This window comes from Tachysurus vachellii, chromosome 14, assembly GCF_030014155.1.
Source record: "Tachysurus vachellii isolate PV-2020 chromosome 14, HZAU_Pvac_v1, whole genome shotgun sequence".
In the NCBI taxonomy this organism is placed as follows: domain Eukaryota; kingdom Metazoa; phylum Chordata; class Actinopteri; order Siluriformes; family Bagridae; genus Tachysurus; species Tachysurus vachellii.
The window spans coordinates 20,405,513-20,535,258 of NC_083473.1; the positions used below are offsets into that span (position 1 = coordinate 20,405,513).

General features: G+C 38.6%; 5 protein-coding genes and 2 long non-coding RNA genes across 12 annotated transcripts; 4 read left to right on the forward strand and 3 right to left on the reverse strand.

Annotated features, from left to right (window-relative positions):
* Nucleotides 1–11,010: 11,010 nt before the first annotated feature.
* On the reverse strand, nt 11,011–12,643 carry LOC132857101 (uncharacterized). The gene is made up of 3 exons (XR_009649481.1): nt 12,603–12,643; nt 11,454–11,552; nt 11,011–11,304 (listed from the first exon to the last, which is right to left on the reverse strand). It is a non-coding gene; the product is annotated as an uncharacterized LOC132857101 (long non-coding RNA).
* A 9,946-nt stretch (nt 12,644–22,589) lies between these two features.
* Nucleotides 22,590–23,190, reverse strand: LOC132857102 (uncharacterized). Its single transcript, XR_009649482.1, has 3 exons — nt 22,958–23,190; nt 22,794–22,862; nt 22,590–22,666 (listed from the first exon to the last, which is right to left on the reverse strand). It is a non-coding gene; the product is annotated as an uncharacterized LOC132857102 (long non-coding RNA).
* Nucleotides 23,191–23,369: 179 nt separating this feature from the next.
* On the forward strand, nt 23,370–30,617 carry pnpla2 (patatin-like phospholipase domain containing 2). Its single transcript, XM_060886992.1, has 9 exons — nt 23,370–23,790; nt 24,357–24,589; nt 25,243–25,308; nt 26,328–26,540; nt 26,658–26,718; nt 27,335–27,481; nt 27,574–27,709; nt 28,393–28,515; nt 29,172–30,617. The coding sequence occupies exons 1-9, from the start codon at nt 23,604–23,606 to the stop codon at nt 29,500–29,502; spliced, it is 1,497 nt and encodes a 498-aa protein (XP_060742975.1). The 5' UTR covers nt 23,370–23,603; the 3' UTR covers nt 29,503–30,617.
* A 1,246-nt stretch (nt 30,618–31,863) lies between these two features.
* zmp:0000001167 (protein phosphatase 1 regulatory subunit 12A) lies at nt 31,864–60,066 on the forward strand. Of its 4 annotated transcripts, none has more exons than XM_060886309.1 (25): nt 31,865–32,221; nt 45,215–45,345; nt 48,168–48,286; nt 49,956–50,112; nt 50,208–50,352; nt 50,434–50,508; nt 50,962–51,044; nt 51,573–51,766; nt 52,298–52,407; nt 52,872–53,075; nt 53,541–53,635; nt 53,715–53,804; nt 53,884–53,982; nt 55,193–55,282; nt 55,373–55,463; nt 55,618–55,737; nt 55,897–55,993; nt 56,646–56,731; nt 56,821–56,877; nt 56,981–57,003; nt 57,096–57,159; nt 57,255–57,359; nt 57,449–57,499; nt 58,629–58,679; nt 58,839–60,066. In XM_060886309.1, exons 1-25 carry the CDS (start codon nt 31,958–31,960, stop codon nt 58,923–58,925), a joined length of 2,688 nt encoding a protein of 895 aa, XP_060742292.1. In that variant the 5' UTR covers nt 31,865–31,957; the 3' UTR covers nt 58,926–60,066. The 4 variants fall into 4 exon arrangements, 3 of the variants coding, with proteins under 3 accessions (XP_060742292.1, XP_060742293.1, XP_060742294.1); XM_060886310.1 differs by having other exon boundaries at nt 52,298–52,398; XM_060886311.1 differs by having other exon boundaries at nt 51,597–51,766.
* Nucleotides 60,067–63,958: 3,892 nt separating this feature from the next.
* On the forward strand, nt 63,959–77,101 carry pgghg (protein-glucosylgalactosylhydroxylysine glucosidase). The gene is made up of 14 exons (XM_060887139.1): nt 63,959–64,139; nt 64,692–64,937; nt 65,045–65,255; nt 65,477–65,918; nt 66,677–66,796; nt 67,238–67,369; nt 67,707–67,818; nt 67,920–67,992; nt 68,095–68,231; nt 68,318–68,451; nt 68,591–68,686; nt 75,960–76,057; nt 76,213–76,436; nt 76,643–77,101. The coding sequence occupies exons 2-14, from the start codon at nt 64,694–64,696 to the stop codon at nt 76,717–76,719; spliced, it is 2,100 nt and encodes a 699-aa protein (XP_060743122.1). The 5' UTR covers nt 63,959–64,139; nt 64,692–64,693; the 3' UTR covers nt 76,720–77,101.
* Nucleotides 77,102–77,526: 425 nt separating this feature from the next.
* Nucleotides 77,527–95,255, forward strand: deaf1 (DEAF1 transcription factor). 2 transcript variants are annotated; one of them, XM_060886836.1, is made up of 13 exons: nt 77,527–78,019; nt 78,519–78,616; nt 79,476–79,605; nt 79,824–79,970; nt 81,364–81,503; nt 82,715–82,780; nt 83,668–83,706; nt 83,789–83,912; nt 84,224–84,352; nt 89,579–89,823; nt 90,989–91,054; nt 92,288–92,377; nt 92,659–95,255. In XM_060886836.1, exons 1-13 carry the CDS (start codon nt 77,782–77,784, stop codon nt 92,761–92,763), a joined length of 1,617 nt encoding a protein of 538 aa, XP_060742819.1. In that variant the 5' UTR covers nt 77,527–77,781; the 3' UTR covers nt 92,764–95,255. The 2 variants fall into 2 exon arrangements, with proteins under 2 accessions (XP_060742819.1, XP_060742820.1); XM_060886837.1 differs by lacking the exon at nt 90,989–91,054.
* Nucleotides 95,256–98,171: 2,916 nt separating this feature from the next.
* Nucleotides 98,172–104,535, reverse strand: drd4a (dopamine receptor D4a). 2 transcript variants are annotated; one of them, XM_060886883.1, is made up of 4 exons: nt 103,986–104,535; nt 102,396–102,508; nt 101,065–101,657; nt 98,172–99,318 (listed from the first exon to the last, which is right to left on the reverse strand). In XM_060886883.1, exons 1-4 carry the CDS (start codon nt 104,229–104,231, stop codon nt 99,116–99,118), a joined length of 1,155 nt encoding a protein of 384 aa, XP_060742866.1. In that variant the 5' UTR covers nt 104,232–104,535; the 3' UTR covers nt 98,172–99,115. The 2 variants fall into 2 exon arrangements, with proteins under 2 accessions (XP_060742866.1, XP_060742868.1); XM_060886885.1 differs by having other exon boundaries at nt 99,124–99,318; nt 101,069–101,657.
* Between the last annotated feature and the right edge of the window lie 25,211 nt (nt 104,536–129,746).

Genomic DNA, 129,746 nt, shown 5'->3' on the forward strand with positions numbered 1-129,746 from the left:
AAACACATGCTGATAGCTGAGATTGCATGAAAATGATCATACCACTCAGAAATCATCAGCTTTTCGAGTTTAAATCATATTTTTATCAACATATTGGCCTTAAATATCAACTATTATATTTTATATTACTCAGCATAAAATAGTGTAAAAAAGCTTTTTTTCCGAGATTTCTGACACAAAGACATTGTGTCCTATCATGTTTCAGCGAAACAGCCCTTTTCAAGCTTGTCAGATGTGTGCTTATATAAGGTTGCACGAAAAACCACTAAGGGAAGGCGCTAGAGCTCTGAGACTGCAGGAAATGCATTTTCAGCTCCTGAGAAGCACTTCTGTACATGCATGCAGGGATTCACTCAAAACACATGCTGATACCTAAGATTGCATGAAAATGATCATACCACTCAGAAATCATCGGATTCATCCATCCATCCATCCATCTTCTACCGCTTATCCGGGGCCGGGTCGCGGGGGCAGCAGTCTAAGCAAGGACACCCAGACTTCCCTCTCCCCAGACACTTCCTCCAGCTCCTCCGGGGTACACCCTACCGAGGCGTTCCCAGGCCAGCCGAGAGACATAGTTTCTCCAGCGTGTCCTAGGTCTTCCCCGGGGCCTCCTCCCGGTTGGACATGCCCGGAACACCTCCCCCGGGAGGCGTCCAGGAGGCATCCGGAACAGATGCCCGAGCCACCTCAGCTGACTCCTCTCGATGTGGAGGAGCAGCGGCTCTACTCTGAGCTCCTCCCGAGTGACCGAGCTCCTCACCCTATCTCTAAGGGAGCGCCCAGCCACCCTGCGGAGGAAACTCATTTCGGCCGCTTGTATCCGGGATCATGTCCTTTCGGTCATGACCCAAAGCTCATGACCATAGGTGAGGTTAGGAACGTAGATCGACTGGTAAATAGAGAGCTTCGCCTTGCGGCTCAGCTCTTTCTTCACCACAACAGACCGGTATATCGACCGCATCACTGCAGAAGATACACCGATCCGCCTGTCAATCTCCCGCTCCATCCTTCCCTCACTCGTGAACAAGACCCCAAGATACTTAAACTCATCCACTTGAGGCAGGAGCTTTCCACCAACCTGAAGGGGACAAGCCACCCTTTTCCGGCTGAGAACCATGGCCTCGGACTTGGAGGTGCTGATTCTCATCCCCGCCGCTTCACACTCGGCTGCAAACCGTCCCAGTGCACGCTGGAGGTCCTGATTTGAAGAAGCCAACAGGACAACATCATCTGCAAAAAGCAGAGATCCTCCGGCCCCCGACTGCGCCTAGAAATCCTGTCCATATAAATAATGAACAGGACCGGTGACAAAGAGCAGCCCTGCCGGAGTCCAACATGCACCGGGAACAAGTCTGACTTACTGCCGGCAATGCGAACCAAACTCCTGCTCCGGTCATATAGGGACCGGACAGCCCTTAGCAGAGGGCCCCGGACCCCATACTCCCAGAGCACCCCCCACAGATCACCACGAGGGACACAGTCGAATGCCTTCTCCAGATCCACAAAGCACATGTGGACTGGTTGGGCAAACTCCCATGAACCCTCCAGCAACCTGGTGAGGGTGTAGAGATGGTCCAGTGTTCCACGACCGGGACGAAACCCGCATTGTTCCTCCTGAATCCGAGGTTCAACTATCGGCCGAATTATCCTCTCCAGTACCCTGGCATAGACTTTTCCGGGGAGGCTGAGGAGTGTGATCCCCCTGTAGTTGGAACACACCCTCCGGTCCCCCTTCTTAAACAGAGGGACCACCACCCCAGTCTGCCAGTCCAGAGGCACTGTCCCCAGCCGCCACGCGATGCTGCAGAGGCGTGTCAACCAAGACAGCCCCACAACATCCAGAGACTTGAGGTACTCAGGGCGGATCTCATCCACCCCCGGTGCCTTGCCACTGAGGAGCTTCTCAACCACCTCAGTGACCTCAGCTTGGGGGATCGATGAGTCCTCAACTGAGCCCTCTGCCTCTGCTTCCTCAGTGGAAGACATGTCGGTGGGATTGAGGAGATCCTCGAAGTACTCCTTCCACCGTCCGAGAATGTCCCCAGTAGAAGTCAGCAGATTCCCACTCCCACTGTAAACAGTGTGAGCAGGGCACTGCTTCCCCCTCCTGAGGCGCCGGACGGTTTGCCAGAATTTCTTCGAGGCCAACCGATAGTCCTTCTCCATGGCCTCACCGAACTCCTCCCAGACCCGAGTTTTTGCCTCTGCAACCACCCGGGCTGAAGCTCGCTTGGCCCTCCGGTACCTATCAGCTGCCTCCGGAGTCCCCCGAGCCAACCAGGCTCGATAGGACTCCTTCTTCAGCTTGACGGAATCCCTTACTTCCGGTGTCCACCACCGGGTTCGGGGATTGCCGCCACAACAGGCACCGGAGACCTTACAGCCACAGCTCCGCACGGCCGTGTTGACAATGGAGGTGGAGAACATGGTCCACTCAGACTCAATGTCTCCAACCTCCCTCGGGATCTGGTTGAAGCTCTGCCGGAGGTGGGAGTTGAAGATCTCTCTGACCGGAGACTCTGCCAAACGTTCCCAGCGGACCCTCACAGTACGTTTGGGTCTGCCAAGTCTGTCTAACTTCCTCCCCGGCCATCGGATCCAACTCACCACCAGGTGGTGATCAGTTGACAGCTCCGCCCCTCTCTTTACCCGAGTGTCCAAGACATACGGCCGGAGGTCAGATGAAACAACCACAAAGTCGATCATTGACCTCCGACCTAGGGTGTCCTGATGCCATGTGTACTGATGGACACCATTATGCTTGAACATGGTGTTTGTTATGGACAAACTGTGACTAGCACAGAAGTCCAATAACAGAACACCACTCGGGTTCAGGTTGGGGGGGCCGTTCCTCCCAATCACGCCCCTCCAGGTGTCACTGTCGCTGCCCACGTGAGCGTTGAAGTCCCCAGTAGAACGACGGAGTCCCCGGTCGGAGCACTTTCCAGAACCCCTCCCAGAGACGCCAAGAAGGTCGGGTACTCTACACTGCCATTTGGCCCGTAAGCACCGCGGGCAACTCCAGAGTAGTAGAGAGCCCAGCCTTTCTTGAGGAGTTGGGTTCCAGAGGCCAAGCCGTGCGTGGAGGCGAGCCCAACTATATCTAGTCGGTATCTCTCAACCTCCCGCACCAGCTCAGGCTCCTTCCCCCCCAGCGAGGTGACATTCCATGTCCCTAGAGCCAGATTCCGTGTCCGGGGATTGGGTCGCCGAGGCTCCCGCCTTCGACTGCCACCCAATCCACATTGCACCAGCCCCTTACGGTTTCTCCTGCAGGTGGTGGGCCCACAGGAGATCGGCCCCACGTCGCTCCTTCGGGCTGAGCCCGGCCGGGCCCCATGGGGTAAGGCCCGGCCACCAGGCGCTCGCATGCGAGCCCCAACCCTGGGCCTGGCTCCAGGGTGGGGCCCCGCTTGCGCCATACAGGGCGACGTCACGGACCTTGCTATATTTCTCTTCATAAAGGGGTTTTGAACCGCTCTTTGTCTGGCCCGTCACCCAGGACCTGTTTGCCTTGGGAGACCCTACCAGGGGCAAAAAGCCCCAGACAACATAGCTCCTAGGATCATTCAGGCACGCAAACCCCTCCACCACAATAAAGTGGCGGTTCAAGGAGGGGAAATCATCGGATTTTCGAGTTTAAATCATATTTTTATCAACATATTGGCCTTTAATATCAACTATTATATTTTATATTATTCAGCATAAAATAGTGTAAAAAAGCTTTTTTTTCCGAGATTTCTGACATAAACACACTGTCCTATCATGTTTCACTCAAAACTCATGCTGATACCTGAGATTGCATGAAAATGATCATACCACTCACAAATCATCAGATTTTCGAGTTTAAATCATATTTTTATCAACATATTGGCCTTAAATATCAACTATTAGATTTTATATTATTTAGCATAAAATAATGTAAAAAAGCTTTTTTCTGAGATTTCTGACATAAACACAATGTGTCCTATCATGTTTCATCGAAACAAGGTGAAATAGGGCTTTTCAAGCTTGTCAGATGTGTGCTTATATAAGGTTGCACGAAAAACCACTAAGGGAAGGCGCTAGAGCTCTGAGACTGCGGGAAACGCGTTTTCAGCTCCTGAGAAGCACTTTTGTACATGCATGCAGGGATTCACTCAAAACACATTCTGATACCTAAGATTGCATGAAAATGATCATACCACACAGAAATCATCAGATCTTTGAGTTTAAATCATATTTTTATCAACATATTGGCCTTTAATATCAACTATTATATTTTATATTATTTAGCATAAAATAATGTAAAAAAGCTTTTTTTCTGAGATTTCTGACACAAAGACATTGTGTCCTATCATGTTTCAGCGAAACAGCCCTTTTCAAGCTTGTCAGATGTGTGCTTATATAAGGTTGCACGAAACACCACTAAAGGAAGGCACTAGAGCTCTGAGACTGCGGGAAAAGCGATTTCAGCTACTGAGAAGCACTTTTGTACATGCATGCAGGGATTCACTCAAAACACATTCTGATACCTAGGATTGCATGAAAATGATCATACCACACAGAAATCATCAGATCTTTGAGTTTAAATCATATTTTTATCAACATATTGGCCTTTAATATCAACTATTATATTTTATATTATTTAGCATAAAATAATGTAAAAAAGCTTTTTTTCCGAGATTTCTGACACAAAGACATTGTGTCCTATCATGTTTCAGCGAAACAGCCCTTTTCAAGCTTGTCAGATGTGTGCTTATATAAGGTTGCACGAAACACCACTAAAGGAAGGCGCTAGAGCTCTGAGACTGCGGGAAAAGCGATTTCAGCTACTGAGAAGCACTTTTGTACATGCATGCAGGGATTCACTCAAAACACATGCTGATACCTAGGATTGCATGAAAATGATAATACCACACAGAAATCATCAGATCTTTGAGTTTAAATCATATTTTTATCAACATATTGGCCTTTAATATCAACTATTATATTATATATTATTTAGCATAAAATAATGTAAAAAAGCTTTTTTTTCCGAGATTTCTGACATAAAGACACCGTGTCCTATCATGTTTCATCAAAACAAGGTGAAACAGCCCTTTTCAAGCTTGTCAGATGTGTGCTTATATAAGGTTGCACGAAAAACCACTAAGGGAAGGCGCTAGAGCGCTGAGACTGCGGGAAACGCATTTTCAGCTCCTGAGAAGCACTTTTGTACATGCATGCAGTGATTCACTCAAAACACATGCTGATACCTGAGATTGCATGAAAATGATCATACCACTCCCAACCATCAGATTTTCGAGTTTAAATCATATTTTTATCAACATATTGGCCTTAAATATCAACTATTATATTTTATATTATTTACCATAAAATAATGTAAAAAAGCTTTTTTCTGAGATTTCTGACATAAACACACTGTGTCCTATCATGTTTCATCGAAACAGGTGAAACAGCCCTTTTCAAGCTTGTCAGATGTGTGCTTATATAAGGTTGCACGAAAAACCACTTTAGGAAGGCGCTAGAGCTCTGAGACTGCGGGAAACGCGTTTTCAGCTCCTGAGAAGCACTTTTGTACATGCATGCAGGGATTCACTCAAAACACATGCTGATACCTAAGATTTCATGAATATGAACTCATAACTGTCCCCTTAAAATAACTCAACACACAGCCATTAATGTCTAAACTGCTGGCCACAAAAGTGAGTACACCCCTAAGTGAAAATGTCCATTCATTCATTCATCTTCTACCGCTTATCCGAACTACCTCGGGTCACGGGGAGCCTGTGCCTATCTCAGGCGTCATCGGGCATCAAGGCAGGATACACCTTGGACGGAGTGCCAACCCATCGCAGGGCACACACACACTCATTCACTCACGCACTAGGGACAATTTTCCAGAGATGCCAATCAAACTACCATGCATGTCTTTGGACCGGGGGAGGAAACTGGAGTACCCGGAGGAAACCCCCGAGGCACGGGGAGAACATGCAAACTCCACACACACAAGGTGGAGGCGGGAATCAAACCCCGACCCTGGAGGTGTGAGGCGAACGTGCTAACCACTAAGCCACCGTGCCCCCCTGAAAATGTCCAAATTTGGGCCAATTAGCCATTTTCTCTCCCTGGTGTCATGTGACATTAGTGTTACAAGGTCTCAGGTGTAAATGGGGAGCAGGTGTGTTAAATTTGGTATTTTGGTTAAAAAAATGTTGATCTACATAACGATGGTGTAGGCAATAAGAAGATTGCCAAGATTATGAAACTAAGCTACAGCATGATGGCCAATACCATTCAGCGTTTTAACAGGACAGCTTCCACTCAGAAAAGGCCTCGCCATGGTCGACCAAAGAAGTTGTGTGCACATGGTCTGTGTCATATTCAGAGGTTGTGTTGGGGTAGAGGTTGAAGGGTTAGGGGGTCAGCCAGTGCTCAGACCATATGCCACACCGAATCAAATTGGTCTGCATCGCTGTTGCCCCAGAAGGAAACCTCTTCTAAAGATGATGCAAAAAAGCCAGCAAACAGTTTGCTGAAGACAAGCAGACATTGATTACTGGAACCATGTCCTGTGGTTTGATGAGACCAAGATATACCTATTTGGCTCAGATGGTGTCAAGCTTGTGTGGCGGCAACCAGTTGAGGAGTACAAAGACAAGTGTGTCTTGCCTACAGTCAAGCATTGTGGTGGGAGTGCATAAATCATAAAAAAAAAGGCATAAATCATTATGTACTAGATGAGAAAATCCTCCTCCACAGAAATATCTATCAAAAAGTGAGAATACAAAAACACTTACTATGCTGGACTTTTACAGTAAAACCTTTACATCAAATTATAGTCTTATTCCTTGTCATACTATTAATTGTCAAGTCTCATTTTGTAAATCTTTATATGGATTGTTTTGTTCATTTTAATAGAGCCAATTTTAATCATCTTGTTCTAGGAAATGCAGAGGACTACTGTGTTCCATGTTGGAAGTCAATGCTGAAAACAGCATGATTGAAATGGTAAGGAATCATATTCATCCCACACATTCAGTTCATATCTATATTTTTAAAGTACTTAAAGAAACATGTAAAAATTAAAGTCTGGCTTGAACATTAATGTCTTCAAATGTATATTTGGGCTTTGAAATTAAAATATTGTAGTTCAGAAAATGGTCAACTGCACAAGTAGGAAACTGCACTTTATTATAGCAAAATATTTTTCTGTCAGTGTTCCCTTTCTAAAAAGATTTATTGTTTTAATTTATTGGTGTATTACTTTTCCTGTGCTTCAGTTGCAGTGTGACCTCTGAAAGGTGGGCACATTTTGAATGTGCCAAAAACAAAAAATGCCTGCCAAATTATGTGTGTGGAAAATGTGTGTAAAAATAAACTTTGTTACATTTTTATGTAAAGACATTTGTGTGTGGAAAAAGTGCATTAAAAAATATGTTAATACATTTGTCTTTTTTGTGTATTAAATTTCTAGATTAAACAGTTAAGTCAATTTTGTCTCTGGATTTACTGTTGTGCTTAAAATCAATTTTCTTTAATAATGACTTAAGTGATTATGACAGTGATTATGCTAAAAAAGACCATTTACATATAATGTTCAGTAGCATGTTTAAATGTTAAGACAGAGAGTCACATTGAAAGGTTGATCTAAAATCACAAGGTATCATAAAAACAGCTTAAAAACACACAGTCAGCAGCATAAAAAATACAAATTTCTCTCTTAATCCTTATTTCCTCCATTATTTAAATGAGAAGGGTTCTAAAAAAGTTTAGCCTTTATATTGTGTGATTCGTTTTGTTATTTATTAATTGTATACAATCTTTTTGTAGTTCTTTTGCTGTGGTGAAGGAGCTTGTGTACGCTCGGGTTCCTCTTCCAGTGCTTTTCCCATTAATTTATCTAAAAGCCAAGCTCCTAAATATGAGTGTGTCTAGTTTAATCATGCTTTCAGAAAGCTCTGCTGGCTTAACTGCAGTTAGTCTTCTGCTGTCTCTTTTAAAACCTCCAGATTTTTTCGACACAAACTGCATAAATTTGACATATTTTAATCCACAGTAAGGACAATACATTTTTATACATTCATAAACACACGAGTCAACTTTATACTGCCGCAGCCTGCTGTACTTACTGAATATCTTGAGTGAAAGATGTATCATCCATTCAGCAGTAAGACATTAGGTTTGTCTGAAATGTCGTTGTGTTTTCTGAATTGTGTTGTTTATTTTGTTTTGTTATTTGTGATTTTGTTTTTGTATTTGGTATTTTGTTTTCTGAATCGTTATTTTGTTTTGCACTTCTCACACACCGTACTTTTTTATGACATCATATGAAGAAAGTGATATTCCTGATATTTGATTAGATATTACTTAAAGGCTAATAAAATGGAATGATGGAATCCCACTTCTTCACAGAACTGTTTTTATACAGTCAAACAGTGACTAATGATGACTAGGTCTATAAGTGTATAAAACGAAAAATCTAGTTGAGTCCACCCTCATCATGATATCTTTTATAGCTAATGGTAAGAAGCACTTCATTATGATATCATTGTATAAATAAAGCATATTGTATTCCTGATTTGTAACAGTAGATAATTTATGCTAATTAGAAAGCTATAAGCAGGTTTCATTTTTTAGCAGCAGATATGTTGAGCACAGTAAATAATAAAAGCAAAATAACATCACAAACACCAAAATAATGGTCATAGCTAGAAGAATGATGGAATCTTGAGTCTTTTTAGACTTAAGCCACACCCCTCAATCTGATATCTTTTATATCTACTGGAGAAGAAAATAGCAAAGTACTGTTCTGTGCTCTGCTTATTGAAAAAAAAACAGGGGGTATAATGTTCTAACACAAACAATAACTCATATATAATCTTAAGCAGATCTTCAATTTAAATAAACACTAAAACTAGTCAAAACCTACATAATAGCTGGCCAAGAGAAATACAGTAAGAGGCACTTTGTTATGACATAATCAAGTGGAGAAAGAACAATGTATTCCTGATTTGTAGGAGTGGATATTCACTTAATGTGAATCAGAATGCAATAACTGTGTTTTTTAAGACTTTTAAGGCTACAGACATTCTGAGCACAGGACACAATAGGAGAAGCAGAACAACATCACAAGCACCAGAATGAAGGGTGAGGCTAATAAAATTGAATGATGGAATCCCATGTCATCACAGAACTCTTTTTATACAGCCAAACAGTGAATGGAAACTGAAATCTAACTGAAGGTAAGTTGACTCAAACCACACCCTTCATCCTGGAAGCTTTTATTGCTACTAGTAAAGAAAATAGCAAATAAATAAATAAATAAATAAATAAAGGCTTAAAACCTTGGTGGCTCAAGCGGCTACTATTGACCTGCTTCTGATGGCCCCTTGAACAAAGCCTTGGCCCATGGCTGAGCTTTTGCTCTAACCATAATTTCACTATGCTGTAATGTATGGCAGTTTTAAAGGTTTCATCAAAACTGGCATCTAACTTAACATTTGAACTAGTCAGCACCTGAACTACATAATATCTGACCAAATGAAAGAGAATAAGTAGCACTTCCAATTGACATCATCATATATACAGTATAAAGTATAATGTATTCCTGATAATGTATTCCTGAGTAAATATCGGCTTAATGCTAGTCACAAAGCTAGAACTAGTTTTCTTTTTACATCTGCAAAAATGCTAAGCATTTAATACTAATGCAATTAATGCTAAGCACAATACATATACAATAAATATATAATAAATGATACCACAAGCACCAGAATGATAGAACCCCAACAATTTTTTAGACAACAAAATAATGAATGATGGCTAGGCCTATAAGTGAGGAACTGAAAATCTAGCTGAAGGTAAGGTGACTTGAGCCACACCCCTCAACGGTGAACAAAAACAAAACAAAATATATCAGTGAATAAAATCTAGGAAACATTAATAGGCAAAATAAAACATTAAATTGTGCACTAAACCTACATGAAGACTGGACAGTTTAATGATCACTAAAATAATTTCTTTATGACATCAATCTAGGAAGAACTCATTTGTATTCCAAATTTACTGTATGAGCAGCTAGTAGAGTTAATTCTCTGGAAAAAACATATCTTGATTTATATTTACAGTAGCATCATCATTAAGAGTTACTGTACATTTTGGACATTCAAACAGCAAATAGTATTGGCTAAGACTGAAATTCACCCAAAATCAATGAAAGAGTAAATGGAACTTAAATTTATATAAGTTATGTTAAAGATTAAATTTGGATGCTATGAGTAAAAATAGAGGGTGTAAAACTAGAGGGCATACCAGCTTTTACCACGAACAAATTAAATCCCTGTCTAATATTAAATATAATATTAACCAAAACTGATATCTAACTAAACAGTATAAATAATGAGCTAAACCTAAATAATTGATGGCCATTTGAAGAATTATTCAGATGATATTATAGAAAGAACTATTATGTACTAAAAATGTAATATCAGCTACAGCTAACAGTTGTTTCTAAGCAGAAACTTATAATTATCTTTCTATTTGGCGTAAAATTGGTATTAGTGATAGCATGTAGACTTTTTTTTTTGACATTTAAAAAGTAGTAATGGACATTCTTTACAAATGGCCCCAAATCACTGAAAGACTAAATTAGACAGATGGAGATTTTAAATATGAGTGCTGTGATTTGTTTAACACTAGTAGGCATAAAAGATTTTAACACATTCAATAACCCCTATCCAATAATAATCAAAACCCATCTTTAATTTATTTATTTATTTATTTAAATATGAGTGCTGTGATTTGTTTAACACTAGTAGGCATAAAAGATTTTAACACATTCAATAACCCCTATCCAATAATAATCAAAACCCATCTTTAATTTATTTTAAAATTAAATAATTTTAAATAATCCAATAAACCATCATTGATTATGATTATGATTATGATTATGTTTTGTATGGATTTCAGAGAAGCATGGTATTTAATCACTCTAAAACATGTTTAGAAGAAGTACAGTGTAGACAAATGGTTGAAGTCAGAAACCTATTGGGGGGGCACGGTCGACTCACACCTCCAGGGTTGGTGGTTGGTGGCTCCGCCTTGTGTGTGGAGTTTGCATGTTCTCCCCGTGCCTCGGGGGTTTCCTCCGGGTACTCCGGTTTCCTCCCCCGGTCCAAAGACATGCATGGTAGGTTGATTGGCATCTCTGGAAAATTGTCCGTAGTGTGTGATTGTGTGAGTGAATGAGAGTGTGTGTGCCCTGCGATGGGTTGGCACTCCGTCCAGGGTGTTTCCTGCCTTGATGCCCGATGACACCTGAGGTAGTTCGGATAAGCGGTAGAAGATGAGTGAGAGAGTGAGTGAGAAACCTATGGTTGTAATAGGTTGTAAAGACAGAACTGGTCTTTCAAAAGTTTTGTCATTTTTTATATAGAACACTGGTCAAGAACTGAACACGAACCCACCACATGCTTGTTGTCTTGTTGTCTTCTTTTTAAAAATTGAGTTAGGGTGCAACACATACAATGTTACAGGATGGATCAAAGGCCTCTTGTTCTTTCTCCCTAGTCTGACACACAGATATTACTGTAATAGCACATACTTATATAATAACAACATAATATAAAACATAACAATTATATAAAAACACTCATGATATTTAAAATTTCCACTACATTTTTTTGCTTTTTGTCCTTTAGGATAAACTATATAAACAAAATTTTAACATAATCATTACTTAAGGCATTCAAAAGACATTTTTAGGCGGAACATCAGACCTCACCTTATCCCTTGGGCTTTTCAATGACATCATTAACTAAAACTTAGTCATTGGATATACTGCTTTTTTTCTTTGAGGGATAGTTCCCTCTGGTTTGAGCACAGGAAAGGATAGGAAGAGAAAAATCTCCAATTAGTAACAAAATGTTGCTATTTTTGTGAGGGAAAGACCTCAGTCGATGGCATGCAAGAAAATAAATGTAAGCAAAGCTAATATATCCATCTACATTTGTCAATGCCAGATCGTAGTCAGTTTGTGTTGGATCAGGCGTCGAAATTGTTCTCTCCCCTCATCAAATTTGCCTTTTGTTTTCTCTCCAGCAGAGTTGTGCTCTCATCAAATTTCAACTCTCTGTGTCTTAATAACAGGATATTTAGGATGTCTCTCGGGTGATTCATGTGGACATCACACATGAAAGTTTAAGTGAATCTTCACTCTTCTTGATGTATGTTAGTGCTCAGAGTGCAGTTATTGCCCTTTCGCACTCATCCCACCTGATGGGGGCTTGGGAACACTACCAGTCTAGGCTCATGAGTGAGGGCGGGTCATACAGATGTATTCTCAACTCAGGTTTCTCTTCATGATATTAAAAATCTCTCCATTAAGTTCTTTTGGAATGGTAAAGTAGGTGTTGACAAGGTTTCTTCTTGTACATGCAGAAACGAACAGCTCCATCATTCAGAGACTGTGATAGCTGGACTCAGATTCTTATTCGTAGGGGCTTAGTTTCACCCAGGTGGAAAGAGTGAACCTATCCAACTGATTCTGCACTCAGTGTCAATTATATCTGTGATGTCAGTGTGATGAGTGTGAATTCAGTAATTATTTTTCTAACCCCTCTCAACTTTGACTGGTCTGTTGGTTATCACAGAGAGTTCAGCAACTATCATGTATTTCTGATTCAGCTTGAAGTCTTTCACCACGATCCACTCGCCAGGCTTTTGGTCATGCACTGCATCTTGGGAAGGGCGTCCTTCACCTGTCTGGGAATATCAGATAACATTCATTCATTCATCTTCTACCGCTTATCCGAACTACCTCGGGTCACGGGGAGCCTGTGCCTATCTCAGGCGTCATTGGGCAACAAGGCAGGATACACCCTGGACGGAGTGCCAACCCATCGCAGGGCACACACACACACTCTCATTCACTCACGCAATCACACACTAGGGACAATTTTCCAGAGATGCCAATCAACCTACCATGCATGTCTTTGGACCGGGGGAGGAAACCGGAATACCCGGAGGAAACCCCCGAGGCACGGGGAGAACATGCAAACTCCACACACACAAGGTGGAGGCGGGAATCGAACCCCGACCCTGGAGGTGTGAGGCGAACGTGCTAACCACTAAGCCACCGTGCCCCCCTATATCAGATAACACAGAGGACATATTTGTGCAATAGTTCAACATTTAATCTTCACATTTGCTGATACTGTATCTCTGGCTTCCCGGGGGACCCACTCCTGTGGTTAACGACCTGCCAAAAAGAATTTAAAATGGACTCAGGTTAGCTCTACCTCTTGCTCGTGCTCGCATGTGCATCAATACTATGCCAAGCCTGTTTCGGAACAGCATTTTGCTAAGTTGTTTTTTAATGTGCCATTTTTCCTTTCTACTGCTCCACCACTAGCTGGATGATAGGTGCAGTGTTGTTTTAGGTTGAAGTATTCACTGACTTTTTGTGGAGCCTGATTTACAAATGCGTTGCCATTATCAAAGACTATTCTCTCAGGATTTCCCCATCTTGATCCTTTTCCATAGCTAATGCCAAAACTGATGCAGCAGCAAAAGCAGCAACAAGACAACCTGAGCAGAAACAAAACACATACATCATAACTAAACTGTTTTCTTCTATCCTAGATCTCACTGAATTAAAGAGTATGGTCAATCATGAGGAGAAACAACACTGGAGAAAGTTGGGATGTGTCTAAAAACAGGGTGTTTGCGCTTCGCATTTAAAGACTGCAATTGTTTTTGGAAGTAGGATTGCATCCAGGAGGTCAGCTATTATGCCATAGTGCGTGATGGGTTTGCCCGAAGAGGGCAAAAACCCGTGATTTTGTCACAAAGTCATGTGTGACGCCAAAAGTATACCTGCTATCAGTATATACAATCACAGTCACAAACCCTCTGCCAATTTGCAGGCTTCTATAAAGGTGGTAAGTTCTGCAGTCTGTGTCTGAGTAATAAGATGGGAGCTTACCTGAAAGTAAAATACTGCAAACCCCAGACAGTTTTGACCTGTTTCTGAGTTCCTGAATTTTTGGTGTTTTCTGCTGTACAGTTGAGCCTATGTTTTTTCTGGAACCAAGCTTAAACCTGTGGCATTTATACATGTACAGTATGGGAATACCTTAGGATTAGAGGTATATGTATGTTAGAGGGTAGACCTTTTGTCAAAGGTATTCAAACTGTTTTTTCTTCTAGGTTCTGTGATGGTTTAAAGGCACTTGGTGTTTTAGATGCTCTTCAGAAATACCCTCTGCAAATGATGTCTCTTTTCGAGAAGCCTGAGAAGGCTTTAACAGCAGATGATCTGGAGAGTCTGACCCAAATAATTCATTCTGAAAGGGGGAGTAATCGTTTTCAGGATTGCTACATACCTGGTTTTTGGCAAGACTATCTTCAGGATGCTGAATGTAAGTCCCCTGTATAATACAATGTTTCAGAATTAAAATAATAGTTCACCTAAACGTTCTTTACTCTCCAAATTGTTTTGGTTGCATTTCACAAATTTTTTAATGTAACTTGTTCCTTGTGACATTTTACCATTTATTTTAGTCTATATATAGCATGCTTACTTTAAGCTTTGTTGGAAGACGATTTAATATGGGTAATATGGGTTTGTAATAGCAGATTTGGTTCATTCATTCATTCATTCATTCATTCATTCATTCATTCATTCATTTTCTACCACTTCTCGGGTCATGGGGAGCCTGTGCCTATTTCAGGCATCATTGGGCATCAAGACAGGATACACCCTGGACTGAGTGCCAACCCATCGCAGGGCACACACACTCTCTCATTCACTCACACACTACGGACAATTTTCCAGAGATGCCAATCAACCTACCATGCAAAAATTGAAGACGGGAAGTTTTGGTTGTAAATTGTAAATAATTTGATTGTTATAAACTTTCAAATTACACTAGGACATCTCACTGTATCCAAAAGACAGATATTTGCAGGTATCAATCAATCAATCAAATTTTATTTATAGAGCACCTTACAACAACCAAAAGGAGCACAAGGCGCTTTCCAGTAAAACAACAATAGACAATAAAATATAAGAACACAATGAACATAAAATAGCAGATTGAATCAGGGGCTACGTGTTAAACGCATGTATGAATAAATGAGTTTTCAACTGCAATTTAAAAATACTCAGCACAGTGATGCATCGTATGTGTGCTGGAAGTGCGTTCCACAGCTTTGGTCCCTGGACAGCAAATGACCAACCTTTTTATACACGCAAATGACCAACCTTTTTCAACCTTTTTATAAACACTTTTTATATTTGTACTTGTAAGTGACCAGAGATGTCAGGACTCTGCCCGGACTTTGGCCATGTGCCTTTTTGTTTATGTTCGGTGTTCACGTATCTGCCCTGCCCTTGTCTTTTCCTCCCTGCCTCTGCACACCTGTCCCTCATGTCTGTTAATTATTTGTATTATTTAATTGAGCCGCGTTGCCTTGTGCAGCACGGAATCCTCTGTTGTCTTCTGTTGTCTTCGTCTGGTTTGTCTTTGTCCTGTTTCGTGTTTTTTTGAGTTAATAAATCCTGTTTTTGTTAAGCTGTCATGACAAAGAGGTATGTCCAGAGGAGCAGAGAGTTCTGGCTGGTTGGTAGACCGTTATTAATTCGGCAAGGTAGGTCGGGGCCAGACCATTGATGGCCTTGAACACAAACAGCAGGACCTTATACTCCACCCTAAACCGCACCGGAAGCCAGTGAAGCGAGGGGAGGACAGGGGTGATGTGTGAGCGTTTGGAGGTGTTAGAGAGAAGACGTGCTGCCGCGTTTTGTACCATTTGGAGCCGATTGAGACGTGATTGATTAAGTCCAGTGTAGAGAGCATTACAGTAGTCAATCCTCGAGCTGATAAAGGCATGTATAGTTTTTCAAGGTCAGCTTGGGAGAAGAATGATTTGATCTTGCTGAGTAGTCTTAGCTGGTAAAAGCTCGCCTTCACTACTGCACTGATCTGGTTATCGAAGTGTTTATCGAAGGTATAACGAAATTTAACCAAGTCACTGGTCTTGCATCACTTTTCCATTACTTCAAGCATATTGTGTCTTACAACTGTCAATTCAGCAGCAATAGTAATCTTTTTTCTAATTCTGTTTTTCACAGTTGAGAAAGAAATTCTGGAAGAAATTCTTGTTTTCTTTACTGGATGTGACTGCATTCCTTCACTGTGTTTCTCTCCAAAGCCAGCCCTTGAGTTCATCACCCATTCACGAGTTCCATTGGCCAACACTTGTGAAAATATTCTTAGCAAACCAATACATGTAGAATATGCTCATTTCAAATCTGACATGGATTTTGCTAAATGCAACTCCCCAGGTTTTGGAAGGGCTTGAGAGATTTTATCTTGTAGGGCTTATAGTGCTTTTATTTTTTGCTTATTTCAATTCTCAAGTAAAAAAGATGGACTGCAGTTTCTGTTAAGACCATTTTCCATATTTATTTTTTCTGTAAAATAATATATGTAAAGTTCATCTTCATAAGCAAACATTCAGTGTTTATTTCATGCCAAGGTTTGTGGTTCTGAGGTAACCTTTTGGACTTAACTGTTTTGGTGCTCATCAATCTCACTCTGTGCACTAAACTTTAGTTAAATTAGTTTAATGGTTGTTTTATAGGAACTTTTTTTTTTTTGGGGGGGGGCAAAAGAAATGTTTAGTATTGATGTTTAAATGTTGCTCAGGCCTCCTGTAATGGCTGAATAAAACCCTGCAAATAAATAGTTTGTGGTTTCTATTTTGAACATGCTCACTCATTGTCCTCAGAGGATCTGTCCGTAAATGACAAACCTGGCCGAGGTGGCTCGGAGCCCACTATAGTCAATCCTGTGAGCGTTAAATGAGTGGAATGTCTGATCCTTGAAAATCAATGGATAACCTGCCACAAACTTGGGGTAGAGATGGATCTGTAAGAACTCTACATGCAATCATTCAGGTATACCACTTTCACATTACAGGAATTCAGCTGGTACTTAAACACTTAGTGAAATCAAATCGTTTACAAAAAAGAACAGTAGAACTCACTATAATTGCTATATTTAATAGTGAAAGTAAGAGCATTTCCACACACAGAAGGTGAAGAGAACTCAAGGGATTTGGACGACATAAGTGTGCAGCCAATTAAGAAAAATTTAAGAAAACCAATCATCAGTGAGGAAAAGGCCTCAAATTGCTGGGGAGAATAAAGGATGGACAAAGCACCATCCAAAGCACCATAGGATGGATAAAGGAGCAGTGGAAAAGGTTATGTGTTCTGATGAGCTCAGATTTACCCTGTTACAGAGTGATTGGTGCATCAGGATAAAAAGAGAGACAGATGAAGTAATGCATTACTTTGTAAGCCTGTGGGGACTGTGTTATGATCTGGGGTTGCTTCAATTAGTCAGGTCTAGGTTCAGCAACCTAATGTGCAAAAAAATAAGGTCAACTGACTACCTGAATATAATGAATTTTCAAGGGACAAAACAACAAGGGACTTTTTCTTTCCTGATGGCACAGGCATATTCCAGAACGATGATTCCATGATTCCAGGGTCAAATTGTGAAATTGTGGTTCAGGGAGCATGAGACATCATTGTCAGCCATGAATTGGCCACCACAAACCTTACCCTATTGAGTCCAAACCTTAACCCTACTGAGAAATTTCATGTCTTTTTCTCCATCAGTACATGATCTTGGAGAGAATTTAATGCGCCTCTCTATAGAAATAAAAGTTGTGATATTGCACAAACTTATCAAAATGATGCCATTGCAAATGCATGACATAATCAACACAAAAAGTGGTCAAATGACATTAAAGTGTATGACTTTTTTTGGCTGGACAGTTTATATTAATTTCACATTACCTGGTCATTTTAATGCATACTATTTCCCAAAATATTTTTCACAAGGTCTGGGCTTTTAATCCAGACAAACAGAACAGATGGGCAAATGGTGCTTGCTTTTTTAAGCAAAAGCAAGATGTATTTATTTTGCATGCTTGTTTGTTTGTTTGAGAGACATCGTAGACATGCCTATGAATTGCCCTTCGGCCTCTTAATGCTCTTCTCACTGGATGTATTATTCTTACTCTGAACTCTGATTGCTCTTCCTCTCAAGCTACCAGAGATATTGGTCTCCAGGGGTTTGCCTTAGATCCTCAGAAATAAAGACAATAAAGACAAACAAAATGTTGCTTAAACTCCAATAGTCCACTAAACTCAGTTGTGTACTGTGGTTGTAAAGTGTTCAAATGTTCACAGACAGCATTCGAGATTTGGCCATCCAGCTAAAGCCCAAGTCACACATGTGAATCAGCTGAGCTGCTGATATTTTGTACCTTACATGAGAGAAAATAATCAACAAAATATGTATAAAGCATGCATTTTAGAATTTTTGAGTTATTAGGTGATTTAACTGACTTGATGCTACCTTATCTTGCATCAGTTGAATTCCCTATAAAATTGTTTCCATAGCCATTACTTCCATAGCCTTCCTCTCTGAGAAGTAGAGTGTGTTGATCCAAAATCTCACTTAGACAATTCCTTCAAGAATGACATGCAAAATTCTTTCTGCATTGTTTGGTACATGTTTACTCATAGCCATAAGGAACATTGCAATAATAGAAATATGATCCTCAAGGTGACGTAAGAAATGCTACAGATGGTTTATGTCCCTTGGATTACAATCAGCTGTTGCAAAAAAAATCTTCCAGTTAAATAAAGTATTGAAGTATTTCTGCAAATGCCATTACAAAAAGGAAAATTTTAAACAATTCCATATATTCAGAATTCATTCAATATAACCCAAGTTTTCATTCAATATATTCAGTGTTTTTATTCAATTCTCTCATGAATAATTATAAATGAATAAGAATTAACCTACAGAGATTTGCCTTCTAATTCAATTATATATGCACACGCCAGCTACAACATTAACTCCACAAAACATGAACACATTTACACTAAATATCACATTTTATCTCAGTTTATTTCAGTTTTATTTCCGTTTCTGTCTGCTGTCTTTCCCTGTTGTTAATTGTTTGCTCCGCCCACTCATTTGTTCCCACGGACACTGATTGAACTCATTCATCCCCTCAGGTGTGTTGTCTTTGTCTCTGATTGTCTCTGCTTTGTTATTGGTTCCTGTCAGCTATATATACTCTGTTTGCTCACTTCCCTGTTGCTAGTCGTTGTCTATATGTCTATAGTTCTGCCTGTCCATGCTCTGCCTTGTTCTGTCTGTTTTTCTGTTTCCTGTGTTTTGGATCATTGTTCTGCCTTGTTCTGTCTGTTTTTCTGTGTTTTTCTGGATGATTAAACTGTTTGTCTGCATTTGGATCCTCGCTCGCCTTTGTCCTGCGTCACGACACCAGTAACCTAGCAAGAGTTTTTGTCCCTTTTGTCTCAATACTTTTGGCTACTATGTGCTTGTGTGATGTGTGCATGGTTATCATTGTGTTTGTCAAAGCAGCATGCACTTTGTGTCCTACCACTTTTCAAATAAAAAAATGCATGTGAAATGTACCTGAATAGACTCCAGTTTCTGATAGGCAGCCAAAGGTTTCCCAACTTTTTAACACTTGTCACATTCTAAGAGTCTGCACAAAGTTTATATTACAAAAAAAAAACCAAACAAAAACATACAGTTTGTCATGCCAAACCAGTCAAATCTGGAAGATATGGCATTTCTTGTTTTGATGATTCCAGTGTGCCCTACAATGAATGAAATTCTTCAATAACATTCTTAGTTTCCTGCTTTGTCTGCTCCCAGACCAGAGTTCTCCATATATAAAATTACATGGTAATTTTAACAGCTTTAAGAAATATGTTAACATTATACCAGGTTATTTATCATTAAACTACCAACCCATTATTTTGAATTTGGAAGCAAATCTTCGCAGGTTTTATCTCTGTGATTTGTCCTGTCATGGTATGTGAAGATAGATAATTGAAGACTTCCTCCCACTTCTTTTCCATAGCTGGATTCATACAGGTTCAATATTTAAAAAATATTATATGAGCAATCCCATTAATTTGTGTAATACATATTATGAACACAAATAACAAGAAAATGTAAATAACATTAAATAACAGATTAACCAGGTTGCTCTACCTTTTGAGAGTCTCCTAAATATCAGGAAATTCTGCCCACATAAACCAATGGGTTTCATATTTTAATATGAATCCTACTTGAATAATAAAATGAAGAATACAAAACAGAATGCAATTTGATTTTAATTTTCAACTATTCTGAAACAAAGGTTCACAGATATAAAGACTTAAAATTTGCATGACAGCAAGTAGGTAAAAAATATATAAACATATAAAATATATTTTCTGCTCAGTGACATTAGTCTGAGAGTCTTCCATTTTCATGGGCAGGAAAACTGGTTAGCTAGTAAAAGACATGCATAATAACCGTATAACAAAGTAACGACAATACTTTGCACAAGAGACAACTTGCTAATTTATTAAATGGTCCACAAGTGTTTCACGTGGAAACATAAACACACGTATAATCTGTCTGGACAAAACTAGCAGGAAGCTTGGGTAGGAAATAATGACGAGTAGGATTAATTTATAGAACTCTGGCCCATACAATATCAAGGTTTCTTATTTTCTTCACTGGTACTGTAGCTATAAAAGATTCTTAAAAGACCTTCTAATAAGAAGGTCAAGACTAACACTGTTCAATCAGAATCCTTTATCATGCACTTGAGCTGAGATCTTAGCTAGTATACTATACTATACTATACTGTTCTATGTTAAATTTCTTTAGTGTTATAAAAATAGTGTTATGTTGCTGATACACACGTTACAGCTGAAATGGTTGATAGGATGAAACCTTGACTTCCCTAATGAAGAGTGCAAAAAAAAATTACATTGTCTGATCTTCACCAAATTTACAATATGTGTTAGGAAGGTCAAGACTAACATTGTTCAATTAGAATCCTCTTATCATGCACTCCACATGAGATCTTGGCTACTATACTATATACTGTTCTACACTGCATTCCATTGATCAGTTAAGTATGCTAATTACTATTGCAAGAACTCAGTAGTAAATAGAAAATATAAAAAGTGGGTTGTGAATTCTATTAATTCAACAATATTTTAAAAATACATATTAAGGCCTGGCATTCATAAACTTCAGAAAAATTAAATATCAGAAAAGGCATAAACTTCCAGACCAGAAACAACATGATGTATTTTATTCTGCTTGCCTGGACATGTTATGTTGTTCTGTTTTATTTGCCCCAGCTGTTATATTTTGGGATTCTCACTGCCCCTGAGACTAAGAACATAGTTTCCTGCTATCATTTTGTTCATCCCAGGGGAAGAGCATAAAAAGCTTGGGATAAGACTATCACCACATAAGAATCTGAAGAATTTTATTTTTCAAGCTGGCAGGTAATTCATTTTTTTATTTTTCTGATTTTTAATGCATTATTAAAAGAGCTAAAATAGTATTTTCCTATTACAGCCCTGTGATTGGACTACAAGGTACTTGGTAAAGCTTTTTCGGACAAGACACTATCTGGCACACTGTCCAAGAAGGAGGTCAAAGGAAAACTAATAGTGTTTTTTTTGTCATAAATGTTCACAACACATTCCTAGAAGAGCACATTGGAGTGTGGAAATGCCCTATAACAGAGTGTACTTTTCAAGTAATAGGATGCATAAATAGCACAAGCATGAATGCATCGAATAATAAACTCAGTTGTCAAGACACCAAGGACAGTTATAGCACCATTATTCCAAAACATTTAGCCTGCAATGCATGATCATGACCAGTAAATTGACTTTTTTAGCTTTAGGGTCAATAAAAGATCACAAAAATAACAATAAAATAAATAACAAATAAAATACCTATCTATACACCTAAAGCAGGACTTCTCAAACTCACCAAGTGACAGGCAACAGAGTACCCAGGAGAGATTTCTAATAAACAAACAAAAAGCTTTTCTAAATAAATTGAGAGAGAAAAACAAAGCATTGTGTATACCATATGTATACCATATGTTTTCACATGAGAAAATGACTAACTTAATTTGATCATTTACAAAACATTTCTTTGAATACATGACTACATTAAATATAACATCTTTGTTTTTTTTTTACATTTTGCTTAAAGTATTTTTGATATACAAATGGGGTGCCAAGAGAATCTCACAACTTTCTCTTTTGATAAATACAATCATTTTACATAATACATTTGTATTCATGCAATTGCAATTGCATGAGTACCAACACTGAGTAATTTTCCTATTATGGTTAGTGTTTAAAATGTAAAAATACTCTCATATAGCCATCAAACAGTGAAAGTTCTGTTTTGTGTACCAGTTGTCTGGATTTCCCAGATTAGTTAATAACTTTAAATGCAAGGTTAGATCTTTCTACTTGAAAAACAGATCATTCATGATGAAAGAGGAAAGCTGGTGTGTTTAACATTAGAGTGCATGAAAGATATATACTGTATTAGAGATAGAAAAATTATGTTTTGTTAAGTCTTCAGATTTTTCTTTAAAATAAAGGTTTTAAGTTTGGAAGTATAATGGCTTAGGTGTAATTTTTTTAGTACTTTGCTCACCTTCTGCTTCCATCCATCCATTTTTGTGTACCAGTTATCTTACACAAGGTCAGAGGGAACCTGGAGCCTATCCCAGGGGACTTGGGTGCCAACAGATTACAGACAATTTAGAGATGCCATATGGCCTTGTATTTTTGCTGTGGAAAAATACTTAAGTACCTATAGAAAATTCCAAAAACACAGGGAGAACATGCAAACTTCACTTACAGAGAGGAATGTAGAATCCTCAGCCCAGGATGTGAGATGCAAACACGCTGCGATGCACCGCACCCCGACCTTCAATTTAATTAGAAAGTATTTTTAAAGTGAAAAAGCATGTCATGATAATTCTTGTGCTAAATCCCATGTTCTAATCGGTGAAATATTCTTACAGTGTATTTTCTTTCTTTTTTTTCTTTCTTTTTTTTACGCCTTAACATTAAAGATAAGCACAGAACACTTTCTTATTAATGTTTGCTGTTAATGTGTGAAATATATTGTATAGATGCTTATTAAAGAAACTTTTCACTTCAATGATACCAAACTCGATCATATACAAAATCAAACAAAACTAATTTAAGTGAGTAAATGTTCTTTCAGTATCCGGATCACAATATTTACTATTCTGTTGGTCAAAGTTCTTTTTCTCTGCGATACATAATAAAAACGTCCTGCGTCACTATTCGTTCTTGGAAACGCTTTGTGTTGTCAGTGGGAGGTTCTCTGTTCTCGAGCTGTGATTGGTTGAGACAGAAGAGACTACAAACAGCCAATAGCGGAAACGCCCATTTATCTGAACGGACAGTTATGACGGAGACGGCGCGAGCGTTCTGACGTTATTTAACCGGGTACTTTACGCAAATGTGCTTAAGACACACTGACCACGACGGTAATCAGTAAAAGGTTGCGTTTTTACCCGCCTGTAGTAAAGTTATCACAGATGTTTGGTGTTTCTTTCTGATCCAGCACAGCCCTTTCTGACGGACACTTTGTAACATGACAGTCACTGAATAGAGACTGGATTCCGACCCGTGCACCATGTTTCCGCTGGACACACCGTGGAATATTTCCTTCGCAGGCTGTGGGTTTCTAGGGATTTACCATATTGGAGTAGCGAGCTGTCTGCAGCAACAGGCGCCTTTCCTCACTGATAACGCGCAGAACATCTACGGAGCTTCCGCAGGAGCGCTCACTGCTACAGCGCTGGTTAGCGGCGCCTGTCTGGGTAAAAGAGCTCTTATTCTCTCTAACATGATTAAGATCTTTCCCTATTGCACAGGTCCCCAAACATAGTCATGGACTAAACGCCTGTCCTGCACTACAATAACTGTTCAGGACAGAAACCCTCGGTGCACAGACAGCATGGAAATGCGGATAGATAGATGGATGGATGAATGGATGGTTACATGGATGGATGGATGGATAATAAACCTATGAAGCATTCAGAGAATTCCAAGTATGATCTCTCAGATTATGAATCTACTAGATCATCTCTAGGTCAAGTTGAGGAGATGTCAGAGTTTCTATGTAGAACCCCACAAAGAAAAAGAAAACATAGGTGGCTGTTGTTGTTTATTTATTTATTTTTAGATTTGTCTTATCCAAATCATGAAGGCTTCCTAGTTAGCATGATAAAAAGCAAAGAAACTTAGTTAAACAATGTTGGATTGATTCCCAGAAAAATCGATCATGTAACATGTATTTGTATATTAACAAATATAATATGTTGCACACTGTACCACATACACACCTGGTCTTAATTCAGTATTGCACTCCTTCACTGTTTTTCAGGAGAAGCGGGCGCAAGAATCATTGATGTTGCAAAGGAAGCCAGGAAGCGTTTTTTAGGACCAATGCATCCTGCTTTTAACCTGGTGAAGATCATGCGGGAAATGATGTCCCGGGTACTTCCACATGATGCATACATCAAGGCCAATGGCCGACTAGGCATCTCTCTCACCCGCGTCACAGATGGGGAGAATGTGCTGTTGTCTCAATTCAACAGCAATGACGAACTGATACAAGTAAGAATCACATTATTTACAAAATCAGTGACAGGACCTACATTTGTATAGCTCGGAAAACATGATAAATTATTATTAATAAAAACGTAATCTGAAATAAAGGCAAAACAGAGTTGATAGACACATTAGTGATTTTAAGTAACTTTAACAGTTAGGTAGTATGTGGCATGACATGAAGTCCTTATTAATGTGGGCTGTAGAGAGGGAACGCATTTCAGATCATTCTGGAAAATATGTATCAATGTATATGTGGCTTATATATACGTGTATTAATGTATATAAATGGACCTGTATCCATGGCAACCACTGGACCATTCTACTGTTGCTAAAAACCAGAAGGGATTATATGCAATACTGCTAAAAACATGTTCACCTTATTTTAATAGGGGATGCATTTCAGTGGCCAAAAACCATGGTAAAGTAAGAAAAGAGAGTGCAGAACAAAACACAAAAAACACAGTTCCAAACCTGACCTTAAACTTTATTCTGAAAGTATGCTGGACATCTTTTTAGCATTATTTATCAGCATGTAATTTAACTGGGAATTAAATTACATGTTAACTTAAAATTAAATGTTATTTTTAAATAAAGCAACCAAATATATTATGTGCATTTTCTGGTTTTATAGTTTGTGCGTCTGTGTGTTTGAACAGGCATGTGTGTGCAGTGCTTTTATTCCTGTGTACTGTGGCCTTATCCCTCCCAGCCTGCAGGGAGTGGTGAGTACTCTGTTTTTTCTTCATGTCATTGAGCAGCTGATACAATATGCTAGATATGTTATTGTTTTTTGATATGAATATTTATTCATGGAAGTGTGAAATTGATTAAGAAAGGAAGAGAGAAAGAAAGCTTTACCATATACATTCATTAGCCACTTTAATAGAAAGACCTGCCATGTCACAGTAGCACAATGCATAAAATTATGCATTAGAGCTAGCAGGTAATCAGCAGGTAGTCAAACAGCATTGTGGGAAAGGAACAATTAACTAAAGTAAAAATAGAGCAGCATGTGAATAAAAATAAATTTCACATAAATTTCTAAAGTCAACTCAGAATTTCATTCATTCACGCTATTGAAGATCCTAATGTGTTCATTAAAAAGATGTATATAGTATAAAGAACATGCACATCACTCAGGGTGGATTTAGTCTCTTTTAGACCTTCAGTACACAGAAAACCCACAATATCATCATACAAGATTGCAATGCATATGAGTCCCAGAGCAGTGAGTCACTGAACATGGGAAGGTTTTCACTTGAGAGAGCACAAGTTTTGATTTTGCAACTTTGTATGCTAAAAATAGTTCTGTTTTGCTTATACTGCTGTGCTGTGTCTATATCTTATAGGGAGACGCAGGCATGTGTGCGGGTGAGCTCACATGTGTGCGTGCCTGTGTGTGTCTGTGTGTGCGTGCATGCGTGTTTGTCTGTGTGTGTGTATGTGTGCATGCGTGCGTGCGTATGTGAATATGTGTGTGTGTGTGTGTGTGCCAGAACTGTGCCAGAAGCATTTTGGTGTTGTGAGTGTGTATAAATGACTGCCAAGTATAACAAAGGCCATATTGCTGCTAAGGATAATGTTTTTTTTACTGTTCTTGTGTACCTAGAAATAGACATTCAGATGACCCCGAACTACTTTAGGATGTTTTTATAGTTTTCAAAGGGGGAAAACTGTGTACAGTTTTGAGAAGGTATCTAAGAGCTGTTGGGTAAAAGTGTCTGTCTTGATGTTTCTGCAGCGTTATGTAGATGGAGGAATCACTAATAATTTGCCTCAGTACGAGCTGAAGAACACCATTACAGTATCTCCATTCTCAGGGGAGAGTGATATCTGTCCCCGTGATTACAGCTCCACCAACCTGCATGAGCTCAGATTTACCAACACATCTATACAGTTCACGCTCTGCAATCTTTATAGAGTCACCAGAGCGCTGTTTCCTCCGGATCCACAAGTAAATAAAACAAACACACACATGGACTCTGATCCTGTTTCAGCTTTAAAGCAATTTACTCATGGAAAACACTAAACTTTACTGTGTAAATGTTTCATCTCTTCAACTTGTAATCAGGTGCTGGAGACAATGTGCAGGCAAGGATACAATGATGCAATGCATTTCCTAAAGAAAAATGGTAAGAGACGAAACCAAGATTTATCATATACTTTCACTACTTTCAAACATTAGAATAGGAAAAACTGTGATGTCACTGACTTTGACCAGGAAGGGCTGGTTGGACTATTTCAGAAACAGTTGATCTTTTTTTCCACTAGAGTTTATACAGAATGATGTGAGATACAAAAAACGATCAGTGAGCCAAAGTTGTACAAGCAGAAATACCTTGTTGATCTGAGAGCTTAGAGGAGAATGACCAGACTGATGAATAAATAGACATTCTTTAGAACTGTGGTGAGCAGAACAGCATTTTAGAATATGCATGTTGAAAATTAAAAAAGTTAAAAAGTAAAAAAAGAGTAAAAGTTAGCAGATTTTTGATACGTGTTCCTATTAAAGTGACTTATTATTGTCAATGTTTTTGCACTCTAGACTATAAAATATTTTGAATTATTAGTGTATCTAAAATATGCGCTGTCATGGAAGGATGCTTATTACAATTGCAAGATTGTGAAGAGCTGTGTCACAGTGCCCTCTAGTGGATATATTTTGTATTGTATGATTAAGGATTTGGGCGTGGGCAGATAAAGGAATAACTGTTCAGGACTCTAACATGAATTGGGTTTGTTCCTCAGGCTTGTTACAGTTCCAGTGTCCTCAGCACCCACTGAGTAACGGTCGCATGAGGATTGAGGAAGACACAGAGAACGAGAATGTGAATGATCAAAGGCATAGTGGAGACGAACATATATTTGAGTACTTACCTCCACAGCTGCATAGGGGTATTGAAAGAATTCACACAGTACTCATGGCATAGCAAGCTATAAATATTTCAGAACTATAAAATTAACTCATAACTCATTTTTCTCCACAGCTCTTACAGCAGCCTGTAATGAAGGACCACATCCCATACAGTCTCTTCTAAGCAACATGCTGCCAGTCAGGATGCTGTCGGCCATCTTAGTCCCATGCACACTGCCGCTGGAGTCAGTTCTGTCAATGAGTATCAGGTGACTTAGTAATGTAAAACTCATAAGAAAGGTTAATCCTGTACTTGGAAATCTATGCAAATCATTCATTCATCAATTCATCCATTTGTTTTCGGTAAATGCTTTATCCTGTTCATAATCCAGAGCTTATCCCAGGGACACTAGATGTGATGCAAGAATACACCCTGGACTCAAAATTTGACAAAACATTTGAAGACAAAATTAATGACAGATGAAGCTTAATTGATAAAGAAGTGTACTTTCACTATAGACAAAATTTCAGAAGCCTTTGACCTTACAAGTGCTCGAAAATAATAGTGGAGCTTCTTATAATTGTTATAATGAATGAAAGTGAAATGAATGAAAGTAAAAATTCTCTGGTCGTAGGAAAAATCAGACTTTTCTTGCATAATATGACTTGCTTGCTGTGATCCACTTTAACATTTTTTGTTTAGAATGCTTTTTACAGAATAGTGCTGAGAATAGTCCTGCTTTCTACAATGTAGTGGAAACAGGAAATCCTCCAGGAAGTGTGTATTTCTCATTCAGGGTGGTTCCAAGACTCTTTAGTTTTAGAACTTTGTCAAACACTCATGTTAATTTTATTCTGCATGATTTTGTTATTGTAACATTTTATACTACCATTTTATAGTTAAAGTTGTTAATGTTGCCATCTATAAGAATGCACAATGACTCTTTATCAGGTTGTTGGAGTGGCTGCCTGATGTCCAAGAAGATGTAGGCTGGATTAAAGATCAGACTGTGAAGCTGATGAATTATATTCTACAACATGCCAGCAGGAATGTGTCCCAACAGCTGGTGGGAAGGTGAGAAACCATGCAAACACAAATACGAGAATGAAAAACTGATTCTTGCCTGACGTTGTTGATAATTCATTGTCATGGACAGTTGTTCTTACCTGTTTCTTAAAACTTTAAACAAAATCATGGACTACGTAATTACTACTGCCTGGTCCACGCTCAAAATATGATGCCAGTTTCACTGCATATTTGTTACGGATTATAGCTCACCATTTTTTAAATAACCTGTGCACAGCAATGATTGCTCTTCGTTCTGCTTACTGCAACTTGAATCGAGGCTTTCTTTCTTTAAAATATCAGGACAGGTGTACCCCAACACCATGTCCTGGGGCTATTGTTGTCAGCCTATACAGGAAAAAAGAGTAGTAACCTATCAATTATGATAAGAATAACCAGTAAGCTTATTAATGACTTCAAAAAGCAGAAGTTATGTGACAGAAAACAGCTTCATCAATGCTTTATAGCCTATGCTCCTCAGAGGTTAGAGAAAATCATATAGGCCAGAGGTGCCCAAAATGTTTTCCTCATCAATATACCCAAGGGTCCATTTCGGGGAACAAACTAATAGTCATGAATTAATTTTTTACAGTGTACAAATGAAATATTTCCTAAGATTTCTCTCTCTCTCTCTCTCTCTCTCTCTCTCTCCACCTTCCTTTCAGATTGCTTTATCAGATGGAGTTGAGGCATGCTCAGTCTGCACCAGCAGGTTTTAGTGCTGCCAGTCTGCTGCCAGGCTGGGTGTGTAGACGCAGCTCATCTGTGCTGGATGCTATCCACCGTTTGGAGCAGTACCAGCATCAGCTCCTGCCAGGCTTCTGCTTCCTCAACTTGAATCTATATGGCTCCTTCACTGCTAGATCTCCCCAAAGACCCCCTTCTCCAGCTATCCATGAAGACTTGGATGAAGGTTTGACTATGCGTCCCGTGGGGGCCAGTAATGCTGCCTTGCTTCCAGAAAATAATCAAATGGAGGACCTTCCCCTCTCATAATGTACTTTTTTAGCCATGTGATCAACAAGAGCCCCCGGCATTCTGAGACAACAAACAATAATATACTCAATGCAAGAGATAAAGCAGGAAAAAGCATCATAACAATGGAGGTTATTAATATCCTAAAATGGTGTTTAAAGTATGTCTTGGTTATTTATTTACTTATTAACTCATAAAGATAAACTGGATTTATTTTGCTTTTATGCGATTCCCCATTCTGTAACTTAATTATGTGTTTTGGGTGTCTGGAACGTATAGGCAGCTTAAGGGCTTCTTTATATTTCTGACCTAAACAAGTCTTTATTGGGAGGTGGCATCAGTTTGTCCTAGGGCAGCATGTACATGTCGCAAAGAACAGGTCTCAGTGGTATTGGTGAGGAAAGATTTAATATTATTATTATTATTATTATTATTATTATTAAAATAATGAATTATTTTTTAGGTGTTCTAATAAGTTCTTGCAAGGTAAATGCATGTGTAGCTATTTTTTGAATGTAACTATAAAGTGCATTTTATATTAGATTTTGCTTCACTTTCACAATTTTCTGTAGTTCTTTTTTTGTTTCCAAGAATCCATGTTCGCCTCACACCTCCAGGGTTGGGGGTTCGATTCCCGCCTCCACTTTGTGTGTGTGCGGAGTTTGCATGTTCTCCCCGTGCCTCGGGGGTTTCCTCCAGGTACTCCGGTTTCCTCCCCGGTCCAAAGACATGCATGGTAGGTTGATTGGCATCTCTGGAAAATTGTCCGTAGTGTGTGATTACGTGAGTGAATGAGAGTGTGTGTGCCCTGCGATGGGTTGGCACTCCGTCCAGGGTGTATCCTGCCTTGATGCCCAATGACGCCTGAGATAGGCACAGGCTCCCCGTGACCCGAGGTAGTTCGGATAAGCGGTAGAAAATGAGTGAGTGAGAGTGAGTGAGAATCCACCATTGGCATTGGCTTCCACTTAAGTGGTGTTGAAATAGAGTAAGCTAGAGATGTCAGAGAAATGCATGTGTTAATAATAAAATGATAGAGAGAGAGAGAGAGAGAGAGAGAGAGAGAGAGAGAGAGAGAGAGAGAGAGAACGGGAATATGAACCTTTGAAATAAGCACAATTATTGTCCAGTGTAGACTTACCTACTTTGGAAAACAAATCATAGGTTCCCTTAAAGGTACAGTAAGCAAAATATATGGTTAAGTAGGTGTTTGACGTTTTTTTTCCTCGAGCATTATTCCTGCTCATGTTCATGAAGCTCAACCACCTGGATCTAACCTGACCTGACATTTTACACAATGCTTTCCAGGTCATTTGTTTAATTAAGGAATGAAACCAACTGACTATTGGACCATTAAAGAGGGCTTCAAGAATGTGTTAAGCATTATACCAAGATATATATTTTAGAGTATGATGTGTTTCTTGTCTCCTTTGTTTGTTGACCATTTGCCATTTCAATGCAATGTAATGTAGCCTGTATTTTCATGGAAATTCCTGCTTCCCAAACCCACAGACTGTCTTGTCAGATTTTGTTCATTTTTTAGCAGATAGCTGATACTCATGACTTACATGTTAGTACAGTGTGATTGAAGTGTGACTCTTTGTTTTAATAATAAACTAATTTTAAATAAACCCTTTTTCCAGTCACTGGCTTTCAATTCCACTGGAATAATGGAAATCAACTTATGGGACATTTTTATTCAGAATAAACAAACGAATTAATTTATCACTGCAAGTCTAATATATATCAGGACACTGTTAACTTTCAGTGTGAAATGTGTTTACCTTTGTTACAAAATAACACCATCAAATTTTACATTTTTACGACAAAACACTAGGGGCATCTGAGAGCAGAAATGGATTTGATGTCACCATTTACTTTAAAGATAGAAACATTTGTGTGAAAAAAAGAAACACTTTATAGTAAAGGTTTTAAAGCCCTGAGGGTCTATTTTCATGAGTCATCAACCACCTCTGTGGAGATTGACATAATAAAATTAATGCTGAAATGGGCACAACAAAACAGGTGGAAAATCCATTTTTGGTCTATGGTAAAAAAAAAAAAAGTGGAATTTGATAATAATGAAGAATAAAAGAAGTGAACGTTTACTTTAAAGTTTTTTAAATGAATGCATATATATTACACCATCACTGAAGGAAAAGAGTCGATCTTTATTATTATTGTTTTGTTATTTCGACGCTGTATGTCATGAGATGAAGGTGTGTGTATATAACAAATATATATTCTATATATATATATTTAAAAAAACATTTTTCTCTGCGTGTGTAGTATCTCCATGTCTCCAGAAGGGGGAGCGCTCATTACTTCAGTAATTTCAGGGCCTTGGTGTGTATGCATGTGTCTGTATGTGTCCTGTTCTCTTAGACGTCCACATCTCTTCTTTTCTCTCTCCCTCTCTCCCGCCCACCGAGCGAGCGCTCAGTAAAATTAAATTTACCGGGAGAGACGGAGGAAGATGGCGGCTACTGACCGGTCTAGGTCCGAAGCTGCGAAGCAGCGGCGTCAGGATCAGCTGCGGCGGTGGCAGGGATCCGAGACGGACTTAACCGGCGCTGAAATGCGGAGTCGTGCTGTGAAGTCTGCCAAAGTGCGCTTCGCTCAGGGCGCTGTGTTTATGGCCGCCTGCTCGGCCGGGGACAGAGAAGAGGTGGCCGAGCTGCTGAGACAGGGAGCGGACATCAACCACGCAAACGTGGACGGGCTCACGGCGCTGCACCAGGTGAGAAGGACAAGTTTATACACAGTTTCCTTATTCACAAACTCAACTATGTTACTGTTTATAGTTCAGGAGACTTCACACCCCGGACATGGCTCAAGTCGGAGAGACTGTGTGTGTGTGTGTGTGTGTGTGTGTGTGTGTGTGTGTGTGTGTGTGTGTGTGTGTGTACTGTAGTAACAGTAAAGAGTGAGGAAACACAAAACACTTAGAAACTTAGAATCTGTGTAGTTGTTAATGTGTTTAAAGTCCTGATCCTCCCTCAGCACATTCCTGATACTGAAGAGTAAAGATTACTGAAGACAAACCAGGCTTGTGTTTAGTTTTACACACGAAACAAACCGCATTTCTATCAGACATCCACATAAAAGACAAATATGTTCCTTAGGAAAGTTTTCTTTCTTTGGCTCTGTTACTATTCTTTAAGTGCTGGACAATTAAAGCTATGAGTCGTTTTACTGTCTTTCTCTTCATTAAACTTTACAAACCTTTACAAAAGTTTACAAAACTTCACTAAACCTCCTCTAGCATGTAATTATAATACTAATTTATTGCATCTTTATAGACCTTTATTTCACCACACAGTAAGCAGTCAAAACTGTAGTTAAGGGAAATAAACCTGGCAGTAAACAATGTCATTGTGTTTATTGTGCTCAGTGATTCTGGTGATAATTACTTGGTATTTTTTTGTAATTCATGTGAAGTTTATTGCCGCTCTGACGTGACAGGGACAACTAGAGCTGCGTTTGAGAGGAGATTTCAACTAGTTATTCCTTACAGACAGCCTATTTAACAAACCCAGAAAACACCCACGATTTGTAGTTTTAACCTGACAACATAGAGTACAGTGAACATAGAGTACAGTGAATTTAATCAATTGGATCAATTAAAACAGAAAATTAATTGGTTAAATCTTTAACAAACCAAAGTAATCCTTGTTTTGACAAGTTAATCATCAGCATTAGTGTCATCACATCTATAACTAACACAGGCCCCATTAATCCATATAGATATGGAAACTGCATTTTTGTTTTAAAATCTCTACATCACTGTTTTAAAAAAAAATTCCCAAAATTATTTGTCTACACTGAATGATAGATAATACTTATATCACTAGACCATGTGTGTGTAAACTGGATAACAGGCACAACAACTGCATCATCCACCATTTTGTTTGTTTTGAGCTGAATGGATCACATAGTTAATGTGTCATTGTTTTTGAAAATTTTCTCTATTTTCTCAGTTCATGCTAGAAGGCAAAAACAGCTTTTCCAAATGTATCCACTTAAGACAGCGTTTTCAAAAAGCGATGTCTTCCTGGACGCTCATAAAAACACAGACACAAAGATATGTTTTCTCAGTTGAAAGGCACACGACACACATGGCTCCTTTTACTTTCTAACATTTTTAGTCGTCAGTTCTGTGTTTATGTATGTTTATTTCACTATGTACTGCATCAGCTATATATGATTGAAATGACTTCAACCAAGTAGAGACTGTGAATTTTCTGACTTCAGAACAAGAGAGATCCATTTGAACACATCTCCAACTTGTAATTCCTGCTAGGAATCTTTTTGAGAGCTCTGACGGTATGTCATTCTAAGATAGTTCATAGTGAAAAGTAAAACAAGAAATACATCAGAATTTTAAGCAATCGTTGCATCTTGTATTTGAAATACTGAAATACAAGGTGAATTTTAATTAAATTTAACAGACTGCTTTATCCTGAAATTTTCAGAGGTGCTAAATTATCACATCTGCTTTAAAAATAAACAAAAATTCCAAAAGCTCTTTAACTCCAGCTTCCAGTGAGTTTTCATTTGTGATTCTGAATATAGTCGGCTGAGTTTACGCAAACACTCCAATCTGTGAAGTAGGAGATTCTACGTGAGTTAAGGTGGATGAAGTTTATTAATAAGCCAAATGTTTGCACCTGGTTGGTCAAATGTGTTCTACACCCCCTCTGAAATGCATACACATAAAAAAACCACACACACAAGGAGGAAAAGTCATGACTACAGGCCTAAAGGAGAAATGGAACAGGGCGGAAACATAACAAACCTCTCGTCAGCTGAAGAGTAGGACTGGTGCACAAGCAAGAGCAGTAGTCAAATCTGGTGACCTGTAAACACTGCACATTGTAAATGGTACACATTGTATCATTAAAGCAAAGACCAGTATTTAAATAACAGCTAACAAATGGTAAATTGTGCAGCTCTGCTGCAATGTTAATAGTGTATTGAGCTGGAACAAAGCTCTGTTTCAGTCGTGGTGATGTTATGGGTGGATAATGGCTAAAGCTAGCTGTACATGAACATGTTGTCAGTATGGAGGCCTGAGCCAGTCAGGAGGATGGGGTTAGGAAAAAGAAGGGTCAGGACTGCTCAGTGTGTGGCTTTTATGAGCCACAAAGCAGATTTCATTTGTATAAAGGCCTTGTTTGTTCGCAAGTTGCAGTTTGTCGAGATGGAGCAACAAGAAAGTCTCTGGTATCTCCAGGATGTGAGCTGACACTGTGTCCCCCAGGAGTGTCACTGCCACAGCTGAGTTGTTTTCAAAAATTAAACACTAAAAATTACAGCTGATGAATTTCTAAAAATGTATTATATAACTGTTCTAAGAAAAGCAGCAGTTTCATATGAAATCTTGTAAAAGAGTAAGCAAGAGTGATATGTCGCGCACGCGCGTGTGTGTGTGTGTGTTTGAGTTTCTCTCAGCTCTGCTCTGGACAGAATCAGTATCATGTACTGTCGTACAAGTTTCTCCTTATTCTGGACTCAGACACACACACACACACACACACACACACACACACACACAGAGCACACACTGTGCTCTCTTACAGAGACACTTCACATCCCAGGAGTCCTCCTAATGTAAACACAACTTTGCATCCACCAGCAGATGGGGATCAGCCTCTGATGACACACCAATGTTTTGGCCTACTGTAAAAGCTTCTTCAACAAACTCTTAAGTTCAGACAGAGAAACTCAGCCATGTTTGTTTGAATATAACGTTAAAAATTTTGGATGATTGCTCGGATTTGTGAGCATGGGCTGAAAGTGTATAGCTTTTCATTCTGGGAAAATCTCATAGTGTGAAAAAAACACGAACAGAAAAAAAAACCTGTCTTTATGTTTGGCGTCTCGCAAGATTGTATATATGTTATAGTGTGGCCCAGGAATTAAACCAGGAACAGCAGTAAACTCCCAATATTATGTTAAAATGAACTGCTGCCTATGCCAGAGTTTTGATTCTTGTACCAAATCAGTACTATTTGCTAAATTAAGGTAATCATATCATATGTAAGGAAAAAACATCCTAAAGTCAGTTACAATCTATTATACAACAGTTCATTGTGATGCTCTTATCTGATTGGTCGAGCAGTTCAGATGAGACATTTCAGTATGTGCATCACTCCACTCATCTTTGTTCACCATGTATAATTCTTTATACTTTAGAATTCTACCTAGTTTGAAACTGACTTAGAATATGAAAGTGAAGGGAAAATTTTTCCTGTAGGCACCTTTTAACAGGGAATATACACATCAGTTTTCTAAACAAGAAATTCATATAAAGGAACTGTGTGTTTAAGTTTTCTGGGAAGTTCGTATGTACGAATTGGGTCTTTTGGGCTATCCAGCTAGACAATGTGCAATAAATGCGTGTGGCTTCTTTGTGATCTTGTTCTGCAAGTAGAGCAAAAACGAGCCAGACATTTGTCCACATTCTGACTGAAACTTTTTTATTGCACTGTAGTTACATGTTTAATGCTACATGTTTAAGTTGTAAACATTCTGTGAGTGGGAAAATTTCTTTGAGGTTGGAATTGGTGGTGTCAGTGAGACAACATGGTGTAATCAATGGATACACCATCTGCAGTTAAAGCTCAGAAGCTGATTTCAGTTACATGTCTATACAGTATATTTGTAGTTAATTAAGAGAGCGTACACCTCTAACTTGAACCACTTAACGTTGTAATTACAATTTCCCAGGAAGACTTAAACACACTTTTGCTTTATGTGACTTTCTTGTTTAGATAGCCGTTGTATAAAAATGATATCACGTTCCCAGTTGTGCAGTTCTAGTTAATGACTCAAACCCACAACACTGGTGTTTTATAGTGACACAGTTCCACTATGCTACTCTACCATACTTGTTTTAATCACTTCAGTTTCATACTGTATTCTGTTTTTTCAGCTTACAAGTGTGAGTTGTTCTTACAGAAATATAAATTGTATAATTTATATTAGAACGTTATTAGAGCTGTTACAGATTCAAGAATTCAGCTTCTGAGCTTTCTGAGCCGTACAAGCACTCAAATGAGTTAAGCAGCAGTTTGAGAATTTATAGCTCTTTTCTTTAAGGCTCAGACACACACTCCATAGACTGTAATATACTGTATACATGCAGTATTTTATTTTATTTTTATTTTTTTTTACCTTGAGCTGTAGGAAAGTCGCAGTTGTAATGTTCTGAAACAGCCCATTCCCCACACAGATGTAACACTAAGACCATAACCTTTTTAGCCGTGATTTAAAGTGAAAGAATGATTGCTTTTGTCCCGATAAAGTCTCTGTAAAGGGTCATTTAATTTTACAAAAACTTTCTCAGCGTGTAATACTCTGGTGTGCGTTTGCTAGAAGAGGAAACACTAATTGGCCGTGCTGTTGTATGAATGAACATAGTGGGAATTCTGCCACACAGGAAGCTGGGGCCAGGCCTGATCCACCTCTAATCTAGTTAACGTAATGAAAAGCAGGAATGCGTTTAGTTTCTCTGTAGAAACTTCTTAAAGCGTGACTCCACAAGTAAGCGCTCATACACAGAATGCTGTAAACAAGAAAAAACAAGGATGACACACACACCGTAATAGGGAATCACTCTAAACTACTTACTATCATTCACTAAGATTTCATTTGACTTCACAAATATCAGTTTGAAAGAATGCTGTGGTCAGGACACAGGGTTAGCCATGAGATTCTGCTGCTGGAACAATGGAGGGTTAAAAAGACCTGCTCAAAAGCCCAACAGTGGCAGATTGTGCTCAAAGCCCAGCACCTACACTACTGCCTATTGTTCTGTTTGCAAACTAACATAGTGCCAAATTTTCAGATCTATATCTTTATCTTCAGTGCCAATTTTTTTTATCTATTGATAATCGATTAATGGGGAGTGGCTATACATGATAACACTCACAGGCCTAGATTTACAAAATATCAAATGAAACTTGTATTTGTTTTTTTTTAAACATGGCTAAGATCTGTATATAATCTGGGACATTATTCTTGATATGCAGGCCTACAACCTTTATACAGTCTTTAATATCATACAGTGCTGCAGTTCATCACTGCACTCTTCTCACTGTACATTATTTTGTAGAGTCTACAAACTCCTCTGCCCCCAAATTATAGCCAATCAACATGTGCATCTTCAGTGATTGAGGGATGTGGAGGTATTTTGAGGTGTTCTGATATTAACCCACCTCCCCCTCACACCCTGGAAGGATTCGCTGATGCAACACTGTTGTTGAAGAATGTTTTGAGTTTATCTCTGGTTGTGGTTAATATAGGATGTCACAGACAAATCTTGACAATAGTCAGAAACAACACTTGTATTTCAAAATTCACCCTGATGATGACATCAAAGATGATGACCTGATGATGATAACTGTGACTGTGCAGACAGCGGTGATGATGATGATAAAAGTCTACAGTTACTTCAGTAATCAGTAAAAGCTTAGACAAGTTCATAGATCAGTTCATAAGCTTCCACAACACCATGGTACAGTTTGACACAACTGTAGAAGAATGTGCATGTGTGTATGCATGTGCGTGGGTGAACGTGCTTGTGTGTGTGCATGTCTGCGAGTGTGTGCGTCTGTTTGCATGGGCCTCTTGTCGGAGATTAGGGGTTAGGCTCAAGGAGTTGGAGGGGGAAGAAAGTCAAACATCAAAAACCCAAATACATAAATGTTAAAAACCCAATTTTTATTAAATAAATAAAGACAAATCTTACCAAAAGCATCCTGTGGCATTTATTTACTGGCATAATTCTTTATTGCATTCACATTTGTGGACATGCTGGTGTGATACAACTCTTGACGCAGTATATGTGGAAAGTGTGCGTGCGTGTGTGTATGTGTGTGTGTGTGTATATATATGTATATATATGTATATATATGTGTATATATATATATATATATATATATATATATATATATATATATATATATATAATATATATATATACACACATACATACATACACACACACACACATATACAGTGTGTATGTATGTATGTATGTATATATATATATATATATATATATATATATATATATATATATATATATATATATATATATATATATATATATACATATATACATATATATACACTAGTTACAGGCTCCAGATGCAAATGCCACATCTGGAACCAACTCTAGCCTTTTATGAGCTTTCTCCCGGATGAACGGCTGAATCATAGACGCTATTTGTCCAAATGCATCGTCCAGTTACTCCTGTTTCATAGAAAGGGCTATAATTTATATAAAGAGTGCATTGCCATAAATACCCTCAAATTAAAGCTGATCATCTGCATTTCACCGTCACACACCACTTCTTTCTAAAGCCCAGCGTGCCTCATTAAAAGAGCTGAAACAACAGCTTGTGTCACCAGCGAGCTGCAGCAGAACCGTTCCTGAAAGGAGAAAGGTATGAAAGCGAGGCTGGTCATGCTCAGGCACGGCCTCATACTTTTCCATAGTGAGATGTTTGAGTGCTTGCAGGTCTTCAGACAGGCTGTATTAGGTTTATCTCAGTCAGATGATGAATCTGTGTGTCTACAATGAACATAGGAGGAGAGGAAAACATTCTGGAAGCTATGAGGAAATCATTTAACTGGCATGCCACTGCATGAAGGAAGTAGAACACACTAACTGGCAGTGATGTGTGACCATATTTAGTCTGTACAGTGTTATCAGTTCTTTCTGTGCTATTCAGTTATTGATGACAAGATGAATTATACAATTTACTGAAGATTTGTTTGTGTAGTTTTGTGTGTATGTTAGTGAATTTATCCTTGGCTGTGTATAAATGTGTGTTTGAACTTTAAGTTGATACTTTGTCCACCGCATTTCTTTACTGTCCATTCCTCTCTGCTGTGTTATTTTCTTGTTGCTCAGCAACAAAGATTAAATATAGCGCTATGCTCTCCTAATTTTCCATCTCTTCTCTCCAAAGTCTTCAATTCGTTTTCTCTGCCTCTTTGCCCTACTAGTACTTTTTTCCTCCCCTTTTTCTCTTTAGTGGTACTTGGAAAGGTTTTTTTTTGTTTTGTTTTTTTTTTGGGTGGATAAGGATGGAAAAGAGTCGTTAATGTGTCCTTTGTTAAAGGAGGGATTTGCAATGAGAAGATGGAAAACATTCTTCAAGCAGCACAAACGGCTGTTGTCAGAAGTAAAGGCCACTCACTCTGTACGACACACACACACACCAGTCAAACAAGTACACTTACTGACCCACCCATGCCCTCATGCTGATATTCCCACATCCACAAAGAACAGTCTATGCACTGGCCTGGCCAGTATGATGGATGTTGTGAGAGAATCTGTTTCTTAGTGGATTTTTAGAACGTTGATTAGAAGTAGTTGATGTTTTAAAAGAATTTAAAATTAATAAATATTTATCAGTATTTCATGTTTTTAAATGCAGCACCATTTTGACTATAATACACAATATGACTGAATGTAGTAATATGATACATGATATATTTATGATATTGCTCACCCACACCTAGTATTACTACTGCTATGATCGATCACACTCTCACACACACACACACACACACACACACACACACACACACACACACACACAGTTATACATTTTGGAGACCTTGGAGTTTACTGTTGAAGCTGCATGTCCTCCTGTTGTCCATCTGACTTTCTCTTCCTCTCATCTGGTGCATGCTGTATAATCTGTGTTCAATAAACTGGATTGTCTTTTAGATCTACACTAGTTTTGTCTAGCGTAACACAAGTTTAGTGTAACACCCCCTCTTGTGGGTTTGTGAAAGGCATTGACTGAATCTAAACACGTTACATGAGACATTAAAGGGAAAGAGAAATGCTCTGTTTTGTCTTAATAACATGTGGTGCTGCATTTGTATGTTGGGCAGCAATCAAATCTTACAGTTTCTTTAAAGCACTAAACAGGAAGTGTAGAAAAGGCAGAACAGCTGCTTGAGATCTGGCTCTGTTTAGCTTGTTTATACATCCCTGTTCTCAGGTGTTGAGCGCATGTAATCTCGTAGACGCAATTTCACTTTTTTCAAAAGGGAAATCCTCTGTTGAAGTCCTCCGTACATCACACAGGACTTTTAAACGATGGAGTACCAGACTAATTGTTTTTCATGCTGCACACTGAAGCATTTGAAGATGGTCTTTGGGAAGCCACAATATTTGAAAAACAAAAGGTTCCCATACTGCTGTTTCACACAATATTAATCATGAAATACCTGATTATTGTATTTGCAGTCATTTCAGGGCACAGTCTCACCTCAGCAGATAAGGGTAATGCTTATGTTCTCTCTCTCTCTCTCTATTTTTTTTATATATATATATATATATATATATATATATATATATATATATATATATATATATATATATATATATATCGCATAACGCTTTGTATAAACCCCTGCCTGATCCTGAAGCTTTTTTGTGTTGTCCTTTAAAGTAACATAAAATGAGTTTTTGACTCATGACTGAATATTTTTGTATACATATTGGTTAATAAGTAAAAATTCATACGGTGTACACTCTATGACCAGTAGTATGTAGACACATGGCCATCACACTCGTATGTGCTTGTTGAAACCCAGATTTCATCCTCTTTTATATCCTTGTTTACTGTTATAATACCCAACACTCTTCTGTGGGGTTTTGTGATCATTCAGCTACAAGAGTATTAGTGTTGTTGGGTGGGGAGATTGGGGTTCAGTTCCACTTCATCTCAAAGCAGTTTAGTGGAGTTTAGTGTGTCTTCAGAAATCTGCGAATTGATGACCATAGAACTTGACACAAGAGCATGCAAACTCTGTAGAAGTCCTAGCACCTTGCAATTTTTCAAAATTACAGATTTTCAGCAGATTTGTGCCAAAACACATTGTGTGATATCATCACAATATGTTTTCAGTTAAAGCTCTTTAATTTTTTTAATTACAGCTATCAGAGAAAGTAATTGCATGTGTGTCTTCACCGGTAGAAGTTTAAAAGAAGAATCCTGTGCTTGTAATTTCAGCAATTCATGTAAAATAAAAGACAATTTTGGGAAAATCTTAAGTTCTTCCACTCCAACTTTAACACATCATGTCTTCATGGAGCTTTGTGCTTTGCGCACGTCATGCTAGAACAAGTTTGAGGTTTTTTTTTTCTAGTAAAGGAAAATTGCAATGCTACAGCATTCAAAGGTATTTATGTGATTTCAACAGTTTTGGGGGAAGAACACATTTGGTGGTGGTCAGGTGTCCACAAGCCTTACTGTGTATGGTGTATATAATCACTAGCTTGCAGATTTCTAATAAATGCCTCTTGTTCATGGGTCCTATAGCACAAGGCTGGACAGAGAACATGCAAATCATTACCTGTTTATATCAGCTACTGTTATGCAAATATTTTGAAAAGGTTGCGGTGCAACAAGATGACCTGATCAAAAGCATAAAAGCCAGCTCCAGTCACAGAGAGATAAGAAGCGCATGTGCAAAAGTGTAATTTATGCAAAAACATGTTTCTAATATAATAATTGGCTGATATAGCTTCAATTTTTTGACTGTTTCACACTTCAGATACAAACAGCCATGTAAATCCTTTATTGTAGTAAATAAGACTTAAGTAAGTGTATATGGCTAATTTAATAAGAACACTGGGATAATACTTGTACCTATCAGTTATGCTATCAAAACAGCCTCAATTCCTGATGCCTTAGATTCCACTAAGTTTTGGAGGCTTTTCTTTGAGATTCTGACCCATGTTGTCTTGACTGCATCACGTCATTGCTGCAGGTTTTTCAGCTCTTGTTCCACCACATACCAAAGATGTTCAGCTGGATTCAGATCTGGTGAATGTTTAGAGCACTGATGTACACTGAAGTTTTACATCATTGTCAGTGTCATGTTCATGAAACCATGCTGTGTGGCTTGGAAGTAGCCATTATTAATTTGCTATGTTAGTCCATGTGTCTTAACATTTGACGTGAAGTGTAAGATGCTTTTCGGCTCACCACAATAAGTGTGTCACCTTGACACCACTATCCCCTAGTGTCAACTTGACAGGTGCAGTATCTCAGCTACGGTGCAGTTTCTCCAGTCAGCCAAGAGCAAGGGTCTCGGGCTGCAGTGGGCACAGGCACATTACAGAAACTGTACAGACTGGAAAAAAAACATCTAAACATCTGATCTAATGTAACCTGGTTTCTGCTTCCAGGTTGATAGTAGGCTTAGAAATTGGCATCAACAGTATGAACAGTATGAATCTCTGGACCAAACCTGCCTTGTTGTCAGAATTTTAGGTTGCTGGTGGCTTTGTACCTGGTCAACAGTTTTGGTGCATTCCATTTTCCAATTTTGGACTAGTTGGTCTGTTTATTTAATTTTGGAGATGGGAGCTGGGCTGGTCATTTTGCTCAGGCATGTGCAGCAATTAAAACATAGCATAGGAGAGCTAGGGTTTATTTAACCATGTTTAATTTTTTTATTCTAACTTTGTACATTAGATCAGAATGGATAATGTACATATTCATTATAAAAGAAGGATATGTGAAAGTTAATTGTTGTTGAAAGTTTTAATCAATTAAAATGGAAACCTAAGATGCATCAAATCCATCCATACATATACCTCCATTTATTGTCTAAGCTACTTATCCTGCACAAGGGTGCAGAAAACCAGGAGTCTATCCCAGGGTACTCAAAGGAAACCCCCAAATCACAGGGAAGCAAACAAACTTTGTGCATACATGGGTCAGGAATCAAACACCCGAGCATGGTGTATATGCTACACCATATATCTACCATGTACAAACAGCATATCGTCGCTGTAGGGCGGAAACCTCGTATGTCCAAATTTTGTCAATTTCATATTTTTTCACATATCGATGCTATTGGTCAGTCCCCACGTGGGTCTGTTATTTAAAGCCTTGAAAATAGCTTGAGCGCAAATCTCATCAACTCCATTGGACACTTCAACTGTCCACCTCTTCTTCACTCGGCGGGAGACCTTCGCGGCATATTTCTCCTCAAGAAGAGTCGCAACGAATCAACACGTCTTCTGAGGTAAATGTCTTCAAAACACTGGGCTCAAAGAAAAAAAATCTTGACCCCCGCTAGTTCTGGTGCTCTTCTGAGGACTGGAATTTAGCGCAAGACAATCCACTGCAACGCGGACTAAACCCTGTGCACTGCAGATAAGGTACAGCGTTTTTTAATTTCCTGAAAAATAACGGTTTTGGAGATACGAGGATTCCGCCTGACAGCGACGATATACAGAATGTATATGTTAAATATTCTAACCACTATGCTACAATGTCTCTGACATGTCACAGATTGGATTTAAACACAGTGTATGTGCAATATATATTAGGAGTGCAGTGTTGCGCAAAATTCATGCTTGAAATCATTTGATATCAAACCCCTTCACAGCTATCCAGTGGTAAACTGATGCTAATGCTACTAGCTATGTGTTGTTGAGAGCTCTCAGTAAACTCTACATTTTCCTTAAGCACTATAATGAGATTGAGGCTGAACAGCATTTATACTGCTATGTTTATGCTGCTATGCCAAATGTTGGTGTAGCCTCCCCCACTTTCTGCCAAAGGATTTCTTTGTGCTGTGGCTGTTGGTTCTCAGCATGCAGTTTACTTGTGTTCCGAAAGAAACTAACATGGCACAACTGAAATGACTTATAACAAATGTCATCTCATACGCTTTCGTAACTAGGCGAATTCACCTGTCCACCTCCAGCTTACAGAGGTTCAGAAACCATGTTGCTTTAGGCTATGGATGTGTGATATTTTGATTGTTAGGACTGAGAGAGTAACACATTTTGACATTGGTTTTGAGAAAGCTTCCAAGTTATTTAAGAACCAGACTTTACTCCAGACCTCCTCTGCTAGTGTTCTTCCTGATTCATGAACTAACCAAGAATAGAGAAGGCAGTTCCTTAACCTAATGATGGGTGTTTGCAAAACTAGTAAAGGCAACTACTTGGAAACTTGATGAACCTGTTTAACCACTAAGAAAGCACCCAAAAGAGTTTTGCGGAAGTCTAACAGCAACTCTGCTAAAGCAAACAGCAACAACAAATGTGCCTTATGAGAAGTCATGTATGCTCACATCACTGACGCTGGGACATTTGCTCTGGTCATGTATTATATAGTTCTTTAGCACAAATAAATGATTCAGCTGTTTGTTTGTTTTTTGGCGGTAGTTAGTGCTCTGTTTTCTATTGAAGTGGTTGAAGTATTGAAGTTAAATTAACATACATCCTCAAACCTGAGCGATAATAAATAGGATGTGAGTTATATACATGTATTTATGAACTGGGCAAAAAATGTCCTCAACAAAAATAACAAGACCTCCAACACTTGTGGCTTTTATATATATATATATATATATATATATATATATATAAAAGCCACAAGTGTTGGAGGTCTTGTTATTTATATATATATATATATATATATATAATATGTGTATATATATAATATGTGTATATGTGTATATATACACACGTGTGTATTTATACATATACAAATACACACACACACATATATATATATATATATATATATATATATATATATATATATATATATATATATTTATATATATATATACACACACAATGTTTTTGTCTGTATATAAATCTAAAATGTACATCTGGGATTAAATGGTCTTGTATCTAAAGCCACGCTCTGTGTCTTTGTTTCTCCAGGCCTGCATCGATGAAAATGCTGAGATGGTGCAGTTTCTTGTGGAGAATGGTAGTGATGTGAACCGAGGGGACAATGAGGGCTGGACACCCCTCCATGCAGCTGCTTCCTGCGGCTTCATCCAGATCACTAAGTCAGTGTGTGTGTGTGTGTGTTTATTTATTTATTTTAGGGCTGTACCTATCGAATATTTTAATCGAGTATTCTACCGAAAATGTTAGCGATTAATCGAGTATTCGGGTAAAATGTATTTTTGCTTAATTAAAGAGCGATATTAAATATACAAGAGAAAATAAGACGGGTCTCTTAAAATGAACAACTAATTCAGGGGTGGCCAACCCGAGGCTCCCGAACCGCATGCAGCTCTTTGCCCGGTTTCATGCGGCTCTTACGTTCATAACGAAGTTTGTATTTGTGTCTTTTTAATATGCGTGTTCGCTTCGCTTGAGTTCAATACGATATTTTCGTCAAACGCGCATGTGAGTGGGATGAAAATACCTCAAACTTTCCCAGTAGGAGCAAGATCATTTAAGTAAACAATCTGTGTCAAGTTCGCTCTCAAAATGGCAGGGAAAAAAGGTGATGTTCATGTGTGCCCATGTATATGATGTGGCTCTTTAGGTTAACACAGTAAAAAATGTGGCTCTTGGTCTCTGACTGGTTGGCCACCCCTGAACTAATTGGTTTCTTTTTTTAGAAAAATTAACTTTTATTTTTTAAATGCATAGTATGTAATGCATACAACAATATTTTCTATCAAAAATAAACATTTAGATATTACCCATTGTTTCTCTGTCTGTACTTGTACTGTGAACAATGACAAAGTTGACTGAGAAGAATTAAGTACATTTAGGTGCCAAATATTCTGGGCTTTAAATGAGCCCTTTTTTGAGATGCAAAAACAAAAAATAAATAACTTTCAAATTACGTTTTTAAAGTATCAAAACTAAGGCATACATTAAAATAATAATAATAATAACAATAATAATAATACAAAAATACTGCCTTTAAGTCATGCAACTTAACTTTCAGAACTAAAAGATTCAAAATCTACAACTCAGCCATAACATAAGCCTTTACTGTCTAATTTGGAATGCTTTGTGGTAATTAAGAGGCAAAAAACATGCACAGGAACTTGGAACTAGAGGCCATGCATGGTTTCACACAGAGTAATATATATATATATATTAATCAGAGCATAAAAGTCTCTCTCTCAATGTGTGTGCTTTAAAAGTCTTTAAAGGGGCATGTGATTGCAATGAAGAAAGGTATCAACATGCTCAGAACTGAGGCTTGCCCTGTGCTTTGAGGCAATGTATTCTGCTGCAGAAAACAGATGCTCTGATGATGTCCCCAACCTTGGACATTTTCTGTCGTTTTCTCCTGTTTGTTTCTTCTCTTTGCTCATTGACATTGTTATCGCGCCCTTACATTTTGCAGCCCGCACTAGCACGCCCCCTCGCCCTCAAATCAAAAGACCGCTAACTCTTCGTGTCTCCTTCTGCTTTGACGTAAGCTCGTTGTTACACACACACACACACACACACACACACAAACAAACAAAAAATAATTGCACAGGAACGTGACGTGAGCTTTAAAATGAATTAAACGAGGCTTCGAGGCAGAGGAATTTGCCTCGATTCATTTTTGTAATCAAGTTACTCGAATTACTCGAGGAATCGTAATCCCTAATCTGATTTCAGTCTATGGGATGAAAATCAGGTCTCTGTGAGTGTACTATTTATTTAAAGAACAGAGATATATTAAAGTCTGATGTTCATGACTCTTGTTTGTGGAAGTGGATTGTGGCACAAACAAGGAAGTTTTCTGAGTTCTTGTTAAGAGTTCTTGTTGCTCATCAGGCTAGAAAAGGTCTACAAAGAGTTTGGACTCCAAATATCTGTAGTCAGACAGATACTAATGGAGGATATTCAAGACCATTGGTACCCTCCCCAGAAGAGGTCAATCAACTAAGATCCAAAAGCAATATTTGTAATGGACTTTTCAGATTTGTTTGGGTCAGAAAGGAACCACAGCAACTAAAGGTGAACACTAAACATCCTCTTTGTTGCAAAAAGAAAGCCAGTATTTTCCAAAAAGAACATTGCTGCCCATGAAGTTTACTAAAGATGATGTGGACAAGCCAGAGGACAATTGGAAAAATAATTTGTGGAGGAATGAGACCAAATAAAAAAAAAAATTGTTTTAAATCGAGAAGCATTATATTTGGAGAAAGGAAAATACTGAATTCCAACATAAGACCCTTATACCTTCTGTGAAACATGGTGGTGGTTATATCATGCTTTGGGCCTGTATTGCTGCCATCATTGATGGAACAACGAATTCACCAGTGAATTCTAATGGAAAATGGCAGGACATCTGTCCATGAAATAAATCTTAAGTCAAAGTTCTGACCTTAATTCAAAAGAAATGTTTTAGAAGGAGGAAGCAAGCAGTTCATGTGAGGACACTCAGGAAAATTTGAGCGCTGAAGCTGTTCTGTACTGAGGAATGGGATAATGGGGCCACCAGGCAATAACGCTGAATAACAAAATTTTTTTAATATGGCCGAAAACACTGGTGGACAAGACATTTTACCAATGTTTTTAAATTCACACGTGTTTGATTTTTCTTTTGCTTTTTTCAGCATTTTTAAAAAAAATTATAGTAACCCAAAACTTTAAATTAAGTGTCAGTGATGCGTAAGGACGGAATAATGACATACCCTTTATAGCCTGCATGAATAACTGTTTGTTGGGAACTTCACCCTGCTGGGTGAAGCTGGGTTAAGAAGATTGCAGGAGAATATTGTGATCTACAGTTTCCCTTTCACACTTTTTAGTCAGTTCATACTACCTAATTCATTGTGCTAAATATTCATCAAATGAAAATAGTATTAAGAAGGAAACCTTCTAATTTTGTGCATGCGTGTGTGTGCATGCTTGTGTGTTGCAGGTACCTGATCGAGCATGGCGCACAGGTAGGAGCAGTGAACAGCGAGGGGGAACTTCCTTTGGATGTGGCCACAGAGGAAGCCATGGAAAGGCTGCTAAAGGCAGAGATCAAAAAACAGGGTGAGTGGATAGGAGGAGATAAAAAGCAGTGAATGAATAAATTGTCTGAGGGGGGAAATGTTTTACAATGAACACATATGTACAGAGGTCAAAGATCTGTGGTCTCTGCATTATGGCTTTTACTGTAGAGCATCACTTTTGCCAGTTCTTGCAGTTAAACTGTAGGATTTCTTTGAGGAATAGAGACATTTTCATTCTGTCTAGCTCATTCCTCAACCTTTTTCTGAACCACACGGTCTGTAATGTACTTTGATTTATTTCGATGTTTAGATTTAAAAGATCGACCTGAATGCAAAGCAACAGACAGAAATATTTTTGCTGTAAATAAATAATAGGCTAACACGATTATTTTCATATAAATATATTATCTTTGTGTGATAATGTTATTTGCCATTATTATTCATTAATTAATTATAGCCTTATAGTCTAAGATTTTGAACAATGGGGGGTTGTTATACTATTGCATACCCATTTTAAAAGCATGAGAATATCGTCTTAAATAGCGCAGTGCAAAATACATGTGAGACAAATGAACTTTTTTGCTTGTTTATTATTCATTATAAGATTTAATTTTCTTCCACATTAGCCAGCAGCCCCTGAGGTATTAACACACAGAGCACAACGTTTGACACTGGAAAAGCTAATCAGAAGAAAGAATAAAAAAGAAATCTGCAAACCCTTTAGATTTATTTTTAATAAATGTGGCCTAAAACATCACCAAAAGTCCTAAAAGGAAAGTCAGAGGACTCAATTCAGAGGACGCAACTCAAACAAATGAGCCAAAAATCTTATACTTGGTCATTTATTTACTTAGGAAAATGATCCAGTATTAAATCTGTGGGTGGCAAAAAAGAATGTGAACCTTTACCTTCAGTATCTGGTGTGATCTTAAATATCTGGTGTGATAAGTGCAACTAATTATCTCCAGTAACTGTTCATCAATCCTACGCATCAACTCAGAGAAACAGCTTCAACTGAAGGATGTTGGTGGGTTTGCTCACATGAACTGCTTGCCTCAGGTCCTTACACAACATTTCTCATAGATTAAAGTCATGACAGGAGTGGTAGCTTGGTCGCCTGGAGATTCAAACTCACAACCTTCTGATTAGTAGTCCAACACCTTAACCACTGATATTCTTGATATTGATTTAAACAAAATTGTACTTTACTGTGCTGAGTATCACACTCACCTCTATAACCATTAAGAAGTATGCCGTGTGTTGTAATAGCTGTGGCATAACCTGAAGTTAACTTAAAAAATCGGTAGAGTTAGAATTTGTGATGCTTGTTGTTTCAGGGGATGGCAGACAACATTAAGAGCAAGGATGACACAATTAGTTAGTGACATAATTTGCTTTGCTGTCATTATAAATTGTTATTTTTATTGGTGTTAATATCGTCTCATGAAGCCTGTATGTAAGGCTAGCTTTAGTTTAATCCCTTATGCCTACTATTTTGTGACATTACACACATGCTTCAAAAGAATCCTGAAATCTTTAATGAGAAGCTACCAGTTGTGTTATAATCAAACAGATGCAGCATGTGAACCATATAAATGTGAAAACAAAACATGTGCAAGGCTCAGGCTTGAGTCATTTTTCTGTAAAGCAAATGGTCTAAAAATCTATATTATACACAAACTCTAAGCTTCGGCATGTGTGTCTGTCAGGTGTGGACGTGGAGCAGGCAAGGAGAGAGGAGGAGAGAGTGATGATGCAGGATGTCATGGCTGTTTTGGCTGGAAGTGGCTCTCTGTTGTCTCATCCCAACACTAAGGCCACGCCTCTGCACGTAGCTGCGGCTAAAGGCTACATCGAAGTGCTCAAGTGAGTGCAGGCTGTGACACGGCTCACACAGCACTGTTTTTATGTGCTGCAGTAAAACAATATCCCCTGTGTGTGTGCGTGTGTGTGTATTTCAGGGTGTTACTGAAGTGTAAGTTGGATGTAAACAGTAGGGACTGTGATGGCTGGACAGCTCTACATGCTGCTGCTCACTGGGGGCAGGAGGAGGCATGCAGTCTGCTTGTGGATCATATGTGTGACATGAATGCTGTCAATAACGTCGTGAGTGTATCAGAACTCATCAGAAACCTTTATTTTCTCTTACTTCTGTTTTTGATATCAAGGTACTTTTTTGTTCCGTAGGGTCAAACTGCTTTTGATGTTTCTGACGAAAATCTTGTGGACAAGTTAGAGGAGCTGCAAAAGAAGCAAAATGCAGTAAGTGTGTGTCTGTGTCTGTGTGTTGTGGTATGTTCCACATGAGAAGTGCTATCTTATCACCTCTCTCTGGTTTATGTTCAAAGACAACTTTCACTCTTTCAAGAAAAGGTTATCTGTGCTGGAACGTACTCTGAAAGCCAGCAATGTGCCATAACTAACACACACACACACACACACACACACACACACACACACACACACACAGAACAGTGAGTTATTGCAGTACTCCTTAAGCCAGGAGCTATATATGGATCTCACACAATAGCATGTTAGACTGTGTTTATTACATTACCTTTTGCTATGTTTGGCAGTTAATTACATAAAGACATCTCAGTGTAAGTCTGTTGAGTTTTGTTAGATTATTTGAGTTTTAAGGGGACACAGGATAGAGGGATTTCAGAAGATTTATTGCTGTTTAATCCTGTGTCAATGTCATGTGTATCCCATCAGATGCGTACAGAGAAACAGAAGATTAAGATGCCTGTTATTGAAACCAGTCCGCCCATCACTATGGCACCAGCCCGTCCTCGCAGGTAAAACACACACACAAACACACACACACACAGAGTGTGATTCATATGCGGTCTGCATGTTATTTCACCCACCGGCTCTTGCCTCACAAAAGAACACAGAACTTGAATTGCATGTCTAAAATTTAAACACAGACAAGGATTTAGAGATATTTTTGGAGGGACAAGTATAACTAGTATATTAGTGAAGGAAACCTTCTGTGTGTGTAAAATGCACAATGCTGCCTGATGTTCTTATGGTTTCATTTGAGTATAATTACATTTTTATGTGAGAATTTTCTGTCTGAGTAAATTTAAGCACATATTCCTGAAGGTATTGGAACTCCAATCTGAACTATGTATGTTCTAAGAAAATTGACCATTGTTCTGGTTAACGCAAGGCAAAGAATCAGAAATTGGGACACCAATACCTTTCACACCGCAGCCAAACTGCCTGCACACTCATTCGCTTCACCTGTTTTGTTGCTCTCACCAATTGGCTGGTTTGCATGTCACTGGTGCTCGGCTGGCTGTATTGGCCCGCCCCTGCAGGACGTCCATCTCTCGTATGAGCAGCAAGGAGAAGATCACGTTGCACGAGAGAGAGAAGCACCCTCCGCCTGCCCTCCAGACTCCACCCACAGAGGAAGAGGAGGAGGAGCCAAACCGTCCAGGTGCACCATCCAAAGCCTCCAGTAGCTCCAGCTCAGAGGAGGAGAGCGAATCGGAGAGCGATGCTGAATCAGGTGAACACTGAGTATTGCATTTCCCATGACTTCTCCTGACTCTCATAAGTGTATACTGTCATTGCACATAATGGAAGCAAATCTGTCTCCAAATGGAACCCACCTTTGTCTGATTTAACCACCCTGCTCTTTCCCAATGTTAACGTCTGTTCTCCCAGCTTTCCCAGTGTTACCGCCTGTACTGTTTGTATGGTTCTCTGCAATGGACTGGCATCCAACTCATGATGAATTCTCCTATCTAACTCTTTTTCTGGGCAGAGATTCCAGATCCACTGCAACTCTGAAATACCGCTTGTTCTGAAAATAAATGACCCCACCGTTTCTTTTAGAAAATAATTTTTCTTTCTAGTTGAATTAATTTGTGCAATGTGAAACCAAATGAAAGCAACTAGAAAACAAACAAAAGTATATATTTCAGTCTGAAGTGGTCTGGGCTAGGCAGAGGATCTGATACTGTAAAAATACATATGTATCAAAATACAGGCTTGGTGTTACTCATGCTGCGAACATTTGGTATTTGTACTATTTCAGAAAAGGCAAAAACCAGGGAGTTGATCAACAACTTGAACAACAAGCGCAACAGTGCTGCTCCAATAACAACCACAACCACGAACAGCGGCACAACAAACCAGGTTAAAAAGGTGCATTATAAAATCTTTGTATGGTAAACCTGCACAAACAGCACAGCAGCACATAATGATCCGAAATGCATGTGAGGATGAGGATCCAGTCAGAACATGGCAGTTTGGAGCTTTAAAAAATCAGTATACTTTTACGTTTTAAAATTTCCTAGTTTATAATAGTTATTGGTTTTAAATAGACAGTAAAGGAGATGTATTAAAGGTAATGTTAAAACGAATAGAAAATGTAAATGTGCTGACTTTTACTTTTATGCTGTTACACATGGTGTATACTGTTACTTATGCTACACACCTTAAAACAGGGTCACATACTTTCAGGGCAGACATGCTATGATTTGTGGTATCGACTCTGAAGTACGGATTTAATTGCACTGAAACAATTATAATTGTTTTATTAATTGTACCATTAGATTTTCAAGTTTTACTCTTAATGGCAGTGTTGTTTTCTCTGTGTGTGTGTGTAGTCTGAGCCAACACGGCCTGCAGTGAGTGAAGCTCCTGGTTCATGGAGGACGTCTCTGCGCAAAGCAGGCAGTTCAGTAACACTGGGAACCTCAGGTGTGTCTGATGCACCCTCAGAAAACCCACGGGGCACCGAAAACACCTCAAGCATGGGCATGTCTCGCTCTGCCTCCAGTCCCAGACTCAGCTCAGACACTGACATCAAGGTAACACCATGCACAAAGCTTCATCCATATATATACATCCTATACATCATAGACACATCTTATACTTCTTAACTGTCTTGTTTCTTTTTCGTTGTTTTGTCAAGCACCCCTTGCTGGCTGCTCCGCTGTTCGGGGCACTTTATTAATTCATGTATACGAAACACATCAAAATTGTTAATGTTCTTCAGTAATAGAAAATGTACAGGCACTGACACTAAGAGTATCAAGTGAGACCAAATGGAAAGATCAAATTATACATTTTGTAAGCATTTTTACTGCTTTTACCAGTTTATTTAATTGTACATGTACAAATAGTGTTTTGTTAATGAAGTCATGTTTGGTGCTTAAGTAATGCAAGGAGGTGAATGTTCAATCTCCAAGACAGTCAGCGACTCGGCTGTTTCATCCAGAGGGAATTCATTCTACCACCAACATAAACACATGTTCTCTGCTCCCTGTTTGCAGGAGCCCAGGTTAGCCCGAGTGCAGCCTACTCCGTCCAGACGCCTGTTCAGTGTTGGAGACAGCAACAGCAGTAGCACCTCAGAAAACCCCAGCAGGTCTGTGTGTATAAGAAACAGGAATTACATCATGCTTTTATTCTTTATGTACAAGCCTTGTGATTTGAATTGTGTGCAGCTGGTTGAGCAGAAGCTCTTCATACACCCGAAGACTGAACAGCCAGTCAAGCAGTGAGCCAGCAGCACAGAACCCGCCTTTACCTCGCAGGTTAGTAACACACACACACACGCACACACACACCATAAGCATGCATACAATTAACCATTAACTGTACCTCTGACTCCAGCTCATCTTATGGAAGGAAACTTGATGACCCTTCACTGACCTCTGTCACCACACAGGGAACATCTGGACTCAGTCGCCTCAACAATATAGTGGCTCAGAGGTGTGTTTGTGTTCATTTACACAAAGAGTACTCAGTGTATAAAAACTACAAAGGTTACACCATGGCATCACAGAGAGTGGGCTTTCTGACCACTGTTTCAATAAAGCAAATAAAACACATCTAAAAAAGGCATAAAGGCTTTGAATTCGGCAGTGAGTTACAAGCTATATGTATTTATCTTTTTTCCCCATCTTCTGGATGCTCCCCGTTTGGAGGGATGCCACAGTATAATTCTCCCCAGTCTATCTGAGCTTGAGATTGGCATTACAGGTCTTGTTGTAATGAAATGCACCTACATTTTGCTCCTTTTTGCTACCATTAACAGTGTTTTTATTCTGATGTTTACAGTAACACACATGGTTTTAAACACATTTCCAATATAATAAGATTGAACACATTACATTTATTAGATGTGTTTTTGTGAAGTCAGGTGTGGAGATTTGAATCACATTGCAAATGTGTCTGCCAGATGTCAGTAATCCCTTTTCAGCATTGTTGGAGAAAATGGTCAAGATGTCTTCTATTGAAAACTCCTGTCAAATTCTTGCATCTTTTCCATTCACACTACATAGGAACAACTTTCATATGTCACTCCTATATAAAGTGACCCTCTGTAAAGTGTTTTATGCTCAGGCCTATACACCTAAATGGTTTATAATAAAACATTTTGCACACAGTTAGCGCACAAAAATGGACAGGTTGAGCAGACTGCCTTGTTTTACCTTCTATTCTTGTTCAGCGCAACCTGAGAGAGTCATACTTCATTTTATATCTCATTATAAGACATTATATTTCTTAATACAGCACCAGATTCCAGACAAATTGAACAGACACAAATCCCTCTGAAACCTTCTGCTTTCAGTAATTCATGTCTTCAGTGTTACCACATGTAGCCAACAGCTCGGTAACATGAATGTAAGTGTGAAAATGAACAGTCCTAACATAGGCATGTAAAATCAACATGTTTTGGGAAGAAAAGGATATGAGAATGTGCATTTAACATTGTTTTTTGTACTTTTTAATAGTTGTCCAGCTTTCATTTCTAAAAGGCTGTTTTAAATAAAGGCAACGGGCCATAGATCGGATATTTGTGCTTATACATCCTATGGTTACCTTCTTCAAATATGGCGGTAGAACATGTACCTAAATTCCTTCCCCCTTTTTACATGTTGTTTATCAGTACTAACAGCACATCCTTTCCATCATGCAGGTTAGCTCAGGAAGAGTCCGAAAAGAAGGAACCTGTCTCTTTTACAACAACCACAACAACAGGCGATCAAGAGATAAAGCAAAGGCGTAGGTGAGTGTAATAGAGACAATGTATTTTTGTTTATGGGCATTTATAAGACTGGCCAAGGGTAAAGTGCAGCCTATATTTGTTTGTGTGTAGATCATATCTGACCCCAGTACGTGATGAAGAGGCTGAAGCTCAGAGGAAAGCTCGCTCCAGACACGCACGTCAGTCCAGACGCTCTACTCAGGTTAGCTTGCTGTTAAACTTGTGATATTTGACCCAATCAGGACAAAGTCTTTATTAAATTTTTTTTTCTCTAATCACACTCAATTGTGGTTCAGTTCACTGATGTATGAAATGTTTTTTTTTTTTTCTTTTTTCTTTTCATGTCTAACTTCCAGGGTGTGACACTTACCGACCTCCAGGAAGCAGAGAAGACAATAAAGACCGAAAACAAGGGAAAAGAGAGGACTAAGGAGGAAGATGAAAAAGAAGCGAAGCAGAAAAAGGGAGAGGAAGCGGTGAGAAAGGTTGCGTTTGTTGACATAAGATCTGTTTCTCAGTACGTGTTAATTGCATCACAAGTCAGATTTATTATCCATACTTTTACTTTCAGAGAATAATTGTGTTTTGAATTTTTGTAATTTTCTTTGTCTTTGTGTGTGTGCGCATGCACGCAGGAGGTGAGTTGGAGGTCTCGCATTGCAAACTTGCAGAAGTCGGACCTGTTGGGACTCACTCACCCTCCTGGTGCACCTCGTCCCGCTGACAGGAGAGGTGACCGTTACTGCCTATTGACCTTGGCTCCTCTGAGCAATCCAGATATGTTCTTTTAACTTTGTGTGTGTGTGTGTACGTGTGTGTGTGTGTACGTGTGTGTGTGTACGTGTGTGTGTGTACGTGTGTGTGTGTACGTGTGTGTGTGTACGTGTGTGTGTGTGTGTGTGTGTGTGTGTGTGTGTGTACGTGTGTGTGTGTGTACGTGTGTGTGTGTGTACGTGTGTGTGTGTGTACGTGTGTGTGTGTGTACGTGTGTGTGTGTACGTGTGTGTGTGTGTGTGTGTGTGTGTACGTGTGTGTACGTGTGTGTGTGTGTGTGTGTGTGTGTGTGTGTACGTGTGTGTGTACGTGTGTGTGTACGTGCGTGTGTGTGTACGTGCGTGTGTGTGTACGTGCGTGTGTGTGTACGTGCGTGTGTGTGTACGTGCGTGTGTGTGTGTGCGCGTGTGTGTGCGCGTGTGTGTGCGCGTGTGTGTGCGCGTGTGTGTGCGCGTGTGTGTGCGCGTGTGTGTGCGCGTGTGTGTGCGCGTGTGTGTGCGCGTGTGTGTGCGCGTGTGTGTGCGCGTGTGTGTGTGCGTGTGTGTGTGCGTGTGTGTGCGTGCGTGTGTGCGTGCGTGTGTGTGTATGTACGTGTATGTGTGTCCGGTAGATGTAGAGGACAGTTTGGCTGACCTTGAGGAACGAGCGAGGGAGAGGAGGAGAGCGAGAGCTCGTCGGAGAGAAAGAACAGGAGAGGTGAGTGACACAGACAGAGACCTGTGTGTTGATGTTTTAAATTAATCAGTTCCAGAACAAGGTTTGACATGTTGACCCTTTGTACATAGAGTGAAGATCATGAGCCCAGGGCAGAGGATGAGAGCAGAAGTGGGCCGGACCCACAGGTCTGAGAGATACAATCAGTTTATCTTGTTTTATATTTTTATATATACATACATACATATACATACATACACATCTGATCTCTCTCTCTCTTCTGTGATACAGACAGACAGATATATTAGCAGCAGGTATGTCTTGACATTTGTCCTTTTGGTTTATTTGTCTGAGCAACAATCAGTCTGACATCATCTCTCTCTCTCTCTCTCTCTCTCTCTCTCAGATCTAATCCAGCCCTCAATGACGGTCTCATAGCAGGGGGGTCAGACGTTAAAGATTATAAAAGGGTAGGTGCCTCTCTTTGTCACTAGGGAAATTAAGCTTGTGTGTTTTTTTACGAATGATCATTGACTATGCTGATTATTCTGTGTGTGTGTGTCAGTTGTTTGAGAAGTTGTCTAGGGAGAACACTCAGCTGCAGTCTCAACTGCAGGACACTCTGAGGAGTGTGTCGGTGACTAGATTGGAGCTGGAGAAAGCAGCCCAGGTAAACAAACACATGGAGACGCAGCACATTTCAAATCCCCAGATCATATCAGATCTAACAATTTAACAGTATGTGTTTGTGTGATACAGAGACAGGAGAGATTCACTGACTGCACTGCTCTTTTGGAGTTGGAGAAAAAGGTATGGGTTTGTTTTTTGTTTTTTCTGCTTGTGATCTCTAATGAAAATAAGAGGTTTGGTTTTTTCCTCCATATAACACGTGTACTTTGGAACAAAATACGGTTTCCTCAGGACTATGTAAAGTGCAAATTAGGCTTTTGATTTGTTTTTTTTTTTTAATATTTGAGTTTTTCCCAACATTTTCTCTCATTATTCAAAATCTTCTGGATTAAATGACAGTTTCCTTGCTGCCGTCTCCTCTGGCTTGCTCATTAGGGATAGATATATAGTATTTTTAAAGTTAATATTTTTAAATTCATTTTAAACTTTAATTGTATATATTCATTTATTCATTTTATCCTTATTTTTCTTATTCTTATTATATATTTATTTCTTTTTTCTCTCTCTCTTCTGTTTCCATACTTCCTGTAAAGCTGCTTTGAGACAACAATGGGAATTGTTAAAAGTGCTATATAAATTAATTAAATTTGAATTTGAAAATGATCATTTAGTCATGTCCCATTCTTGACCATCAGGCAGCTCTCCCGTAGCACACAGCAGCTAGAAGCCAGGGAGAGAGACGTCTGTGCTAAAAAGAGACATATGAAGCCAGCCATCTTTAAACCACAATCTGTATCTGTACGCTTTCAGAAGAGTGCATGAGTTCACAGATCCAGCCTGTGATTGGCTAGGGGAGAGATTGTGCCACCCTTCATGGTCAGAGGAGTGAAATTGGCCATGCTCTGAGAGTGAGAGCGATAACTTTCCCCTGTCTCACAGCGACACTAACCCCTGGTTAGGGCGTAAGGCCAATATCGCTTTCCTCCAAAAATAATTATACATTAAAAACATGAGACAGTAAATACACAATGCATATGAACTAAACAGAACAGTGTTTTAATGCTTTAAACATCAAACAAAATATTTGAACATTTTTAATACCCTCTGTCGCTGGGTTGGGGGCATAAAATTATTATAAGTGCTGTGTGATCACATGGGATGTGCATCGTCAGAGCTCATAATATACTCCGTGCTAAAATTATTATCCAGCTGCAACTAGTCCCATTCTACAAAATCTACAATTAGTCTCTCACTCAACAGTCAATGATTTGTCACTCTTGTTCATTTTGTTCTTGTTTATTTGGCCCAGGAAAAGGCAATGTTGGAGAGACGCGCAGCAGAGTTAGAGGAAGAGCTGAAAGTAAGGACCACACTCATCTGGGATTTCATTCATCATCAGTTTTTACCCCCTCACAATCACTGAATTGTTCCTCTCTGTCCGTCTCTGTCTGTCTGTGTTTGTGTCTGTGTGTGTCTCTGTGTCTTGTGTGTGTGTGTGTGTGTGTGTGTGTTTTTCTAGGTGTTGGGGGATCTAAAAGCGGATAACCAGAGGCTGAAGGATGAAAATGGAGCTCTGATCCGAGTGATCAGCAAGCTCTCGAAATAGACAACGAGGAAGCGCAAGTGAACGAACGAACGAGAGGGAGGGAGAACAGAAAATAGACAGAGGCTAACAGAGAGACAATCCACCCCTTCCCCCATCCTCACATCCTCACATCCTGTGCCAAAGAATTAGCTGTGTGTGAGAAAGAGAACGAAAGTATGATAGAGCACATCACTTTTTTTAATGTGCACCGTTTAAACAAGCTGCATTTTGACCTGATCCGTACCTGACTGACTGAGGAGGTTCGTGCGTGCGTACGTGTGTGTGCAGATGTACATGTGTACGTACATGTGGTTGAATTTGTGTGCATGCGTGCGTACGTGTGTGTGTTCGGATGTACGTGTGTACGTACATGTGGTTGAATTTGTGTGCAAGCGTGCATACATGTGTGCATTCGTGCGTGCCGGCGGGCGGATGTACATGTGTTTGTGCGTGCGTATGGGTGTACCTGAGTGCATAGGCATGCGTGTTGTGTGCGTGTGTATGCATAGTAAGCTACCCTTTAACAAATACACATTCACAATGAACTACATTTGTTCCTGAGTTCAGTAGTCTCATTGAAAATGATGCACACACTTGGCAGGGTTACACACACACAATCACGCTCTCACAACATTCACATGAGTACCACACACATTCCACACCTCTCAGGCTCCTTTAGGTCTGCAGTAACTTTGCACTTTGCATACACTTCACAAACACACACAGGCTGATTTAGTCTCTTTGTATACGAGTTGCCAATTCTATGACCACTTTTGTAACTAGTATTGGCTGAAAGTTAAGCCACACAGCACCACAATCAATAACGAGACCAATACACTACACTACACATCCACACACAAAAGTACACAGTGATATCTTTGCAAATCCACGTTGTGCAGAAGCCTATCGTGCTATGCATTGTGTATTTTCCTACACATATTAATATCATGGTGAAGAATAGAAAATTGTTTTCATGTGTTTTCGTTTGCATCAATTCCTCATATCTGTTTGGTGATGAGGATGGTAGCTCTGTTTATTATATAAATAGACAAATATTATTCCCAAAAAATAATAATGCCATCAAAAGTAACGTGACACCCATGTGTTTTTAATATATATAAAATTAATTTCTGCACTTAATAAAAGGTTGTGTGTATTTGTAGCTTAGTGTCAAGTATTTTAAGATGTTATCTGTTGGGCTTTGTTTTTGTTTTTCTTCCTCTAGACCAACGATTCATAACTTCAGTGTAAAGGTTTATTAATTTAGCTGCTCGGGTGTTTCGACGTGTTGCATTTGAGTTTGAACGTTCACATTTCAAAGAGCTTCATGCAGCTGGGTTACATTTTCATTTGTAATTGAAAAGCAATTTTTATAAATGTACACATGCTTTTAATTTATATTAGTGAAAACATTCCATACTGAAAAGCAAAGCCTTCACTGCATTGATCTTTTTTTGGTGCAAAGGGGGGTGAATTTTTATTTTATTTTATTTTATTTTATTTTATTTTATTTTTTTTGGGGGGGGGGGGCGGGTTTCAGAGTGTTCAGAGAGGGGAAAAATGTTCAAATGTTAGACTTCACCTTTATAATTGCTAGTGTTTCCATGTTAACTAATTTTTACAAATGCACCTTAAATGTATTCATGAAAAAGTACCATTATTTGTAGATTAATTGCTCCTCCCCCTTTTGAATACCTAATAGCATTTAGTTTACCTCACAGCTTGGACCTAAGTTGCACCTGACAGTCAGTTGTGGACATTTCAGATTCTAGAGAGCATTTGATTGGACAGAAAATCTGATGAGATTCTAAAGTTTGCAATGATATTAAAGTTTTCGATCTGTATTGGTGGTAGAGAGAGACTGTAAATTCTGAATATATATGCCTTCTTAATGTAAATGTTTCCATTGTTTAGGAGCACACTAGCTTGTAGATAGTTTAAAAGACCAATTTAAAGCTTAAACTTTAAGGGCTTTCCAAGTAGCTGATAAACAGCTAATAGTTGGGAATGGTTGGGAAGAAACTCCCCTGCGTAGTATGAGATTTTCAAGACTGGGACTAAGAAAGCCCTTTTGTCTCTTCTTCTGATGTAAAGAAACTTTGTACATTAGACAATCAATCAGTAAATAATGCAATCTAATTGCATTAGTCATCATGGTTTCAGTATATCTCTCTCTCTCACTCTCACTCACTTTCTCTCCATCTCTCTCTTGCTCACTCGCCCTGTGCCTGCCCACCAGATGTCCTTCATCCTTGGGGGAAGAAACAGCTGGGGCAATGGGCTCAACATTCCCATAGTGTGTGTGGGTCTGTGTGTGTGTTGGAAAGAACAAGGCATAAAGTGAAATGTGGACAAACGGTGTGAACACTAATGTGTCAAGGCTACTGATTGACTAGAAATGTAAATGAGAGAACTCTCTTTTAGTTCTCGTGAATCTTCTCAATGATCTACACTCATTTACACTGTCGCTGTTCACTGATGTACATCTTTCGCTAAGAGGAGCAACTTTCCCATCTGTGCCTCTGATGGATTTTATATGCACATGGATGTTTATAGATTATAGATGTGCCTGGAGAGCTGAATTGACCTTTGGGAGAATACTACCTTCATCCTCTCTACCCTCATCTGTTTGTCCCATCTATTCACACACTGGTAGTCTGCCCACTGTCCTACAAGGACACAATGTAGCTGCAAGTTCCTAATAAGGTACGCCGAGCTGGCCTTGCTGTAAATATCTCTAAGGTCTGAGAAGGAAAGAGAGGGAGGGAGGAAAGGAGAGGAAGAGAGCAATAAAGGAAAAAACAGAGGGGACGGATTGCACCCTTATAAGGGCAAAGCTGCTCTTTTCCCAGGGTTCGGAGTTCCGACCTCTGGCACGTTTCCAGGGGAAACTAAACTGTGTTGTAGCCCCATCTAGCGGATTAGACGTGTATCAGCAGCACTATTCTAATATTCCTGCCACAGAATTCAGTTCTTGCAGAGCAAATTGGGCAGTCTGCTCATCTCAAGCAGGTGAGTTGGTATATAATACTGTGTAGTGGATATTTCTGGTTTGGTGATCACATCAGTGCAGAATCCCACTCTTAAGTCACACTCTGAGGCTGTATTTACACCAAACCTATCTTCTATCTGAATTCTCTTAAATTATACATGACATTGAAAAGAAAAGCATGAAAAATGCCAGAAGTTCAGTAAAGTTTAAAATCATATATATTAACCAAATGTGTTTACATAATTTAATTAAAAACAAGCAGCATAGTATTTTTCAGGTATCAATGGAGTTGAATTTTCAGTTGCATGAGTATGCTGGGATCTTGTTGGACTGAAATGCAATCACCAATAAGAAAAACGACAGCTGGTATGAAAGATTTTCTGGAGGAAGGCTTCCTGGTGCAACTTTTCCATGTTGCCATGGGCTGATTTGTCTCTCTTCACTATAAATCAAGAACTCTTACTGATAAGTGACTTTAAGCACATGACTGTACCTGATAACTTTACACGTTAGAGACATGGAAAAGTAAAATGGCATTTATTACTAAAAATACAGTATAGCTGTCAATTTTTCATCCTTTATTGTGCAACATTGATCAGTGGTGATTTACTCTAATTTATAACAGAAACACCATATAACGTTAACCTCATTATCAATTACATTGACACATAGACAGCTTTATTCTGCAGTGTTGAATCTTTTAAGACTTCAGGTGTCATTCATGCTGAAATCCCAAGCACACGACCATTAGGATACTTACAGGTCGATTCCATCACACCACCAGACTGAAAGAAAACAAATCACATGTCCTTATGATTACTGATGACTAATTCATACAGGTGCATTTACATCTAAGCAAACTGCAACACACAAATATTAGTATATTTTATTATACTGGATGGGATCTACCTGAACAATATACTATAAATCTGTAACTGAATAAAAAATAATTGAAAAAAAATAAAAACTCCCTTGTGATTTCAGTAAATATACATTCACGCCTCACTAAGTTACTTACAAAGTCAAACAAAGTCTAATGTCTGAGCACTTTCTCAGGGGAACCATTCAATTTTACAGACTATCACACAAACGTAAAAGCAGTTGTTTCTACATTTCAATATCCCATCAGCTTACTTTCTAAATTAATCTTGGTTTATTAGTCTATGATTTAGATTAATGCAGTTTTACTTAGATAATTTTATTAGAAAATATATTGCTGGCAAATTTTAAACTAAATAGTAATATGTACAGTGGCAATTCACGCTATGTGGCCAAAAGTATGTGGACACCCAAACATAACACCCACATGATCATATTTCCATCCATGGGCATTAACAAGCTTTACAGCATATTCATGGTTTCTAAGTGACACCATCCACACTAATGTCATGTGTCTTTGTCCATATAAAGCCGTCCTTATCAGATGCAGGGCATCAGGACAGATCAGGCAGGTCAGGATCTACATGAAGGTTCCAGTGCATCATGTTCTCAACTTGCATGTGTATGGTTTACACAGTAGTGCATTATGATGATTGACAAGATATTTACAAGATTTACATTTACTATCTATCAATAAATACATGAATATTGGTTCTCTAGATCACATACTAAGATCACTGATTCTCTTGGTAAATACTTAAAGGCTGAATTGTTTTCACAGCCCAGTTTCATACAGTTTCTGGCTAAAAATAAAATAAAACAAATCGAATTAAAAACACGCAAAATTTTCATATCCTGGTAGTCAACCTGTAAATAATAACTGGTTGTTTATAATGTAATAACTTTTCTTTAAAACTAATTTTTCTAACAAAGTTCAGTTTTTGCTTATGATTTAACTTTCCATAGCAAAAAAAACATTACACCCCGTCATCTGAGTGTCATCTGATCTTTCATTGCAGAGCATCTGAACAAGTTAAACGTGACGCTTAACTGATCTCTAACCAAATCTGATGATTGCTCTATGTAAAAAATAGAAATATGTGTTCTCTGGAGCTGATCCCAGGTCAGGGCCTAAAAAGGCGAGACCCCGCCTCCAGGCTCCACCCACGCTGAGCCACAGTTTTGTAGTTAAGACTTAGTTCAGCTTCCTCTAACAGAAGGTAAAAGCGGATGTTGGAAAGTTTATTAACACAAACTTTATTAAAAAAAATCTATGTGCGTAGTTTCGGGTCTAGTAGTTGTGTTGCTCCCAAGTGTCTTGTGTTTCTTCGTTAACTTGAACACTGAGACATTACACTGAGACGGTATGTATAAACAGTTTAATAATTTAACTCTATATAAAGTCTACCTGCTTAAAACACTTTAAATGTTTGATGAATAATGATTATAATGAATATTAAACTTGCTAAGGTTCAAAGTTGTTTGTAATTTCGGTTTATATCAGGTTAGTTGTCCCCTGGCTCATTCAGTTACTTGCATAAATATTCTATTATTATTATTATTATTATTATTATTATTATTATTATTATTATTATTATTATTATATTTTAACATTTGACTCGTTTATATTCACGTGTACAGTCTGGTGTGTTTACATTAAGATCACGTGACACTCTGGACTCAATTCAAGTAATTATATGTGTTTTTTCATCGTTGCATCAGAACTAATTTAGAGATTTCACATCAATGAATAATGAATATTTAATATAAAAAAACATTTATTATTGTGTTCAGTCATGATGTATAATCCCAGTTAAGTACATTTCAGTTCCAGGTTGTAAACAAAAGTTCAAAGGGGTGAATAGTTATGCGAAGCACAAGTGTATGTATTTACACCTGGTACTTCTGTTTGCCAGACATGAATCCAGATTCTGCTGACCCTTATATATTTTCAACGTACTCGTTACCCTCTGACCACCGTTTCCTGCCGCCTCTGACCAATGGGACACTTGGATGGAGAGTCTTTGGAAAAATTATGCATATGGGTGGAGTCTACAATGGTCAGGTTGGAGCATGTCACCGAGCTGATATACCATGTCCGCTTGCAGTCAGGATGAAGGTTAAGGAGGGGAAACACATGTACAGCTTGGACACTCATTCTGGTATATCTGGATTGTTGTATCCCCTCGGTTCACCTGTCTAATATAAACACGTAATAATGCCAGTATGCACATCTGGGTGATAAAGTGATTTTCTGCTTCTCTTGCAGGGATATTCACTCACTCACTACTAACCCCTGATGTGGAAGCAACTCAGGTGTTCTATGCTCATCGACAATATCCCAACCTGCTGGTCATGGAAGTGCAGCTAAAGCGCCAGAAGAGCTCAGAGGAAGCAATCACAGTTAGGCTTGAAAGTTCTTTCACTCCTCACAGTCATGACATTGCCTTTGAGAAGGCTCCTGACTACAAAGGAGGAAGGTATGTTTAAGTAAAAACCTAAGGATAACAGTTGTGTGTCTGAAGCTCAGTACGTTATCAGCAGTCTGAGCTCAGACTGTAGCTAAGTGCATTGCATTGAATAGATAGATATAAATGCCTAATCCTAAATACACATTTTGAACCAGACAAGCATTGATTCTTCACATGAATTAGATCTTCAATGATGTTTGTTACTGTAAAGCTTTGTTTCTTAACAACAGGCACATTTTCGGGCACACTATGTCAGCAGAAGTCCCTGGAGTACTTCGTCCATGTGTGCACCTCATCTGGAGCCCTCTAATCTCTGATGTAGTGTTACAGCCTGACCAGAGCCAGTCTAGCTGGAGCTTCCTGGTTGCAGTTGCAGAGAGCAGTGAGATCGCTCAATCATTCTTTGACACTGGTTTGGAGCTCACTGAACATGGCAACCTGCAGGCTTCCCATATAAGAGCATGGGCAGAGCTATGGCATGGCAGTAGTGTGGAGATAACTGGGCCAAAACCTTTGAGTGAAGCTGTGATTGGCTGCATGTTTTATCTTCTCAGTGAGCTCCCTTCTCTGACAGAGACACCCACACTGTTTGGGGGCATCAGTCCTGGTGGATTGTCTAATGGGGGACATGGACAAGGAAAGGACTATTGGGGACATGTTTTCTGGGATCAAGTAAGGTTCTTAACAAACAGTAGAAATCACTGACCACTTGATGTAGAGCATCTGCACACATTTCTTGTAATTGTGCTATCAGACATTACTGTGCATATATAGTACAGGCCATGTAGATATAGGTTAAGAGCTGTAGTTAGAGGACAGTGGTTATAGATTATGCCTCTTAATCCCAACCTTTGTTTGCTTTCATTTGATGACCTGTACCTTTATGTTATATATTTTGTTAAGTGTAAAGCAATGCCTCTTGTGTTTCATTTGTATTTTCTCCCTGCAAAGGGTTTCAGTCACCCAAACTATTTTTAAATGTCTTGTTCTGTTTGCAATGTTCAGACCTCATGATCATGTAAACAAATTTGAAATAATTCAAGCTTATAAGGCTTTTACATCATAGAAAAGCTCCAACAATGTTTTGGAAAATCTTAAAGATTTTTATTAGTGCAATAAAAATGTCCTTGTTTTTTTATTTACATCCTGTTTTTGTTGCCATGGTATATATATATATGACATAACAGGCTTAATCCCCTTTGGACATCACCCATTTTCTGTCTTAGAAAATACCCTAATATTCTGCATTCACTGAAAGTTTTCTGCTTTCTTCAGTGCATAATCTCTTGGATGATGTTGGAAGTTCTGTGGGAACCACAGGAAATTTTTTACAAATGTTTTGTTTGTAAAGTTTAGTAAAACTGCAACATCTATCTAACCATAACCAAACCCTAACCCCATATAAATGATTTTTGGTTTCCCTTGTCTAGGACACATGGATGTATCCTAACATTGCACTTTTTCACCCTAACCTGGCCAGAACTGTCTTGGAGTACAGAATGCGTACACTAAAAGGCGCCCGGGTCAATGCCAAGGAGCAAGGCTATAAGGTACAGTATGTGGTTGGGGTTACTGTAGGTGGTGGAGTGCCTCTTTGTGTGCGTGTGTGTGTGTGTGCTTGTGTGTGTGTGTGTGTGTGTGTGTGTGTGGTGTGCATTACACCCTGCTGTGACTAATTTTCCTTTAGTTTGGTTTTGCCTCACCACCATTTGGGGTTGGGGCTGAATTCCTATTCCTTTTGCCTTGATTTTGCATGTTCTCCCTGTGCTTCAGGGGTTTCCTTTGGGTAATCTGGTTTCCTCCCAGTCCAAAGACATATGTTGTAGGCTGATTGGCATCTCTAAATTATAGATCTCCCCGCAAATATATATAGGATTAGTGATACAGAAAATGGACGTATGTATGGCTTCATGTAACGGTTTTAGCGCAGTTTTTGATGCATCACATGTTTGTATGTGTCTTTTGAGCTTGCATTCTGAACTTGTTAACAGGGTTTGAAGTTCCCATGGGAGAGTGCTGTATCTGGTCAAGAGGTGTGTCCGATGGACAGTTATGGAAAGCAGGAGATCCATATTAATGGAGATGTAGCTCTTGCCTACCGTCTCTACCTCTTCCTTACACAGGTATTCCTATCTATCATGCTAAATCACCCCAAAAATGTATCTTAGGGAAATGGCTTCAAGAATCCATTATTGACTCAATATTCAAGATTTTTATTTGTCATGTACACAATGTACAGCTTTCAGTGAAATGAAAACCTGCCCACTTCTCTTAGACTGCATATAAATATACAACATCTAAGAACTAAGTTAAAAAAAATAATATTACATGTAGTAGCATGAGGTGTAATTATGAATTATTATAATGTGCAGTTATTAAATATTATAAGCTATGGTTCAGAAAGTCCAAACATTGTAGAAGGTCCTCCTGAAGCTCTTCCTTTTTCTTCTCTTTTGAAAGGACATGGAACTATTTATAGAGGGCGGTGCCAGTGAAGTGGTGTGGGGTATAGCCGATTATTGGGTGTCCCGAGTTATCTGGGACCCCAGTGACCAGCAATACCACCTCAAAGGTATGTAAAAGGACATAAACAGACCAAAACAGACCATATTTGTTTGTGTGATACAGTGAAAAGTAAATTTTGGAAGGTTTTGTGTTGCGTGTGTGATTTAGGAGTGATGCCTCCTGATGAGTATAACCAAAATGTTGACAACTCGGTGTACACTAACACTGTGGCCAAGTACAGGTGTGTGTGATGTATGGTACATGCTCAATTGAACATGTGTTCAGATGAACCTTTCTATAATAGATTTAACCTCTTTCAAGTTTTCTTATATTTATTTCCTAGTCTGCAGTTTGCTGTAGACTTGGCTAGGATGCTCCGGCATCCTGCACCCTCAGAATGGCAGGAAATAGCTGATAAGCTAAAGATCCCCTATGACACTGAACTAAAGTACCACCCAGAATTTGATGGTTATGAAAAGGGTGAGCTTTTAAGCGTTTTTGGATTTCAAATTGCCTCTTTAGAATTTCAATTTGTGTGCTTATTGTTTATCTTATCTGTGTTACAGGAAGTGACGTGAAGCAGGCAGATGTCATTCTGATAGGTTTCCCACTGGGGTTGCCCATGAGCCCAGAGGTCAGACGGAATGATCTGGAATTTTATGAGGCCGTCACTGACCCGCTTGGTCCTGCTATGACTTGGGTAAAAATGTCCTGATTTCTAGTGTTAAATTATTAGTAGAACAGATGAGTTTTTTCAATAGCAAATCAGTGTAAATGTCTCTTTTTGTATGTGTGTGTGCATGTGCGTGCACATGTGTAACTGTGTTTGTCACCATTAGAGCATGTTTGCAGTGGGATGGTTGGAGCTTGGTGAAACTGAAAAAGCACAAGAGCTTCTGCAAAAGTGCTACAAAAATATACAGGGCCCCTTCCAGGTAATTTCTTGTGTTTGTGTTCCCCTACAGTCTTTAATTACTACATAATTATTGGCACCATTTATGAAAACGAACACCACATACAATAATAGGATTGATGTATAGTTATATTTTATTTTAACCAGTTGTGTTTCAAAGATAAAAAGCTTTCTGTCTAAAAAGCGATTTATATTTTTTCCTGCAAAATGCTGGTTTCATAATTACTGACACAGTCTGAAGTCCTGATAAGATCACTGTTGTTCTGGAGGTTGTTCTCTGATTTTTGTAACTCAGACAACCTGAAGTGTCACCATGCAGTGCTGAAAGATAGCATTTACATGTACACCATTTAGCAGACACCCTTATACAGAGCGACAAACAAAAATGCTTTCAAGTCTCTATTCATGATACTGGATTAATTGGGCACAGACTAAGTATACCATGAGTCTAAAACTCTGTTGGGAGAAAATATAGCATACAAACCAAAAGATGATCTAGCGCTATACTAGAGCATTATGCTTTTGAAAGTAATACATGTTATATTTTCAGCAGATTTAAAATTTTCTTTAGACACTATAGACCCAGAAGGTGTTTTATTTGATTTAACTATTTATGTATTTTATATCTATTACCCAATATGTGCAAAAAAACCCCACAAATCTCTCTCTCTCAAGTCACTGAACAAACTGCTTTCCATTTGGACAACCCGTCTCACCCACACAACAACACAATACAGAGTCAGTGGAGCTCGTTCTCTTAAAGACTCTTTCAGATTCGTTGTCACAGAGAACATTACAGGGGGTCAATCTTACCATCCAAAACAACCTTGTACAACAGCTCACAGCTGACAGATAAAAACACTTTGCACTACTACAACTGTTAATATAATTATAACATAATTGAATCAGAAGTTGCTGTAATACAATAATTTACCTCATGGGATCATTAAAGTATTAATATATACAGTATCTCACAAAAGTGATTACACCCCTCCTATTTCAGCAACCATAATTATGTTCTCAAAGGAAAAAACTAGAGAAATAAAAATTGGATATTCTTTAGAGTAGTCAATGTGCAGCTTGTATAAAAATATCTCTAGAAACTAAATAAATAACACAACATTCAGCCATTATTGTCTAAATAGCTGGCAACAAATGTGAGTACACCCTAAGTGAACATGTCAAAACTGTGTCCAGAGTTGCCCCTGAGGATGCCCTACAGGTGCTCAATATGTTTCACCTCTGGAGACCTGATAGATATGGATATGGTTCATAATTGGCCCCATCACCTTCATCTTCAGCTTCCTCAGCAAGGCAGTTGTCATCTTGGCGGTGTGTTTGGGGTCATTATCATTTTGAAAACTGCTATTTGGCCAAGTTTTTGAAGGGAGTGCATCATGTTCTGTTTCAGAATGTCACAGTACATGTTGTAATTCATGTTTCCCTCAATGAAGCACAGCTCCTCAGTACCAGCAGCACTCATGCAGCCCCAGACCATGATTCTACCACCACCATGCTTGACTTTAGGCAAGACACAATTTTCTTGGTACTCCTCACCAGGGTGTCGCCACACATGCTGTATGGCGTCACCAACCTTTTTAAGACTGAAGGCTACTTCAAGGGAACTGAACAAACTTCCTCAAGAGCAAAATTGCACAGATCACTTTTTAATAATAATAATAATAATAATAATAATAATAATAATAATATGGTGAAGAGACTGCTCACATGTCACTGTTAATTATTCTACACAATTATTAACAATGATTTATACAACAATGATGGAAGGAATATTCACAAGTTATTTAGTCTTTTTCAAAAAATGTTCACATTTCTGTGCACCATTTTTAGTTTAATGTTATGGTGTTTTCAATGAACACATGTTATCTCTTCTTTGTCTGTAAATGTCTGTTAGTGGGAAGCCTGGCACTGCATTCTGCTCACCATTGTACTGTAATCTGGTGAATAATTTGACACTGCAAGTCAGAGTGAGTCTTGTAAATGTGCATCAGTAAGGCATGTTCTGTGTTTGTTCTTGATAAAGTTCATTTTAGAAAAGGCTGATTCACAGAGATAGGTTGAACCAAAAAGGCAGGCAACTTTCATAGCTGCTGTGCATACACCACTGTATTTTTCTGCGTCCACAATGCACCAAAAGTTTGATGCAGACTGATGGGCTTTGAGGTGGAGGTCATTTTGCAACGTTAGGATTTCTATCTCTACCTGTCCAGCATCCAATTTGAACAGAGCACTTAGTTGCTCAGCAGTGCATGTCATGTCCACTTGCATGAAAGGATTTGTAACGGCTTTTTCTGTCCTTAATGCGCCGCCGGGTGGGTAGTTAGCATTGAAACTTTCATGACGCAGACTGAAGTGTCTCGCCACATTGTGCCGCTTTGCCGTCGCAACAGTCGTCCTGCAAATGAGAGACACACACTTTTCTTTGACTGACGTAAAAAGAACTCTTCCTCCCAAACACTGTGAAAATGGTATGTTTTCTGTCGCTTTTCTGCCATTTTTTGGGGGTAAATTACGACTAACTCCTCATCGTTGCTGCACCGCTTCCTTGTGTCAGGAGTCGGACGTGACGTGCGCGCAATATTGACATTTGACTTCAGAAAAGGCCAGAGTTCGTTATATACATAAAACATTTTTGTTTTCATTTTTTTTAATTAAATAAAATGAAATTAAATATCGTCATTTTAAAATCTACGTTAATGCAAGCGTTTTTTATTCAAAAACTACAGCAAGAAAATTTTTTTAGGCGGAGCTATATTTTGACCAGTGCTATTTTAGAACGTGCGACCAGGTGCCCGCGGGCACTGCGTTGGTGACCCCTGCTGTATACCATCTGAGCCAAACCAGTTTCTCTTATCAGACCACAGGACATGGTTCCAGTAATTCATGCTCTTGGAAAGGTTGTCTTCAGCAAACTGTTTGCAGGACTTCTTGTGAGACAGCTTCAGTAGAAGCCTCCTTCTGGGACAACATGCATGCAAACTGACTTGTTGCAGGGTGCATTATATGGTCTGAGCACTGATAAGCTGACCTTTCTCTTCTGCAACCTCTAAAGCAATGCTGGCAACATTCATGCATTTTTTTAAAATAATAATAATAACCTTTATTTTCTATAGCGCCTTTAAAAGAACATTTCAAAGCGCTTTACAAAAGCAAAATAAAATCAACAAAATTACACACATAATATAATGATTAAAATTAAAGCAACAAAAATAGACAATAAAATTGGCACTATGTAAAATTACAATTAGTCAAATTAAAAGCTACCCTAAAAAATAAGTTTTAAGCAGAGATTTAAAAGTGCCAAGAGATGTTGCTTGCCTTATCTCAGTTGGTAATGAATTCCACAGTTTTGGAGCTAGTGAAGAGAAGGCCCATATCTCCCATCGATTTTAAACGAGTTAAAGGAACAGTTAAAAGACCAGTTTCAGAAGGACGAAGATTGCGAGATGGAATATAAGGAATTAAAAGATCAGCCAAATATTGAGGAGCTAACCCGTGTAAGGCCTTGTAGGTAAGCATCAGAATCTTAAAATCAACCCTAAACCTAACGGGGAGCCAGTGCAAGTACTCCAAAACGGGAGTAATGTGATCTTTTAACTTTGTTCTAGTAAGTATTCTCGCCGCCGAATTTTGCACTACCTGTAATTTATTTAAGGTAGCTTTAGACACCCCAGCCAACAAGGCATTGCAGTAATTGATACGGGAAAACACAAAAGTGTTGATCAGTCTCTCAGCAACAGAAAATGACAGAATTGGACGCAATCTGGCAATATTTCGGAGATGGAAGAACGAAGTTTTAACTGTATTTTGGATATGTGGCTCAAACGTTAAATTACCCCTAGATTCCTCAATTTTGTTTGAAACTCCACATTTGAACCATCAAGAGTTAGCTTGACTGACCCCGCTTTGCGTAGTTGGTGGGGTGAGCCAACAAGCATAATTTCAGTCTTTTCACTGTTAAGACAAAGAAAATTGTCTGTCATCCATTCTTTCATCTTAGAAATACATTCAGAAAGGAAATCAACAGGCACAGTTTCATTAGGTTTAAAATGAATATAGATCTGCGTAACATCTGCGTAAAAATGAAATTTTAGACCAAGTGATCTCAAAAGCTGGCCAAGAGGAAAAAAAATAAATATTAAAAAGCAGAGGGCCCAAGATTGATCCCTGAGGTACCCCGGGTTGAACAACGTTAACCTCCGATCTAAATCCACCCATGGCAACAAACTGCTTCCGATCTTTGAAGTAGGACTTAAACCAATTTAAAACAGTATCAGAGACACCAAAAAAAAGTTTCAAGACGAGAAATTAAAACTAAATGATCAACAGTGTCAAATGCGGCACTGAGATCAAGAAGGATCAAAACTGAAAGACAGCCAGAATCTGAGGCAGTTAACAAGTCATTTGTAACCCTGACCAGGGCGGTTTCTGTACTATGAAACGAAAGCCTGATTGCAAAGGCTCAAAGAGATTGTTCTCAGTTAAATGAGAAATTAACTGAGTAGCAACAACTCGCTCCAAAAGTTTAGTAAGAAAAGAGAGATTAGATATAGGACGGAAATTAGCAAGGTTCTCATAGTCTATTCTTTTTAGGTACCGGGGTGATCGTAGCCATTTTAAAAGCTGTTGGGACAACCCCAGTACACAGAGAGTCATTTATAATGCTCAAAACAATGGGGCCCAGAGAAGTAAAACATGACTGAAACAAACCAGTGGGTATGGGATCTAGTAAAGAAGTGGCTGCTTTCATTTTAGAAACCTCTACAGAAAGACAATGCGTGTCAAGTGTAGAAAATGTTGAAAACATAGAACCAGAATAAAAAGGAGTAAAAACAACAGAAGAAGACAATGAAGAAGAAGCACAAAAACCTCTACGAACATTATCGACCTTTGTGCCAAAGAAATGCAGGAACTTATTACAGAGATGATCAGAAGCAGTGACATGAGAGACAGTTTTATGATTTAGCAATTTGTTAAGAGAATTGAAAAGTTGTCTTGAATTTCCTTGATTGTGGTTAATCATGTTAGAAAAATAATCAGATCTGGCAGAAACAATACCAGCCTTATATTCTTGTAGGCAGTCTTTCCAAATTTGATGATGTACAGTCAGACCTGAGAGACGCCACCTACGCTCCATTTTACGGCAAGATGTCTTCATCATACGCAATTCTTCATTATACCAAGGAGCAGGACGTACAAATGAAACAGAGCGTGACTTTAGAGGAGCAAATAAGTCCAGACCAGATAAGAGAGCAGAGTTTAACATGGAGACCCTTGTCTCTAGAGAATCAGATGGAGAGAAACTACTTAGTGAAGAGTTGATGAAAACAGAAAAGTCCGAAGGGTCAATTGACCTCCATTTCCGGTATGTCAAGATACGAGAGGAGGCAGTGTTGAGAGCATGGTATGTACATATCAAAAAAGACTGCCAGATGATCAGACAACCCTAAGTCAATAGTGGACAACTGAGACACAAAAGATCCATTAGATATCACAAGTGCTAAAATATGTCCTTTGTTATGTGTCGTACAGTCAACAGACTGATACAATCCAAAGCACTCCAGCAAAGCCAAGAAATCCTTTGTCAAAGCAGCTTTTTGTCCATCTGGATATTAAAATACCCCAAAAAAAAGAGTTCTCTCAAATTTGAGGCACAGATACGACAGCAGATCCACAAACTCCGATAAGAAGTCTTTGTTTGCTTTAGCAGGCCGGTAGACTGTAGCTATAGCAGTTGAGTGACACTCGGAAACTGACAAAACGAGACATTCAAATAAAGAAAACAGAGGAACAGTTACGGGTCTTAATTTGTATTGCTGGTTGTACAGTACAATAATGCCACCACCTCTACCAGTGGATCGCGGGAGATCGAATAACCCGTAGTCAGCAGGAGTAAGTTCATTAAAGAGAAGACCGTCCGATTGTTTGTGCCATGTTTCGACTAGACTTAAAGTCGAGTTTTTCTTCCAAAATGATGTCAGATATAGTCACAGCTTTGTTGTTGACAGAGCGAGCATTAAAAAACGCTGATTTCAACAGGCTCGGGGATTTAGAAAACACTCGTGTACGCTCTTTATATGAGAGCACAGACAAATTGTTATAGTTAATCCCAGCAGGGTTATACACCAACCTGTGGGGTTTTCGAAGAAATGTAGGATAGGAAACAGCATCAGATGATGAACAAGTAAAACTGCGCCTTGAAGAGCGATGTAAGTAACGCTTACGCCGGAGTATACAAGCATCGCCACAGTTAGCGTAGGTATCATGTGCCAGATAATAATTTTGTTTCAAGTTCAACAGTTGGCGAGCAGTGTACCTCAGTGCCATGCAGGAGGAATCCACACCAACAGCAGACCCGCAGAAGTGTAAATCCTGAGCAGGGCAACAGGAGAGTTGGTTCCAGCGGCAGACGTTCAGAATTAGGGATAAAAAGCTGACAAGTAAAACGTAATCCCACATCGCAGTACAATAAAACGAAATATTGTTCACTCTTCCGATGCTCCAAAACTGTTGTCTGATAATTAAAACAAACAAACAAAGCGGGAGAAAGGAGCGGCAGCCAACACGCGCCAGCGTTCCCCTTCAACCCGGAAGTTCCTAGATTTAAGCAAGCTCTGTACCTGACACACGGCATGACGACTTCTTCGATCAACCATTGCTAGGCCTGTTCCGACCCTGCCACTGTATTGTAACTCAGGGTGTTACCAACTGTTCTTTGTCATGAGGCACCATGTTCAACATGCAGTGGTCAGTATGAGAGAATTGTACTCAAAGCACCCAATTTTAACTGCTCTTTACACGATACATAGTCTGCACATTGTCCTGTCATGCAGACAAAAACATGAACATGATAAATAGGACCTGTGGCTTTGCATGGACCTGTGGCTTTACATTGACCACTCTAAAATACATCCAAATTTCATTTCTATAGTATTGTCCCTTGAAATGATATACTAAAATGGTTGCTGAAATACGAGGGGTGTACTCACTTTTGTGAGATTCTTTATTCTACTGATATATCTATCTGATTATCTGCAAGCTTTTCCTTAAGGTGACTGATAGCATAGGGATTTTACATGTGTGCAATATTATATATTAAGCAATATCATGCTTCCTGTTTCTCTAAGGTATATAAGATTGCAATTTTTTTTTTTTTTTTTGTATTTTAGAGACAACTATCATATAATTTATCATTGTTTTGAGGGGTGCCAATAATTCTGGAGTTTTGCACGGATTCGTTTCAGGTGCATTTTCATATGTACTTGTGTATGCAGGTGTGGAGTGAGTCATCTGATGGATCTGGAGCAGTCAACTTCCTCACAGGAATGGGGGGATTTCTGCAGGTTGTGTTGTTTGGGTACACTGGTTTCAGGCGAGTGCGTATAGTTACTTCCACACATATAATGAATCCAGGCATACTGTACACATGAACACATACAGTATAACTCATGCAAACACACACACACACACACACACTACACATGAGTGTCATTTGCAATTCTGATATTCCTCTGTCTTCCTCTGTAGGGTCCAAAAAGACTGTCTGACTTTTTCTCCATTAATACCTAATCAAGTGTCTATGCTCAGTCTGAAAGGCATCAGTTACCTTGGTAACAAACTGGACTGGGTGGTGGAGAGACAGGAAGTCAGTGTTGTAGTGAGGAACCAGGCAAAGGATTCTGGCAGTGAGCAGCCGTGTCCTCTTGAGATTGTGCTCCAGAGCTCTGGAGACAGAATCCCTCTTAATCCAGGTCAAAAATGATAATCACTTATATTTGAACAATAATAACATTAATAATACGAATAATAACTTGTGCTATTTTAAAATCAGCATATAGAATATGCTTTATGTCCATTTGTTAACAATTTTGTGTGTAAATACATCTATATGAATGTTGTTAATGATTTGTTTATTCTGCACAGAATTAATATACATGTTTTAATTTATTGACTACAGGGCAAACAGTGACATTTCCATGGCAAGCTGGCAAGATCCAAAAACTAAGCACTACCTCATTCTGCTGGCCTTTTTGATCCAGAAATCATCAGTCAGTATGATTATTTGTGTTAATGCCATGAACGACTGTTTTAATAATCAATATTTTATGATATAAATGAGCAGCTAGATATGCAACTATTGTGTATTTGATATTGTTTAAATTGATTGGTTGTCCTGTTTGTTTTTGATTGCATTCAATTTTGAGCCAAGTGGAAAAAAAATTATGCAATTTTCAATTATACATTTATGAATGAATGAAGGCCATTTGTCTTAGCCAACTTCAACAAAATATATCAATCTAAATTGATGAGTTATTCAATAAAAGAAATGTAAAAAAAAATGGATGAAATATAGACAGTCTTTGAAATTTGTATAAAATAAATAAATGTTATTTCTATAGTATGGGGTAAAATATAAATACAAAAATATTGCATGTTATGTTTTTATGTCTTGTAATAATAAACTTGTCCTCGCTTTGCCTTCATAACAGTGTCACTGCAAGATAAGCTCTATCCTCAGACCGTTTATTCCACTTTTTCCAAGTTTGTTGTTGAATGTTTAGGTGTTTCACTTGCTGTTCCAAACAGATTCCCAGGTTTTGGGATTAATTTGTCTATCATTCACTGAACAAATCACTAGACATGACAAGCACAAGAAAAAGCGGAGTTTTAGGAGATATTATGCAGTTTACATCAAGAGTTTGGTTAAATGTATCACAAGATGTTTTATGCAATCTTTCACACAACCTGCACATGAAAGCACAAAACATACTGTAGTTATGAACCCGCGGCCTGTTCTACGTGTCCCGCGTCACTTCGTGTTACGTCGTGTTTTTTCGTTTATTTCCGCCGCGTCTCCTTCCTGTCCTGCTGAACGTCTCGCATTAAGAAAGGTGGCAGCCATTACCTTTTCTTTACATTTTTTGGTCGTGTAAACGCATTTCTTTTAATAAGTTGCACACATTTGCGCCTTGTGGTGTGCCGTTTGTGATTATTGTACACCGTAGTGCAGTGCACAGGGCACGAGGCGGAGTCGGCCGCCGATTAGTGTCTCTCGGCTGTGTTCGGCTCAAGTCGGGCGCCGCTCTGCTCAATGTGATGGACGCGAGCGAAGCGGCGGTGAAACGGCTCGGGTTCGCCGGAGCGGAGGAGGAAAAGACCGGGGGACTGGAGGAAGAGGAGGAGGGGGAGGAAGAAGAAGAGGAGGAGGGAGATCATTCGGAAAGCGAGCCGGACGATGCCGAAGTTAGCACGATGCGCGGCATGACGGAAGCGGCCGACATCTCCATAGCCGAGTCCATGCCGAACACAGACGACGGCGAAGCGCCGTTTGCGGGTCTGTTTACACAGAAGTGTCCCGATAACAGTGACCGTGCCTCGGCTTTCTCAATACGTTAAGCAGAGCAAAATGCAAACAACATGAATACTTGCTTTGTTTAGCAAGCTAACACTGCTGAGCATCCTATCAACGAAGCGGTGTTTGTTAGCTAACTGTTTTAGCTTTAAATGTCTGTTGTTTTCCACCTGAACACCTGCAGCCACTGAGCAGCTCAACTTACCACTCCATGAAGGCAGGGTTTACATTTATCTATTAACTAGTGGATCTCCTTCATTAAACTGTAATAAGTCCAACACATCGAATACCAATAACCCAATAATTCCACCCAATAAAATGATTTGTTTCAGCTTTTGACACTTTTTCTTATATCTATACAATATCGTTTATTTTGTGTCAATAAAATACGTATATTTGTATATTCGATACACAAATTTATATACAAACAAAAAGCACAATTATGATCTAGGAATAATGAATCTGCTCCTTCTCTTCACAGAGGTTACAACTGTTACAGTGAGTGATGTCCAGAATGCAGATGACAGCGTGTTCTCAGCATCTGTGGCCTCAGCAGCCTCCATCCCTGAACATGTGCTTGTGCGTCTGTCACTTATTTCACTCTCAGACATGTCTATAAACATGTCCATGCCTGATCTTTATGGCCAAGCCGTAGATAGTGTGAGGACAGTTTAAATTTCCAGAGGCCCAGTACAATTGTCCAGTTTGTGGTTTTTAGTGATCCGACAAAGGCATGTTTGCTGGTTGCTTCTTAATGAATGTCATAATTGGGACATCCATGATTAAAAAAAATCTTTAGGGGAATCTCAATCCACCATTTTCCAAGATATCATTATAATTAGTAACTTATATTTTAAATATATTTATGTTTATTAACTGAAAATCCATGGCCCATAAATAATTTATGGCCTAATGTTTTCTGTTTGTCCAAGAAATAAATCCCTGCAATAAATGGCCAGAAGAACTGCATACATTTGAAAAATCAGAAGTCCGTGGCTGAAAAAAGTTTAAAAAGCCCTGTTTTAACCCCTGTTTTAGCTTTATGTGAAAGCTTTATCATAGATGATTGTATAGATTCTCTAAAGATGTAAATCATTGTCACAGCTTGAACCATTTTCAGTTGCCTACTGATGTCTTTACTGATCCTGGCTCTTCTTTATTGAGTTAACAAGACAGATTTTAATACAAACTCTATGTTAATAAGCTGAATGACACGTTCACACCTCATCGTTGAGCCTTGCAGTCTCAGGTTAATGTACTATTTCAGAAGAATCACACAAAATGAAAGATACTGATATTTTCTGTAATTTAAAATGAGGTTGTTAATGGTTTTAATGTCAATTGAATTTTGGTGTCAACTGCTGTTGCATCCTTAATGAACATTCAGTAAAGTAGTATAACATATTTATTGTGTTTCTGCTGTGTTTGGTGTATGCAGACAGGCAGAACCACTCTGCAGATTGGGGACAGTCTTAGCACACAGAAGGCCACCCTGATTGTTGTACACACGGATGGGAGTATAGTGGATGCCACAGGCCTGAAAGCTACAGCAGGTCCTATGACACCAGGTATGTGTGTGTCAGCCTGAAAAGCCTTTTATGAGAAAAACATGTAATTTTGCTCTTATTTTTCTTAACTACAGTAAAACAAATGAAATCACTATAATCTGGTAACTCATTAATCACAGTTTCAAGAAAATATGACGAAATAAACATTGTGCTATCATTGTTATCACAGATGAAATTTTTATCTTTCATTAGCTAAAAACATTTTTTCTCCATTGTAGGGCCTCAGACTCCCTCCACCCCGATGACTCCGAGTCATGAGAAAGATGCAAACAAGTATAACTGGGATCCGTCTGTGTACGACAACGAGCTGCCCGTGAGGTGCAGGAACACCAGTGGTGTCCTCTACAAGAACAGACTAGGATCAGGTAGGTTCAGTCCACTAGGGGGAAGTAAAACATGGTAATCTCATTTGATAATCCCATAACCTCTATATCCTTAAACAACAGGCCCTGTTTCATCAGTGATTGCTAACTTTCTGTTATCTTAATTTATACATAATTAAAGTGCTCAAATCTGATTGGTCAGAACTCAAATCAGAAGCCAAATCACAGGTTGTTCTAATACATGTATTAATAATAATAATCTTATTTCTATAATAAACTAGTAAGGTAGCATCATTGTGTACACAGATTGTTTGTATATTTGTTGGTGTGGTGAAAATTTCCTTAAGCAGATATTTATTAAGCATTTTTAGAAGGAGTCTCCAGGCTTGGTAGCTTGTAACAGTCAGAGATAAAGCTGTATCATTAGGTTTTTTTTTATATACAGGGGAGTGCTCTAGACAGAAAAGAATATACTTATAGGTTTATAATATAGGTTTCTCAATAACATAAGGAAAACATGAAAAAGAGTCTGGTGGATGAATTGTTTGCTGGATGATCCCCAAACACTAAACATAAATATAAAAAGTTAAGTAGGATGTGTCAAAAATGTTTTAGTATTGGGACACTGTGGTATAAGTGGGGACCTGGTAGCCTAGTGGTTAAGGTGTTGGGCTACCAATCGGAAGGTTGTGAGTTCGATTCCTATGTCCACCAAGCTGCCACTGCTGGACCCCTGAGCAAGGCCCTTAACCCTCAATTGCTCAGTTGTATAAAATATGAGATAAAATGTAAGTCGCTCTGGATGTGGGCGTCTGCTAAATGCTGTAAATGCAAGTTTAATAAACACTTATTGTTATTGGAAAATAATCTAATGTGGGGTCAGGGAACTTTGAACCACCCTGTTCTGATCATTTTGCTATATTATGCATAGTTCAGATTTTATTGTATACTTATCAGCTCAACAGAATTTTCTGGATTAGGATTTAGTGAGCCATAAGATTTTAGTCAGCATGACTGTAGACTTCATGAACAGGACCTGCCCAGAAGGTATTACAGTCTCCCTTTTCAAAATGTGAAATAGAAGTGTTGGACAGATGTGCTGTCTGTACATGCATGACACCTGATATAACTTTTTTAAAACAACGATTTTCATTCCTATGCTAGCAATGTTAATTTCTCCAGCAGATATGTGTGTATAGATTGAGGTCATTCGAAAGGACATGTTCAGAAGACATTTATTGCACACAGAAAAGTGTGGCCACTTGTGTGACAGACCATTTACACTTCTGAGTCATCAGGTGAAATCTACAGGGACCTGCTGGAAATAGTCATGAAATGGGGTCTCACACTTTGATGTGCACAGATAGCTTTCAACAGTGCACCCTATAGCTTTCAATGTGATTCTCACGTTTGTAAATGCACACCGTGTTCTCAGGTGGCAAAGGACGCTGCATCAAATACAACAATACCTGGTACACTCCAACTGAGTTTGAAGGGCTGGCTGGAAGAGCTAGCAGTAAAGACTGGAAGAGGAGCATTCGTTATGCTGGGAGACCTCTCCAGTGCCTTATACAGGTCAGAACTTTGCAGAAACAAGGAGCACCAGTGTCTACATATAAAGTGTTTCTAGTGCTGTGTCTGAATGTGTCTATGACCTATTCACTATCTAATGCACTATTTTTGGAACCTGCTATTTTCGTAGTGGTGCCTGAAAACATAGTTGAGAATATCCCATGCACTGTAATAGGTAGGTGAGCAAACAATAGGCCTCATTTATTAGACTTAGTAATTTTTTTGTGTCAGCGTTCTCATTAGTCACATTCTTCCTAACATACAGATATGCATAAATGCCCGTCAACTGCAAATTACCAACTGTGTTGACAGGACAGCAAATTTGCTTTTAGCAACGCCCAAAAAAACCTCACGAAAAATCACGGTGAGCTGAAAACAACAACACGCTAAACAGTGAGAGTGAGAAGCTTCCAGCAACGTAGCCATTGCAGTTTATTGGCTACCATAAACACAGACTAAGTCTTCCGCCTTTTGTACAGTGCATTTGTTTTGTCCTAATTTAAATTTTGGCCTTATTTATGTTCATTTATTTATTATAATGCTTTTTTAAGTCATTAATATGAAATGATTTTAACAAAATCATTAGATTAATTAGATTTATACGCAAAGTTGAAAATAAAAAGCAATTTAATATTATTTCAATCATCTTTGACTGTGCTGGCTTTACATTACTGATTCTCTTTATACGCACATTTTTGCAAACTCAGAGGCTCAGATGATTTTCGGATCAATCTGGGTTTTCATAAGTATCCTATTTCACGTGTAAATGCTCCTGCAAACGATTTACGAACCAGCATGTTTGTACTGAGTTTGTTAATGTGGCCCAGTGTACCTGCACAGGATGCCACAGACTCATGCCTTGCATTATTTTGTTTGGTTTGGTCACACACACCGTCACTGAGCTAGAAAAGGTGTCTCTGTCCCTTAAAAATGTTAGGAATGGATTTTAATTTTTTCTGTGTTTATGTATCTGGTTTATAGTTAGCTCAGTTAATTTGTTGTCATTAGGTCTAATACATGTAACATACTGTATCGTGAGTTAACTAACACATTGCACATGTGATTCTGTTACAGAATGTGAGTGCTATAATATAATAGTGTTCTATTTCTTATGTAGAATAGTAAGTAGGGGCCATTTTGTACACAGTGTGAGTGATGTATTATCTGTTGTGTTTTGTGTAGAAGTTCAGAACATGTGTTGGCTGTTTTTACAGGAGCGCATACTCAACCCCCATGCTGCCTCTTGTACATGTGTGGCCTGCTGTGATGATATGGCTGTGGTTAGTAACACAACCTTCTTTGTCCTTATTGTCACGTACTTTATTTATGAAAACTTGCATTAACACTGGATGTAAGGGTGCTGTTAAGTGCTTCTTGGTACTTCTTGGATCTTTGTGTTTCAGACACTCTAGTGTAACATTTAAATGCACTATGATGTATGTTAGAGATGTTCATTCTGAATTATAATGCAGTTGATAGACCACTGTCTTCTCTGTAGTCCACTGTTCTGTTTTCAAATACTGAATGAAATATGTTGAAAGCATTAGTTTCAGAGCAAGTAACAGTGTTAAAATGTGTCCAGCTTAAACAGCAGGCAGTGTGTGGAGTAGCCAATGTGACAGATTGGCTTCCTGTAAACGTAACAATGCAAACCAGCCAACTGTCAGTGGGAATTCTTGGCAAAACACACAGGGTTAATAAAGCTGTATGTGCGAGTGTTGATTGTACAGAACACATCAGATTTCTTATTCAATATTATGGGGTATAGTTTCCCATGGGAACCTCAGGAAGGTGATATGCATTTCATTTACAGAAATTAAAAAGATTAAAAAGCTTTGTAAATTGTGGGCATGTTCTTGGCTTTAATTTAAGTTAAGCACAAACTAGCAGTTTAATCGTACTTGCTTGCACTTATGTTCTAAATTGAGATCAAATCCCTCAAAAGTAAGTTTATTGATGAAAATCTGCTTTTGTGTATTCACTTTTTGTGTATTCACTTTCATACTGCAGGGTGTACTAATGTCTCAGCTCTTACTGACTCCAGAGAGGGAGAATGCACATTTCTATCACTTCCTATGAGTGTGTTTAATATTTAAAAGCCTCAGTGAACCCAATCTCAGTTGTGTGTTTATTATTGTCTCTGTCTCTCTGGTTAACTTTCATTCAGAACAAGGACGGATCCTTTGGAGGCGAAAGCATATCTATGGTAATGCCACTATCTAATTTAAACTACACTGCTTTAAATTGTATGGTTTGTTTCCAAACTTGATCCACACCCTGTATTATAGACTGGACCTGTGCGGCTTTTTGTCCCATACAAGAGGCGGAAAAAAGAGAGCGAGCGCCCAGCATCTCCAGAAAAGAAGGAGGCACCGTCACCCAAGAACATTACTTTAGCACCTGGAGCTGCATGTAGGTGTTTTAATATTAAACCACAGGTTATTAAACCACAAATTATATTCCCTTCATCAGTTCACAAAATAAACCACCACAGCTCAGTTATAATGATATTTTACTAGTATTGGTTGTTTTTTTGTATTTGACGTGTCATTGTTTATTTTTCAATCACTAACTCATGATGAAGTGAAGATAGTGAAGATAATATGATGATAATTATTATTATTATTAATATAAATAGCTGCCTGGGTGTTTTAGTTAGGACTAGCACACTGCTTTGTAGCCAAAGCGAAATGTTACTGACAGTTATTTGTGTGTCTACCCAGTCACAGTGAGCCCATCAGGCCAGCTCACCACTACTGGCACACTGACCTTTGATCGAACGGCAACTGGAGATGCGACGGCCATCATTTCCGACAGCCCTGCCGCTTCAGATGTCTTCAGCAGCACAGCGGGTTGGTCACTGGCATTTTCAAACACACTCCCAGATACACTTTTTGTTATCATTTTCACCTTAAACTCTGTTAAGTGAGCAAGCATGCAAGTACAATGATCTTGTAACTTGTGAGGGCAGTCAGAGGTCATAGGCACAAATATCCTTCTGTCATTAGAGCTGAGATTTGCTTTGACTCCAGCAGTCCTGCTCTGAGGTCTGGTGCTGATGCTTTCCAGCTGGCAGGATAAATAAAGTGCCTGGTCACCAGCTGATCACTGTTATTACAGGTTCTGTTTAATTACATGTTAGTAATTTCCCCATTGGTTCATAACTTTTTTTTTACTTTTATAACTTAGCTGTACAAATCTCATATATTTTAGTCTTAAATTTTTCAAGGGAGTAATGTGGTGTTTTTTCACCCCAGCTATAAGTGGCTTTCACTTATGGTCTGCCATCATAATGTGACAAATGACTGTTATTAAAGTAAAGAAGATTCTTAAATAGTCTGCAGTCATTTTTTGGAGATGAATTGGAACTGGACACACAAGCACACACACACACACACACACACACACACACACACACACACACACACTTACAACACACAAATATACATTTGTATTACTATCCATGATGTCCTTGTATTTGCATAATTACAGTATTAAGGCTATGCTACACCTAAGCCTAAATCTTATCTTAACCTCAGTAACCAAAAGAAAATCCTGTCAATTTTAGATTTCTTCTCTTTTTAAAAATCTTTAGTCATCTCATGGACACCATCCAAATGTTCCAACAAGATCAAAATGCCCAGATATTCGTATACATGTAGGGACTTTTGGTCCTTACCAAGATGTAAAAACCGCATGCACAAACACACACATGCACATTCATATTCCCCCTCCTCCTCCTCCTCCTCCTCCTCCTCTCTAACAGCAGAGTGTCTGTAGACCCGACTCGGTCAAAAACAGAGTGGCTCTTGAGGCTGGTGCCCAATCAGTGCCAGGTGTAGAGTTCCTCTGAAAGCCGGAACACTGTTATGGGTAATGAATCCATGAAGCCCCCTTCTGCTCTCTCAGGCACTGAACTCAGACCTGGAGCCGTAATCATCAAGTCTCTCAGAGTAAGAAATCTGGAAAAAAAAAAATGCTTCCGAAAATCTGAATGCAATGTGATGTAGGTTGTACATTTACACATAGATGTAAATGCTATATAAAGATTCATAATACATAAGAGTGTTCATAAATGTGTGAAAATATTGTAGGAGTGCTCTAGAGGTTTCCTGCAGAGTTAAAAATTGATAGAATGGGTCAGACAGTGGGCACATCTGCACCAGTGGACAAAGGTTTTGCACTGCCTAAATGATTATCAATAGGTTTAGCAGCCATAACATTAACACCACTGATGTAAATGACATTGATTACCTCATAACAATTGCACCTGTCAAGGCATGGGATATATTAGCAAGCAAGTGAACAGTCAGTTCTTGAAGTTGATGTGTTGGAAGCCGAAAAAAAATGAGATGTGATGGCTAAATGACTGGGTCAGGACATCTCCAAAATGGCAGGTCTTGTGGGCTGTTCCTGGAATGCAGTGGTTAGAACCTATCAGCAGTGGTCTATTAAACATCAATTGATGAACCAGCACCAGGTTTATGGACACCCAAGGCTCTTTCATGTGCAGAGGAGTAAAAGCTTGCCTGTCTGTTTCAGTTAAAAAAGACTATGATAGACAGCTTGTTGCATAGGAGGCTGCATAGCCACAGACCAGTCAGAGTAACGTCTGTCCACCACAGAAAACCTTTATTAGGCTCATGTGCATCAGACCTCGACGATTGGAAAAAGGTGGCCTAGTCTGACGAATCACGTTTTCTTTTACATGATGTAGTGTGTGCTTTACCTATGGAAAGGATGGCACCAGGATGTACTGTGGGAAAAAGCCATATTGCAGTGTGATGCTCTTATCAATGTTCTGCTGGGAAACCTTGGGTCCTGGCATTCATGTGGATGTTATTTTGACACGTACCACCATCTGAACATTGTTGCAGTCCAAGTACACCTCTTCATGGCAGTGGTATTTCATAACGACAATGGCCTTTGTCAGCAGGATAATGCACAAAGATCGTTCAGGATTAGTTCAAGGGACAAGGACAAAGAGTTCAAGGTGGAAGACCTTGACCGTTAAATTTCCCAGATCTCAATCTGATTGATCATCTGTGAGATGATTTTAACAAACAATTCCAGTCCCTTTGCTTTCAAAAGAGCCTTGATTCTTCATGGTACAGACTCCACAAGACGTTGGAAACATTGTGGAAACAACTTTGAAATTCTGGTCCATATTGACATGACTGCATCATGCAGATTTTTCAGGTGAACTTTGATGTGAGTCTCCCATTCTGTTACATTTCAACTAATTATTATGTTCATGAAACATTTTACACCATAAAACAAATATATATGGACTCTGATTAAAATCAGTTTCCAGGAGAAACTGGTTAAAATCTTAAACAGATTCTGACATGACTATTTTGACTGTACTGTCTCAATATTTTCATAGAACACTATTTGGCTAGCCCATTTGTTTTGCTTCCTGTACATCATTTTTATACCAGTGCAGATTTGTGCTTTGAGCTCTTAACAGTCCATTAAACAGATAAGCCAAGGGCATTACGAACAGCATACCTGCTCTGGAGATATTGTGGTTTATTTCTTTCCCCTGCTGACAGACTATCCCTCTCAGTCTCTCCTTGAGCACTGGGATTCTGTTTTTCTGCCTTTTTTGTCATACATAGATGAGGCAGTGTTATTTTTAGCTTCCCTCACACAAGTAAAGGTCCTCAAATCCATTGATGCACCTAACAGCGGGCTATAATATGGTTTCTGTTTGTATACAAAATATTTTAATTAGATCCCTGTGGCAACCTGTATCTTTGAGAATGTTTGTGCTTGCACATTACATAAAAAATTGCACCCCAGTGTACATTTTGAATGTCTTATTTCAGATTTTATCCTTCTATACTGTTCCTACTCTTCTGGGAAGGCTTTTCACCAGATTTTGGAGCATGGCTATGTGGGTTTGTGTTCGTTCAGCTACAAGATCATTAGTGAGGTCAGGTACTGTTGTCTGCTGAGGAGGCCTGATAATATATGATAGTATATGACACACAATCACTTAGCACAGGAGTTAACTATAGTAACACCAGGTAGGGCCTCACTCTACTCTCAGTCTCAGTTCTTCATTTCATGATTCCCCAAGATGTTGAAAATGTTACTTTTTGATTCTGGTCTGCGCTGAAATTCATGCTGTGAATCTCCCGTTCTACAAACTTTTGGATTCATATGAGTGATTGGGAAGGCCACTGAAGAACGCTAAACTCGGTTTTATGTTCATGAAGCCACTTGGAGATGACTTGCTTACTTTTTGACATGGTGCTTTTTTATGCTGGAAGTAGTCATTAGAATATGTGGCCATGAAGCTTGCCTTCATCAGCAAGTTGCCTTCATCAGCAACAATTTCAACCTGCTGATGTAGCCCACCTGCCTCAAGGTTCCACATCTTCTGCATTCTGAGATGCATTGCTGCTCACCACAATTGCACAGAATGATTATCTGAATCATTCTTGCCTTCCTCAAGTCAAGTCAAGATGCTTTTATTGTCATTTCAACCATATTTAGCTGACACACTACATAGTGAAATGAAACAATATGCTTTATATGGTGCCACATAAAACAACACAGAGCAAAGGATTGAAAAGTTAGTTAACCTAAACACATAAAGTGCATAGTGCAAACAGACAATACAATACACTACAGGTCAGATATATACAATAGCACCTACCATTGTACAGTCTGTGTGGGCCATTGTGCATGGATGCTTGTAAACATATGTACACATATGATAGCAAAGTTAGGTGGCAGCACTAGAGTGTGTTTTCACACAAACTGCATTAAAGTGTAATGTGCAAAAACAGCAAATAAACAGCCATCAACCTGAACCTGTATGGCCATTCTCTGTTCAAGAAGGTATTTACATCAGCGGAACTGATGTTCATCTTTTCCTTTATTTCACAGTTCTTAGTAAACTCTAGAAAACCCCATGAGGTCAGCAGTTATAGAAATACTCAAATAAGCTCATCTGGCACCAGCAATCATGTCAGAGACAAAATCACTGAGATCACATTTTCCCCTATTCTTATGGTTGATGTGCATGTAAACTTTACTTAAAGCTTCTGTCCTGTATCAGATTTTAAGCACTGCCCTGCTACCACCCCACTGACTGATTAGATATCTGCATGAATGGTTGGGCAAACAGATGTTCATAATAAAGTGTTCAGTTGGTGTATGTACCAATACCAATGTACCAATGGTCATACCAATTCTGAGCCGACACCCCTGATGCTGCTCTTTTGAATAAAAGATCACTATTACAGGACTATCAGGAATGGTATATTATAGAGGATTGTTTACCTCTTAATAATCATATTCTTTTAGCAACTAAACACTACAAAATCTAAGGTATATGTTTTGTCATAAGGTAGTGGTTGTGTTTGTGATTTGTATGTACCCATGTTGTGTATGTGGAGATTGAGACCTGTTAGAGCTGTCTGTTTCACTGGCAATTAAAGCCCTGCATATTCATTATACATGGCCAGCTCCGTTTCTGGAAGGTGAGTAGGTGCAGAGATCTCTGGCTGATAATGCTGCTCATAACTCCAGGACACCTGTGTCCTCAATGACCACTAATTATAATAAACTCATGTGGGGCTAGTTGTCTCTGTGGCCAGGCTCACATTAGGCCAGATTGTAAACATTATACAAAATCCAAGCTTATATTCAGAAACATTATGTAATAAATTGCTACAGATGACATTAATGACTTGTGGAAGCTGAGACAGTTGGTACCAAAGTCAAGTTAGGAATGCTTTCGCTCTTCTTCAGCCCCCCTTAGACACATGTACAACTCATAGAGGGATGTACTAGAGCCTTAACTTGCACAACAGTTTTATTTGTTTTGTGGAGCATCTATTCTAGCCTAAATTTCCCTGCTCTCATTTATATGATGTTATAATTTAGAACAGGGTTAAAGTGGATTCCAATCTGGAAGGGTGTCTCATCACCAAGGTCATATCTTACTGAGGGATTTAAACTGTAGCTTTAAAAATAAATTCTGTATACTTCTGGTGAAGTAGCACCTTAATTCTCAATGCTAGTTTCCATTGCTAAGCTTTACTTTTTATTCTTGCTCTCAGTGCTGACCACGCTACCGGCGCTGACGGTCGTCCCTCAGCAGCCCATTTTACAAGCTAAAGCTCCTGCTGCAGCTGGAGTCGCCAACGGCTTGGAGATGAGCGAGCAGCGCACCTGGCTGTACCTAGAGGAGACGGCCAACACACTACTCAACACTGTCCAGCAGCTCAAAGCATTTATTGCCCAGGCCAAACAGGCCAGCCAATCCAGCAGCAGCCTAGAGAAAAGCAACTGCAGCAGGAAGGATGTGAGTGGACTGCATCTCCGATTGGTTTTGTGCTCAATGGTGTTGTGTACAAACACAAAACAGGTCCCTGAGCAGTGAAATGACCTCATCTTTATTTACATGTTAATATTCAGTAAAATGCATTGATCATTTAAAGGAAATAAAAGTGAGTATTATAGCAACTAGGCACTACATGAGAGTACATTGTTTGAATAAAGCATATTTTAACAAGGGCTTTAATTCCACACTAAAAATAACTTGCTCTCTCTTTACAAAGCAGCTCCAATATAGCAGCAGAAATGTTACACCTCCTGCCCACACAGCACAGGCTAAAGTATAGTTTCTTATTACTAGATTTTTACCTTAGTGAGAGACACAAAATATTCAGGTATTCACAAATATAGTCTTATAAGTTTGTTATTCCATATTTTAATTAGTGCACTAAAGTTGTTGGATTATTATTATGCCTATTAAATTCAGAAACTGTTCATTAAAGAAGTCTAGACAATTTGATAAAGAGGCCCCAGGCAAAGCATGCTGTAATATATGACAAATTATTTCACAGTTAATTATTTATTAAGTTGTTGTTGTTTTGTATGACTTTGTTATTCTGGTTCAGATAATTGCATTTAAATTTAGATCACTGATGTTGTAAGAGTGAGGAGGTCTGGGGTTTAGTCAGTGTTTTTCATTCATCCCAATTGTGTTCCTTAACACACCTTTATGTGGAGTGTCTTCATGAAGTTCTGTGCTTTTTGCTCAGGGATATTTTCAGGCTTTTTAGTTTTAGTGATTGGAAACTGTAATGCTACAGTAGATAAAGACATTCTGTATATATCTGTATGTGTACTTACAACTTTGTGGGAAGATTGGTGAAGGAACATGAGTGTGATGGCCAGATACTTTTAGCCAAATAGTTCCTTTTATACCCCCTTCACCTGTGGTGTTAATTGCTTTATTCAGTTCAAGGTTGCTGTGGTTTAAATCCCCTTTTTTGTTCATGTAAATACTATGTGCATTAGTACATATTGCAGACAGGCACAGGTGAACTTAACTGCATGAGTGAGTTGGAGTGGAATTTTAAAACTTGTCAAGAGCACACCTCTATATGTTCCAAAAGAAAACAGGAAAGTTTTAGATCTTTCTATTATCAATAGGTAGGTTAATCATAAGTGTTTTTCTTCAGGCTTTTCCCAGCCAACTGACACTTACCGATGACACAGAGGGGAAGATTACGGAAATTATCATCAAGGCAAGTGGACATGCTGTGTCTGTGTCTCTCTCTCTCTCCCTCTCACTCTCTCTCTCTCCCTCTCACTCTCTCACTCTCTCTCCCTCTCCCTCTCACTCTCTCTCTTTCCCAGCTACAACTTAATTTCTTGCAAACCCCAGTCTGGAAAAAATATATTAAAGAGAGTGTGTGTGTGTTAGTTTCTTTGTTTGTGTTGGTGGTTGACCGTTCTTGCCCTGAACATAAGAAGAAAGGCATTCATACTAAGATTTAGAAGACATGATCACCAGGTGACACTTGTTTTAAATAATAGTACAGTAGTAGGAGGCATGTTTGAGGTTCCAAATGCTGGAAGTGGCCGACTGCCTCTGCTGGCTTCAAAATCTGAAAATAAGTCTGCACAGAAGCATTTTAGAAGATGATTCCAAAGACAGATTTTTCACTTGTGCGAAACCTGGCTTGTGCATAGAAATGTTAAAAAGAAAAAGAAATAAAATTTTCATATGTGGACTTTGTAGCTGTGGAAACATTTAATGGCACGCTAGCTATGTAACTTGTCTCTCTGTGCTGCTGCTCATTCTGCAGGTGTAGCCTGGAGGTAAGCCACTTGAAGTTGATCTATGGAGCATGATGTGGTTCTATCAGCAGTAACAGCTGTGTGAGCTCAGGCAGTTCATTTTGGCGAAAGTGTGTGTGTGTGTGTAAATTGTCAGTGTAGGATCAAATTGCACTGAACAAGTGTGAGGGTTTTAACACTGAAGTCTTATGAAGATGAATTGGTTGCTCACTCAGTTAGAGCTCAGAGTGATTTCATTTTGAACCCCGATGCATTCAAGGTAGACAGTGGGGAAAAAAACACAACAAACTAACTGGCTATGAGTGATGTATTTTTTTCTCCTGAACATATATATAGTTTGTGTAATTTAATTGCTGCATTGTTGACCTGCTGTGAGCAGCCATGTAGATTTAGGTCACTTGCTGAAATTATTGTTGAGAAGACCATCCCGAGTTCCTGCACAACAATTATGAATTGAGGGAGGTTTTCTTTACAGGAATTACAGTTACAATGACTAGTCAAATGCAGCATTTGCAACCTATTCCACATGTAAATGGGCATTGTTTTCTTTTCACAGTAATTTAATATTAATGTGACTTTTTTGTGCCAAAAACTATTATACAAGACTATTACTATTACATATTAGGCACTTGAGGGTTAATTAATGTCATCATTCCATGTTGTAATTTTCTTCACAGCATACTTGTGTGAACTGTGGACGTGAAGCATCCAGCGAATGTGCAGGCTGCCACAAAGTCTACTACTGTTCAAACTTCTGCCAAAAAAAGGTAAGTTGCCTCTTTAGTCCTATTCAGTTAAACAGGGCAACATGACACAGACTACCTTTCTAGTTTAGATTAGGTTGCAGTTTCAACAATTGATTGTGCTAGTTTCTTTTGATTAATGAATCCACTGTGCAGTATATGGCTTTAGCTCTTAATAGTCTCAACCAGTGACAATATCTGTTCCTCAGAAACTTGCTTCTTTTTCAAAATCTACCACAATATTTTGTATTTATATTTATTCACCATTGACATCATTGTCCCAATGAACATTTCTTTATTTTCAGGACTGGAAGGATCATCAACACAGTTGCACTCAGCCTGGTGTAGCTGTGGGAATTCATGACGAGGCTCACATAGCTAGCATGGAGGTCGAGAAAGTCAAGGCATAGCCCCAGTACGGATGCATGCAGTGGATATGGAATAATCACACCCTCAACCACAGTGATGTACAAATACACTATAAGGCCAAAAGTATATGGTCATCTGACCATCACACCAGAGTTGTGGACATACACAATTGTGATAGATGTATACATTTTACCTTCAGTGGAACCAAGAGGCCTAAACTTGTTCCAGCATAAAAATGCCCCTGTGCACAAAGCAAGATCCACGACTACATGGTGTGTTAAGCCTGGTGTACAAGACTGCAACACTGACTGCATGTTGCCCAAATATAACAGTGAATGGGGAATAAATCTGGAACAGTTTGTTCAACAAGCACACACTGGGGTTTGTCGATGAGGTGTCCACAAACGTTTGGAGTTTAACTCGTTCTTTGCTGTTGTTTATCAGCACTAATTATATGAATCTGAATCTGTTGAATATGACAGGACATATTTTTAAAAGACCTTCTGTGCTACATTCATGGACGATCATACTGAAATGCCAGAGACTAAAAGGAAACATCTATGCAAGACAAGGAAACAAAAAAATGAATGTGATTGAAAATATTGTTACGTCCCCAGCTAGTCTAGGGGTTTGGGGGACGAGTAACAGAATAAAACCGGTGTGATGTGTGGAGGCAGCGGAGGTTTAAGTCCCAACCCCAGGACTTTACAAAGACCAAAACTCCATATCAAAACAAATTCTTTTATTTGTTCAAAATGTGGGAGGATTTCAAGACCTCAAGAGGGGGCAAGGCCAAAATAACAAAACAAACCCACTAACTATTAGAAAAAAAGACTAACTAAACTACAACAAAAACAGAATTTACAATACTAAACTAACTCCCTAACTAACTTAAACAAGAGAAAACCAATATATGAAAGAAAAATGGCACCCACCTCTCTACAAATCCCTCCCCAAAGAATTAATAATAACTTAACAGATCAAGAAATAACAAACGTATATACAAAACATTAATCTTACAACAACAATGGGTTGTCTGATAATAGGCAACCTGTACAACAACATGACTAGCCCAATAACACATTGGGAGAAATTCAATCAACAGAGTTCCAATCCATGCTTTTGGGGTTGAGGAAAAGAAGCCTCCCCACCCACACACCGGTTCTGTGCCATGGTGCAGCTTAAATCTTCACAGCTTCCTCACCTCCTCCAAACACATCAGCTCACCAATCATTGGGGTCAGGTGTAACCTATTACTTCCTGCTTGTGAAAGGTAGAGAGGGGAAACAGGAAGAAAGGGGGAAAAAAAACACAAACATACGTCCTTGGACGTAACAATATTGATGTAATTAATGAAGACAAGTCAGGAAATGGAAGCATGATGTCATTTGTGAAGCAGGAGTAGAGAAGAAAGGCTCAAGGGATACAATACATGACTGTTTATTCCTTGCTCATTTAATAGTATTTAAATTAGATGGAGAACATGTCAAAGTGTAATTTGATGTGTGATAACTACATCATTCATTAGTACTGACAGTATTAGGTGAATTGGTCTGGAGTTGAAGTCACTCAAACTGAAATGTTCTGCAAGTATAATTAAAATGTTCATACTGACTGACACACACATGCATGCAGTGTTACATTTACTCCAAACACATGAATGATTATTGAGCTTCTACACAACAAACTGCCTTATGAAACAGAAGAGACATATAACATTTACTGTGTGTGTGTATGTGTGTGTGTTCTATTTTGCTGTGTCTTACGCATCATGATTTAACAGGCCAGCCTAAAATAACTGCAGTGATTATTTTATCATTATTTGGCTCCTCGTGGCTCCTCGCACTTCCATAATTGGAGAACTGAATGTAAGTTATATAAACAAATACAAAACTCTATTTAGAGTTGCTCTGATTACTCCACTATATTATTAACGTATGATAATAACTAATTGAAGTGGATCTTGGTTTTTCGTTTTTCAATATGTGGAAAAAGTTCTGCAGTTTCATTTTCACTGAACGTTTACATGTCATGTTCCGTAACCAGCACTAGAGTTCTGTTATTCACAACCTCAGCTTTTCTGAGTCAGATTCTATGGGTTAAATGTGCTTTTCATTCCTGATTGATTTCAATAGGACACAACACACTGTTCTACAGATCTCGAATACCAAAATTTCAAACCTGTTATACCTCATGACGCCTACAAATGACCTTATCTTACAGCAGACAAACATAAGCAAGAAATCGACCCAGACTGAATACTTATTACTTAAGGTTTTTTATCAGTGTATAATATGGGTTTTTGGAAACAAGAGTTTATAAATTTATGGATTTGAATTTGGAGGCTGGGAAACAGGCCTAGTTTTCAAGCAGACCATCTTTTCAATAGAGGCCAGAAACGGTTTGCTTAATAAGGCTTGCTTATAAAATGTCACAATAAGCTCACACATGGATGTGTTAGCAAGCATTAAAGATTTTACAAGTTGATTGATATATTTCACAATTTTGTCTGATTAAACTTTAGTTCCGAGCATTCAGTGGCATTCATATTCTTCATTTTTCTTCTGTCTCTGGCTGAAAATAGACCTACCTAACCACCAAAACACACACCAACCTACCTACCTACCATACTTTTTGTAAAAAAAAAAAAAAATGAAATAAATAAAAAAATAAAAACAAATGTCCACAAACAACTGCTGACAAAGAAAATATAGTATATAGTACAGTATATTTAACATTAACCAATGTATGGAGACTTTTGAAACACTTTGGCAGCTTTGCATTAAATCCTGCAGATACAAGTCAGTTAATGTTCACATCAAACATCGGAATGGAGTAATGTTTGATAAACAGCAGAAACATGAGCACAGGTTAACTGAGCGGGCAGACTGTGAATCTGTGCTCACTGTATCATGAGTCTTGTTCCTGGCTGAGAGAACCCCATCCACCACAAAAGTCTGACATTCTGTGAGTTCTGAGATGTTTTTCTGCTCACAATGGTTATGCAGAGATGTTATTTGAGTTACTGTTGGCTTCCTGTCAGCTCAAACCAGCTTGGTCATCCTCCTCTGATCTTTGTCATCCACACAGTGTTCTAGAAACTGTTGTTCGTGAAAATTTGAAGAGATCAGTTTCTGAAATATTCAAACCAACAATGCCAAAGTGAAAATCAATGTGGTCGCATTTTATTTGTCCACAAAATCAGAAGCTTTTGCTCTGTATCTGCATGTATATTTTACACATTGCATTGGAGCTACCACATGTTCAATAGATTGGGTAATTGCATGAAAGAGCAAGGGTGCAGATGTTCCTATTAAAGTGGCTGGTGATTACTTGTGAGCATTACTGAAATGGCCATTATTTAATGACTGGCACGTAGAAGAGATTAGCTGGGCTTTTCTCTGAGGTGTCATCCACTGCCACACAGCTGGCTTCATCCATATTAATCCTGAGCTGATGAACTCCACACGCTCAACTGGACAGATTCACCACAGCATGTAGCCTGAATATCTAAAAAAGTGTTTGACATTTTTGATTTACCAAATAAAAATTGTTATCAGAGGTTTAGTGCATTTAAATGGTTGAGGTTTTGACTCATTTTCCCCGTAACAAATGTATTCATCTATGATTTAGCATTTTAGTGATGCACAATCGAGATTGATTAATGGCAGCGGAGTTTAATGATGCGTTTAGTTATAATGGCTTCTAGCTATAACACATTGCTGATGGAAATACAGAATACTTCATGTGTCGTCATGTAAAAACAAACAAACAAAAAAACAAAACAAATAGCAGTAGTTTCGATTCAGTATAAAGTATTTGGCTTGGTTTTCACTTCCTTTTGATAAAAGCACGTTCTGTCTTTAATTAAATATTTATCAAATGAAACTGTCACGTTCAAGGTCATGCTGTCAGGGTGCTGTCTTAAGATCAGTCTTTACATTTTATGATACTGTGACTCACTGATGGGAACCGTCTTTCGGTGGCAGGGGGCTCTATAGGGTTGTCTAGTCGATTCCGCCTCCAGGCGTTTGTGAACCAGCTATAATTTATTCTCTTCTCCACTCTGTGTATTTGGCTCCCAAGGTCAGCTTCCTTTTGTTGCTTTCCTTTCCCAAGCCCATGCCAGGAACGAGGAAATATTGGGTCAAAAGGAGCAAAACTAAATTTGGTGTTTCACCTTGCATTGTTAAAGTTATTTGGGAAGACGATTTTCACTTAAATCACTTTAATCAGTCAAGGGGGGACTACAACAAAGTATTAGACTTCAACTGTGTACTAAACAAGTACTAAACCTCAACACAAAACACAAACATACATAATGCTTTGTGTCCCCTTGTTTTTCTGTCTGCTCTTGCATCAGCCCAGCAGGAGCCACTCAGTGTGGCAGCTCATTCATCCAGTGCAGACTCTCTGACACATCATTTCATGCTAAACTGTGGTGTTATTTTTTGTTTATTTGACTCTTCTGCTGTTGAATTTGTGTGGTTTCACTAAAATGCGTTTTTATAAAATCAAACTTCTCAGTCCTCAAATGGAGAGAAAAGTTGTTGTGTTTTTTTTTTCTCCTGCTGCAAATCCATGCCTCAGTGCCTTTGAGCAGAGGGTTTACTGTTGGCCTTTGAGGACTCCTGAAACATGGACTTTTCTTTTGAAGTGAATGTAGTCAAGGACTCCAAATAAGAGAGCTTTCTTAGCAGAGGTCAATGATATCAATTTTTCTTGATTAATCAAATGACACCTGTGGAGGGCTGATTTAAGTCCCACTGACTAAACAGTTCATTTATTTACAGTGATCGTCAGATAGAGAAGAATACCAATGGAAAGTATCCTGTTTTCTCACCCTGGTATCCAAGCTTACACAGAGCCAGCTGTTTGATTTTGCTTAATAGACCAGCCACAGAATATGACCTTTTACAGTATGTCACTTTATGTCACTTTATGTGCCACTCACATATCAATAGAGCTATCATTTGCACATGCCTGTTTCAAGGTTTAACAGGAAGAAGGGTTTATTTGGCATGGTCTTGGTCTAAATATAATTATATATTATATAATTATTATATTATAATAAATAGAAAGAACTGATATCCTGTTTGTAATAAATGATTGAAAATCCTAAAATCCTACTACAAAAAAGGTCTACCTTTTTATTTTGACCGTCATACTGCCACAGATATTGGAGGTGTTTTAGAATAAAAACCTTGGCATTAACTTTTTTAACTTTTGCAAGTGCACGTAATCCATCCATCTATTTTCTGTAGCATGTATCATACACAGGCTCACAGGAAGCCTGGAGACTATCCCAGGAGACTCATGCCAGCAGACAGTCTGAACAGTATGCCAATTCATGCCAAAGACAATCAACATACAGTATTTATACTGGTCGGCGCTGTTTCTGTTTATTGTCTTTTGTGTATTGGCTTTTGTATATTGTCTTGTATTTTTTGTTTGCCTTGTATTTTTTGTCTTGTGTTTTTTGTCCTGCACTGTCTTGTTTGTCTTGTCTTGTTTGCACCAGGTTGCACAGATGCACTTTTATGTGACTAACTTACTAAGTCCTTAGCTCTGTCTATGTTTTATGTAGCACCATGATCCTGGAGAAACGTTGTCTCATTTCACTGTGTACTGCAACAGCTATATATGGTTGTAATGACAATAAAAAGCTTCTTGACTTGACTTGACATGAGATGCCAATCAATCTGCAACACATGTCTCTGGACTTTGGCAAGAAATCAGAGTATCCAAGGGAAACCTCTAAAGCATGAAAAAGACACTCTATGCTCCTTGCACAGCAAACATGCTAACCGCTAAGGTTTGCATGCCCTCTGTGGGAAACAGTAATCATGTGTTACTTGTTTTGAATAAAAGTCTGCAGCCACACAGGCCTATGATGGAAAGTTATATTTAAATATATTTTAAGATTGATTTTGAAACTGATGTGTTTTGAAACATGTGTTTCTCTCAATGCTGATACTAAATTTGTATCTGTAGTCAGGTAACAGAAGAAGAAGCTGGAGCATGTTGTTTTTAACTCTCATGCATGTGGTCAGATATAAAGCTCTTTATGACCCAAGCAATGACCTATAATGTTGGAGCTTATTGTACATAGAAAGATGCTTACGTCACACATTTATTTATAATCTTAAGTAAATACTTTATCCTGGTCAGGGTCACTAGTGTGAAATTTTGGGTAATGGGGAAAAGACCTTGGCTGAAAACAACATCAGTCATGTGCAACATGCAATAAGAGCCTATGAAGTGTCCAACTGAATTAATTGTAAATAAAAAAACAATGTAAAATACAAATACACATTCTGCTATTTACAAGATGTAAGCATTGCCTCAATTTACAATCATATTTTCCAAATGAGCATTAGGCGTGCGAAGTGTCTAGCAGCATTTAGGTAAGAACTTCCTGAAGAACTTTCTGAACTCTGTATTGAAGACAGTATAAATGATTGGGTTGATGGCACTGTTAACATAACCCAACCACGTGGCGATGCTTATGAGGCTGCTGGGAATGTCACAGTCCTCACACAAAGCACGCAGCGTGTGCACCACAAAGAACGGAGTCCAGCAGAAGAGGAAGGCACCTGAAAAAAAAGCACAGAGTACGTCAGCTCTGCTGCCAGAACGTCCTGTAATCAGGTGTCATGTTAAAGGCACAAGATGATATGCTCAAGAGGAGGGGGAACGCTTTACCTGTGAAACAGCTAAATTAATTTTACATACTAGCTAAAAATCTCTAAGAGGTGATTGGGACTGAGAAATTAGCCTGCAAGCTGTCAGGATTGATTTGTATTCTTTCAGAGCTGTTCTTAGTAAGAGGGGTGTGGCTGACTGACTCATCTGTCCTCAGTTTATGAATTATGGACCAGCTCTCTGTCACTGTCCCTGTCGTCAACTGCTGAAGACCATCATCACTCCATCACAAGCGACAGGTTGAAGTGAAGGGGGTGGAGGGACTAGTCGGGAGAAGAGAGAAGGAGCAGTAGGAGCACTGCTATACATAATGAGGAATGTGATTCAAATACACACACTAAAAAATACAAAACCAAAATGACTTTGGTAAGAGTTTGACTTTCTGTTCCAAAGTATACTTTCTCCAAACTGAAGCTGTCAAACTTCATTAACAGAGCTTGTCCAAGGCACTACACTTTCTGTACCACACAGACACAAAGCGTTCACTAGGTACAACTTGCTTGCATTGCTGTACAGTACAACTTGCTAGCATTGCTGTGTTTAACACTTCTGGCTGAGGGTGTGTGTGCAAAATGCTGTAAATGTTAGTGTCCTAACTCCGTATGCCTGTGTCCAGCCTAGGACAAAGGTTATGCCATAATAGGATTGGAGGATTTAAGTGGCATGATTAGCCAATGTGGCTCAGAGGAGTCACTCAGTTTCGCTGCATGTGGGTCCTGTATTTACATTCACAAATTCATCAATGATTTAAATGTTTTTCTCTATTTTGCACCATTTTTCCTGCAATATTTATTTATTTGCTGATGTTATACTGAAAAATGTACAAAAATAACCTGGATAAAATTGTCATATTCCTTATGGGAAGCATCTGCTTAGTTATGTGCTTTTACAGCTTACAGCTTTGAACACATTTAAAGGCAGCATGTTTACTTCTCAGCAAATAGAGTGCCTTAATCATAGTCGTTAGAGTTTCACAATAAAACCTTTGTACATTCTGAGCAGATCTGGAATACATTCACAAAACTTCTGACATCCAACATGCTACAACATATGAAACATGCTAGCTAGAGTTAGTTAGCTGTTTTAGCTATTTTAGTGAGCTTACTCTGTGATACTTGTCAAGCTCTTTATTGAGGCTGAGAAACCAGTGAGACTTTGCATGTAAATGAAAAGTAAAATGCAGAGCTTGTATTCTTTGTGGCCAGAAGAACATTTGTGGACACATGACCATGACACCCATATGTGTTCCTTCCACAAATGTTGTAATTATTAATAAAAATGTAATATTTTTCTTTTTATGATATTTTAAAAATATACCATAATAGCAGAAAAACAAGTTTTTTTTTTATAGATATGCTTCTTAATAATCAAGACAATGAAGTGTTAAAGCACAGAAAACACAAAAATGTCCAGGTTCTCTACAACAAGAATCAAGGACCACCATACTGCTTATTTTGTGCCATGTGACACTAATTAATGGAATAACTTTTGAAAGAATGCTGTACAGATGCAGGGATTTTAGACTCTGTGGCAAAGCTCACTAAAGCTGTCCTCATGTGTTAAGACCTGTATGTCCTGCAATTTGTCCTGTCTATTTTTTTTAGCAAGTGTTAAGATATCATTGAAGATCTACTCACCCACCACAACAGGAAGTACACGCATGGCCTTCCTCTCCCTCCCATTAATCTTCGCCTGCTTCTTCTCCTTGTTCTGATCTTGGTTGTAACCACTATCGGAAAAGGTCAGAGAAGCTACAGGCCCATTCTTACATTCTATTGTATAAGGACTGTCAGGGACAGGATTCTGGTCCGTCTCTTTCAGATTAAGGTCTGTAAAGTCATTCTCTATGACAGGGGGAAGAGGTGGTGGTAGAGAAGCCAGTGGCGGGAGAGATGCAGGTGGCTCCTCAAGTTTTTGACAGGCCTGCGTGCTGCTCTTCAGCTTGGCTTTTCTCGCCTCCTCCCACCTCCTGAGGCCCTGAAATATTCCACAGTACAGCAGCAGCATGATGGGGCAGGGCACAAAGAATGAGCAGACAGATGAGTAGACCACATAGTTGTTATTTTCCAGCTTGCATTCACTGTGGTCCCGATTTGGCACATCATTGATGCCGAACAGCACAGGCGAGGCCACGGCTAGTGCCAGGATCCATGTGGCAGACAGCAGGACAATCTGCCGCTGGTCCACATGTTTGCGGTTGTAATTGAGTGGGATAGACACAGCAATAAACCTGCAATAATACAGAGATGCTATTAGCAGCAGATCAAGTTCTATTTGTGCACAAATTTCAGAAAAACAAAAAACAAAAAACAAAAACAAAAAACTCTCATAAATCCATTGCTTTTATTTTGGTTCTTTTGTTCTACTTGCCCTTTGCACTTTTCATCTTGTGCACTGTTTTGTGTGCGCAGTGTCAGACACAGTTAACAGTGCAGCCATCCTTGATCAGCAGGTTTGATGTTTGTGCCATGAAGTACTTCATTCATTCGTTCATTCATTTTCTACCGCTTATCCGAACTACCTCGGGTCACGGGGAGCCTGGCGTCATCTCAGGCGTCATCGGGCATCAAGGCAGGATACACCCTGGACGGAGTGCCAACCCATCGCAGGGCACACACACACACACTCATTCACTCACGCAATCACACACTATGGACAATTTTCCAGAGATGCCAATCAACCTACCATGCATGTCTTTGGACCGGGGGAGGAAACCGGAGTATCCGGAGGAACCCCCGAGGCACGGGGAGAACTCCACACACATAAGGCGGAGGCGGGAATCGAACCCCCAACCCTGGAGGTGTGAGGCAAACGTGCTAACCACTAAGCCACCGTTCCCCCTCTTGAAGTACTTATGTCCCTCAAATAGGCAACTAATGTATATGATCTGTATGAAGTTACTGTGCAAGATCAGGTGAAAGATTACAAATCCAGCCTCTCTCTCTCTCTTTCTCTCTCTCAAGCCTACCTGTCAATGCTAATTGCGCAGAGGTTGAATATGGAGGCAGTACACAGCATCACGTCCATTGTCATCAGGCCATCACACACGGTCATGTTCAGGGACCAAACTCCATCCTGGAACTGAAACACAGAAGAGCAATGATTCTCTCTCTCTCTCTCTCTCTCTCTCTTTCTCGCTCTCTCTCTCTGCTCTTTTCCCCTTACTCAATTAAATTGATGTTATTGTTGCTCTTTTTTTGTCAGTCATATCTCTTTCTCCTCTCAATAGCTGTTAGACAGCAAAACGTCTGTGTCCAAAATCAATAAATGATGCGTATTTTGTGTCCTAATCCCAACAAACCAGACACACACTCTCTATGTCCCTCAAACTGATGTGCTATTCTGGGTCTGATACACACGACAGTGTCAAAAGGGGTTTAAAAAACCCTCAGATAAGAGGGTTTAATGGCATTTTAATGATGAGGAATAGAGAGACTCAATTGTTTTATTGGTAATAGCTCCTTTCTTATGCCAATGACCCATATTTGCCCTACAAGTGGAATGCATGAGCTCCTGGCAACAGAGTGTGGATTGTTATAATGAGGAATTGTCGTTGAATTGCACAGTAAGGATGTCACGCAAGACCTTGACCAGAAGCAACCAGGTAACCTAATGCTTCCTCTTTCAGCTTTTCCAGCAAAGTGGAGTAGTGTAAAATATAAAGACTCAACATGTACAGACTATGGTACAGGTTTTTATTACAAATCTGTTTTGCTGGACCCTGCATGATGGTCACAATGTGTGTTGTGCATTGAAAGCTGTACACTGGTGGGAAAGAGAAGCAAGGTGACACAGATGCACTCTGCAGGAGGTGTCGCTCCCGTAACACATGCCAAATGAACCAAAGCCAACACTTTTAGTGAATGGATAAATGGATTTCAGCTCAGAAGAATAAATGCAATTCTTTTAACAAAACTTAAAACAAATAATCAAAAGGACCAGAAATGTAAATGAATTACACATTATGGCCAAATGTTTCTGAACAACTAACCATTACACCAACATGTGGTGCTTTTCCAAACATCTGGAAGCACACAACTGTCTAGAATGTCTATGTAGCTGTAACATTGCAGATAAATTGCCTTTGTGTAGTTCCAGTGATTCCCCTTTAATAGAACTGGCCCAATCCTGATCCAGTGCACAAAGCAAGCTCAGGTGGGGCTGGAAGATCTCAAGTGTCCTGCACAGAGCCCTGATCTAAACACCACAGAAACCACTTGGTGATGAACTGACTGACTGCACCTCAGACCTCCTCACCCATCATAAATGACTGATCTCACTAATACTCTTGTGGCTGAATGAGCACAAATCCCCACAGCTACACTCCAACATTCCCAGAACAGTAGAGCTTATTAAATCAGCAATGGAAGACTAAATCTGGAACAAGATATTTAGCAAGCACAGGTATGTTGGTAAAGCCATATAGTTTGGCTTTATACAGTTAATGTGTTTAACACATTAACATGTTATTTTCCTTTGAAAGTTATTGACTTCACAGTTTTCTAAATGACTAGCAAAAGTTGAAAAGCCTAGAAAATCCCATGGTTCTTTCACTTACCTCTGCGTACACAAACAGGGGTAGAACCAGCACTGCGAGGAGCAGGTCAGCGACGGCTAAACTTACTATAAAGTAATTAGTTGTAGTTTTCAAAGCCTTTTCTTTGTACACACTGAGGCACACGAGCAGGTTCCCGCAGATAATCACGACGATCAGCAATACTCCAAATACGAGTGCGGGGAAGTTGTAGTTCGTGGCTGAGTGCTGTGCGGTGTGGTTGGCAGAAGCAGTGAGGTTGGTGGGCATTTCTGTAGAAATCCGGTGCCTCTCCTCAGCGCGACGCACGTCCCCGCTTCAGCACCAGCCCTCACCCAGGGGGCAAGTTCGCCTGAGGGCTTTCCGCTCATCCGCCAGCCGTCTGAAACAGTTTCCGTCCGAAAACAATTTCCTCTTTGCCATTAGCCACCGCGAACCTATCTGCCTTTCACAAACACTCAAGCACATTTGAGCTGTCTCCTGCGTTCGAGTCCAGCGCGCGTGACGTTACTTTAAGCGCATTAACGCGCGCCTTACGCACAAACACAATCACCAAATCTGCATGTTAACAAATAAAACGACTCCAAACTCCAGGCATAACTTTTCTACTTCGCACTAGAGTTGCAAATACTCTGTTTTCCGACGATATGCGATGCAGGATTGGCTCGCACACAGCAGGTTACTGCTTCATGGTGCTTGTGTGGGGGTGGTTTTTCAAAGCTCTGACAGACTGCTGAGTGCTGAATCCTCCTTAGCTGCAGTTCAGCGTTTGTGCTGGTTTTATCTGCCCAAACATGTCAGGGGTCCTGCTCATTAGAACAGCGAGACAACTCTGGCATTTATTTGTTATTTGTTACTGCATGGATTTGGATGTTTTACTTGTTCTGTGCCATTTAAATAGTGTACACAGGTGCTAATGTCCTGTAGCTTATTAACTTTTTAACGTTAAAGTAATTTCTTTAATACACAGAATTATGATTTTATGCGAATAGTTTTTTCAATCTTTTATGCCCGACGTTAATGACCTAAATAAAACTAAATGAATCACGTGGTTGAAAAAAAAAACCTTACAGAGTAAATGAAAATAATTTATCAGTGTTAAAACAAATACAGAAAAATAAATGAATTATGCTAAATTCAGATGTTAAATATAAATATATATAGTAAATAAATTAAATAAATAAATAAAAATCACATGTAACTATGAATGAGGCAAATAAAATGACATGAAAATGAACTACTCACAAATTAATAATCTGGACTGTAAAAATCAGTGAAAATAAAAAATAGAAAATATCAAATGTGGAAATAAATACACATACAAACTAATCATAAAATCAAATGAGAAAAATATAATTGTGCTTAAAATGACACAAAATGAATGAGTCAGGTGAATCAAGTCATGTGTTTGACCATGTGTCCATGGTTTTGGAGAAGGGAAATTAGGAGAGAGGTTTGGATGGAAAGCACGTGACATTTCAAGCTAAATGTGAGGCAAGTTAGCAACAATGGCTAACTTTTACTTAGAGTAACTAATAAACTACAAAACCTAATCCCACTGAACCTGCCAGTGTTTTTAGTAAACTGTAGGTGCACATGTTTGAGTTTCATGTGTCAGGGCTCTCAAGTTTTGAAGACAGGCATCTCCACACACACACACACCCCAACACCCCCAAAAAAACAAACAAACAAAAAAAAACAATAATGGGGGAGTTGTTTGTTTGGTAAGGATCACTGACCGCAATTTAACCAATTACAAAGTATTTGTTTGATTTCCATTTATTAATTTGTGTGTGTGTGTGTGTGTGTGTGTGTGTGTGTGTGTGTGTGTGTGTGTGTATGTGGTGTTTATTGTAAGTGTTTGTTGCCTTTTTGGACTCCTTTATCATTTGTATTGTTGCTCCCATTTAAAACAGTTCGGCTCAAGCTCAGCCAATTTTAGGGTCATGATTGAGGACAATGTCCCGTCCAGAGACAAGCTGTTTCGTGTTGAGGTGTTGTTCAAGCCGACTAAGCCATCGAATATTCCCTCTCTAATGAATTTTTTTTTTTTTTATTATTATTGGTAGTTGCGTTAAATCTTACCCATATTCAATAGTGCTATTTTCTGATTGGCTATTGTGTAGCCTCTTTTTTTGATTTGCTGATAAGTGTCAGGCTCGACTAAGAGCTCCAGGGGAGACGTGCTTGATTCCTGCCCGGTTCTATAGAGACAGCGGTGCGGACTGATACGTTTTGGGCATATTAAATATATGATAAATAGTCAAAAAGTTTTTCTGTGTGTGAAATACGATGTGTAGCGGGAGTGACAAAAGACTGAAATGTGTGACTGTCACTCTCAATGCGTGACACTTGACAGCCCTGTATCATATATCATTGACATTTGTATATCATCCTCTGCAGCCATTTGTTTTTTTTTTTCCCAGCAAATTTTCTCAGCTTGGTGGACCCAATTTAATAAAACACATTTCTTTGAGACGCCTGAAAAGTTTTGTCCTCAGGCAACAGATATTTTTAATAAATTAGCCATTTGGCTAATTAACTGTTCTGCTGTCCATGTTTTGTGTCCTTTCTATTTTGAAAAGTGAATAAAGGTAAACAAATAAAGCTTGCTCTTATATAAAGAAATCACCCAAGTCTCAAATATAATTGTAAATGTCAACTGTGTCTGTTAATTTAGCATATATTCTTCTGCATAGATCAGTCTGTAGTTTTAAACTTGTTTACAGCTGACAGATACTTCAACAGAGATACAGATTCAAATACGTTATTCAGATTTAAATACAAAATTACAAGCAGCTGAAATTAGGTACTGCTAATTAGGTGCTAACAATTAACGAGTTCTATTGAGAAACTATTAATTACAACTAGCTGATGTAATGTCAAATATTACATTTTAACAAGAACAAAACAAGAATGTACAAATTAGCTTAGATGAAAATAGCTAGCTGTAATAGTACTGGTCTGTTAATAACACATTTATTGTATAAATTTACAAATAATACATAGATTATTAATAAATGCCAATTTTCTCAGTAAAAAAGAAATCAGTAGATCAAAGTATTTATTAAGAGCAGAATTTCCAATTAAATTAAATATTTTTACATATCAATATTTTACATTAATGTTACAATAAATAAAATGTATAAATTTCTGTTTAATTGGGTTAACAAAAAATATGCCATTATTTACTGTATATGGTTTGTTTTTATTAGTCTTAAATATTTTACTTAAGTGAAAATTCAGCCCCTAATCTAAAGAGTTTTGTCACACTTTGTTAACACAATGAATTTTATATTTTTTTAATATTTAATCAATTTCTTGAAGCTGTTTAATGTGATAAATACAACTTCAAAGTATGTAGATTATAGAATAACTAACACACTCTTTCATAATCTTCTGAAAGTTGTAGTTTGAAAAGTTATAGTTATTTATAATGAACCCTTTTGCCACATGTCCATCCCTGATTAATTAAAGCTTTATGGCTAAATGTGTGAGTGGCTGGTGTGTGTCTCTCTACACAATATGGAAAGAACTGTGGAATTAGGCACTGTGTGTTTGTGCCTAATCAAGCAGTTGATCAAAACAAATTAGTGCAGCTTTCACTGATGCACATGGAAAGGAATATTTATCTAATGTGGATAAATTTGAAATATGAGAAAGATGAATAGATCTACTGATTATACAAATGGAAAAACATGTCTTTGCAAAAAAAAGTTATTTAGCAAGATGTAAGTGCCCGGTAAGGTTTTTGGCTTTTATTTTGAAATTGCCATTTTTTCGTTTGTTACGTCACTTGGTGTCCACAGGTGCATATAATCTGTGAATTTGCGTGTGGATGCAGGTTGGAAGAGGGTGAGTAGCTGGGACGCTCACTTTCTGTTGACCGTTTCTTTTGAACGTTTCCTTTTGATTTACAGTTACTTCCTTTTCCATTTATTGTAGATCATCATATCTTGCCATCATTCTGCTAAACATTATAATCTGACTTCTGAATAAACCACCTGTATGCAACTGAAACGCGACATCTTTAACTCCCTCTACTCAGCCTCTTAGCGGCTACTGGTTGCTGTTATAATTTAGTCAACAGAAATCTGACTTGCTGTTGGATTTGATCATTGGGATCATAAATCACTGGGATCTTGGATCATTGGGCTCGTGGATCATTGGAAACATTGGACTTCTCTGCAGGCAGAACATGAAACACGGACGCACACCGAAGCAAACAATGACTACAGAAGAGGTATGTTAGCGGTTTTGCTGTGTTTGGCTACAGCGTTTTGCTGCGTGAAGTCTGTATACCGCGTTAATGAATTGAATGGATTGGATTGGATTGGATTGTGGTTGTGGAACAAGGTGCAAAGTTGCTACGCACTTGTTGTCGCGCGGTGGTGCTGCGCCCATTCATGAAATGATTGGATTGATTAATGCGCTTTGAGTACGGCGCTGTTTGATGAATGTGGATCGCGTTGTGGGCGAAATGAATGTAGATGAGCCTGAGAACGCTCAAGAGAGCAGCAAGAGAGAGCCTAAGCCTACTGCAAAGGCCTTGGCAGTCAAAATGGAGGGATTGCAAAAGGATCGCAAGGCTATGGTGAATAAAATGAAGAGCATGATTTTATCTATGAAAGACCTCATGAAATGTGATGACAATGCTCCACAAGTGCGTTCAATGTTGACATCTTTGAAATGTTTAAGGGATGACGTATGTGTTGCACAAAAAAGATACTTGTTTCTCCCTCCTGATGAACTAAATAAACAGAGTGGTTCGAATCAATATGTAAGCACACTGATGGATTTGTGGAAGATGTGGAACAATGGCTGAATGAAGTGGAAAATGCCAAGCAAAGTGCTCAAACTACAGAATCAAGTTCTACTCAAAGACATGCAAATCTTGGCTCATCGCTCTCTGTTCTACATTATACAAAACCAATGGATAATCCTATTATACCTCCATCTTCAGTTGAACCAGTTTCATCGTCTCAATATGCATGTTCCAAGTCATGAACCTTAATGCTGGCTATGATGAAGTACAGAATCAAATACAACCAACAGACAGTGTTTCTAATGTGAGCAGGAAAACGTCGTCTAGTAACACAACTCATGGATCTCAATCTAGTCGATCTTCTATTGCATCTGCTCGTCTTAAGACAGAGGCCGAAACGGCAGCCTTGTTGGCACGTCAGAAAATGTTACAGTGCAGAAAGAAGAGGAGGATCTGAGGAAGAAAAGGGAACATGGAGCTTGACACTGAAATTGCTGCATCAATGGCCAAGATGAAAGTATATAATGACTCGATCGAAATCAAGTATATCTACTACGCCTCCTGATACCAATGTTTTAAAGAAGAAACAGACTGGAACTGAATCTTTTATTCCTAATGTGGAATCATCATCATATATTAGTTTCTGTGAGGATTTGTGCATTCCTACCAGGACTCACTTAACCTACAACAATAAAAAACCATGGTTCACTGCAAAATTCAGCCAGCTCCGTCAGGCCAAAGTGGATGCTCACAAGAATGGGGATAGAGTCTTGTACAAACAGGCCAAATACACAATGGAAAGGGAGATCAGAGTAGCAAAGAGAAACTATTCTGAAAAGCTATGGGCTCAGTTTGCCTCTAACGACTCAGCTTCAGAGTGGAAAGGTCTGAAAGCCATCACCAACTACACGACACCATCCCCCAGCACTGTGGTGAATCAACAACTGGCAGACGACCTGAACGAGTTCTACTGTAGGTTTGAAAAAGCCCAATTTTCACCTCCTGTAACCCCTGACTCCAACACACCTAAAATTCAGGTCAACGAAGATGAGGTGTGTCAGGTCTTTTAAGAAGAACAAAAGGAGAAAGGCACCAGGCCCAGACAGTGTTTCACCAGCCTGTCTGAAAACCTGTGCTGATCAACTGGCCCCCATCTTTACTCGGATATTCAACACGTCTCTGTGGTCATGAAATCATTTGAAAGACTGGTTCTGGCTTATCTGAAGGACATTACTGGACCCTCCGCAGTTTGCCTACAGGGCAAACAGGTCTGTGAATGATGCAGTCAATATGGGACTGCATTATGTTCTGCAGCATCTGGACAGACCAGGGACTTATGTGAGGATCCTGTTTGTGGACTTCAGCTCTGCTTTCAACACCATCACTCCTTCAGCCCAAATTAACCCAGCTCTCCGTGCCCTCCTCTGTCTGTCAGTGGATCACCAGCTTTCTCACAGACAGGCAGCAGCTAGTGCGACTGGGGAAACTCAAATCCAGCACCCGCACCATCAGCACTGGCGCCCCACAGGGCTGTGTTCTCTCCCCACTGCTCTTCTCTCTGTACACGAATGACTGCACCTCTCATGACCCCTCTGTCAAGGTCCTGAAGTTTGCAGACGACACCACACTGATCGGCCTCATCCAGGACGGTGACGAGTCTGCCTACATACTGGAGGTTGAACGGCTGGCTGTCTGGTGCAGCCTTAACAACCTGGAGCTGAACACGCTCAAGACAGTGGAGATGATCGTGGACTTCAGGAGAAACCCCCCTGCTCTCCCCCCACTCACCATCATGGACAGCATTGTCACAGCAGTGGAGTCATTCAGATTCCTGGGAACCACAATCTCAAAGGACCTGAACACCTGGGACATTCACATTGACTCCATTGTGAAAAAGGCTCAGCAGAGGTTGTACTTCTTTCGCCAGCTGAGGAAGTTCAACCTGCCACAGGATCTGCTGAAACAGCTCTGCACTGAATCATCGAATCCATCCTCTGCACTTCACTGACTGTTTGGTTTAGCTCAGCCACCCAATCCGACCTCAGGAGACTACAGAGGGTAGTCCGGACTGCTGAGCGAATCATTGGCACAACTCTCCCCACACTCCAAGACCTGTACTTCTCCAGAGTGAGCAAAATGGCAAAGAAAATCACTCTGGACCCCTCACATCCAGCACACTTACTCTTTGAACTGTTGCCATCTGGCCGACGCTACAGAGCCCTGAGCACCAAAACAACCAGATCTAGGAACAGTTTCTTCCCCCAGGCAATCCATCTGATGAACACCTAACATACACAGAACAAACCCTATTCTTACATGGTCTACAAGTACGCATTTATATTTTATTTTGCACATCTATATGTGAATTTGCACATCTTTAATTTGTACACTTATATTTCAATTTGCACATACAACTGTCTACTATTTATGTGTTCATGTCTTACCATTACTATATATTTACACTGTGGAGCTCCTGTACTAGAAATAATTCCTCGTATGTGAAAACGTACTTGGCAATAAAGACCATTCTGATTCTGTGATCATCTTTACCTTCAGGTTCATGTGTACGGTCAAAACATCCACCTGCATCATATTCACAGACTCATGCTACCCAAGTGGATTTAATGCATTTCCCAACTCCGTCAGTTCAACAACCGCAATATACTGTTCGATCTAATACAAGGCAAACACATTCTGCATTACCCAGCATCAGTCATGATAATGGACATGTACATAGACCTAGAGTGCAGGGTGCACATGGATCAAGTTCACGTGATTGCTTGGAAGGAGGAAGTGTTTTTAAGCTTATTGACAAGCAAAATGAAATTGCTGTTCTATTAATCCAGCAATGTAATTCGGCTTTGCTTCCACCAAGGGAGGTCTCATTCTTTGATGGTGATCCATTACTTTACTATGACTTTATATGGACATTTGAAGAGGTAGTGGAAAGGAAAGCAGTTGGTGATGCAGATTGTTTACATTTTCTGGAGCAGTACACTAGAGGACAACCTAAGGAGCTTGTTAGGAGCTGTCGGCACATGATTCCTTCTCAAGGGTACATAAGGGCCAAAGCTTTGCTTAAGGAGCATTTCTGCAATGAGGTAAGGATAGCCTCAGCTTACATGGAGAAGGCACTCTTATGGAAAACAAAGTCTGAGGATGCTAAAGCTCTGCAGGATTATGGCTTATTTCTCAGAAGTTGTTGTAATGTTATGCAGAATATTCATTATATGAATGAGTTGAATCTTGCCACCAATATGCGAGTCATTCTTGTGAAACTTCCTTATAAGTTGAGAGAAAAATGGAGGATAGTTGCATATGATTTACAGGAGAGACGTAATCGCCCAGCTTGTTTTTCTGATATTGTGAATTTCATAGAACGACAAATGAAAATAGTCACAGATCCAGTATTTGGAAACATTCAAAATGTTCTGCCTAGTGGAGGTAGAAAACTGAATATAAAGTCACCTCGTTCCAAATCTAGAAGCAGTTTTGCCACCAGTCACTGCAACTGATGTGAAGGAATGTAGTGGGAAGACTGTAAACAGAATCTGTCTTTTCTGTGAAGGGGAACACAAATTGAACTTCTGTAAAAGGCTTGCTGAAAAATCTCATGGAGAAAAGATGAATTTTCTGAAGAAGAATGGGATTTGTTTCGGTTGCTTATGTATAGGGCATGTCAGCCGTGATTGCAAGGAGAGAAGCATATGTAAGATATGTCATCTCAAGCACCCAAGTCTTCTTCATATTTCTTCATCAGAGAAAAGGAGCATTCAGTACACTAGGAAAGAATAATCAAAGCCAACACTGGGTAGTGCTTTGGTCTCGCTTCAATCCAGTGCTCTTACTGGGGCTGGTAAAGACGATTGTGCATTGTCTATTGTTCCTGTATGTGTAAAATCTAAGAAAGGAAGTAAAGTGGTGATCATCTATGCATTCCTGGATTCTGGAAGTACTGCAGCTTTCTGCACAGAGTTTAATGTCAAAGCTCAATCTCTCTGCCAAGAAAATCAACATACTAATGAGAACCATGAACCAGGATAAATCCATCTTTTGTCATGTTCTTAAGGATTTGGAAGTGTCAGGATTGAATCAAGAGCATTACTGTACTTTGCCAGAAGTATACACTCAGAAGATCATGCCTGTAAGCAAAGCTAACATTGCCACACAAAATGATCTTGCTTGTTGGCCTCATTTAAATCACATCTGTTTGCCGTCAATTGATGCTGGTGTAGAGTTGTTGATTGGAGCTAATGTGCCAGAGGCATTGGAGCCATGGCAGATTATTCGTAGTCAAAATAATAGCCCATATGCTATAAAGACCATGTTTGGGAGGACAGTTAATGGACCAATGAACCTACTGGAGAAGCATGCTGTTGAGGAGTATCCTCATACGACTGTTAATAGGATCACAGTTATGAAGTTGGAGTTGTGGGAGCGACAGTTCAAGACAGACTTCCCTGAATGCGTTCGAGAAGAACAACAAGGATTGTCAAAGGAAGATCATCGATTTACGGATTTTGTTTCTCGATCAGCAAGACTGATGAATGAACATTATTACATTGGTCTTCCACTCAAAAATGAAACTGTTGTCATGCCAAGAAATGGAGCAATAGTGGAACAACGTGCTCTGAATCTCCAAAGAAAGCTTCGAAGAAACCCCTCTTTTCATTCTGATTATGTTAATTTCATGGAGAATGTCATCTCTACAGGCCATGCTGAAAAGGTTCCCACAGCGGAATTGGAACGAAATGATGGACGCTTATGGTATATACTGTACCTCACCATGGGTGTATCATCCCAAAAAGCAAAATATCAGAGTGGTGTTTGATTGTGGCGCATCATACCAATGAACATCATTGAATGAACATCTTCTGCAAGGCCCAGACTTAACAAGCCTGCTGGTGAGTGTTCTTGTGAAATTCAGAATGGATTATGTTGCTATGATGGCTGACATAGCCACAATGTTTCATCAGGTCAAGGTGCATCCTAATGATTGTGATCTGTTGAGATTTCTTTGGTGGCCAGGAGGAAACATTGATGGCGATCTGGAAGAATACAGAATGGTTGTGCATTTGTTTGGAGCTACATCGTCTCCAAGTTGCTCTAGCTATGCACTGAGAAGGTGTGCAGAGGACCATAAGGATCTGTATGATGCCAAGACTGTAGACGTTGTCTTCAATAACTTTTATGTAGACGATTGTTTTGTATCTGTGCCTACAAATTCCGATGCTGTGCAGCTGTACCAAAGTCTCACCGAAATATGTGCTAAAGGTGGATTTCGATTAACGAAATGGATAAGTAACAGCCGTGCTGTGTTGAGCGGCATACCTGAGGAAGACAGGGACCAGAAAATAAAGAACTTGGATCTGGAACATGACACGCTACCATTGGAAAGAGCATTAGGTGTTCAGTGGTGTGCTGAGTCAGATGTTTTCAAGTTTAAGGTGACCATCAAAGACAGACCTCTTACCAGAAGAGGAATTCTTTGTCATTAGTTCTATTTATGATCCTCTTGGTTTTCTGTCTCCTGTGATCTTGCGTGGCAAAATTATACTTCAAGATCTGTGTCGAGAGAAAATGGGATGGGACAGCACTATTCCAACAGTGTACATTCAGCGATGGACAAGTTGGTTGGACGAACTTTATGAATTGGATAAATTTAAGGTTCGCAGGTGTTTTAAGCCTGACAACTTTGGAGAAGTTACATTTGCCCAATTACATCACCTTTCAGATGCCAGCGAGAGAGGTTATGGCACTGTATCTTACTTGTTGCTTCATAATCAGAAAATTTCCCATTCTACTCTGCTAATGAGTAAAGCAAGAGTGACACCTTTTGAGAGTAATCACTATCCCTCGTCTGGAGCTCACTGCTGCTACTCTTGCAAGTCGTATGGACAAGTTGTGGAAAAGAGAGCTGAAGATAAATCTTCAGGATTCTGTTCTTAAGTACATCCTTAATCAGACTTCTAGGTTCAAATGCTTTGTAGCCAACAGAGTTGCTGAAATTCAAAAGGTTTCTGAAACTACGCAATAGAGGTATGTAAACTCTTTCAACAACCCAGCTGATTTGGTATCCAGAGGTTTAAAGGTGACTTCTTTCTTAAAAAACAAGATATGGGTTTCTGGTCCTTCATTTCTTCTTCAACCACAAGAGTCGTGGCCTATGGATCCTACTGATGTAGGTGCAGTGTCTTCTAATGACCCAGAAGTAAAAGGAAGTGTTCTGGTGAATACTGTACAAGTTCAGCAAGAGTATGATTTTATTCCATACTTTAATCACTATTCTTCATGGATGCGATGAATGAAAATGCATGGATGAAAAGGGCATAGCTTGGATACTTCGATTCAGGAACATTTTGATTGATCTAAGCAAGGAAAGGAAAAGGTTGATGACTGATTACTGTGACATGGACAAATTGCAACAAGAGACTCTTGACAAAGAGATGCAAAAGTTCAAATCCAATATACTTCTAAGTTGTTGTCTCCAGAAGAACTGGAAAAGGCCGAATTGGAGATTATTCGTCTATGCCAAAAGAAGAGATATTCTGAGGAACTGTCTAGTCTACGGAAGGATGGACTGGTAAAACGAAGTAACGAACTCCATAAACTTAATTCTGTGCTTCATTTGGATATTATTAGAGTTGGTGGACGTCTGGACAAGGCTATGATGCCTGAAGAAGTTAAACATCCGGTTATACTGGCTAAGGACCTGCATGTTACAGATTTGATTCTGCGGCAAATTCACAATGACATTGCACGCTGTGGACGGAATTATATGATGGCTACTTTGCGAAAGAGATATTGGGTCCCTGGTGCTAGCACTGCGATAAGGAGGATTTTATCAAAGTGTGTAGTCTGCAAACGTCTTCATGGAACTACGGGTCATCAGCAGATGGCAGATTTGCCACAGGAGAGAGTTACACCTGACAAACCACCTTTCACCCATGTTGGAGTGGACTGCTTTGGTCCCTTTGAAACTAAGCGAGGAAGGAGTATTATAAAAGGTTATGGAGTAATCTTCACGTGTTTGACCATAAGAGCTGTTCATCTCGAAATATTATCTTCACTTGATACAGACTCTTTTGTTCATGGATTATGACGATTTATTGCACGTCGTGGACAAGTAGTCGAGATACGTTCAGACAATGGTACTAACTTTGTCGGTGCCCAACGTGCGTTGCAGGAAACCAAAAACAACTGGAATCATAAATCAATTCATTTTTGCTTCAAAAAGGAATTAAGTGGAACTTCAGTCCTCCGTCTGGTTCACACTTTGGAGGAATTTGGGAGCGGCTTATAAGGTCTGTAAGATTCTAAATTCTATCCTTAGAAGACAAAGTTTGGATGAGGAGGGTCTACACACACTGATTTGTGAAATTGAATCAATCCTTAACAATCGTCCTATATCTAGAGCATCAATGGATGTTAATAATTTGGAAGCCCTTACTCCTATCCATCTCCTTTTGCTGAAGACTCAGCCATCTTTACCGCCTGGACTGTTCGAGAAGGATGATTTGTATTCACGTCGAAGGTGGCGACAGGTCCAGTACATGGCGGATCTATTTTGGAAAAGGTGGATCGGGGAGTATCTACTTGAACTACAAGAACGCCAGAAGTGGCTGGTGAAGAAACGCAATTTTCAAGTGGGCGATATTGTGCTTGTAGTGGATGATACTGCTCCAAGAAGTTCATGGAGCAAAGTTATGGGGCAAAATTATTCATATCATACCAGATAAAAGGGATTAATACGTCAAGTAAAAATTAAGACCAAGAGTACCTACCTGACCAGACCTATTACTAAAATTTGCCTTCTTCTCGAAACTGATAACCTTTAGTTGTTTAATGACTGTTTACCTAAATTGAGAGCTCTCAAATGACATTCTGTAGGCTTAGTTGGATTGGGTTGCATGTTCTTTTTGAATTGCAGATATTGTTCACACATTGAAGAACTGGACATTTACACCCACACACGCACATTTGTGTATCCATTGTGTGTCTGTAAAATAAGATTTAATGATTTCATGTGTACAGATAAACATTCATTGTGTAGTCTGCTGTGATTATTATGATTATTACTTTTTTTTTGGTGTAATAATCAGGGGCTGGTGTGTAAGTGCCCGGTAAGGTTTTGATGTCTTTTATTTTGAAATTGCCATTTTTTCGTTTGTTACGTCACTTGGTGTCCACAGGTGCATATAATCTGTGAATTTGCGTGTGGATGCAGGTTGGAAGAGGGTGAGTAGCTGGGACGCTCACTTTCTGTTGACCGTTTCTTTTGAACGTTTCCTTTTGATTTACAGTTACTTCCTTTTCCATTTATTGTAGATCATCATATCTTGCCATCATTCTGCTAAACATTATAATCTGACTTCTGAATAAACCACCTGTATGCAACTGAAACGCGACATCTTTAACTCCCTCTACTCAGCCTCTTAGCGGCTACTGGTTGCTGCTATATAAGAATATAGTCAAATTCCTCTGGTATTTATCATGATAAAGTTAAGATTATTAAACATAATTCATAATAACACTAATATTAAGAATCTTAAACATTTCAAATCATTTTGCTTATTTTAATATCTATTTCTAGAAAGAAGCAAATTATATGCCATCAAAATAAAAGTTAAAGACGAGTAGAAAAGTTCTAGAAATAGGTTTAATAATCTTACTGTAACAGTATTATAATAGGAATTACTAGAAAGTCTGAATGAATTTCAAGATATTCACACATACTAAGATGTGCTATTGACTAAAAGAGATAAATGGCTTGTGACTTGCTTTATTGCTTAGAGATTTGAATTTCAATTGTGACAAACAAATAGAAAACTCTAATATGTAACTAAGTCAGTCAGTGAAGAAAACTTTAAACTTTAACTTAAAACTTTAAAACATGACACTTTTTGGTGAGTCTTTGGTGGTAGTTTTCAAGATTCATATTCAGAATTTATTCAAACAAAAATATAATGTGTGTATAATAATATAATATAATTTATCATGAGTTTTGTGAATCTAATTATCATGAGTTTTGTGAATCTGTATCTAAGAACTTTTGCTGTAACTCTAAAACTGATATCTTTTCAACACATTAGTTGAAACGATGTGTAATAATATTAGAAACAACAACAGTTAAATTTAGTACAGTTGCAGACGAGTAATGATTAATAATCGCATTATCTTGAGCTCTTCCTTCCCACGGTTTCCACTGGTTTGCTCACCCATCTACATCTACATCCACAGTTCTTCAAAGCATATTGTGACAACGCCTAGTGTGAAAAGCTGTTGTGCTATAAAACAAAAAATGTATTTCTGTGTTGAACTAGAAATTAATTGTAATTGCTGTAACTGACGATTCTGAATGTTCACACTGTATTGACCATGTTTAATGTCTACAAGAACAGGTCACACATTTGAAAATGATATTTGTGTAAAGTGGTCACTCAGGTGTCTCAGAGTTATTCAGTCCTTCAGTCACTCAAAGTGAAGTGTAAAGTTCTAGCTTACTTTAACAATCGTGTCTGAATAAGACACATCGGCTCAGGTACAAGTATAACTTTAGTATGACAGACAACTCTTTCTGAAACAGGTAGAACCTAAAATGCCTAGAATGAAATCTGCTGGTTTTTATTAACAAGCAGAAAGGACAAGGTGCTTTTTTTTTTTTAGGTTACCATGCTTTATTTTTATTTTAAATGTGTATACTTTTTTTTTTTTTTATACATTCTCTGATCTCTGTTCTAGTTTTCTGAAATAAAAAATGTGCTAGCTGGGTTGATACTGTAGCTACTTAAGAGAAGCCAAAGAAGAATTCTTTGAAGAAGAAAAACAAGAAAGTGCTCAAAATGCACAGGATTATAGTTATTTATAGTAACTGAGTTGTTTTAGCTCAGTTCACTTTCTTTGTTATAGCACTGAGATTGAGATTGTTATTCTTTGAGCAATAGTTTTGCTCACAAAGCATGTGGTGAACACCCACTTTGACAGGTTCATAATATTTGCCTGGAGCTATAATAAGATTTGATGTCAGAACGGAGAGCTGAGGTGTGAGATGAAATACTCAGAGACAAAATGATTTCAAAGAGTCAAAAAGTGACTCCTTTTCTTCCTTGCTGTTTTTTCTTGGGCTTTGGTTGATGTGCTTTGTCATGACTAAATCCCTAAGGCAGGCTCTAATCAATCCAGTTCCTGAAGTGAAACAAGATTAGCAAAGTAATGACAAATTGTATATCAGATATCAACAAACCCAAAAAGAGACGACTGCAGAAATATCTTCTCATGTCAAGGCTGTTTGAATTTCTGGGAAGGGAAGTAGTGTTGAACTGAGAACTTGAAATTCTTCTGATATTTGGAGCAGATTTTAACTATGTTGTTGGCTCATACTGGTCAGTGTGCATTTAATTTAGTTTGATGTTGGAACAATGGCCATTGCAGAAGATAATTCTGTTAATTCTGATAATTTGTTATTGTTACTTATTAAAGCTAAAGTACATGGTTTGTGTAATGTAATTAATCAGTCCAGCGAACCATATTACAAAGTGTTACTGGGTTATTAATTAATCTGTAAATTTTTTAAATAAAAATTATAATTTAGTATATAATATAATAATAGTTATAAAATATTAACAATAATTCTACATGCACCATCACACCCTGTCATAATGCCTGATTTTTAGATACTGACCAAACAAATAAATAAACAACCCTGTATAAACTGTCAACATTTTTTCCTCCCTGTTTTCTATAATTTTATTTGTAATGTTACTCTGATTGACGAGTATGTTCTCCCTTCCACCCAGAAAGCATATTTTTCTTAAATTTTTTCTTTGCAGTTGTCCAGTGTCTGAAAATCCATTAAGAAATGATGATTAACAGTAACTACGGAAGATAAGGCAAGATTGAGTAGACCAAGAATTCTCAGAAAAACAGTCAGGAAGATGAAGCAAAGTCCCTACATGACACTAAGGTCCTGTATTTGACAGATGTGGTGGTGCACTGTTTTACTCTGCAGCACAAACATGATCTGCAAAAAAGTGGCATCACCTTAACTGTGACCTCATCACAAAAATAACCTGATGGATGCAGAAAAATGTCTAGATAAGCTAGAGGCAGTTTAGAAACAAAAGCATGGGGCTGCATGTATTATGCTTTTTGCTGCGGGGCAGGAAACATTTCACAGGTAGATGGAAAATGGATTTCAGTAAATATTAGCAAGCAAATGTGAAAAACAGCTGAAGGTGAAAAGAGATTGGCATCTTCATCAATCCTATGACTGAAAATCTGTGGCTTGATTATAACATGTTGTACATGCAAAATGGCTCAGTGATATCTTAAAACTGCAAGGAAGAAACATTCAGAATAGAAAAGTTGAAAAGAAATTGCACAAAACAAAAAAAAATGTAAGCTGTGATAAGACAATGTGATAAGTTCTGTCTTAGTAGGGGGATGTAATGACTATTTTGTTTTTTTGCTTTTTCAATTGCATAAATGCATCAAATCTATGCATTTATAAGCTGTATTTGTGCATTAATGTTTGCATAATGTGTATTTTTTTAAATAATTTGCTCCAGTACTTGTGTTTACATCTTTGCAATTCAAAAATCATCAAAATGTGTAACTTTTGCACACAACTACATGAATACATGTAAGATTATCATTCCTGCAGATGAGAAAGCAACAATATAATACTTAACCAGATTTCTACTGTATCGCCTCTTTAAAGACACTTAAATAATTAAAAGTAAGTATGTCTTCTTATTATTATATTAAAGGTGAATCAGTAAACAACAGCACAAAATGGAAAATCCAAATAACAGCAGTTTAATTTAAAGCCTCCATTATTCTACAATAGGAAACAAAATGACTTCACAATCACTTCATCCTCTCTTTCTCCTCCAATGTGTCTGTTTGTCTTTAAGTGTGTCTTTTTTCTGTCCCAAAAACCTATCAAATTATCTTTAATCAAAGGTAAATTTGGTACATTTGTTAGTCACACTAACAAAAAACACTGAGCTAAAACCTGCACCCCATTTAAAAGCATTATAAACATTACAAATGCTGCTGATCATTTAAACTTTTTTTTCTTTTGTATAAAATTATATGAAATAACATAAAACCTGTGATAATGCATGACATGATGCATTTGACCACTTATTTGAAACTCATAATAACTACTCAGTGATTCGAAACATGAATCAAAAAAGAGAAAGTGAGGATCTCATCTCATCTCTCTGTTACTCTGATTCAGACAATCCTTTAAAAAATCCATTGCAACAGTATGTTCAAGTGTCTGCACTTCATTCCTTAAGAATATACTTACATCCAGACTTTCTATATCGGTCAGGATCTAGTCAAACATACATACAATATTTGAGTCCCTCCTAGTCCACATTGCATTCTGTCAATCAAACCAGTTCTTGACAGATGAGGATTATTAATTTATATTAATGCCAGTTCCTCACTAAAAAGCCACAACACAGCAATGTGAATCACGCCTCTCCTATAATCACTGCAGCCTTTAACAGCTCACTTAACTCAATTTAGCTCCTCTAATAGTGTATTATTGTGATATCTGTCCAAACTGTCAGACTTAAACACTTCTGCTCAAGTCCATCCAGTGCCCTAGAGCTGGTCAGGCAAAATGACAGTCCATAGACATGATCTCTGAATAATGTCTCTGAAAAACAGGCTAAAGTCTGGACTGATGATTTCAATAAGCAAAGAGGAATAATGATGGTTTATTTGGTCATCATTCTTTCATTAGCGTGAAAACACACACTACTGTTGATGGTGGCAGGTCCATAAACCCAACAAGGAAAAGAGGCAAAGGTTTGTGTGTTTGTGTGTGTTAGCTTTGTAACATGTTATGATCTGAATCATGATTTGTCAAACCAATAATGATAAATCGGTCTGCGGTACCCCAGACAGAGACCTGCGAAACAAGCAGCAGGATCTTATAAGTTTTGATTTGCAGTCATACTGGTGCAACACCCTGCTTTGCCCTTTAGAAATGACAGAGGCCTACACACACACACGCAAAAACACACACACGCCCATACACACGTGCACATACACACACGCACACACGCACCCATAACACATACACAGGGTTTAACGTCTCACATCCCTTTCTGCATGAAACACGGCTTATACTTCAATTGTTTAAATTGTCACCATTGGAACCGATGCGTTACATCAAATTTTACCTTTTACTTTTTTACTTTTTACTTTTCCCTGCAGAGAGAAGATGAGAGACTGACAAGCTTTGCACACACTCTATATTAATACAGTCATGTCTGATGTGCTGGGCATTTTATAGATTATAATTTAGCAAACTTTTGAAGGTTTGAATGCAGGCCTTTATTGTTTTGTAAAATGACAAGCCATGTGCTAAATCAGACCAGAGTAGTTGAGATTTTAGGTGAACATTGCCTCCTGTTGGTCATTGTTTGCTATGGACCATGGAGCCATCCTGTATGTCTATGAGCCTCAGGGCTTTAAGGGAAATATTAAAGGCTAAAAGAAACCCCACAGCATAGACAGATTGTCTTTGTATAACTTGTACTAGACATGAACATCATTCTTCTTAACCGTGTTTTCCTTCAGCTGAAATGTGGAAAATGTTGTATCCAAAAGGTTGATCAATTCTCTCCCATTGCTGTCCATTTGAGATCTGGTGACTTATTAATAAAGATGTCTTGTGCTCAAGCTGATGTTTCTTTTATTCAACTTTCACACCAGACTTAGGTGACAAACATGTAATGAATGTAATGAACATAATCTTGAGTATAACATTAGATTCTATGTTTCTAGGTATCTTAAATTATTTTAAATTATACTATGACTTACTGTATTAGTATCCTTGAATTTTATATCCTATTATATTGACAACATTCTGGCAGTACAGATACATTTATTTCATTCAATTAGGTTATAAAATCATAGCAGGTATATATGTTCACAACACAGCTATGTTTTGTGAACATATATTATTTCATGTATTACCATGATGCTATTTGCTGTCCTATTTCTGATGCATGATTTTAAACAGACAATAAAGTGATTAAAAAGAAAATTAGATAATAATAATCATAATAATATCTTCATTGAGAGTCTCATAAAAAAATTTAAGTTTCTTGAAAGTCAAAATTAGATTTCAGATTTCAATTTTAGTTTAAGAAAATCTTTTCAAAGATAATGTCAGAGACGTCTCCTGCTACTACTAAGACCAGCCTGTGTAGTCAATACTCATATAACATGAGATTTTGTTCCCATTTAAAAACAGATTTTTAAAAAACATTTTGCTGCCTCAGTTTTCCTTTAATCATAAATGACCTGTACAGCATGCTATATGCTGCTCTTGATTGTTAGATATTTCACTAAGAATAGAGACTTAAATGTTTTAGTGCTATGTGCTGATAAACTTGACTAATCCATTTAGATACTAGTCTAATTCATGGTCATCGTGTGTGTTCTTCAATGTGGTTTTCTCTTGCACATCTTCAAGGCCTGAAATTTCCTGCCTGGCTTTTTGGAGTGTAGCTACACAGACACTATGGTGACTCAGTCAGGGAAAAGATATAACTCATGTTTGTACTCTGTGACTCAGCAGACTTACAGTATAGAATCATTTACAGAAGACTCACAATGACTTTAAGCCTTATGGCAAGTGGAAATGTCTGTTTTATCCAAATCCAAGTTGCACCTTGATATTTTGTATTCTGTAAAAACAAATTTTACATAGATTTTAGAAGCAGACCATCAATTAATACTTTCAGGCATTGTCATATGAAATGTTCAATGTCTCGAGTGTTTGAAAATATTTACAGGTAAATTGAAATTGCACAGTGAACAGCCATGAATTATAGCCATGAAGATTAAAGCCATGAATCTTACTTCAATGAGCATCTTGGATGCTGCTTGGATACTGCAGAGGCCTAGAAATGTTAGAAAAATATCTATTTACTATCGCGTGTCACCCTGAAGAGGATGTGTTTCTTTTGAGTTTGGTTCCTCTCAAGGTTTTTAGCAGGACTTCTCAGGGATTTTTTCTTAGCCGCTGTCGACTTTGGTTAACTCACCAGGGATCAAAGCGACATTTCTCTCCAGATTTCTATCTGCTTTCTTATAATGTATATTCTTGAAACTGTAACACAAATTTAATGGAATTGAATTGAACAGGGCATCACTCTCACACACACACACACACACACACACACACACACACACACACACACACACACACACACACACACACACACACACACACACACACACACACACACACACACACACACACAGTCTGTGCTGCTGTCTAAATCTTGAGCTCCTGAACCCACAGTAGGAGTCTGGTGAGTTTTTCAACTTTGAAAGGCGTACTGTCTTTTGGAGTAAACAGCCTACAGCTTCACGGTGCAAATATTAAGACAATTGGACAGCATTATAAATTCAGCAGCACAGACTTTGTTTTTCTATCACACTCCAAAGCTGAGAACAGAAGAGCTGGGTTGAGATATACACATTATAATACACACCGAACAGCTTTGTTTTTATTTCTCACAGTCTGAATCATTTTATTTGCTTATTTGTTTGTTTGTTTCCTCTTCAACTGTATGAAATACAGTTGATTGGTTCTGTTTGTGTGTTTTGTCCTGTAGTGTTTTGTCTTTTGTCTCACACTGTTTGCACACGATACACTTTATGTGGCTAGGACAACCTACGTCATTATCTCTGTGTTGTTTTATGTAACACCATGGTTCTGGAGAAACGTTGTCTCATTTCAGTATGTACTGTGTCAGATATTTATGGTTGAAATAGATATCTGACAGCTTCTTGACTTGACTATGCATTGTTAAGTCTATGTTTATGCAAGGAAAAAGTACCAATAAAGAGTCTTTATTTTTTATTCTCTAATTAACAGACTTCAGTTCCAGTTTCCAGTTTCCCTGCTGCTGCAGTCATTGCCTTCAAAAAATAAAAAATAAAAAAAAAATAGTTGTTGTCCTCACAAACAGAACTGTGTTCGAAAAAAATTCAAATAAAAAGAGAAATCAGTGCATTTATCTGATAGTAACAGTAACACTTGTTATTAGATATCAGAATCCACTTCAGTAAAGATTTATATATCTGTGAGACATCACATGATCATTCAGTAAAGTTTAAATCAACTCAGACCAACAACATTCACAACATTCGTAGCTTTAACCACACAATGTCCTCCATATTGTGAAAGCTGAGTGCTCCTTGCTCCATGTCACACTGTACTGTAGGGTTTTATTTTTATGGTCAAATATCTATCAGTCCATCAGATACTGACCTGAGTTACAATAATAATTGTTACATAATAATATTTACATAAACTGGATGTAAGCTGATGTAGAATTTCCTGAACCTAAAGCCTGCAAGTTATCATTTATAAACTAAAGATCACAACAAATTGTCTCCTGTCTAGCTAGACTTATTTTAAACGAATTTCTAACACATCCTTATGACTGTTTTTGTTTTCTCTATAGTATAAATTTGTGGCCAAATTGTGGTTCAAAAATTTGCATCACTACAAACTCAATAGTAAAAATGTGTTTCACAAACGTTAACCAGACTAATACCTGATTTCTCCTGAGCTAATAATCATCACGCTCAACACTAATATTTATAATATTAGAATTATATTAAACAAAATATCCAAAGCTATCATCATTGGATCTTTCCAGCAGAACTACATATCTTTAACTAAGATGATCTACGGTTTATGAACCTTACATTTTGCTTGATCTAGGGGACATCTTTTTTTTCAGTTTTTCATCACTTTTTGTAAAACCACTCATTTTTTTGGATCATCCAGCAGCATTTTCCATCATCTTCTCACTACTCTCATGATCTGCCCTCTGTCATCTCTCCTGACTCAGCATTTACAGTGTGGGACGAGACTGATGCAAACCAACAGCTTCTGAGGTGAGAAACAAGTCTTTTACTACAAAGGCATTAAATCCCACACTGAGCAGCTCTAGTGTGTTTGTTCTTTAAAATGATGCCCACAAAAAATGCATAAAAGATCATACAAGTATTTATTCCCATTCCATGTAAAACTAGTAGTACTATTTGAAAATAGTAGCAGATTTTAAACAAAAAAATGTATATTATACAATTGAATTACATTGTAGTATCTTAATCTGTGGGTTTATTGTTCTATTTCAACTCAAGGTGAACAAACAGATGTGTTCTTCATTCAAATTCAAATTTCAAACACATTATGCTGCAGAAGAACATGTTCATTCAGAACATAGAAACTTCTGGTGAGATTTGACCCTTAATCTTGCTCATATGTTTGACACCCCTGTTGTAAAGGTTTGTGTTTGTGAGTGTGTGTGAAGCAGTTTGGCACAACTCACCTGTGAAATGTTAGAATCTGACTGACTCTGTTGTCAGGGATGCTGATCATGATCGCGTTCCACATTAAATGGCACATTAAAATATATACATGATAGGACTTGCCCTTAATTATCATCAACATCATCAATTAATACTATTCTAACATACTTGTCGAGGTCTACGCCATGTCTAGCTGCAAGTTATGATTAATACGAGAACACATTAATAATAATCTGACTGTAATCTGTCCCTCACCGCTTTTTGCATAAAGTCAAAATCTTATTTGAGTTCTAAACATCCTTTTAGACTCTCACACCTGGAGTATATTTCACACAAACAAATAGTCTTTAATTAAGGGTTTAATTAAATAAAATAAAATATATGTAAAATAAAACTAATGCCTGTATCTTCCAAAATGCAATATAGATCAAAACCATGATAATCCTGTAATAACAGTGAAACAAACAACACCTGCGTTTGCTCTCATTCTCTGTGCATTAGACAGGATTAGTGCACCACAGTTATCCAGCAAGCGGTCACACTAACTTCTCCAACTTTTTGTATTTATTTTTAATTCTTATTTTTGTAACCAGAAATAAAACTGTAGAAATAATAAAATTACCTTGTATGTCATATTCTCTCTCACACATAAGATCCAATGCTTATGACCATGAGGCACCAGTAATACCTGCTGCTGTTTTTTCAAAATACCTCATACACCTTTCTGGAAAGTTCCTAAATGATCAATTTCATGATCATTTAGTAATGAGTAATGAGTTCTTTTCCACAAGAAACTGGCCTATTAAATAATAAAGAGAAATCTTATCTGCTAATTAAGGAAGTGTGTATTGGTACTGATATGTAACTGTATTAGCATGAGCACACAATATTCTAGCAGGTTAACAACATAGCAAATAGTGATAATGAGTAATGTAAAGAAGCACAGCCATAAAGTACAGGGAATGACATGTCTTTTTTTACTCCGGTCAATAATTTCTGGTGGTACAAAAAGTGCTTTGTGCAAATGGGGCACCACAATTAATCTTCTGCTGCATCACAGCGAGTGGCTCATCCTGCAGGTGAGTTTCATGCGGTGTAGGTTCAGTATTCTTACCTGACATGCTTCATGAAATATGTTTGGAAAACTGGCTCTGGGAATTAACAACTTGTTTCTTATTTCATTTCTTCAAGGTTTTATCATGCCTTACCTCCTGAGCCTAGTGCAGGTTGTCCTGTTATCAGTGCTTCTCTTCCAGTACACAGCTACATTCCCATCAGGGGACAGGTAAGACAGGGCTTTCCACTGGACTACAGACTGCACTATTAGTTTTCCTTTCATGCTTTGGTCTTCTTCTCTTTCTTTCGTTCTTTCTTTCGTTCTTTCTTTCGTTCTTTCTTTCTTCTCTCAAATTGAGTAAATTTACCATGTTTTCATTTGAGGAATGGAGAGAATGATGAGACCTTCATAAGCTGGGACAGTCCTTCCTGTAGAACATGTTTGTTTCCCAGTGCAGAAACAGATGAATCTGTTGAAGATTATAGAGGGTGGGTGCACATTTTCTTAATGATTTTACAATATTATTCAATTATTATAATATATAAAATATTATATATATTTAAGGCTTTGGGAAATTGAATTGAATGAAGATTCAAAATATTAATTCGATTAGATTTAAACTTGATGTTGTGGTAACCAGGATGGTGTGATGTGGTGTGTAGGTACAAAAGATCTAATTTGAAGGCCAGACAGTTGGGAGATCTTGAGTTCACCAGCCGACAGGCTGAGCTGCTAAAATCTAAAGCCAAGCTCTCTTCTCTCTGCTCCTTCCTCCGCCGCATGCAGAACAGCAAGAAGAGGTAAGAAATTCCCTCTGAACTCTCAAAATTCCTTATAACTCTGACTCATTTGTAGCTTTTCTAATGTCATCAGAGTCCCATTGGAGATTTTGTTCTGATGGTATTACATGACACCTACAGTATGCTTTGTGTTTTACAGTGGACTCACTGGGGACACAGAGCATGTGAACACACTGATGAAGCAATATATGTGTGCCAGCGTGTACCAGTGACGCACCCAACCTGTCCATATACACCACTACAGAACATAAGACCATAAACAATTTGTATTTTAAGACTGATTGCTGATTTATGATGCCATGCCATACACTGCTGTATGCATTATTGAAAATAATTTTTAAAACATTTCACAGTTATTCCAGTTTGTTTGTGTGCAGAAAAAAACTTATCAACGCTCTTCAGAACCTGTCAACCTACTATAAAAATATAATAAAACAAGAGATTTGTGAAAATATTGTCTTCTGTGTTACTTCAAGGTGTCTTGATTTGCCAAGATAGAAAGAAGGCAAAGACAGAAATATGCAAAAATTTGCAATATAACTTAAAGCACCAAATTATACTTATGTGTGTTGTTGCTGTACGTAGATTTGAAATTTGGTATTGGCAAATCTTCACTTTATGCACTTATTGGACATTTTGTTGTTTTGCAGCATATGGTGGGAATTAGGATCATGAGAACCTGTATTTCAAACATAGGATGTGGTTTCCTTTTTATATATTTATTTTACAGTGTGCTTGAATGCATCACATGACACATGCACATGTTCCTTTACACATGCAGGTCAGTGCAAGTAGGAACATGATCTGTTCATCTTAACGTCAAATATATGCCATGAAAATGCTATGTGATCCATGGTGGTCATTGCCCTGTAGCCAAATCTTTTCTAATGAATTTGGTTGGCAAATATAATTATAAACAAACTTTACTGATTTTGTTGATTAGTTTCTGTATGCAATTGCATACAGATTATCAATTGCATTGATTAGTTTCCTTATGCAATTGCATGATGTTAGTTGAAACTGAAACTGGAACTATAGCAGGTCTATAGATCTAAGACCAACCAGAGTAAGAGACTTGTCATGTTCCAACTTGTGTTGTCTTCAAAGTCACAGTAAATAAGTCAAATAAGAGCCGATGAAATGGAAATATGACTGTTAAAATGCAGCAAAATGTTCTTTTAGTCATCATATATTAAAAAGCTTAGTAAAGCTGCTTTGTGACACTGCCCACTCTTAAAGGTATTATACAAATAAAATGTAATTGAATATGTGCTGTAAAATGAATGCATCATATTTATATGCATATAATCCAGGTTTACTGGAGACCAGCTGCATGTACATGAACAGCTGTAGGTACATCTAACAACTGTACTGTCTAGTTTCCCTATTCATTAATGATTATTTTAAATTTGTTTCTTTTTTGTGTGTGTGTTTATTTCGTAGGGCATGGGGGTGTGGTGTGGCCTTACCACCTCCCAGGTCCCTGGTCCAGTCCTGTGTTCAGGTTACTCTGTGTGCATTGTTGGTATGATGAATTTGTTCAAAATCATAAAATTACACTAATATAGAATCCAGATCTGCAACAACTGTATATTTACATTTACAGCATTTGGCAGACGCCCTTATCCAGAGTGACGTACATAGGTGCTTAAATCTCTAGCATTGAATATATTAATGCTGGCTCACTAGGTTACATACTTACGTATATCAATTTCAACAATAGACATTGTCACAAAGCAGCTTTACAAAAATATAAAAATTCAGGTTAGAAATAAATTCAGAATTAAAAAATACATTCA

What these genes read in the sequence shown, in the direction of transcription:
- pnpla2 (XM_060886992.1), top strand. Translation starts at nt 23,604, where the DNA reads ATGTTTCCGCTGGACACACCGTGGAATATTTCCTTCGCAGGCTGTGGG. An exon ending in GCATTTCCTAAAGAAAAATG is followed by an intron (nt 26,719 to 27,334) that starts GTAAGAGACGAA and finishes TTTGTTCCTCAG; the next exon opens with GCTTGTTACAGTTCCAGTGT. An exon ending in TCCCAACAGCTGGTGGGAAG is followed by an intron (nt 28,516 to 29,171) that starts GTGAGAAACCAT and finishes CCTTCCTTTCAG; the next exon opens with ATTGCTTTATCAGATGGAGT.
- zmp:0000001167 (XM_060886309.1), top strand. Translation starts at nt 31,958, where the DNA reads ATGGCGGCTACTGACCGGTCTAGGTCCGAAGCTGCGAAGCAGCGGCGT. An exon ending in GGCTCACGGCGCTGCACCAG is followed by an intron (nt 32,222 to 45,214) that starts GTGAGAAGGACA and finishes TTGTTTCTCCAG; the next exon opens with GCCTGCATCGATGAAAATGC. An exon ending in AGAAAAAGGGAGAGGAAGCG is followed by an intron (nt 55,738 to 55,896) that starts GTGAGAAAGGTT and finishes GCATGCACGCAG; the next exon opens with GAGGTGAGTTGGAGGTCTCG.
- pgghg (XM_060887139.1), top strand. Translation starts at nt 64,694, where the DNA reads ATGAATCCAGATTCTGCTGACCCTTATATATTTTCAACGTACTCGTTA. An exon ending in CAGCTTGGACACTCATTCTG is followed by an intron (nt 64,938 to 65,044) that starts GTATATCTGGAT and finishes CTTCTCTTGCAG; the next exon opens with GGATATTCACTCACTCACTA. An exon ending in AACACTGTGGCCAAGTACAG is followed by an intron (nt 67,993 to 68,094) that starts GTGTGTGTGATG and finishes TTTATTTCCTAG; the next exon opens with TCTGCAGTTTGCTGTAGACT.
- deaf1 (XM_060886836.1), top strand. Translation starts at nt 77,782, where the DNA reads ATGGACGCGAGCGAAGCGGCGGTGAAACGGCTCGGGTTCGCCGGAGCG. An exon ending in CGGCGAAGCGCCGTTTGCGG is followed by an intron (nt 78,020 to 78,518) that starts GTCTGTTTACAC and finishes TTCTCTTCACAG; the next exon opens with AGGTTACAACTGTTACAGTG. An exon ending in CCATCCCTGAACATGTGCTT is followed by an intron (nt 78,617 to 79,475) that starts GTGCGTCTGTCA and finishes TGGTGTATGCAG; the next exon opens with ACAGGCAGAACCACTCTGCA.
- drd4a (XM_060886883.1), bottom strand. Translation starts at nt 104,231, where the DNA reads ATGCCCACCAACCTCACTGCTTCTGCCAACCACACCGCACAGCACTCA. An exon ending in CCCTGTTTGTGTACGCAGAG is followed by an intron (nt 102,509 to 103,985) that starts GTAAGTGAAAGA and finishes TCTGTGTTTCAG; the next exon opens with TTCCAGGATGGAGTTTGGTC. An exon ending in TGCGCAATTAGCATTGACAG is followed by an intron (nt 101,658 to 102,395) that starts GTAGGCTTGAGA and finishes GTATTATTGCAG; the next exon opens with GTTTATTGCTGTGTCTATCC.